This window comes from Lygodium microphyllum, chromosome 26, assembly GCF_053477565.2.
Source record: "Lygodium microphyllum isolate KBCC chromosome 26, Lygodium_microphyllum_v1.1.10, whole genome shotgun sequence".
NCBI classification, from domain to species: Eukaryota; Viridiplantae; Streptophyta; class Polypodiopsida; order Schizaeales; family Lygodiaceae; genus Lygodium; species Lygodium microphyllum.
Window position 1 is genome coordinate 121,058,057 of NC_141160.1, and position 144,179 is coordinate 121,202,235.

The window sequence follows — 144,179 nt, forward strand, 5'->3', positions numbered from 1 at the left end:
ATATCTCCTTATCCACACTGGGGACATTGCTTTCATTATACACTCAAGAACTTTGAGGTATTGATGGCACAACATACCACCAATGAGGTTTTCAAGGATTTGGATAGAAGATTACCTCTTTAATATCACATATAAATGTGCTACAAAGAATGGGAACCATTATTTGTGACTGTTTCGTGCTGTGAAAAATTTAACGAACATGATCATGCACTTGTTCACAATGGCCTAGCAAGACAAATGTGTTTTGTATATCATTTCATCTTTTCTCAAAATTTACCTCCAAGAATCTAGATGGACATCGCCGAATGGTTGCCCCTACTCCCTCCATTACCACTTTAAACCACTGTACTTTGAATATGATCATGGAGAAACTATGTTAATCTACTAAAATAACACTTTTTAGGTTGCCAAAATACTCCATCTCATCTACTACAATATTCAGATCTGTGACCCACCGTTGAGTCTCTTGCTCAAACTTTTCCATGATGCCACGGTCCGTTGTGGAACATATTTTCTTAATGCGGTCAACTTGAAAATGTTGCCCACATGACCACGATGTGCTATAGATTTTGTAATGTACATCAAAATGGCTAGATTAGTAGTCCCATATAAAATCTAGATATAACAACAAAGAAAATATGTGATTACCTTCGGTCTACATCTCCTTGAGAATTTTCACTCCTCCCTAGAGACTTCTATCCCTTTGCATGAATCTATGGTCAAAAGTTGCGGTCAAGGCATCCTATGACTATCTCATAGGCATGAACTGTAGTATCTCCTCCATGCCCACAAGATATCGAGCGAATCTATGCCAATATTCTAATCTTGTTCTCTCTTGCTTCCTTATGGCCTATTCGTACCTATTGAGCCAATTCTTCCATGGATGAATGGTGCAACACACAAAAATGATTCGCTTTCTCCTCCATAACACCATACGTCCTCTTTTCTATCATATTTTCAACCACCATATCTCCTGTCAATCTATCATTGTCTTTTAGTATCCACAACATATTGTTATCTAAATCCACCATTGGTAGCCACTCTAAAATATGCACGTGCCTTTGACACTAGCCAAACCTTCTTCGGCCATATTGCACTCTAGACAAGCTCATTGTCGCACACAGCTCTTCAGGGTTTTCATGAAGCATTATAAGAAGAACATCCATCAGGTATGGACAGGTCATGTAATCTCCAGGTCATGTAATCTCCATTTTATCCACGAGATGTACTAGGAGGTGAGTTTGTATCTTGAGCATGCTCATGCATAGGTACTTCTCAAAGAGATAGACTGTCTCCAATGCTCTCCCTATCTTACAAATTCAATAGAGGATGTCTTGATCCCCTTATTGAGATCCATTGCACTAAATTTGACAACTTATACATCGTCAAACATATATCTAGAGTGAGACACCCCATAATTGCGATCGGTAGTATGAACTACCAAAAATTTAATGCATTATAAACATTGAATCGGCATATTTGGCCCTCCATTGTATGCCATCATTTTACCAAACCAACATGGTAATGGGATTCTTATTTGGCTTAAGTTATGTACAAATTGCCCTGGCACAAGTCAAGAGAGACTGGCTTTGGAACTAACACTAAAAATGGTATTCTCTAAAATGAATGGTGTTCGTCCTATAAAGCCATTGTTATTGACAAATGTTCACAAGAGCTTGAAGCAATCTCAAAGGTTGTTAGTGAAGACCCACATTGCTTCGAGAAAGATCAACAAGGATGCCAAGTGCAAACTTCTTTCCATGTTCTCTTATGTTGGTTTCATGTCAAAAAAGCATGGGTGGAGAACTTACTTCCACATGTATGACTCTGTGATTTTAATATCATTCAAGTTTTGTTTTTGGTATGGAATTGATCTCTCTCATAATGAAGCAATGATATCTTTGTTATGGCATGCTTGTATAGGTTCCAGAAGGCATGAGAGATGTTATGTATAGCTCAATGACGAGTTTGATGAATACTTCTATAGAGGTGGAATTTGATGTGAAATATCAAGAGTTATTGCAACAATTCTCCTCCCATTTGAATGTGCAACACTACGTGTCCAATGGATGCTGTGCAAAGACTTGTATATGGCGAAGAAGGTGGCCTAGGTTTGGTCATCTCTTCCAACATTGAAATGTGGATACAACAAATTTGGTTGAGAGGCTGTGGCAATATGTGAAATATACTCTCTTGGATGCAAGAATAAATAGGTCCATTTTAGACTTGTTTCGTGCCCTTGTAGGGGACTCTCATACAGGGACTCTTATGGGAGGAACATTACTTGAATTTTTAAAATAGAAGTAAGAAATAGGTAAATTTTGAAATTAATCCCCACTTATTCCTCTTTTTTATTGCTCAACAACCATGAAATTAAATTTTCCAAGTTTTCCTTTTGTAGTGGACTCAGCTCGTTTTAGTATGTACGGTACAAGCAAGAGCCACACATCTAGATTGGCTGCAGGGGAGATGATATTACAATGGTATAAGAAAGACCAATCAACTCTTCAAGTCATGAACGAGCTTTCAATGTTATTCAAAATACAAAGCACTTCTACTCCCCCCCAATGGTACGATGTGAGTTTGCAATCCAACTATTGTGAATCCCCCGATTGGTCTTCAGAATGCAAGCATTTATTTGACCTTTGCCTTATACTAAAAGAGTAATTTCCATAGCTTCACTCCATTTTACCCATCATAGACAATGCGCATGCCTTGGAAGGCGTGCCTATATTGCAAAAGGACAATGTTATGTCGGAATGTGATGCTCCAATTGATCCATGTCAAGAGGATTGTATTGATAGGGACATAAGTACTTACATTGCCAAATTGAATAGCATACTTGGAAAGATTGAAGGTGGACTTCCAACATGTACAAGAGAAGTGAAGGAGGCAACCCTTTGACAACTTCAAGTATCAAAAGATAATCTTTTGAATCAAATGGCTCCAAAAGAAATTGGTGTGCCCATTAGAGGGGGCATAGGGCAAGTACATGCAAATGTTACACAAACAAGACTAGGGACCCTTCAATTACATTGGCTTGCCACATGTGCCATGCCTTACTTCCACTATCTCGAAGGCACACCCATGATTGTTCCCATGCCCAACTCATTGGGAGGGTTGTGCAATTAGTCGATGCTAACCACACCTTCCCATGCATAGTCACCTCTTCTGCCATGGGACCAGGTCTAGATAATGAGTAGCACCTTACTTTGTCTTTTCCAAATGGCCATGTGTTGGAAAACATTACTACATCCAAATATCAACTGCTGTTGATAGCTAATGTACATCCATGACTATTGTCTTACCAGAAAGACAAATTTTGTACCGATTTGATGTGCTTAATCTATTCTTGTTCCTGCTGTCTATGTAGTTTCTTCTCAGTTTGGTGATCAAAACCTATATGCAACACGTTATTAATGATCAATGGAAGCATATAACATCTGTAACTAAAACACCTAAAGAAGATGACAAGGAATCCACGTCATCATGAATAGGGCTATCCATAGCATCCACGGAGCTCAAGGAGTCGAGGGCTATCTCAACAAAGAGAACCTACTCATAAAGACAGTCATCTACAAGTACATCAGTGGTAGAAGCTTGCTGCAAAGGCTCATGAAACCTCAACGGACAGAGGACATAAAGGCATCAATCAAGGATGCAAAAGCTCCCACATGAAGAAGAGTCATAGCCAACTGCATGACATAACCAACCACAGTACAGTAAATCATAAGACATCTGTCATAAGAGCATACGGTATTCAGCCATGAAATCAGCCCATAACCATACGCATACGCATAGCTCTGCAGTACATCATGCCACCTAGGAACATCCAAGTCAAGTAAAGACCGACGAGTGGCAAAGCATCCTGTAAGAGTCAGGCTCTAGGAGAAGCCCAAACATCTGTACAACATCATCCATACAAGTGGCTCTATAAGGTATACAACAATAGACTATGTGCATAGACGGGTAAGCATACATAGCATTTGCTCTCTAACATGGATGGGCAACAATAGCCCAACTAGCATAGAAGCTAGACAACATAGGAGCAAGAAAGCCATAACTACAGCCCAAGCACTAGGAAGTCCACCAATCCACCAAAAAGAATTGCAAAGATCCAAGAATCACTAAGCAATCAAAGCTCAATCAACCAACTGCTAAAGAGTAGAGCAATCACTACTCATACACGTAGAAGCATCCACCAAACATCCAAGGTCATAACAGAAAAAGCCAAATCAATGTCCAACTGCTCCACAAAATTCCTCAAATGCAAGTCTTGTCAAGCCCAAACATCTGCCATACTTCTCTCATTTAGTGCCACATGCATAGAAGATGTATTTAGGTTCACCTTACAAATTGCCAACAGAAACACACAATACACATGTCTACTGCCCCTTCCAGACTCACATTGGCCTATCTACTTTATTATAGAGCTCATTCTTCTGATAACTTTGTGCTCTTTGCGGTGTGTCAGTCTTGAAGTATATGTTTTAAAAGGTCCTGCAAAAATTGACAATTGGCTTTACATGATAAACATGAGAGATTGCCTTGGCTTTTGGTGTTACAACTTGGACATTTCTTGTGCCAATTCCCTTATTGAAGGCTCTTTCATTAGCCAATAGAGCTTGTTTAGAGTCAACCACATTAAGCAATACATTTTGGGTAGGAATGGTGGTTCCCAAATGTTTTCAAAACTGTAATGCCATTATTGGAGGTTCCAATTCAGATGCTGCCTTCTGCTCATTTTGTTAGGCACATAGCAATGGGAGTGGGAGTGGAGAGGTCAAGGAGGGGAAGGAGGATTATGTTTTGTCAACATTCTACCTTTGGCATTAAGTTTGTTAGAAGAGTAAAAGCTAAATAATGGCAGACACAATATCAATGAAAGAGATGATACACAAGATGAAACCACAAGTAGGAATTTGCTATGATAAGCTTTCATTATGATAAGCAACGAGTACAATGGTTTTAGCAGCTCGCACACTCCACAAGCTCCTCTCTCCACACCAAGAATCTAGGAGTGCATGAATTATTGCCCTTCCTCCTTTTATAGACAAAAATAAAGGGGTTGTTCTACCATAAAATAGGTTACTAGTAGTCAAATTTACAATAAAGAGGTGGTGTGTTTTCCGGGAGTTACCTACAAGTGGGGGTTTTTGTACCTTGGTTGATTGAGACCTATTCTTTAATGTATGCCAAAAATTAGTGAGCTAGACTCACAAGACCCGTCAAGCAGAGCTCCAAAAGCAAGAAAGGGCTGAACGAGCTAGACGATGGGCCAAGATAAACAGAAGATATTTTCTGTAAAGGAGTGGCCCAATATCTTTGCAAGGGTGGGGTCTTAATAACCCTAGCCAAAAGCATCCACCAAGACATAAACCCACATGGGTAACCTAGGCATAAGCAGTCATAAGTGGAATGCCAGCTACAAATAAAAAATGACAATGAACCATAAAATTGACCTCTACTTCTTGCTCAAAAGCATTCCAGGAGCAAAAAGAACCATGTGGCATCATCAAAATACATCAATGCATAACCCCAAATAGCTGGAGCACCCCGTGAGGCATAATCCAAGTGTAGCATAAATAACTTCAGCCCTGAAGTTTCCAGCAGTACATAAATGTCCAAAACTGAGCAAACAGTGGCTCAATCCAAGCTCAAAACCATAGGCATACTTTCCCATATGTATAGGCACCAACCGAGCATAATCGAGCATCAAATGACCATGTAAGATAAGCATAAAATGTAATGACAGGGGGCTTGCCTGTTTTGGGCTTCCTATGGTCTATGTAAAATAGTCAATGACTGAGAAAATTCAGCCCCAAAAGCATCTCACATCATAGGCATACATTCCCTGACATATAGGCATCATCCGGGGATAATTGGGCATCAAATGACCATCACATGTACCTGTAAAGATCAATGATAGGGTGCTACCCTGTTTATGAGAGTCTTGGGACTATTGAAATAATCCATGGCTAAGCTAAATCAACTCCAAGCTCAATGTCAACCATAAATATCAGTGCCCAAACCCAAAGCCAAGTGTCAGGAGGCTTCAACAAGCCATAACCAAGTGCTAGATAAAGTAAATGAGATGGGGGCTGCTGTAAATGTCTGGGACATGCTAAAATTAGGCATGCTATTGTTTATATAGCCAAGAAGACCTCAAGATCAAAGCCCCAAGTCATGTGTAAGTGCCCAAGCTCAATACCAACTACTAGGGGGTCTCAATAGACCATAAACAAGTGCCACATGGATGAGGAGCTGTTATAGATCTCTGTCATGCTAGAAAAAATGTCTATCAACATGGCATGATTATGCCAGGTGTAGATATGGGGCTGGGGGGCTGCTGTGAAGGTTGCAAGTGGTGGGGGGGTCCCCAAGGGGCCAAAGAAGGCCACTAATCAAGACAAAGGTGGAGGGGAAGCTTTAAGCTTCATGGGCAAGCTCAACAATGGCTGCCCTCTTCAAAACCGTATAGTCCACAAAATGGCTGAAGTGAAGATCTCATACCTCGGCCAGGAAGCGCTCGCAAAGGACTCGCTCTGATACCAATTGAAGGGGATGCAATGGCAGTGGAGAAGGAGAAGAGGAAGATGTGGGAGAAAAGAGCATACACAATATAGGTGCTGTCAAGAATGATATGACAGCCTTATTGCATTTTCATATTATATATGAATAAAGAATGGGCGGTCTATGTACATGAGTAGGCCCAGTGGCCTTTTACCCCAACAACATAGATTCCTTCATGTTGCATATGTTTGAAACAACTTTTGACCTCCAAAACAAAGACATGGTCAGCATATCTTGAAATCAAAGCCATGTTCAACAAAGCCTAAAACACCATTTGTAGACACACCTTCAAGTTGCATTTGTTGGAAGCAGTTCCATGTTTCTGTATCATTCCCTTGTTTAGTATATCATGCAATGACTGCATTCCACAAGACCACATCTCAAACTTGCACTCTGTCAAAAGCCTGCTATGCTTCTGCTAGTGAGCCACATTTCAAATAGACATCCTCCAAAGTATCACTGACAAAGTTTTGTTTCCAATCCTCTTTTCAATATTTTAGAGTGTACTTTGTGGCTTGTTTCTAGGGATCCTATGGTGCCACAAGCCTTCAAAGTGCAAACAACTGTCATAGAATCAGGAGATATGCCTTCCAACTACATTTGTTCAAAGCAATTGCAAGCCTCCTCACCCAACCCATGTTCAGTATGTCCTAGAATCATTGCAGCCCAAGATACTACATCTCGAACTGGTAGTCCACAAAAAACATCATGAGCATTTGAGAGTGAGCTCCATTTATTGTACATTTCCACCAATGTACTACCCACATAAAATTCTGTTTCCAATCCCATTTTTGTTACTTCGGTATGTACTTTTTTCCATGTTTCTAGAAGTCTAAATATGCCACAAGCTTTGAAGCTACAAACAGAGGTGGCAACGTTCATGGGTAGACCTTCCAACTGCATCTGGTTAAATCATCTCTCTACTTCCTCCTAAAGTCTGTGTTTAGTATATCCTACAATCAATGCATTCCACGAGCATACATATCCAATGGATGGTTTATTTCTGGCGTGCTTCTGCAATTTCAACTGTTTCAATCATTGATCCCAACTCTCCCCTTCATTGAATACCTCAACAAAGAATTGTACATCGTTGGTCTTCTTGTTTTCAATCATGATAAAGTTACGCAAGTGGAAATGGATGATGGTAATCATCTCTCTTTTCAATCTACTAAAAGAAGGCATACTTGATATTCCTGCACATAATATCAACCTTCTATCTGGTTTCATAGTGGCATATCTAAACCCATTTACGTGTGCCTCTAATGATCTAGACAACTTTCGCCCTTTCTCCTCTGCATTGTCCTCTGATTCAACAACTGACTTATCATCTAAATCTTCATCTTTAGATTTGAAATCCTCTTCCACATTAAAGGGCTGATATCCTTCGTTAGATTCCTCATACTTTTCAGAATTTCCAACCACCATCCTCAATGAATTTCTCTACATTGTTGACATATCCCTATGAGAGCATTCCTATCCCCTAGCATTGTTGACATACACTACCCCAGTTTAAGCAACACAATCACTTGCAAATAGTAGTATCCACCACCGGAATTTAGTCTGCATGAACAACACGAATGCCAGTCAAGCTTCAATATGAACACAACCACAATTAACGGATATAACAACAACAATGTGCAAACACCCTCACCTCTTTGAGATGTTGCAGCCCTCAATCTAGATTGACCGAATGCCATGGAACAAAATGTACCTACTACAATACCTATACAAACTCTACACAAAAAAAAAAGTGGTTTAAAGTACAAATGAATTAAATATTGAATATCATGTATGCTAAAACCAGATTAAAAAACCCAATGCAATTGCAAAATAAATATTGTCATTTTAATACTAGCCAAAATAGCTCATATGCTAGCACTAGATCAAAACAACCCACGCAAAGGCAAAAGAGATATTGTCATTTTAATACTAGCCAAAACAGTCCATATGTACAAGGTATGTGGTATGAACATGAGAAAATAGGAAGGGGTCCTTGAAGGCACATGAGCATTAGCACAATAATACAAAATGGGATGAAAATCCACTATAGAATTCGGACTCTTCTAGCAACCATAACTAGTATTTGCTACACTACTCCATCTGCATCACACTAGTGCACCAATCTTGTAATCCTCTCTTTAGATCTTTTATGGCAACCAAGATTTTGAAAGTCGCATGATAAAAAGAACACCAATCAAATTAACACATTAAAAAATGTGCTATAATTACATAATAAAGGTTTTTCAACCACTTACCCAATGCCTTGACACCTTGTCTTGCAATGCCCCCTCAATCAAAAACTTCATGTAGGCCATACCATAAAACTTGCAATCAATGCTATTGGGTTGTTGAGGGCAAGTAGGTACAACTAGATCTAACTCATCCGACCTCTTCAAGACATCACTGATCTCTATATCTGTTGCAAAGTGTGCAAGACTTTCTAGCGCACGCTGCACAATTGGTAAACACTCGTGCAAGCCTCTATCAGCCCAAGGGAGTCAAAATACAAAAGGCTTATGCCTTTGCCTTCTAAATGTGAAACCCTCTTAAATTTAGGATTGTAAAGGGCATACAAAGCCCAATGATTTCTGCATTAACAAAAATGGTATTTAAATGTTCAAGTCAAAGAGTATATTCAATAACAATGGTATTGATAAAACCCTAATTTAACCATGCAAATGTTTACCTCAAGATAACTGGAGAAAAAACAAACGTCAATCTTGATGCATCCACGCCTGAAAAGAAATTTAGCAACACTTGTGATTTTGGACATGCCCCACTCACAATGGAGTATCATAAGCTATCAATGAAGTACACCCTCTCAAGAATCTCCGATGATAAGATGTGCTCCATCAACCTGGAAAAGAAGCTTTGATTACCAAACCAACAAACCCAAATGCATACATAACAATGTACTATGATACACGAAAAATTTACTTACAAACCAAATAGATTGAGAGTCCGAGTGGAGGCCTCTGAGCCAACAATGGATTGTATCAGTGTAGTATCAACCTCAGCCACCCATAGGGATGATCTCGAGGATTTGAACTCAATATGTACACTTTGTCTCTAGCTTGCACACAAAACCATCGTACTAAGAATGCTACGAATCACACAATATTACATAAAAGATAAAAAAATAGATATTATCAACCCTAAACCTGCAATGAGCCATATGGCCCCTCATTTGCAAGGGACTTCCTCCTATGCATTGTGGCTCAATAGAGCCACTGGAGATCACAAATGTATACGCACATACAGCCGCCTCAAATGATGATGGTGCAGAGATGCCAAGAATGGTTATATCATCCCCAGCACATGGACCTCTGGATCTCAATCCCCAGCACATGGACCTCTAGATCTCAATCCCCAGCACATGGACCTCTGGATCTCAATCCCCTCTGTCAAGGGGCATGCTATCTTTGCTATGCATAAATTAATACACAGCTTTCAACAGATAAAATGAGCTTTATTTAGGAAAGAACTACAATATTAAAACCACCTCAAGACTCACTAGTGGTGGGGGCGATGGGGGCTGCGACTCAAGATTCAAACCTTTGAATATTGACAGGAAGGCCGGCAAAACACTTCGAAACTGTGGAATAATGCACTCTTTGCGAAATCGGTACTTGGGGGGCCTATTTTGGGTCATAGTCTCCATCATGTGCATTTCCATCACTAGTAAGATCGCTGACATGAGGTCTAGCTATATCATCATCACCGACTACACCATCATCACCATCTTCATAATGTTCAACACCCCCAATTGCAAGTTCTGGGTCACCATGAGGTACCTTTTTCTATGCCTATATTGAGAAGCATTGAATAAAGCAAACTCACTATATGTATTTAAAAAAATACAAGATGAAGACAACAATTAAAATAAGAAATACGGTTTACATGCTTCTCGTATCCCTCATATATTCTGTCTTCAATTCTTTTCAACTTGATGGACTTTTCGTCCATGTATTTGCTCATGGATTTCTCTAGAAATTGTCAAATATAGCTAGCCATATCCATAGAAGTCTTCTTATCTTCAAGGTAGTAGACTCAAACTTTTTCCTTGCCATTTCAAACTTTCTCTCCTTTTGGAAAAAGCACATTTGACTCTGCCGCATAGAGGTATCGGTAGATGACTTTGCGACATTGGCATGGACAATGTCATCTCTACTAGGACGACTAAACTTGCATATAGAGGAATGTCTATGTCCAAGCCATGCTCTTTATTCAAGTGTTGTATCATCCTTAATCTTTTGAACTCGTTCACATGTCTCCTCAGACAGATAGGACAAGCACGACACTATTGTGCCACTCTACCATTTGGACACACAATCTCCTTGTATAGACGCTCCTGAAATGGAAAGAACATAAAGGCAAGCAAAATGTTAAGCATAATAACTATTTCATGTCTACAATGAAAAAAAATGCAATTCAATGTCAATCAATAAACTTACGGTGCATGTATTTATAGCATCTCGTCATTGCAACGCACATCAACATCATTGGATGCTTTGATATCGACATGGTCTGTTGTCAATGCTCCTAAGGCTTCACGCTCAACCTCGAAGGCAACCTCATTTGATCTCGTTTTGAAGCGTGTAAACGTGCCATCGTTGCCTGTGAGATATTTGCTTGATATAACCAAGTCTTATTACAAATAAATGACTACATAAAAAATTTGTCATTTACAAATCCATACATTTAATACATGAAGATTTGATAGCAACTTGCAGAACCGAACATAGTCCTGCATAGCTATAAAGATTACCTTGTATTTAGCTTTACAGCTTGACTCAATGTTAAGACAAGGAAAGTGCATAAGATTTTTTTGAAAGTAGTCCTACAAAAATGTTAGACAGCGCATATTCTGGCTAGATGGTATGGTTTGATCCCTTAAATAGAAAAAGAACTGGTATGACACGATCATGGCATGAGTATACCATGATCACAACAAGTACTTCATCAAGCATGATTGCATGACAAGCATGAAAGATTTCCATTATAGAACAAGTTGACTACAATACAAGGAGGAGGTTGAAAACTCTTCCATGCCATCAACGTACTACAACATGCAACATCATCATGATTGGACAATCTCATAAAAAATCACTTTTCACGGAACAGGTAGAGGTAACATTTAGAAGTTACAAAAATCCTGTTAATCAAACAAAGCTTTGCTGCATACACAATGCAGAAGGGGAATCCATCCCTCCTACTTTAAATTGCCAGGAACATACCCCCCAAAAAGAAACTCCAATTGATGACAAAGAAGAAGAAGAGCTCAAAGTCAAGCCCCCAGCACCCCCCCCCCCCCTTCCCTTTGTCTCTTCTCTTTAATCCTCTCTGATGGCCTGCACCATGGCTTCATCAATCATCATGGACTCTGATAATATCCAGTTCTCCATAGGGGAGATGCACAAGGGACCCTATTGTTGCAATCTTATGTTTTGGCTTTCGCTGATTATCTGAAAATATTATCAACTTCATTTAGATCTATAACCCAAGCAAAGAGACGTATCGATTATGCTGATTGATGTATGTTTCGGACTAGAGTTTGCTCTGTGATGAGAATATACAACCTCAAAAATAGGTTCTACTGAAAATGCTATAACTGTATCTTGTGACCTAATCAAGCATCCAAGTGCGACCAACATCAGTTGATTATCGCTGCATTGTTAAGACTTGACGCAACTCGGCAGTCCATGTGTTGGTAACCGATGATGTGGCTATTGAGGGGGAAGGGAACGATAGCCTGTAAGGAATGCCTTGGGGGAGGAAGAACTGCACGAGTAGGGATTACAGGATGAAATAGAGTGCTTGAAACCCTTGAAGGACATCAGTGTGGCTGAAGCATCGAATTCGTCAGTGGGTAGTTTGAGGAGGTATTCGTCGAATTCATCAGTGGTTGATATTCTGGCCTAGTTTACTTTGGCCGCACCGATAAAATACACAAATGTCCATTCCAACGTCCTAGATCTCTTCGAGATGCGTGGTGCCTTTTCAACCCATGATCCCAACTCTCCCCTTCATTGAATACCCGTGTGATATAGTCTTGAGGGATAGTTTATTGTGAATCTTCAAGAAGAATAACCATGTTTACATTTATTTTTTCAAAAGTTTAAATGCGCACTGGCACGTAATTAAGTAGCGAAAGCGCAATTTGGGCGCTCTCAGATTCTCGATTGCTCGGCGGGCAAGAAGAAGAAAGAAGACAAGTTCGCAAAAACATGAATTGCGAGTCCTTTCATCTCAAGGAACTGGTAAGCTTCTCCCGCCCCCTCGCTTGCGCATTCATCCCAGTCCAAACAGAAATCCATTGCTAATCATCGGATTTGCCATGGCGCTGTACATTTTTGGTTCTGGTATGTGGTGGCATTGAAGAAGAAAATCAAGCAGTAAGAGGAAGATCGCGCGTTTAGATGCACATGACACTCAATGAGCCATTTTGTTGAGTTTGTCATACCTGGATTGAGATCAGATAGCAGAATACAGAATGCAAATTCATCGTTTGTTAACGTTTGTATCAGCTGTTAGCAGCAATCAGGCAAAAAATAGTAAGGCGCTTATTAGATTACAACGAGTCCTTTGAGCAGTTTGGAGCGGTGAAACAATCAGGTTCTTGATGATTGAATTCCTTGATATGCCATCAAACAGGATTATAATTGTTCAATAAACCAGTTGAAGGGTTAGGCCTAAATATATTTGCCTGGGGAATTTTCATCAAACTTCCAAGCTGGTCCTTCCCATGAACTACATGATGGTTTGTATAGAAGATGGACGATTATCTCCAATCTTTGCGTAACATAGATATACCATTAGGGCCAACTGCACTGAATGATTGCATATAGTACGGCAGCAGAAACATGGCCTGCATCCACAAATCTTAGTGCACTGGTCCAAGGAAAATAACTGAAACAACACCAGGCTTTGGTACCAATGGGTTACACTTCAGCGGGAGAAAAGGAGAGAGCAGACACAATCGGGTTTAAGCTTCTAACAACTAACAGTTGTGTTGATGACAGGGCCTGCCTTTTGATAGTCAGAATATGAAAAACGGGTAAAAATAATGGCCATAGTACTATGAATCTGGCTGGCTTGATTGACCAGATCTGGCCAGCTTTTCTTTCATGATGCTCTCAAAGTGTGATCATGCATGATGAGACATGGAAATTCTGCTCCATATGACAAATTTGGACATTCTATGAATGCTGCGTTAGCAGAGTGCATATCATAGGTGCTAGAGTCTATGCATTTCACTTTTTATGCTAGTATTTTTTGTGGCTGGACGACCCATATTTTTGGGCACCTCCAGAGCTGGCCAATTGGTATTTTCTGATGCATTATTGTAGCCTATTTATAGGCAGGTTCCCTCCTCCGCAGTTATTCACTTTAGTCACTCAGATGCTCATCCTTCAGCACGATTGCTTCCATTTGGAAAGAGGGAAACTGGTGCCGCATTGCGTGTACCTTTGTACTGTTCTTGTGCCTTGGTATTTCAATTCCATTTCCCAAGCCTTTTCTCTTTGAGTTCTTGTGTTCTTGGAGTGTTTTCTTTTGTTCATTGTGTTCTTGCAGTCTATTTCAGCACTCTCTCTTTGCTTCCATTGTTTCACAGTTTTCTGACATGGTATCAAAGCCTATTCTACTGGGTCTGGTGCCGCTTGCTGTTTTCAGGTTTGATCACACATTTACTATTCCAAACAGCCTATGTTTGCTGCTAATCTCTCTCTGATAGGTCCAGGCAACCATAGAAGTGCTGGGTGGCAGCAGTTGTCAGCCCTAGACCACCAGTCTATAGCGGCCAGCTTGCATTTCTGCAGTCTGCCCCTGCATTTTACTCTCTTGCTTGCAGTTTGAGCAGATTCGCAACTGTTTTCATTAGGACAGTTGGCATTTTGATCGATTTAATGTCATGTTTTGCCAAAAGTGCTGACAATTTACTGGTACAACTGACAATTTTGATGTTTTGTAGTCATTTTTAACTTTTGTTCGCAGATCTGCCCATTGGTAGTACCAATTTCGGACAAGTTTGTGTTTTTAGCTTGATTTGGACTTTCTCAAATGGTAAATCACACGCGTTGGTTCTCACTTTTGTCACTACATTCTCTTCACTTTTGTTTTTCTCTTTGTGTTTTGAACTATATTGTGTGACTATTGGGTTCTATTGAACTTCCAAAGGTTACCTCCCATAGGACCTCTTTAGAAGTGTGGAAGAAGTTATGGCTTATGTTTGAGGCTCTATTGACCATGCGAGATGTGACCCTCTATGGTCAACTTCAGATTGTCAGGTTCAAGGCGATTGATACGAATCAAGCATTCTCTCTTTGGATGATGCAAATATAGGATTAGCTTTGACACATGTAGTTTACCCTTCTAGAAGCACATCTTGTGGGGATTGTTCTCTACAAGTTTTCTCTTGAGTTTGATGGTGTGGCCAACACCTTATGAGCCTAGACATTGGTAACACTCGTTAAGTTTGAGTATATGATCTCTATGTTACTTGAGCATGAGGCTTCATTGTGTTTATATGGGAGGCTACCATCTTGATATGGTGACAAGCAAGAAGCTTTTATAGCTTCAAAGAGGGGTGATAAGCAGAAGAAGGAAAGATAGTGTTATCATTGTGGCAAGTGTTGAGCTAAAATATGCATTACATGATGATTAGCCTCCTGAACAACCCTAAAAATGCTCATTCAATGTAAAAATCCTAAAATGGGGAGTAGTTCAAGAGAGTTAAAATGGGGAGAGATTCTAGATTGTTGAGGACTCGAAACTTGCCCATGTCATCAAACCTGCGTTTTGTTGCCGTGAGCTTGCCAAATCATCATTAATGGCTGTGTTTGTTGGTTTTCTCTCTCCTCTGCCTACCCACACTAATCTTGCATCATCCATTGTTGTGTTTGCTATTGTTCGACATCTTGAAGGTTGCCTTGTTGCGTTTCAGGATTCGTCAGGAGTATGACACACTCTCTAGCTCATTATCTCTACTTGGGTCCTCGAGACACAAGAGTTCAAGGTTTAGTATTCATTCCGTGCATGTTTTGTTTGCTGCACGAGCATTGTGTAGTTAGTATTCATTCACTTTTTCATTTAGTGTGTTCTGTGTTGAGTTTATGCTTTGTCTTATGCTTTTATTTGTGTTTTTGCATTAGGGTATTTATTTAGAGAAAGAAGGGGCATCTTTGTAAGGAATGGAAGAAACTAGTGGCACAATGGAAGGAGAAGGAGAAGAAGAAGAAAAAGAAGGGTAAGGACTTCTCCAACAAGTCATTCTCATCTTCTGATTCAGATTTTGACTTTGGCTCTCTAGTGAAGGCAAATGCCAAGGCTAGAAAGGACTCCTCTTCTATAGTGAATGCAAAGGCCATTAAGGCTGCCTCTTTCACCATCTAGTCATCTTCTTTTGTAAATTTGAGTTTCTTTGTTAGAGTGTGCTATATATTGTTTCCCTCTGCAAACCCTACGGTTTCTTTACACGGTATCAGAGTAGAGGAGCTCTGAGAGCTAAAGATCCTCTTTATCAATGAAGATGAGGAAAGGTTGTGGGATTGGCAACACTCTCAGATTCTAGAAACTTTGTTTTCCATTGTACCATTAGGGGGACATTGTTATCTTCTCCCTCCTATCTTGCCTTTATAGGTTTGACATATGAGAGTGTGCATTTGAAGAGAAAGTGAATATGGAGAGGAGATTGAAGGAGAACATAGGTGAGAGAAGGAACAATCTGATAGCAATGGTTGAAGGATAGAAGGCTGCAATAGTCAGTCCCAACATGCAGCTCTATGCATTAGTGTGGATGCTAGACTATAGTAGAGGGGTGAGAGATGAGGAGGGCTGCAATGGTCAGCCCCAACATACATCTCTATGCGTTAGTGTGGGTGCCAGAGAGTAGCAGAGGGATGAGAGATGAGGAGGGCTGGCTGATCACAAAGGACAATCATGGATAATGAGAGAGGGCGGGTAGGCTGCATATAAACTAGGACCACAATTGCTAATAAAGTGGCTAGGCCCAAAATATGGGCGCCTAGGACAGTCTAAAGTGCCCAAAAAGAAATGCACTAATGTGCCCTTCATCTAAAGAGTCCAAAGCACACAAAATGATAGACAAACACAATGTTAAGGTAATGTCCTTGTTTGACTTAGATTGAGGTTCACATGCAAGAGATGACCATAGAAGACACATGATTGTTAACATCTCCTCTTTGATCCTAGATGTGATTGAAGGCCAATGGAGATGCAGATCTGAGGGTGGTAGGAAGAGTGCCAATGCCAGTGAATTCTGTTGATGATGAATGCTAGCAAAGGAGCAAGACCCTCTCTCTAGAGAAAAAGCTAGTTAAACAGAAGACCACCAAAGGTCAACGAAAATGGAGAGGCCTCGAATGGATCAGTCCTAAAAACTCAAGTTGGGGATGGGTGAACTAAGCCTGAGACCTAACAGTGAGATGATAGTGAGGAACTATCAAAGGTGCCATAAGCTACATAGAAACGACAATGACCAAGGTGCAAGTGGCAAGGGATGGTGGCTCAGTGACAAAGAAAAGAGGTCGCCACGTAATGGAAAGGTCAAAAGTAGACTGGAAGCCTTGAAGAAACTCCTCACTATCCTAGGAAGCTTTCTTTGAAACACAAAGGGCTAGGGAATCCACAACGGCACCACCCATATCGTCCCTTTCTGAAAGGGATGAGAGATACGAGGGAATCACTAGAGAAGATGGTGGGGGATGGGATGGAAGTTGTGGAATAAATTGTGCACAATTGGAAACGGATGTGCGGCGATAGGAAGTTGCCTCAAAGGGCTTTGCACAATGGAAGGGGAATGGGGCATGTATAGCTCTCTCTTGCCAACCTATCACTAGAGTGGCTCTTGTAGAAGAATCCTTAACAAAGATGGTTCATGGCCAGTGGGTGAAGACGATACGAGTCTTGAGTCTATTAAGGCCATAAACTCAAAGAAGATGGAAGCTCAAGTCTTGAACATGTAAGGCTTTTGAAACAAAGCTTGATGGACAGTCAGACAATAGAGGCAAAGTTCCAATAGCCTTAATAGACACCAAAGAGATGCCACTAATAGTGACGATACCGTCTGATAGATAGAGATCCGATACGCCAGTGCCAATGAGCCAAGGTTGCTTAGAAGACTAGACAGTCGAAGAAGGCTTTTCCACCTGATGAATGTGTAGAAACACGGACTCAGTGGTAATAGTTGGTGATTAAGTAGAGGTAGTTGACGGCTTTGATGTAGATCCATTCTTTGCTTTGGGACGAAGGTGAGGGTATTTCCTCTAGCAGTTTTCCTTGGGGTGTGAGTGTCAAAGTGCAGCGGTGCGGAAGCGTAGGACTGAGAGAGAGAGAACGCAGAGAGATAGAGAGAGAGACAGTGGAAGATGAAGATCTGCTGTATAAAGTGTGCTGTATACAAAGATATGTAGATATATACACGGGCGCAGTGCGCTGGACTGCGTGTCTCCACCTCGACGATGCAACCTGCTGTTCACCTCGAAGTCCGCTGCAGTCTGCACTGTCTCCTGTCTGAAATTTGCGAATAGAGACGGAATCTGCGCGAGCCACCAGCCAGTAATCCGCGAGCAGAAGAATGTGTCCAGAAGACTGAAAAATTGGCTATAAATAGCTAGAAAACAGGCGCCAGAAGTAGCAGGTCGGCTGCATTAAATGCAGTGACTGTACTGCAGTCAGTCGGACTGCCACGTGGCAGTCCGACTGTACAGTCCGACTGGACTGTGCAGTCCGACCAGGGCGATGATCTCTAACACCCCCTCTCAGAGCCTAGGCGAGGTAGAAGCGTGAGGGATCTGGAATGTCTCCGAAGGAGAGCCCGGGGAAGGGCCTTCGTAAACAAATCTGCAAGATTGTTCTCCGTCTTGCAATACTCCACGGTGATGGTCTCATCCAGAAGCTTCTCTTTGATGAAGTGGTACTGGATCTCTATGTGCTTCGTTCGGGCATGAAAAACAAGGTTCCGTGCCAAGGCAATGCAACTCTCATTGTCACATTGCAGCAAAGTAGGACGAGTCTGGGGGCAGCCAAGCTCCTCCAACAATCTCCGAAGCCACACAGCCTCACATGTGGTGGAAGACGCGGCCCGATACTCCGCCTCAGCAGACGAAAGGGCGACCGTGGGTTGCTTCTTGCTACTCCATGAGATAACACTTGCACCCAAGGTAAAACAGTAATCTGTAGTAGACCGCCTGTGGTCCACATCACCGGCCCAATCCGAGTCGCTCCAACCTGCAAGTACAAGATCTAAACCACCTGTGCCTGCTGGATAATGAATCCCTAAATCAGACGTCCCCCTTAAATACCGAAGTATCCTCTGAGCAGCCTGCCAATGCACCGTTTGAGGTTCACTCATAAACCCTGCCAAGAGCCCAACAGCAAAACAAAGATCAACACGAGTGTTGAGGAGCCAAATCAATGATCCAATCAACTGACGATAGCGGGAAGCATCCGCCATGGGAGAAGCTGAATGGGAAGTGGCCTTCCAGTTCGGATCCATAGGAGTAGAAAGGGTCCGACAATCCTCCATCGCAAAAGAAACCAAGAGCTCTTGTACATATCTTTGCTGAGAGATGAAGATCCCCCTTTGAGACTGATAAATCTCATGGCCCAAAAAGAAATGGAGTAGACCCAAGTCCGTCATCTCGAACGTCCGATGTAAAGCTGCCTTCGTCTCTTGGACCTTCTGTGCATGATCTCCTGTGACAATCAAATCATCAACATACAACACAAAAAGCACACAACCATCCTCGGAAGTGTGAACATAAAGCTGCGGATCGGCCTTAGAACGCCGATATCCCAACTGTGACTGAAGGAACGAATCAATCTTCTCGTTCCATGCACGCGGAGCGTGCTTGAGGCCATACAAGGCCTTCTTCAACGTGTAGACTTTCCCACCTGAAGATCCAAATCCAGGAGGCTGCTCAACATAGATCTCCTCCTTCAAATCACCATTGAGGAAGGCCGACTTCACATCCAATTGGTAAACAGGCCATCTCCTATGGCCAGCCAAGGTAAGAACAGCTCGAATAGTCGCCATACGAGCAGTGGGGGCAAAAGTATCATGACAATCAATCCCTGGGCGTTGCGCAAAACCTTTAGCAACAAGGCGAGCCTTGTGCTTGTCCAAAGAACCATCGCTAAGGTACTTGGTCTTGAAGACCCATTTGACGCCAATCACCTTCTTATTCGGGGGGCGTGGCACGAGTGACCAAGTGCCATTCCTCTCAATAGCCTCCAACTCGGCTTCCATAGCTTTCTTCCATGGTGCGGATTGTAAAGCCTCCTTCACGGAGGTGGGCGCTCGATCCTGCATAACACGGGTCATCAAACAATAGTTAGAGCAAATAAGCTCCGTAGAATGTGCCTGGTGCCTCCGTGACCGCCGCGGACCATCCTGCGGTCCCCACTCCTCAGGAACCCCCTCAATCCTTGAATCACGGAGCGTGTCACGGGCCCAACGAGGAGGAGGCCGGACCTCTCCTCGTCTCTCTCCATCAGCTGAGGACTCTGGGATATCCACTGGTGGTAACTCCTCGGGGTTGACCGGTGGAACAGTAGACTCTGTGTCAGAAATAGAATCTGAATCAAAAGACGCGGGCTCCAAAGAAACTGTCGCGGGAGCCCAACTCTCCCCGGGATCTCCAAGAACGGGATGTTTCTCACCCGCTGGGATGGCCGGAACCTCTACAAACCGCACATCTTGACTGGTGTATACATCCCGCTTGACGGGATCATACAAACGATAGCCTTGGGACTGGGAGCTATAGCCAACAAATACCTGTCTTCGGGAAGCTGCTTCAAATTTATCACGATGAGCCTTGGGAATGTGAACATAGGCATCACACCCAAAGACCCTAAAATAAGAAACATCGGGCTTAGTCCCAAAGTAAGCCTCAAAAGGTGTCATCCCATCAACGGCCGAAGTAGGGGATCGGTTAAGGATGTGGACTGCAGTAGCCACAGCCTCGGCCCACAGAAATTGAGGTGTCTGTCGATGCTCCATCATGGTGCGCGCCATCTCGATCACACTGCGGTTCTTCCGTTCAAGAATGCCATTTTCTTGAGGAGTGTTGGTATTAGCAAACTCCTGGTGAATACCTTTATCTGCACAAAAACGAGCAAAACTCATTAGAAACAAATTCACCACCCTTGTCGGATTGCAAGGTCTTCAATCTCCGGCCCGATCGGTTTTCCTCAAAGAGAAGCCAATCCTTGAAGTGGGAGAAAGCTTCTGACTTCAATGCCAAGAAATAGGCCCATGTCATCCTGCTGTAGTCATCTACGATCAACATGAAGTACGAGCTCCCTCGCAAGGACTCGTTCCTCATAGGGCCACAAAGATCCGTAGATACAAGCTCCATCGGTGAAGTAGACCGCCACGAAGCTTTTGGGGAATGGCATCCCTATGCCGCTTCCCACGAATGCAGGAGACACATGGCTGCTGGCTCACCACTATATCCGGCAATCCTCGAACAAGCTGTCCACGCGACGCCCTCCGAAGATAATCATAGTTGAGGTGACCAAACCGAGCATGCCATAACTCTGACTGTGTCTGAGAGGTAAGAAGAAGAGTAGAGAGGGCGGTGGAAGACTTCAATTTATAGATACCGTTCTCCTCATATCCGGATGATAGAACCTTCCTTGACCCATGATCAAGGACTCGCACCGAATCACTGTCAAACTCCACCAAAAGTCCAAGGGAGCAAATCTTATGAACTGACAGTAGATGATACCCTAAACCTGGTACATGCAAGACCTCTGAGGTATGGGTACTACCATGTCCATTTGGAATAAGCTGCATCTCACCCTGACCTGCAATAGACACTGAAGAGCTATCTCCAATGAGAATCTGCCCACGCGAGGGTCGCAACTGGGCAACACTATTTGATGAAGGATTCATGTGCCGGGAGGCACCACTGTCAACGATCCACTCTCGAGCCTGGGGAGCCGTCATTGCAGTATCAGAAGCATTCGGTGTAGAGTCCTCAATGACAGCGAGATGAAGAAATGCAGCTGATGAGGGTGCAGCCACCGCTTCAGAATCCTTCGTGTCCTTCTTGTTGGTGTCCTTCTTGTCTTTGTCAGGGCAATCCTTCTTCCAATGGCCAGTCTTTCCACAAATATGGCATGTGGATTCTTTGTCCTTGTCCTTGTCCTTCTTTGACTTGTTATCCCCCTTCTTCTTTTTTTGGTCCTTCCCCTTCTTTTGAGAGGCTTGACCTGTCAGTGCCTCCGACTTGGAAGCATTCTGTCCCTTCAGTTGTTCCTCTTGGTCCAAGACCATAGGAACCAACTCTTCCCACCGAAGAGTGGACTCTCGCCTCGAAGCAATAAGGGCGGAGTAGAAAGCACCGAATCGTGGCGGCAACTGGGACAAGAGTGTGATCGCCATGTCTTCGGAGGAAATGGGCTTCCCCGCATTCTGAACCTGCATCTGAAGCTGTCTAAGCTTGTTGATGTGCTCCCGCAACGAGGAAGACTTGTTCACGGACAAGGTTTGCATTTGAACCTCCAAAGAAACCCGCTTCATAAGGGTCATCCGGTTATACATCTGATCAAGCTCCAGTCATATCTCTTGAGCCACCGTCAAGTGCTCGATGTGAGCTATCACGGCTGTAGTACAAGATAGAAAAAGAAAGGAATGAATCCTGGCATTCAGTTTGTCCCAGTGAGACTGTGCCCTGGCCAACTCCGCACGAGCATCGGAAGAGAGTTTAGACTCATCTCTCACCGAGGGCCGGTCGATTTCCTCCTGTACAAGCTCCGCCAAATCATAGGACTCAAGGATGGCCAACATCATGACGCGCCAGATGCGGTAGTTGTCGCCATCGAGCTTCTGATCTGCGGGAAGAGCCGGTAAGATAGGCACCTTCCGGTCCATAATCGTCTGGAACTCCAAGTCAATCTTGGTAGACATCTTCACTTGTAATGCCTTCACAAACGCAAAAGCAGCCCCCTTTGACTGTGATAACTCAGCCTGCTAGGGCTCTTCCGCGTCCTGAAACTTCTTCACCCGCTGGAGGCGATGAAAAAGCAAAACCTGTACTTGAAAGCTGAAAACTCAAACTTCCTCCTCGTCAAACAGCAGTAAACAGCAGCAAATCCACCACCTGGACTCATTTCCCGCGCGCTCACGCTCGTTTCAGCCTTGTTCGGAGGCGCAGCCCTCCTGCCTGCCCTCAAATGTTGAAAACGCAGCCTTGTGTCACAATAGAAACTCCTCTTCACGTTGGTTCTGCACTTAGTCAGCCCTTCAACACTGCTCTGATACCATGTCAGAGTGCAGCGGTGCGGAAGCGTAGGACTGAGAGAGAGAGAACGCAGAGAGAGAGAAGAGAGTGGAAGATGAAGATCTGCTGTATAAAGTGTGCTGTATACAAAGATATGTAGATATATACATGGGCGCAGTGCGCTGGACTGCGTGTCTCCACCTCGACGATGCAACCTGTTGTTCATCTCGAAGTCCACCGCAGTCTGCACTGTCTCCTGTCTGAAATCTGCGAACAGAGACGGAATTTGCGCGAGCCACCAGCCAGTAATCTGCGAGCAGAAGAATGTGTCCAGAAGATTGAAAACTCGGCTATAAATAGCCAAAAAACAGGCACCAGAAATAGCAGGTCGACTGCATTAAATGCAACCGACTGTACTGCAGTCAGTCGGACTGCCATGTGGCAGTCGGACTGGACTGTGCAGTCCGACCAGGGCGATGATCTCTAACAGTGAGGTCTTCCCACAATGAGGACACATGGGATATCCTCTATGCTTCTCCACAAAATCTGTATTAGAGTTCAAAGATGACTTCGACTTCTGCCTCTTTTTTTTCTTTTGCTTGGTTTGTTTTGTACTTGTAGATAAAGCCGCATAAGCATGGTCATGTGCTCCATGAGAATTTGTCTCCTGTGATGTGCATCTTGCTCAAGCACCAATGGGACTAGCTCCTTCAAAGTGATAGTCTCTTGGCTACGAGAAGTGAGAAGATTGGTGTACAACACATCATATGTTTGTAATGGAAGATGTGAGAGAAGTGTCATAGTTAGGTCCTTTGAAGAAATGTCCATATCAAGAGATGCAAGCTTGTCGTGAATCTCCTCTATCCTGTGGATGTGGCCCCTCATTCTAGGAGTATCTGCAATAGAAGCTATCATATCTACAACTTGAGGAGAGACGATCGACGTCTAAAAGATTGGATCCGAAAGAGAGTTGCCAATCTTGTCCAAACTTCTACGGTAGTGTGGATGCATTTACATGCACGAGTATAGAATTTGCATAACTCAAAAAGAGAAAGAGCGGACTTTGGCATTTGACCCTGATCCCATAAGGCGGCCAAGTCCAAGGTCACAGGTTGCTTGACTGATATGTAGCTTCCCTTGGACAAAATATAGCAGGATAAGGGTTTGTTTGCAGCTCGGAAACAAAATGCAAGTGAAGGTGAGCTGCCTTCATAAAATTGCAGCCAATAGAAGGCTTGTTATTGCAATAAATATGCCGTCTGGGGTAGATAAGACCTACAAATCCAAAACGTAGTAGACAGGGGCACATATCTGCATAAAATGTAACCTATAAAGGGGGTAAACAACACTAGATGTTGAGCTAAAAATTCATTACACATTGATTAGCTCTTTAAAACAGCCCCAAAATAGCAAATTACCAAAAGTTTCATTAAATGGAGAGTGGTTTTGGAGAGTTTTGTGTCGTACATGCAAAACCCTAATTTGGGAGGATCCTTTCCATGTTTATAAATAAACAAGCTGCCCACTATTAAGCCCCATCCTTGTCTTGTAGGTTTTAGCCATCAACCCTCTTTCACTAGTTGTCCAGCCTCCGTGACGACTGTTGCTATGTGGTCTATAGTTGCCACCTAGCATCCAATTGTTGTTGGTGATGAGCTTCTATAATCTATATCAGGTCGTTTTTGTGTTTTCAGCACCTTTGCTCTAACTGGTGGTTACTGCACTTGAAATCCATCTCCGGTAGATGACACACATCGACACCTCCCTCACATATCCTCTTAGACCCAAGGAGCCAGAAGATTTTTATTCCAATTCTCAAGACAGGGAGTTTGGGGGTCAATTTTTACCTTGCATAGTGTGTTTGTTGCATTGAGCATTGAAGAAACCTAGGCCCTTGATTGGAACACTTCATCTTTAAAAATAGGAATTACCGAGGGAAGAAGACATTGGATACTTCCCTACCTACTCAGTCCCGAAAGGAGCCTATGCTGAGAATAGAGCAGGAGTGGCTTTCATAGCCAACTTTGCAAGGTTGTGACATGGGTGGAGATCTTGGACGACGTTGAAGAGATACCTTCTTATCCTATCATAGACAGGGAGGTGCAACTAATCATTGCTCACAGAGCCAAAAAGGTTGAAGAGCTTGATAGAATGATAACAATTTGACATTAGCTCCTCAATCAATAAAGGTATATCACGAGGATGTGAAATTTATTGCTTTGCTTAGCATTTGATTAAAAGTTAATTAAATGTGCTAATGTGACTTGCATATGTGAGGTGTAAGTCGATTATTTCACAGTGTGGGACCTAAGACTCCGAGATATTAGTTGGTGCCAAAGGCAAAAGTTATAATAAGTTATGCTTGACAAGTACTAGGTGGTGCCCGATGTTAGATTTTGACCTAGAATAATTTATTGGCCATTAATATCTGTGGTGACATTTGAGACTAGGAATTAATTAATTAATTAATGCTGGTCTAAGGGCTAATCATTGCTTAAGGATACTTGGAAGACAAATTGACTTAGTCAATTTAATTATTGGTTGGTGAAATTAATTTTTTGAGCACTAGAATAATTATTAAATTTATTTTCAGAATTAATATTTTAAAAATTAATTTAATACGCTAGATAATACTGAAAAATGGGACTAGAAGGATGCCACTTGGCAAAACTTGCCCATGCAAGTGGGAAAAACGTTTTTAGGGATTGGTGAAAGTCTATTCTAGCTATTGTGAGAGAAAATGAAGCTTTTAGTTAGCAAAGGAGAAATTGCTGATGTGATTTGCAACCACAAGGGATTAGTCCTATAATATGTGACAACAATTTGGAGCTCTCTAAGAGCAGGTGACAATAGCCCAAGGTCCTTCTCGTGTAGATGACAGTATACATGAGGGGACAACAGTTTTTTTAGTGGTCCTAAGTTGTAGGTGATAGCTTCCATGGTTATTTGAGCAGGGCAGTAGTAGCTCTTTAGCGTTTCTTGCGATGAAACTCTGAAATTTGTCTCTAGAGTATTCTCTCTCATCTCCTAGTCCTCTCTCAAGTTATCTTAGTATTTTTCACTAGTTTGAGTCATCAAAGGAAGAGATTTCAATCAATCTTTGCTATAAACTCTAATTTATAGTGCAAATTAGGATTTTGATAGCTGCCTTGGGATGTATGCTTAGAATTGAGAGCCTAGGACTTGAATTCTAGTAGTTGAAATTGAGGAATTTTAGGGAGATTGAAGAGGTCAGCCAACCAATATCAGATTTGGGGTCAAATTTTTCTTTCAAGAAAGGTCAATTCTTAAGTAAACCAAGGGGCAAATTGGTTTGGAGGCTTGTTGATCAGTTATGGCAGCAAGGGGTATTTGGATCAGTGGAAGAGATTAAGGAATCTTAGTTGTACTTCATTTAATTGCAGTATAAGATAAAGAGAGATTTTAAGAGGCACCAATTTTGGGGCCAATTGGGTATCCAATGTGCAAGATTAAAGTGGTAAAGTGTGCATTTTCAGTTTATGCGAATTTTATGCTTATTATAATTAGTGCTTAATCAAGTTATTTTCCACCCTATCCAAGGAGGAAGGTTGGTTTCAAGGTATATATGGTTCTTTCCCATTACACGTTGCACATAAACTTGATGATGGTGTAGCGCCATCGAGACCTCCATCAACGATGGGCCTGTTGAGAAATATGCAATCACACTTCTATGACAACCTCTTTGTATGGAGCAGTAGGGCAAGGGACATGCAACAGCCTAGGAGAAGCTGTCTATATCCCATAGGCACAGTGTGGGAAAGTGCTACCATCATGGAACTATATAGCAATGTACTTGACTATCATTTGATGAGAATGCTATTGTACTTTGTACTTTCAGTCTTGTTCTCTCTACTGAAGATTGTTTTTATGAGGTCCAAGCTAATCTATATTGGAACCTAATTCACTAGAGTAATAGTCAATGTGTCCATTCTCAGTCATCATGCTTCTTGTCACTGACTTTCATCCTCCATAGCTAAACCTTGCTCAAGGATCCATGTTTTTCAATAGGGCCCTCTTCTTGGAGAGAGATCTTGCGCATGTTCATTACTTCCCATCTCTTCCACCTCCTTGAAACTAGTCTTTCTCCTCGGGGAGGAGTGGTAATAACCTGATTAATCATCAATAACTACAAGAAGTCATTAATTCACATAAACGGAAATGCATACTTTACCACTTTAATCTTGGGTAATGGACAGCTTGTTGGCCCTAAAATTGATACTCCTTACGGTATTTTTAAATCTTTAAATCCAGATGAATGGAGTACAACAAAGATTCTCTAATCTCCTTTGCTAATCTAAGTGCCTCTTGTTGTCATAAATGACCAGCAAGTCTTCAAACCAATTTGCCCCTTGGTTTGCTTGGGGATTTGCTTTCACTCTACTCCTTGAGAAAGAAGTTCAGCTCCAAATTTAATATTGCTGACTAGCCTTTTGAACCATTTTGAAATCCTTCAATTTCAGTTGTTGAAATTCAAGCATTAGGCCCTTAATCTTGAGCACACTTCTCGAGGTATTTGTCAAACCGTATTTTTTTGTTGTAAATTAAGATTCACAGCAAAGATTAATCAAAATGTCCACCTTTGATGGCTCAAATGGCTAGAGAGAAAAAATTGATTTTCTTTGTGTGGAAGAGGAGAAATTTGTTGCTGCCCTGCTATGGCAACCTTGAAAGTTGTGGCCTATAGCTTAGGACCTCCCAAAATGCTTTTGCTCCCTCTTTAAGCTGTGGGCTGCACTGCGAAGGCTTTGGGCTTCTATCTCTTGGCCTTGGAGATGCCTCTGGTGGTTGCAAATGCCTCTGAGCAATTGGTGACCTGTTCTTTCAGCCTCTCCTCTAGTTGATCCACTTCATCAGAACGACCCTCTCCTCTCTCTCCCAATCTCCAACTAGCCTCCTCTCTCTTTTATGGGTAATTTTTGCCAAGTGGCAGCCTTTTAATCCCATTTTCCAGCATTATCTAGCTTATTAAATTTAATTTTTAGAATATTAATTCTGAAAATTAATTGAAAAATTATTTTAGTGATGAGAAAATTAATCTAACCAACCAACAATAAAATTGGCTAGGCCAAATTGTTTTCCAAGTATCCCTGAGTACTTATTAGTCTCTAGATTGATACTAATTAATTAATTAATGTTTAGTCTTTAATGCCACGATTGACATTGATGGCCAATAAGTTGGTCTAGGCCAAAATATGGTATCGAGTACCATCTAGTATCTCTCAAGCATAACTTATTATAACATTTACTTTTTGCACCAACTGATATCTTGGGGTGCTAGGATCCACATTGTGAAATAACTAACCTACATCTCACATGTGCAAGTCACATTTGCATATTTGATTAACTCTTTAATCAAATGTTAAGCAAGGCATAAAAATTTCATGCCCTCGTGAGATGGATCTCCCCCTTGAAATCCTTGCAATTGTCCTCGATTGCACTACAATGTGCCAAAGCAAAACATAATAAAACTAGCATTTCTCCTTGGATAGGTGGTAAATAACCTGATTTAGGACTAATTAGAGCAATCACAAAATTCGCATAAACTGGAAATGCATACTTTAAGACTTTAATCTTGGACATAGGACACCTTGTTGGCCCCAAAATTGACGCCCCTTGCGGTATTTCTTTATCTTATATTGCAAATGAAATGAGTAGGACTGAGATCCTCTGATCTCCTCCGCTAATCCAAGTGCCTCTTGCTATCAAAATTGACCAGCAAGCCTCCAAACCAATTTTCCCCTCAGTTTGCTTGGGGATTGGCTTTCACCCTGCTCCTTGAAAGACAAATTCAGCCCGATATCTGATTTTGGTTGACTGGCCTCTTGAATCTCCTTAAAATTTCTCAATTTTAGGTGTTGGAATTCAAGTTTGAGGCCCTCAATTTTGAGAACGCATCTCGAGGCAATTGTCAATATCCTAATTTCTATTGTAAATTAGGGTTTACAGCAGAGATTGATTGAAATCTCTTTCTTTGATGGCTTAAGCTAGTGGAAAATGCCGAGATTACTTGAGAGGGGTCCAGGAGATAAGAGAGAATATTGTAGAGAGAGGAAATTTAGAGTTTCATCTCGAGAAACATTGAAAAATTGTTGCTGCTTGCTCAAACAGCCATGGAAGCTATCACCTACAACTTAGGACCACCTGAAAGATTGTTGCCCCCTCCTGTATGCTATCACCTGTATCAGAAAGAGCTTGGGCTGCTATCACCTACTTTTGGAGGGCTCAAAATTGCTATCACTTGCTGTAGGACTGGTCCATGGCGGTTGTAAATCACATTAGCAACCTCTCCTTGCTTTCTAACAGCCTTCTCTTTCACAATAGATGGAATAGACTCCACTAGCCCCTAAAAACGTTTTTGCACGGGCAAGTTTTGCCAATGGACAGCCTTCTAATCCCATTTTCCAGCATTGTCAAGCTTATTAAATAAAAAATTAAAATATTAATTCTGAAAATTAATTTAATAATTATTCTAATGCTCAAAAAATTAATTCTACTAGCCAATAATTAAATTATCTAGGCCAATTTGTCTTCCAAGTATCGCTGAGTTGTTATTGATCCTTAGACTGGCATTAATTAATTAATTAATGTCTAGTCTTTAATGTCACAACTGACATTAGTGGCCAATAAATTTGTCTAGGCTATCTGACACCGGGTACCACCTAGTAGTTGTCAGGCATAACTTATTCAACTTTTACCTTTGATACCTGTTGCATCCTTGGGATCCTTGGTCTATTACCATGAAATAACTGCCATGTGCATCACATGTGCTAAACAACCGTGTACATTCGATTAATATCTTAATCAAATGTTATCGACAAGATTAGAGCATCTCAAAATTTCATGTCCTTGTGATAGACCTTCCCCTTGAAATCCCTAGAATCGTCTTCGATTACATTGTACTGTGCCAATTGAAAAGCATATTGCGTTGGAATTTCCATTAGGCATATAGTCACAATATTAGCCACTGTTGTCCAATCATGCCACATGTCCCAAATCTTGTTGAAAATTTCAAGCTAGCATAAACATGATATAAATCTGAAATACAGTTTAGAGTTATTGCTTGAAACCCATTGGATGCATCCATAACTCATGTTTCTCAATTGTTCTAACTATCAACCATAGCAAAAGCATATTCTTAGCATAAACCATGGTTGAAACTGTCAATGGCATTTAATAACATGCTGCTGTCCATAGAACTGTTTGTAAACCATTGAAAGCTGAATATAATCTGATCATTTACTGATTTTAAAATTGATCACAAACTGCTGCAAATGTGACCCTAAATTGATCATTAACTCATTGCAAAAGCTGACCAGTAACTAATTCAAAAACTAATGCAAAACCAATCCCAAAAGTGACCATAAACAGTTCTCAAGCTGATAAAAAACTGAGCTGAAACTTATCAGAATTTGATCTCAAAACTAAGGCAAACACTCGTACCCAACTAATCATGAACTGATCCCAAACAGATGCAAAAGTATAGTCTCAAAGCCGTTGTCGGAGGGATTTTAGTCGAAAGGACATATCCATCGAGGATTAGAGAGAGATGGAAGTAGAGAATAAGAGATAGAAGAGAAGCAAAAGAATAAGGAAAAGATTCAAATGAATCCTAAGAATGCTGGAAATCAAGTTCTTTTCAAGACATGTCCATACATCATGAATCAATCGTAAAATCTTCTACCAAGTCTGCCAAAGCCTTCACACAAGATAAAGACAAAGCTCAACGATTCAGACTCTGCATGTATTACATGTAAACTTTGTTGTACATCCAAGACAAAGAGTCCAAAGAATCCAAATGTCAATAGGTTTAGATGATTTCTTGGTAAGAGAGGCCCAAGTACTTCTCTCGGGAGCACTATGTATTGATAGAACTTGAGAAGGGAAACAAAAGCCTTGTATGGGACTCCAAATATATACTTCAGCCCTGTGCATTCCTGGTTATTAAGTAGTCATAAGGTGATCATTTGATGACTAAACTCCAAGACAAATGGTTCTTGGATTATCTAGACAATGTCTACTACTATCCACAAGCAATCTCCAAGCATTAGATCTCTTGGAGCTCCTTGTTATACCCATAAATGCACACCAAACACTAGCTTCTACTTTGTTGCTCAGACGATAAATTTGATGGTTTCATTGGCTTGGAAAGGGGGGTAAAATCCCACAACACTTGGTCAGAACTCTCATAGATCGCTCCTTCTCCTCTCCTCTTGTCCCGAGTGTTGTTTACTATCTCAAAAACTGTGATTGCGTACCGCAAGAATTTGGAAGCTCTTCTTTTTTTGTGAGATTTTTCAAAATTGGCTGAAAAGTCACTTGCTTTTTGCATGTTATCCTATTCTAGAAATTTACTACACCTTTTTAGGATATTTACAAGAAATAATGGCCAAAACATCAAAAATAGGCTAAAATGGTTCAAAAATCTTATATTTTTGAACCATCCATACTATGGATACTAACACTAATGACTAATATGACATTGACTTTTTAGAGTAATAAGAAAGCCATATGATGATGTTTTCAAGGGTTTTTTACACTGTGTCCACTTCGTGGCATGACACCGTGGCAACAACCATACTCATCTGTATGCATCTCACAATGATTAGTACACTGAGTAGTGACTCCATGGTAGACATTTTGTTAGCATAGTACCTTGGATGTATGTTGAATACATCCGAGATCCATTACATACAAGAGTTGTCCGCAATTGGCGGAGTGGAAGTGCTACCTCTCCCTTTAGCATCAAGCAATACTTCGGATGCTTGCTCTGTTGAGATCGAACTAAAATTGGTTGTAACTGAAAGGTATCTAGGTAAAGTTGCAACAACTAAGGATGGTCTGCTAAGTCATCCTCTTTCATCCACTTTGCATCTATTGGTGAAACAATGCTACAAGAAGCATATGGAAACTTTACCTCTAACTTTACTTGCCTTGAAACCTCCACTAGGTTGTAGGTCTTTCTTCCCCTTAAGCATTGCAATGCTTTATGCTTTCACATTGTTGCATTTTCAACTTAACCAATATGTAACATTGCATCTAGTTGACTAGCCCCTCATATGCACTTGACATGCTAGGAGCATCAAATGTACAAGGAGATATTCTTATTTGCATACTTTGGACCATTGTAATGTGACTGTGCATGGGAATTTTCATAGTACCAGCCATACCAAGATACATTCTCCTATACATTACATGAATTAGTAGCAGTATTTTTTCTCATGACCAACACTATATGGAGCATTTGCATAACTAGCATTGATACCATGAGTCCCAAACACAATGGCTTGCATATATATGTTGCCAAACTTGCCACTTTGTGCCCCAACATCATACCAATATTGTTATACATGGATTTGCATATTACCAGCCATACTTGGATACATTGTTATACATGGGTTTTTATTAATTTCTGAAGGTCTAGAAGGATCCACATTTTTGTCTAAACCAACATCATTAGCTTGGTGTCCATGCTGTGCGCCTTGTCCAAGATCAGACATTGCATTTTTCCTAACACTTTATAAATTTTCAGATTGAGACGTATCATCCTTGCTTAATCCCATCTCACTATTTGAAAACTTTCTTGCTGTAATGCTCAGCATGGTTGTCACGTACGATGCAGTATGATATGATAAAATATAGTGTTGTGCCATTACGCGAACATAGTGTGAGAAACTTTGGGGTGGATCATCATCCAATTTTCTTATTGATCTAGAGAGTCAATGTCATATGAGTCATTGGTGCTAGTGTCAGTGGCATGGATGGTTCAAAAATACTAGATTTTTGAATAATTTTAGCTTATTTTTGATATTTTGGATATTCTTTATTGTAAATATCCTAAAAAGCTAGAAAAACTTCTAGATTAGGGTGGCATGCAAAAAGCAAGTTGCTTTTACAATCAGTTTTGGGATTTTTCATAAAAAAGAAAAATGGGCGAAATCACGTGCGTCGCAATTGCAGTTGACAGTCTAAAAATAGTACTTTGAACTGAGAGGAGTGATTTGGGAGATCCCTGAGCAAGTGTCCTGGAGTTTTACCTCCCTTTCGGAGCCAATGGAGTCATCAGATTTAGGTTCCGAGCAGGAGAGAAGAAGCTGTTGTTTTGATGTATGTTTTTGGTCTACGAGGGAGCTCTAGGAGATCTAATACTTGGAGATTGCTTCTGAGTAATACTAGACAAGGGATTCCAGGTTCTATCAATACATATTGATTTGATTCATTATGCTTTGTCTTTATGGTGTTTACCTCTTATCTATTTTTTTTCTTCTCTTCCATCTCCTATCTCTACTTCCTTCTATCTCAGATCCCCAGTGGATATGACCTTTCGACAAAAACCCTTCCGACATTGGTGAACCTGATGTGAAAGGTTGCAGAAAAAAAGACAAGATGGAAGAACCTTTGTTGAGCACAATTTCGAGTGATGTTTTGCAGCAGCTAGGGCAGAATATGAATATGCTTATGCAAGTACAACAACAGGTGATGCAGGCTTTTGCTCAAACAGAAACTATTGTGATGAATTCTCTGCAAGCAGTTGAGCGTGAGATGAAGTTGTTCAATGGCAGGGATGTATTTGCATATGTACACACCTATGCTCAAAAGATGGAATTCTTTGGGGTGGCTCAACTTGCATGGAGCTAGTATTTTGTTCAGATCACTGTACATGAACTGAAAGCACGAATGAGTGATTTGTACATGTAGGATGTTGATTGGGTAGCTTTCAAGAAGACACTTAGGGAAGAATTTTACATTGAAGATACTAGTTTGATTATGCATAAGACTTTTCAGGAGGGGTTTTATAAACTAATAAGAGTCTTGTAGCTACAGAATTGCTAAGAGAATTTGAAAGTTGATTTGAGCAATTAGATATTGCAGAATAGCAAGCTCTTGCAAGTCAGAAAATTGAATTGTCTCTACAAGCAGCGGATCTTGAGTTTCAAGAGAAGCTTGATGATTTATTGGAAGATCAGACTATAGAGATTAAAACAGAGTGGAGACATGTCAAGGAAGCTGTTACTGCACTTGTGAAATAGCATAGAAGAAGAGAAAGATTGCATGTCTCTAGCTTGCCCATTGTTACGGGCAAAACAATTGATGTATCCAGTAAGTCACCCACTTCTGTAGCTAACCCTATGGCTGTACCTGCTATTGTTCCTATTGTTAGGGAAGATGTGTTAGATGAATTGGTTAAAGGCATGCGGGATCTTCAATTAAATGTCGCAAAATTGGATGAAGAAGGACAAGAGGAAAGGGGACGGGCAATAGCCTCTAAGCCAGGAAAAAGATGTATGTGGTATGATTGTTTGTAGTATGAGAGAAAGGATTGTGCTATCTATCAGGAGGCCTTGGCACGACAACTCATCTTTTGGAAAGATGACAAGATCCATGCACAAGAAACGGGATTGCCTCTTGCTTTAAATTTTGGAAAGGGAGGTATGCAGAAGTTGTTAGAAGACTTGGCTGTTCGAAATGCTTATGCGGCTGTACATGCTTCTACTTTTGGTCTATAGTTGGATAGAATGCATAGCCAAGTGATGGTTGGTCCAAAGGTTGAAACATGGACACATGCTTTACATGTAGCTAAAAAGAGAAAAGTTACTAATAGTGAAATGTCTCATGCAGGGCAAGACATTCGTGACATAACTGGTTGGGAATCACTAGTAGATGCATATTCAGTGTATGTATATTTAGCAAAGGTATAAAACACGGATGTATTTGTGGAAGAGAAATGAAAAAGAGATGAAAATAATGTAGGGACATCTAAAAGAGTGACAAGAAGAAGTGTGGATCAGCCTAAAGCTACAAATCAGCTACCTCCCTAGCATGTTATGGAAGAGGTTAGCTAGGAGCAAAAGCAAGATAGCAAACAAGAGGGCAAAAAGAAGGGCAAGCAGCTAGGATATGAGTTGCAGTTTGACATTGAGACAGCCATAGATCTTAAGAAGTTTCTTGAAGAACGAATCTTAAACAATCGGGTGGCATTTACCTCGGGAGAGGTGCTTGGTATCGCCAAGCGGGAATTTCATGATGAGATCATTGACATAATTAAGAGGAAGCATCAGTTTCTTGGTGATACCACTAGTGCACTGCTGCAATTTGACGAGGAAACTGGTTTGTTGGGTATTCGGATTGAATATGAGCACGAAGAAAGTACTAGATTATCTATACATGATGCTACTAATCAGACAACATGTGAAAAAGAGAAGAAAGTGGTTGAAAATGCATTGTTTTGTAGCAATATGTATAACGAAGTAAGGCAGATGTAACAATATGGGGAAGAGACTCTAGGATTTATTCCTCGAAGTCATTACTCAAGAAATCACTGGGCCAGGGCTACCACTGAAACGGTAGTGAAAATAGGGGAGTGTGAAACTCCTTGTGTTGCTTTACTTGACCATGGGTCTGAGATTAATGTCATTGAGCGCGGATTGTATGAAAATGATGCATGGCCTGTGGACAATGATCATGGTTGGCGTATGAGGGCTGCGAATAATTCTTTAGGGGAGCTCTATGCTGTATGTCCTAATGTAAAAGTGACAATTAGTGATGTACAAGAAGAGTAACACTTCTTTGTGCGAGATAATTCCTCATATGCAGTGATTTTGGGACAGCCTTATATTACAGGAGTGCATATGGAAACAAAGATGCTTGATAATGGTTCTGTTTATGCAAGAGTTAGAAGTGAGGATAGCAGAAAGCAATCCAATTTCTTAATGCTTATGTTAATCATCCTAGAAATTGGAATACGCTTTGAGAGTCTCCTTTGCCTCCAAATGCAAAGGAATTCAAAGACCTGGTGAAACCGGTCTATGACTCGCATAAAGGGGTAGTTCCTTCAATTAACACTTGGTCTTTACACACACACACACGTAAGCAGAGACCTCACTCCCTCGCTCAACACCAGATTGGCCCCGAAGACCGGCACCCCTCTCGGTATTTCTTTATCAATTAAAAGATGAAAAATTACAAAAATGATAATGTTTCAAAATACATAACTTGTGAACAGTTGGTTTTCATCTCTTCTGAGTAAATCCCAGTTGCATAAGAACGGTACAGCATGTCCAGATCAACATCCCTTTTAGGAAAGCATTTGGTGTGACCAAAACTCAATGATTCCTGTGCAGAATTGTAGTCTGCAGATCTCAGAATTCACTGTTCTTACTGTCCAACATGTCCAGAATTCATTGTTCTTACTGTCCAACACACTGTTATTAGTGTCCAGCATGTGCAAAATTCACTGTCCAACATAACTTGTGAATAGTTGGTTTTCATCTCTTCTAAGTAAATCCCAGCTGCATAAGAACGGTACAGCATATCTAGATCAACATCCCTTTTAGGAAAGCATTTTGTGTGACCAAAACTCAATGATTCTTGTGCAGGATTGCAGCCTACAGATCTCTAAATTCATTGTTCTTACTGTCCAACACATTGTTATTAGTGTCCAGCATGTGCAAAATTCACTGTCCAACATAACTTGTGAACAGTTGGTTTTCATCTCTTCTGAGTAAATCCCAGCTGCATAAGAATGGTACAGCATGTCCAGATCAACATCTCTTTTAGGAAAGCATTTTGTGTGACCAAAACTCAATGATTCCTATGCAGAATTGCAGTCTGCAGATCTCTGAATTCACTGTTTTTACTATCCAACATGTCCAGAATTCACTGTTCTTACTGTCCAGCATGTCGTGCATTTTATGTGACCAGTACTCAATGATTCATATGTAGAATTTCAAAGAAAACAGAGAATTCTACTTTCGATGGAATCAGCCCATCATACGAAGCATTTTCTCTGAGAATAGAGAGAGCGTTGATCAAGGGGAGTAAGCTCTACCTCCATACTTGAGTCAGAGACGTAGAAGTACTCTCCATGGCTGATTTTCTTGCAGCAATCTGCCCTCAGCTCCTCAAAATTTCATTCTTCCATCTGCCCCTTATGCCTATTACGTTTTTTTAAAAATTCTCTCTCTCTCTCTCTCTCTCTCTCTCTGGAATTTGTGCCACATGGCATACATGTAACAATTTTCCCATTTAAATCTTCTGGTCTAAAATTCTCCATGATTGGTGCAAAATTTAACCTCGGCACAGATCGGAGAATTAATCCTCGTGCAAAAACAAAGATAATGATGCGAACAGATTATGGGGTCCAAAAATAGTAACTTCCTAAATTTTAGTGATGGTGACCCCTGCATTCCTCAAGTTGTTTTGAGCAACTTTTATCATTGTGACCACATCAAAAAGTGTAATGTGGCTTAGCTACGGTGACTTTTATTCGGTGAGCATTTTCACATGTGCATCTTTTGTCTTGGCTAGGCTCATTGTCTTGCACCATCTCCAGTGGCTAAGTACACAGTCCCAAACCATTGGCATTCTATTCTTCAGTGCCCATTCAATATGGAACCGGTCCTAAGGCTCAGACAAACCATTAGTCCAATTTGTTCCAATGGCTGCCTCTTCTGGCCATGCAAAGATCCCGGCTTATTCCAAGAGAACTCTGGGGGTAAGAAGCAACAACAACAAAAGAAAAGAAAAATAAAATATTTATATAAGTAAATAAGAAAGGCAACTGTAAAAAGTATCATCATCTGGTGACACCTGGATTTTTATTAAGTAATGTGGGGCTATAATAGTGCTATTCAGAGGATGTACTCACCTCTTGATAAAATGAAGCATGTATTTACTATTGGTTATTCTCAGTTTATAGCAAACAATTCATGTTGGTTTAAGCCTATGGAAGCTATGTGTACGGCTGAACGCATATCTATGAAACGGGCTACTAAGGAATTGAGAGCATTGGGACTGTTAGCTGAAAATGAAGGCATTTCAGGCATCTTTTATGGGTTGAATATTGATGGCACTATGACTGAAATTTCAGCAACTATACATGCAGAAAATGAGGCTGAAAACAAAGTGTTGTTAGTATGATCTTTGGACATGTATGATGTTATAGCATTGTTAGCTCAGTAGGAAGGATTACAATGGGCTGAAGCACTTGTGGAGACAAAGTATAAGACAGTTGACAAAAAGATGAAACCAATTGCTTTGCCGCTTTCACTAGAAAGTGAGGGTTTGTATGATAAAGTGCCAAGGTAGCTAAGCTTACGGGATCCTAAAGATATAGGTCATTAGTTTACATTTGAAATACTATAGGAATTGAAAGTTGGTGCGGAAGGGTTTCCTTTGCCTGTTGAAAGAGACTGTTTTATGCAGATGTTGGCTAGGCATGGAAAGGCATTTGCATTTCAGCCAATTGAAATAGGTTATGTGGATCCAATGTTCTCTCTCCTATTGTATATTTACTGTGCTACATGTACCATGGAACTTGAGGCCTATTCTAGTGCCTAAAGCTTACTTGCCAAAGCTAATGGATTTGCTAAATGAAAATATTCACATGAAGATCTTGGAGCTTTCTTCAGTCCCGTACTCAAATTGTTGGTTTACTGTGCCCAAAAAGAATGGGACTTTGAGATTTATTCAAGACATGCAACCGGTCAATAAAGTGACCATAAGAAATGTGGGTGCAGGTCCTATGGTTGATGAATTTGCAGAGGCTTTTGCAGGAAGAGTGATCTATTCTTTGGGTGATCTTTACTGGGGTTTGATCAGTTTCAGCTTGCAGTTGAAAGTAGGGATATCACAACCATGAAGACTCCCTTGGGGTTAGTACGGATGTGTACTCTCCCGCAGGGTGCAACAAACTCAGTGGCACACATGACAAATGCTATGAATAGGGTACTCAAGGATTTTATACCACAATTGACAATGCTATTCTTGGATGATGTTCCAATCAAAGGGTGTGCAATGGATGAAAAGAATGAAGAGATGGATGCTCATGGGTGGTGCAGATAGTTTGTTACAGACCATATTGTGGATTGTGAAAGGATTTTGATGCGTTTAGAAGTGGTGCATTTAACTCTTTCTAGACAAAAGTTTGTCTTTGGAGTTGAAGAGGTTTTGATTGTTGGGCATATGTGTGGGCCCTATGGGCGAAGACTATCACCAACAAAAATAGATGGGATTTGATAGAACGCAAGATGTATGCACGAATGTATCAGAAGTGCGTAGATTCTTGGAAGCATGTGTGTTCTATTTGATTTGGATCCCTCACTTTGCACCTGTAGCTGATGCTCTATATGACGTGGTTGAGTCTGGGATGGATTACGAGTATCAAGTGTGGATGAATGACGAGATGACGGGGAGTAGCAAAACTCCTCGCGACGGTTCTCTCTCGCGTGTATCCATGGCACGAGTGATTCTTTTTTTTCACCTCCCAACCTCGCCTAGATAAGTGCTGGCTTCTCTCTCCCCCTTTCCTCTGCCAGCCGTCTGCTTCAGGTGAGTCCTACTATTCTTGGACTCTCTTACTCTCTAGGCTCCCCTTGACCCTGTTCGGGTGCCCAAGTCCCCTGAACGGTCTTCCCTCGTGCCTGTCTCCCATAAATTACCTTATTAATCTAACATTTCCTTTCCCTTAAGAATTGGTTTCGTCCTCGAAAACGATACTTGGAAGGTCCAACTGTAAATTGGGAAACCTTTTCCTTAGGGTACTTGCTCGCTCCCATGTTGAGCTTTCTTCTGAACAATCTTTCCATTTGACCAAACATTCTTGATAAATAGTATTCCTTGTTCGTCTGTTATGAACATTTAATATTCTTTCTGGTTCATGTGGATTAGATTGGCCATCTAATAGCTCCTCAATGTTATCATTTAAGATTAGATTATCCAAATCACCCAGCTTCTTCCTTAGCTTATTTACATGAAAAACTGGATGTATTTTACTACCAATAGGTAGTTGGAGCTTGTAAGCCTGTTCTCCCACCCTTTTATGTATTGTGAAAGGACTATAATACTTGGGTGAAAGCTTTGGACATCGTCCCGTTTTCATGGTTTTAGTTTGTTCAGGAACCTTAAGATAGACCAATTCTCATTCTTCAAAGGAGATGTCTCTTCGGTGAGGATCTGCATAAGCTCTAGCTCGATTTTGAGCTTTCTTAATATTTTCTTGAGTAAATTTTAACATACTATTCATATCCTCCAAAAAGTCATTGGCTGCTTGAAGCTTTTTCTTATACAGTCCTACTGCATGAGGAGCTCTAGGCTGAAACCCATACATTAATATAAATGGACTATATCCAGTGGAAGAGTGCTTGGCACTATTATATGCAAACTCTACTATCGGTAGATACTCTTCCCAATTAGTTTGCCTTTTACTTACATATGCCCTGAGTATATCTTCAAGGATTTGGTTAACCCTTTCAGTTTGCCCATTAGTTTGCGGATGGTCCGCCGTACTCATGCTAAGTTTAGTATCCAACTTCCTAAATACAGCACGTCAAAATTGACTATCAAATTTTCTATCTCGAACAAAAACTATATTTGCCGGAAGGCCATACAATCGGTATATGTTTTCTACGAACAATCTAGCCAATTCTGGTGTTTTAACATCGGTTGAAGTTGGAATAAACCTAGCCATTTTGGTTAACCTATCCACAATCACCCACACAGAGTCGTGCCTCCTCTGTGTTCTGGGTAACGCAACAATAAAGTCCATGGAGATACTCTCCCATTTTCTCGAAGGAATCTCTAATGGGTGGAGAAGTCCTCCCATTTTCAATCTTTCAGCTTTATTAACCTAGCATTTATTACATTTGACCACATAGTCAAGGACATCCTTATTCATTCCAGGCCAATAGAACTGCCTTCTAATAAGACTATAAGTCTTATTAACTCCTGGATGCCTCGCACTAGGGGTATCATGACACTCAAAGAGTATCTGGCGCCTTATTTCTTCACCTTTCGGGACACATACCCTACCCTTGCAGAGTAAATAACCATTATCAATGGTAAAATTCTTCCACTTGAATCCCATTTGAGTAACCCCTGATGCTCCATTTCCTTGTTGAACATCCTCAGATATTCCTTCCTTAGTGGAGGCCCTTCCATTTGGATCCCCATTTTCTATTGCTTCCCATATGTTGGAATATGGCGGATCAACTTGGCATTTCCCTTTTAAGGATTCAAGTAAATCGGAAGTGAACTGAGTAAAACTCAAATAATTTATGATGGGCATTCTGCTGAGTGCATCAGCCACTATATTATACTTCCCTTTCCTATACCTTATCTCATAGTCGAACTCTTGAAGGAGTTCGGCCCATCTGGCTTTACGCCCTTGTAGATCCGGTTGGTCATTAAGCCACTTAATGCTTTCATGATCCGACAAGATCAAAAGTTTGGCACCGTACAGATAGTGCCTCCATTTCTTCATTGCATGTATTATTGCATACAGCTCCCTCTCATAAACATAATAATTCCGTTTTGCACGGTCTAATTTCTTGCTTTCAAAAGCAACTAGTTGACCTTCTTGTAATAAGACTGCGCCTATCGCCTTATCACTGGCATCGGCTTCAACCACAAATGGTTTATTGGGATCCACAATTAATAGTACTGGAGCTGTAGCAATAGATACCTTAAGTTTTTGAAAACTTTCATTTTGGTCTGTTCCCTAATTAAAGCTCTTCCCTTTCCCTTTAAGTTGGTCCGTCATTGGAACAACTATTTTGGCATAATCTCGAATGAATCTACGATAAAATCGAGATAAACTTAGGAAGATCTGCAGCTCTTCCAGGTTCTTTGGAGATGGTCATTTAATAATTGCCCTTACTTTTTCTGGATCCATTTTGATTCTCTCTTTCAAGATAATATGTCCCAAACATTTGACCTCTTGTGCGAAGAGTTCACATTTAGTTTTCTTCCCATAAAGGGAATGTGTTCTTAACAATTGGAATACTAATCGTAAGTGTTCCAAATGTTCTTCTCTTGATTTACTAAAGATCAAGATATCATCCAAGAAGACTACTACAAAGTGTCCTAGATAGGGCCATAACACACTATTCATCAGCTTCATAAAAGTAGCTGGTGCATTAGTGAGGCCAAAAGGCATCACCAAAAAATCATAATGCCCATATCTAGTACGAAATGCTATCTTAGGAACATCCTGTGCCTTAATTCTTACTTGGTGATAGCCTGATCTTAAGTCTATTTTTGTGAAGAATTTTGCCCCTTGTAATTGATAAAAAAGATCTTCCATTCTGGGCATAGGAAATTTATTCTTCACTGTTATCTTATTAAGTGCTCTATAATCAACACAAAGTTGCATAGAATCATCTTTTTTCTTTACCAATAAAATTGGCGAAGCCCAAGGTGAATTACTGGGTTGTATAAACCCTTTATCAAGGTAATCCTTAATTTGTCTTTCAACTTCTTGGTGCTGTGTTTCGCTTAACTTATAAGGTGGTTTAGAAATAGGGTGTGTATCTCTATCTGTGTCAATTGGGTGATTTATATCACCCCTATCTGGTGGAAGGCCTCTTGGTAAATCAGAAAGAAACACATCTTTAAATTTATCTAACAAACCACTTAATTCATTACTTACATTCAACTCACAAATATAAGAAGATTGTTGCTTTATATTACAGAAAGTAAAAGTATTTTGTACAGGAAGAGGCCATAACATATATACCTCACAAGCTTCCTTCTTTATCAGCTTCTGAACTTTAGTGGAACACAACAAAGGATTATCAGATACTTCATGTTCACCTTGAATCACAAAAGTCTTACCATCCCTTTCAAATTCCAGTGTATTATGATGATAACTACGTTTTAAGGATGGTTCCAATCCCCATAGCCACTTCCTCCCTAAAGCAATATCGGCTCTTTCCATATTCATAATTGGAAATCAAGTTTATCTTTATATCCTTGGATCTCAATTCCAAATTGGATACCATTGTATCCCATATTTTATTTTCCTGACCTTGCATCATACGAACAACATATTGATGCCCACTCTTTTGTTGGGGAAGTTTCAATTCTTTGACAAGTGCATAATTTATGAAATTGTGGGTAGCAGAGTCATCAATCATGACTCTAACCCTCTTTCCAGCTATCAATCCATGCACTCTAACTAAATCATGTGGCCCAAAGGTAGGCTGCCACATAGAAGTTAACATACAACACCTGTGTTGTACATCCTTGTGCAAGACCTCTAAAGATTTATACTTTTCATGCCCCTTTAATTCTAGGGTCTGCACTATATGGATTTGTTTTTCTTTTCCCTTGCCCGTGTCCTTATCCTTTCCTTTATCTTCTCCCTTTTTCCTTTGAGGGCAATTCCAGGCAGCATGGTTAGGGGATAGGCAATTGAAACACAGCCTTTCTTTTTTGGCCTTATCAAAGTCATCTTGACTTAACTTTGGTCTTACATATTGTTTCTTTTCAAAGGGTTGTTTCTTGCTCTTAAGAAATGGCATTTTTCTTTTAAATTTGCCTATAAATTTTGAGGTTTCCAATTCCTTAGTCTTGGGTTCCGTATCAGTGAGACTAGTGAGTATACCTGGATGCGTACTATCTTCATTGATTAATGCAAATTTAATTGCCTCTTCAAGCGTCTTAGGTGAACTCCTTTTCACTTCCTTTTTACAGGCCTTATCTAGTCTCCTAATGAATCCTCTTGTCTTTTGAAATTCATCTATTCCTTCCAATTTGAGAATTATCTCACGATATTCCTCTAGATATGTCAGCAGGGGTCTTTCCTTTTGTCTGACATAATCCCAATCTTTCCAATTTCTTTCCATTTCATTTTCAGGAAGGAATTCTTTTAAAAAGACGGATTCAAATTGAGCCCAAGTGTTAGGTATTTTATTTGCCTCCTTTAAAGTTCGCCACTATTTATATGCCTTTGGCCCCAAAGTTAAACTGGCCTCCAGCGCCGCTTGGAGATGTAGTGGAGTATTTTTAAGTTTGTGCAAATCCTCCCACTTTTGGAGAAAATTAAAGATAGTGTCTTTATTTCTGTCTTTTTTCTCCCCGTGAAACTGAGAGGGTTTCATATCTTTTAACACTGTGTTATCCCTCAGCTTTTGGTGGGGTTCCCTTGGATCTCGCATAGTCACATCTAAATCTTTCAATGAAGATGGAATATTCGAGGTTTCTAGCTTATTTTTATCCCTTTCTAATAATAAGGTTAATTGAGATTTTATTTCGGTGAGTGTTTGAGTTAGAAATTCCATTTGAACCCCCTATGCTTGCACATGAGCAGTTAGATCATCAAATTGTTCTCGTGTGGCAAAAAATTCTTTCCATTGTTCTTCTTGTATCTCCGTTTCATGGGGATCTACCATAGGGTGGTCCCCAGAACTAGAGCCCTCGATTACCCCCTCTCTTCCTTTCCCCTCCATTAATACACTGGAATTGGAAAGCAAATATAAGAAATTTGCGTACAAAGTTGGGGTACTTCCCTGATTACAATAAAACAGAAGTCAATGATCTTCGTAAAGTAGAGATGGCGGGAAGAACAAGGCAGCTGGGAACACAGCCTGTCGGCAGGAGCGCTGGGTATGGGGTAATTAATCACCCCCTGCCAGGTCACGTGGGAACACAGGCTGTGAACCAAAAAGATTAAAGACTCAAGCGAGACTTAGCTCCATCGTAATCGTCCGCAGAAATGTTGACGATAGGTGTAATCCGTCTTGCCCCCATCCGTCATGGTCGCTACCAATAGCACGAAAAATGACGACTGACGTGTCCCGGTGAAGATAGAACCCGGCGAGTCTTCGCAAGGACAGGACCTGCAGCTCTTCGCAAGGATAAGATCGTCGGCTCTTCGGAAGGACAGGACCCGTCAGCTCTTCGCAAGGACAGGATCCGTCGGCTTTGATACCAGTATGACGTGGTTGAGTTTGGGATGGATAACAAGTATCAAGTGTGGATGAATGACGAGATGACGAGAAGTAGCAAAACTCCTCGCGACGGTTCTCTCTCGCGTGTATCCATGGCATGAGTGATTCTTTTTTTTCACCTCCCAACCTCTCCTAGATAAGTGCTGGCTCCTCTCTCCCTGTTTCCTCTGCCAGCCGTCCGCTTCAGGTGAGTCCTACTATTCTTGGACTCTCTTACTCTCTAGGCTCCCCTTGACCCCGTTCGGGTGCCCAAGACCCTCGAACGGTCTTCTCTCGCGCTTGTCTCCCATAAATTACCTTATTAATGTAACACTCTATATCAACTCTTGAGAAAAGGTCAAAGGTTTCACTGGGAAATGAAGCATTAGAAAGCAATGAAGAAAGTGAAGCAGCTCTTGAAATCTGCTCCTACATTGAGAAAGGCTGATTATTCACATGGAAAGCTTATCATTATTATTGTTGATATAAGTTCAATTTGTAGCGCATGTTGCGCATGCGGCATATGCCATAGAGGTTTTGGCGTGCTACTCTTAAGTATTCATCTTATATACTCCAATAGCATTGCTATTTAGATTAAACATCTGTTCTATCATCTATAGTTCAAAATAATAAAGATTTTTTTTTTCTCGTACTAATATCGTACCGTACCTTATAAAATCTTAAGGCACCATTTAGTACCGTATTTTATCGTACCGTACTGTATTGTACTTTTCATACCTGACAACTATGTGCTAAAGTATTGGTTGAACGATAGAGAAGGTATCCACAGGTAAAAAGAGAATCATGGGGAATTGTGACAGCCCTTAAATGTGATAATGAGTATTTTATGGGTGCTCGTGTAGTCATTGAGACCGATTGTTTGCCAGTATTGGGTATGATTTCTAGTTGTGTTACCTCTGACATTGCTATGTTCCGGTGGATTGCATACATCAAAATCTTTGAACCCTGAATTTCAGCATATTGCGGGAAGAGATAACCTAGTGGTAGACATGTTATCTTAGGCACGCTATGAGAATGAAGATGGAATGATGGATGAGGAGGAAGAAGATGACTTTCTTGTAGCTGAAAATGATGTTATAAGAGTGAATTTAGCAATGCAAGGAGTTACTACAGCACTAGTAGAAGAGAAGACACTTTAGATGTTTTGTATCTTGTGTAGAAGTGTTTCTGGAAGACAAATATGCAGGAGAATGGCTGAGAATTGGTCAATACCTGTGGACATTATCAAAGCGAGACGAATGGTCAGATGAGGAGTTTAAGAAGATCAAGAGGAAAGCCTATGGGTTTTTCTTAAAAGATGGATACTTATGGAAACATGCTAAAAGGAACAGGGTATGCCATTGCGAGTTTTGGGTGATAGAAGTAAATGTTCTGTAGGAATTTCATGAAAGCTTATGGACTGGCCATAGAGGTGTTTGGGGTACTTTTGCAAAGATCAAAGAAAGATATTGGTGACGGGGTATGTATAAGGATGTTGCTCACTTTGTGGAAACATGTATGACATGTCAAATGCGTTCATTTGTGAGACATCGGAAATTGCTGCCTTTATATCCCTTATCTCTTCATTTTAAGTGGGTGGTGGATTTAGTCACGATGCCTACAGGTCTTTGGTAAATGAGATATCTTGTACTTGCTCGTGAAGACTTGACTAATCAAGTAGAAGGGAGAGCTCTACGTACTAAGACAACAAATGCAGTGTGTACTTTTCTCTTAGAAGAGATCTTTTGTCGGTATGGCTGTGTTGGAAAAATTACAGCAGATAGAGGTGAGCTGGATACAAATGAAGCTCATGATTTCTTTGCACGATTAGGGATAAAGCTTGCTTTAACTTTAGCTTATAACCCTGAAGGAAATGGCAAAAGTGAAAGAGATCATTCACCTATTGTAAAAGCATTGGCAAAAGCATGTGGAGAGAAGATAAAAGAGTGGCTACGATTGCTCCCTTATGCTTTGTGGACTGACAGAATAACTCATAGTGCTGTTACAGGATATATGCCTGTTGAATTGATGTATGGTAAAAAACCTATCATACCGATAGAAGAGATGATAGTCGCATGGAGTGTGTTACCTTGGGAAGAGGAGTTGAATCAAGAGGAGTTGTTGGCCTTACGTATTAGACAATTGGAAAGAAAGTCAGAAGATATAGAGGCAATAGTTGCAAAGTTAAGGGTAGCAAGGATAGAGAACAAGAAACGGTTTGACAAAAGACATAGATTGAGGCCAAGAACCATATTGGGTATTGGTTTATGATAGCAGTTTAGACAACCAGCATAGTGCTATGCGTAAAGCTTCCAAAAGATGGTTTTGACTCTATGTGTAAGATAGGTGTTTGATAATGCTACTTATGCCTTAAATGAGTTGGATGGGATAACCATAAAACTTCCGGTAGCAGGGAAAAGAATCAAATTTTTCAAGAGGCAAGAATCTACTGCCTATGAGTTGCCAGAATCGGAAGAAAATAGTGGCCATGATATAGGGGCTAGCTAGGAAGATATGGAAGATGAAGAAGCAAAGGATATGGTTGGATGAAAGCATTTTAGGCCATTCTTTGATCAAAGAATGGCTTAAAATGCTACCTTCTTCTTGAAGAGCTTAATTTTTTTTCAGCTATGGGTATCTTCATGCTTGTTCCATCCAATTCAGCCAATGAATATGTGGCATTGTCATGAACGACCTTTACCACATATGGGCCGAACCAATGCTTTACCATCTTCCTAGAAGCACTGTATTGATTGTCTAGGCTGCTGTCATAGATAAGTACCCAGTCATTTTCTTGAATTGCTCTTGGTTGAAGTCGATGTCGCTTATCAAATCTTCCTTTGTTCTTTAGTCTTACTGTCTTCAGCTTCTCAATAGCTGCTTGAACATCTTCAGACCTTCTTTCTAGCTGCCATATGTGCAAAGTCAGGAACTCTTCTCTACTGATGCCTTCCTTCCAAGATAGAAGACTCTATGTGAGAATAGATTCTTCAATTGGCATAATTGGTTGTTGTCCATGCATGAGTTCAGCCAGCCACTGTACTGTGAGTAGTTCGGTCAGCCCATAATGCAAAAGGTAGTATTTTAGGCCATTCTTTGATTTTTCCTCTACAAGACTTTTCTAGAGCTTTGAGAAATAGGTTGGTGCCCTCTCTCACTTTTCCCACTGCCTTCAAGGTTGTTGGCTGATGTTAAAGCCAACTTAATACCCAATTGAGCAAAGAAGTTGCGTGCCTCATCAACATCCAACTCTTCTCTATCTGCAGTTACTTTACCCACACAACCATATCTCAAAACACTTCTTCAAGCAAAAAACGACAAACAGCTTGAGTGGATTTGGTTGTTAAGGCTTTGCTTTCAACTTGATTGGTTAGATCCTCTCTTGCAAGTACTAAATATCTCATATTCCATATTTATGTAGGCATGGTTACAAGATCAATAACCAATCTATAATGTATAGACCTTAGCCCTAGGCGACACAACGATAAAGGGGATTGTAGACACAGGAGTGGGGGTTAGTGTACTGAGCCACACAGTGCTTCAGATTTAGGGAAACCCGCTTGTCGAGACTGCCAGGTTTAATGTCACACTAGCAAACGGTATGAGAGTGAAACCATTCAGGGTACTTAAAAACTGGCCGGTGAAAATTGTAGGCATCCAGTTCTCGGTTGACTTTATAGTCATGAAGATGCGCAATGCCAGAGTCATTGAAGATTGGGGTAACGGCTTAATCTTCCTTGGTAATAGAATGGAAGCTGTGAGGGTAGAGATGGACACTTGGAAGACCTCACCGGTTGACTTGGATGCCATCTTCACGATATGCTTTAATTTGGGGTTGAGAGATTTAATATATGCAATCCATCTTAGCATAGCAATGTCGGGTGTAGAGCAGTTGGCAATCATGCCCAAGAATGGAAGATAATTAGTTTCTACCACTACGGAAGCATCTATAAAGTATTCACAATCACACTTTAATGCTGTTACAACTCCCCACAATTCCCTTTTTACTTGTGCATACCTTCTTTGATGTTCATTGAGAACTTTTGCTCCAAAACGAATTGCATACATGTTATTCTCAAGATCCTCTTGGCCAACAGCCTATCCTATCCCAATGGGACTTGTATCTATAGTAAGGATGATGGGTTAACCATTTGAATAATCAACTCTTTTGAGAGTGGGGACTGAAATTAACAGTTTCTTTAATTTACGCCTAGTGAGAGTATGCTCATTACTCCAATAGAATCTTTGACATTTTCTTAATAATTGATAAAGATTTTCGGTCACATGAGCAAAATGTGGTATCCATATGAGATAGAATAAGCATGCACCAAGAAATCTTCTTACTTCTGAAGCATTTATGCATTTTTCTTGCATTCTGTTGATGGCATTTATCTTGATTGGCGAAGGTTTGCGTCCATAGGGGCCACATAGATGACCGACCACCAGGACTTCTTGTACTCCAAAAATCGACTTAGCTCCATAAAGGGTAGGACGTACCTCTTCTAGCCTTGTCAAAATCCTGTCACAATCATGAATATGGTTAACTACAAATGTCCTGCAACCATCTTCGTCAAGCTCCTCATTCTTTTCATTGACTTTACATCCCTTGATAGGTACATCATCAAGAAATGGAAGAGTAAGTTGTGGAATAAAGTCCCTTAAGACTTTGTGCATGGCATTCATCATATGGGCTACAGAGTTTGTTGCACCTTGTGGTAGAGTGCACATGCGGACCAATCCAAGAGGTGTCTTCATTGTGGTAATGTCTCGGCTTTCTAATGAAAGCTGAAATTGGTCATATCCTGAATATAGGTCGCTTATAGAATAAATTGCTCTGCTTGCAAAAGCTTCAGCAAACTCATCAACAATTGGATCCGAACCAACATTTCGGATTGTGACACGATTGACAGGCTGTAGATCTTGAATGAATCGTAAAGATCCATTTTTCTTAGGCATAGTAAACCATCGGTTTGAGTAAGGTGTTGAAGAAGGTTCCAAAATCTTCATTCTGATCTTTTTATTTAGAAGTTTCAGTAATTTGGGCAAATGCGCCCTTGGAACAGGAATAGGTTTGAGGTTCTAAGATACATGTGGAACTGTAAAAATGACCATAGGAGCCACAATATTTGGATCCACAAAGCCTATTTCACTTGGCTGAAATGCAAAAGCTTTTCCATGTTTCATTAGCATTTGCATAAAAGAGCGTTTTTCAACCGGCGAAAGAAAAGAATTTTCACATATTTTGAGCTCTTTTATACTTTCAGATGTAAACTTGTGACCAATGTTGGAAGGATCACAAAGACTTGGCTGATTTGTTGCCCTATTAGCCAACCCTTCACTTTCAGGAGGCAGTGGGACTGCCACAAGCTTGACTTTCTTATCCACCGTCTTGTATTTTGTCTCCACTTGCGCTTCAACCTTGTTGAGTAAACTAATGTCTTCTTGCTCAACAGATTCTTGAATTGTTTGATAAAAATCCAATGTACATACTTCTATGGACTAATTTTCAACCTGATTTTTTGTATGAGCAGCTGCATATATTTCAGCCAATGTGTCAGTAGTAATCAGTAAAAAAAAAAGATGCCCGAAATATCTTCATTTTCAGCCATTATGTCATAAGTTTTTAGCTCCCTTTTTACATGACATAAGTATTTTCTTTTAGCTTTAGTCATGGCTGAAAGAGACTTATAACAACCCATACTATTGGTTGTACATACATACAGATTTGCTAGAGACACAGTTTCTGTAGCATAAGGAGGTTCAATATTTTTTACATGACGCACTACCATAGCCTCCTTTTATAGCAGTGCAGCACGAAAATCTTTGAATTCTCGGGCATTAGAAGGCACAACATAATCACGCAGTCGATCTCTGTTTCGATACATACACAATAAGAAATTTGACAGCTCGTTCATTATCCTTGCTTCAGATTTGAGTATAGGAAGAACCATCATCGAGAGCTTTTGTTTCCAAGCGGGCTTCAGAAATGTAAGGTTTCCTAAGAGTGATAGGGTAACTACAAGAATCTTGAACAAAAAAGTGAAATTGGTCTTTTATGTCTCCAATAGTTACTTGCACATTAGGACATGCAGCATATAACAAGACAGAAGAGTTGTTTGCAACTCTCATTCGCCATCCTAGATCAACATCTATGGGCCATCTGCCACTTTCATAGAGACTCCTTGCCATGACGTTTTATCTCCGAGCCATGGTCTAAGAGTGCAATACATGGTGTTTTTTTCCTCCAATTTTGACGACTGTCTCCGTTGTTGCTCTTGCCCAATATACGTACGGGAGTAGTGACTGCTTGGAATGAACCAAGCCTCTTTCTCCTCATGCATGTGCTATAGACGGCCTTCTTTTTGAGAGGTGGGCTGTTCAACTGGTTTGGACCAGCCGACCATACTGACTGTGAGTTTCAAGAGTGCTTGTTGCTATGAGCTCTCTATAAGGCTCCTCAAAGTTCTGCTTCTCTGCATCCACCTCCTTGAAACCAGCCTCACTCCTCAGAGAGGAGTGGTAATAACTGGATTAATCAATAACTACAAGAAGTCATTAATTCACATAAACAGAAATGCATACTTTACTACTTTAATCTTGGGTAATGGACAGCTTGTTGGTCCTAAAATTGGCACCCCTTACAGTATTTTTAAATCTTTAAATCCAGATGAATGGAGTACAACAAAGATTCTTTAATCTCCTTTGCTAATCTAAGTGCCTCTTGTTGTCATAAACGACCGACAAGTCTTCAAACCAATTTGCCCCTTGGTTTGCTTGGGGATTTGCTTTCACCCTACTCCTTGAGAAAGAAGTTCAGCTCCAAATTTAATATTGCTGGCTAGTCTCTTGAACCTTTTTGAAATCCTTCAATTTTAGTTGTTGAAATTTAAGCATTAGGCCCTTAATCTTGAGCACACTTCTCGAGGTATTTGTTAAACCGTATTTTTTGTTGTAAATTAGGGTTCACAACAAAGATTAATCAAAATATCCACCTTTGATGGCTCAAATGACTAGAGAGAAAATTCTGATTTTCTTTGTGTGGAAGAGGAGAAATTTGTTGTTGCCCTGCTATGGCAACCTTGAAAGCTGTGGCCTATAGCTTAGGACCTCCCAAAATGCTTTTGCTCCCTCTTTAAGTTGTGGGCTGCACTTGGAAGGCCTTGGGCTGCTATCTCTTGGCCTTGGAGATGCCTCTGGTGGTTGCAAATGCCTTTGAGCAATTGGTGACCTGTTCTTTCAGCCTCTCCTCTAGTTGATCCACTTCATCAGAACGACCCTCTCCTCTCTCTCCCAGTCTCCAAATAGCTTCCTCTCTCTTTTATGGGCAATTTTTGCCAAGTGGCAGCCTTTTAATCCCATTTTTCAGCATTATCTAGCTTATTAAATTTAATTTTTAGAATATTAATTTTAAAAAATAATTAAAAAAATAATTTTAGTGATGAAAAAATTAATCTAACCAGCCAACTATAAAATTGGCTAGGCCAAATTGTTTGCCAAGTATCCCTGAGTAGTTATTAGTCTCTAGATTGACACTAATTAATTAATTAATGTCTAGTCTTTAATGCCACGATTGACATTGATAGCCAATAAGTTGGTCTAGGCCAAAATCTGATATCGAGTATCATCTAGTATCTCTCAAGCATAACTTATTACAACATTTACTTTTTGCACCAATTGATATCTTGGGGTGCTAGGCTCCACATTGTGAAATAACTAACCTACATCCCACGTGTAAGTCACATTTGCACATTTGATTAACTCTTTAATCAAATGTTAAGCAAGGCATCAAAATTTCATGCCCTCGTGAGATGGATTTTCCCCTTGAAATCCTTGCAATTGTCCTCGATTGCACTACAATGTGCCAAAGCAAAACATAATAAAACTAGCCTTTCTCCTTGGATAGGTGGTAAATAACCTGATTTAGGACTAATTAGAGCAATCACAAAATTCGCATAAACTGGAAATGCATACTTTATGACTTTAATCTTGGACATAGGATACCCTGTTGGCCCCAAAATTGGCACCCCTTGCGATATTTCTTTATCTTATATTGCAAATGAAATGAGTAGGACCGAGATCCTCTGATCTCCTCCGCTAATCCAAGTGCCTCTTGCTGTCAAAACTGACCAGCAAGCCTCCAAACCAATTTGCCTCTGGGTTTGCTCGGGGATTGGCTTTCACCTTGCTCCTTAAAAGACAAATTCAGCTCCATATTTGATATTTGTTGGCTGGCCTCTTAAATCTCCTTAAAATTATTCAATTTAAGTTGCTAGATATTAAGTCCTAGGGCTTCAATTCTAAGCACGCATCTCAAGACAACTGTTAAAAGCTTAATTTCTACTGTAAATTGGGGTTTATAGTGGAGAGTGATTGAAATCTCTTCCTTTGATGACTCAAAATTGGTGGAAAATATTGAGATAATTGAGAGAGGGCTAGGAGATGAGAGAGACTACTGTAGAGGGAGAAATTTTAGAGTTTTATCATGAGAAACACAAAAAAATTGCTGTTGCCTCACTCAAGTAGCTAAGCCATGGAAGCTGTCACATACAACTTAGGACAACCAGAAAGACTGTTACTTCCTCCTGTACTTTGTTACTTGCACTCGAAGGATCTTGGGCTGTTGTCACCTGCTCCTAGAGGGCTCCAAATTGTTGTCACTTGTTATAGGATTAGTTTATGATGGCTACAAATCAAGTTAACAGCCTCTTCTTGCTCTCTAACAGCCCCTCTCTCTCTCTCATAGTGGCTAAAATAGACTCCACAAGTCTCTAAAAACGTTTTTTCCACTTGCATGGGTAAGTTTTGCGAACAAGTGGTAGCCTTCTAATCCCATTTTTTAGTATCTTCCAGCTTATTAAATAAAATTTCAAAATATTAATTCTAAAAATTAAATTTATAATTATTCTAGTGCTAAAAAAATTAATTTGATCGATGAACAATTGAATTGGCTAGGCCAATTTGTCTTCCAAGTATCATTGAGCAATTATTGATCCTTAAAACAACATTAATTTATTATAATTAATGGCTAGTCTCAAATGTCACAACTGACATTAGTAGCCAATAAATTTGTCTAGGCCAAAATTTGACACTGGGTATCACTTAGTAGTTGTCAATTGTTCTGACTATCAAGCATAAAAAATGCATATTCTCAACATAAACCATGGTTGAAACTGTCAATGGCATTTAGTAACATGCTGCTGTCCATGGAACTAGCTGTAAACCATTGAAAATTGAGTATAATCTGATCATTTGCTGATCTGAGAATTGATCACAAACTGCTGTAAATGTGACCCCAAATTGATCACAAACTCATTGCAAAAACTGACCAGTAACTAATGCAAAAATGATCCCAAAAGTGACCATAAATGGTTCTCAAACTGATAAAAAATTGAGTTGAAACTTACCAAAACTTGATCTCAAAATTGAGGCAAACACTCACACCCAATTGATCATGAATCGATCCCAAACAGATGCAGAAGTATAGTCTCAGAGCCGCGGTGACAACCATACTCATCTGCATACATCTCACAGTGACTAGTACACTAGTGCCCATGGTAGACATACTATCAGCACAATACCTTGGATGCATGTTGAATACATCCGAGATCTCCACTACATATGAGTGCTGTCCACCAACTGGTGGAGTGGAAGTGCTACTTTTCCCTTTTAGCATCAGACAATACTCCGGACCCTTGCTTTGCTGAGATCGAACTGAAGTCGGCTATAATTGAAAGGTATCTAGGTAAAGTTGCAACAACTGAGGATGGTTTGCCAAGTCATTCTCTTTCATCCACTTTGCATCTATTGGTGAAACAATGCTGCAAGAAGCATATGGAAACTTTATCTTTAGCTTTACTTGCCTTGAAACCTCCACTAGGTTGTTGACCTTTCTTCCCTTTGAGCATTGCGATGCTTTATACTTTCACATTGTTGCAATTCCAATTGAACTAATATACAACATTGCATCCAATTGATTGGCCCTTCATGTGCTCCTGATATGCTAGGAGCACTAAATGCATAAGGAAACATTCTTGTTTGCATACTTTGGACCATTGCAATGTGATTGTGCATGGGAATTTTCATAGTACTAGCCATACCAAGATACATTTTCCTATACATTGCATGAATTACTAGCAACATTTTTCCTCATGACCAACACTATATGGAGCATTTACATGACTAGCATTGATACCATGAGTCCCAAACACAATGGGTTGCATATATGCGTTGGCGTTGCCAAACTTGCCACTTTGTGCCTCAATATCATGCCAACATTGTTATACATGGGGTTATGCATATTACTAGCCATACTCTGATACATTTGGCCTTGCACACCACGCATTGGTTGTTGCATATGATAAGGAGTTGTGTCATACATCTCCATAGGCAGTCTGTGACTCACCATAGCATGCAAACTAGTGTCACCACCTAAGTGACTTGGTTGCCCCATAATTGCACGTATGCCTTGCTATCCAAAAAGCATTGGATTGGCATTTCCAAGTTGGCCTTGCATATTCATCCATATATAGAACAAGTATGATGGTTGCCATCTGTGTCCTTTTTCATGTACAAACAATGATCTGCATGGCTGTGTGTAAATCCATGAGATAGCATAAAAGTGTAAAACTTTTGTACCACTACCGTGGTGCTTGCTTCAGCCCATACAGGCTACGCTTTAGTTTACACACCATCTGCTCTTTTTTAGGAACTACAAAGCCCTCGGGTTGTTTCATGTAGATTTCCTCATCAATGTCACCATGCAGAAAACTATTTTTACATCCATTTGGTACAGCTCTAAGTCCAATACAGTAGTGAGAGCAAAAAGCACATGTAGAGTGGTCATCTTCACAATAGGTGAGAAGACCTCTTGGAAGTCAATCTCTTCCTTTTGTGCATACCCTTTAGCAACCAGTCTTGCCTTGTACTTGGGTTTCCCATCAACTATCTTTACTTTGTAAACCCATTTGTTTGGAAGAGGCTTCCTTCCTAGCTCCCACTTACTGCTGAGTTCGCATGACTTGGCCTCTTTGTATGTAAGAGACTCACCCTCATCTGTAAGCATTACATAATGCTAGGAGGGGTAATACCTATGTGGTTGCCTTCTTACGCGTGTAGACCTGCATACCCAATGATCTACATTTTCAGGAATTGGGTCTACATCTGGAGGTATGACATTTTCAGCATTTATTGGCTGTTGTAAGCCATTTTCAGTATGGTGTTCATGCTGTACAACACCTTCATTTTCATTACCAGCACCTGCATTTTCATAATCAACAAATCTATTTTGCTCTCCATGACCTCCTTGTGCTTTTGTTTGCTGTCCCTCATCATTTGGCTAAAAAATAACCGGCTGATCATTAGTTTCAGCCTATGGTACAACACCATGAGGCTCATCATCTGAGGTAATAGGTGGTTGCAAATTCTGAAATTTTACATTTTTCATATCTTCATTAGAGGCTAAAGTACCTTTCAACAATTTTGCCTCATTAAACACAACATTACGAGTGTGAATAATTTTCTTGGACTGAGGTAACCACACTCTGTAGCCAAATTCACCCTCATCACCATAGCCCATGAAAATGCCTTTGGTGGATTTTGGGTCAAGTTTGTTTCTCAGCTCATCTCGAACATACACAAAAGCATCATAGCCAATATGCATAAATGGTCATATGAGGTCGATTTGCCAGACCAAACCTCCTCAAGGATGCCATTATTTAAGGATGTGTTTATCTGACATCTTTCAACACAAGCTCTTGATCATTATCTAAAGACAAGTGTACAGTGCCAATCCCATCAATGCTGCAAGTATGGTTACTTCCAAGATACACCTTTCCATAATTGCTTGCATTGAATATCGCAAAACACTCCAAGCAAGGAGTTCCATGGAAAGAGGCATCAGAGTTTACAATCCAAGTCTGAGTGATACCATCATCAATTGACAAAAGTGCATCAATCACATCAGGCTTGGTAATCTGCATATCTTGCATGTGACATACAAGGGCATCATAATCAACTGCATATAATACATCAGCATTTGTATTCGAAAGCTCCTCTATGACTACGCTGGAAGCCACATTGGCCTTTTCCTTGCCTTTGACTGCCTTAGATACATCTGCCTTATTCTCTTTCTTCTTTTTGTCTCCTGCATTCTTCTTTCTCTCTTGTTCCTTCTTGTAATACTTGCAATCAGACTTCTTGTGGCCCTTTTGACCATAGTGATAGCAAGTAATGTCACTCTTTTCCTTTCCTTTGCTCTTGCTTCTATTTCTTTGTCTAGCATTTGCATTTTTCTTTTCAGCTTGCCTCTTACGTTATAAGCTGAGTTGCTGCCTTCTCCACTAAACATACGTCTAATTTCTTCATTCAAGATTAAACCCCTCACACCATCATATGAGAGATTGGGGTACTATTGATGTCTGAACTGGAAGAAGTTGCAGCCATTTTATCACGAATACAAGAGTAAATGCCTTGGACTGCAGAAGCACGAGCTGGACCAGCAAATACACTGTTGTTCTTGCTCAAAAAGTAAAAAATCTCTGCAGTTTGTACATAAACCTGAAGTGAGCGATGCACAGTGGTGATGCAATGTCCTGCAATGAAAATGTCAGGACTTGTAGCAACCATAGCATACGTCAAACTGCCAACAACTGAAGCATATGGTATCTTGGCCATCTGTCCGCAATGAACAAACCGCTTTGTTGGAAGACCCTTCGTGAGAAGATCTGTAGGATTATCATTTGTATGCACTTTGACAAATTCAATGCTCTTGCTGTCAAGTACATCTCTAATGACGTGATACTTCACCTGTATATGCTTCGTCTTTGCTTGAAAGACGGGATTCCGTGCTAGCATGATAGCACTCTGACTATCACAATGGAGAACAAGTAACTCTATAATGCCAAGATCTCCCACCAAACATGAAAGTCGTAAAGCCTCCTTGCATGCTTCAATGGCAACCACATACTCTGCCTCTGTGGTAGACAATGCAACACACTTTTGTAGCATGGAGATCAAAGAGACTACTCCTCCTGTGAAGGTAAACACATACCCATGGACTTTCTACAGCCCGCATGACCACCATAGTCTGCATCCGTAAAGCCAACGACAGATGCCTTCTGCTTTCCAAAGCAGATGCATGACTCTTTTGTGTCTTTGAGGTATCTCATAATACCTTTCACTGCTTTCCAATGCTTTTTACTAGGGTTTGCCATGAATTTGCTAACCACTTCCACTGCAAAGGCAATGTCAGGACGTGTAGCAACCATAGCATACATCAAACTGCCAACAGCTAAAGCATATGGTATCTTGGCCATTTCAGCCTTCTTATCATCAGATGTAGGGTTGTTCTTTGCACTGAGTTTCATATATGGAGGCAATGGAACCCCAATTGTTTTTCCCCCCTCCATATTGAAATGTTGCAAAACCTTGGAGATATACTCCTGCTGAGATAGATAGAGTAATCCTTTTGACCTATCTCTGAGTATTCGCATTCCAAGAATGTGATTTGCATCACCAAGATTCTTCATGTCAAAACTGCCATGAAGACTTTGCCTCAGTGAGTCCAAGGCATGAGTATCCTTGCTAGTAATCAGCATGTCATCAATATACAGAACCAGGATAATCAAGCTGCCATCTGTTGCCTTCTTGGTGTACAAGCAGTGATCCACTTGACTTCTATGAAAACCTTGAGACTGTATAAATGTATCAAACTTATGATACCATTCTCTTGATGCTTGTTTCAGCCCATACAAACTCCTTTTAAGTTTACATACTATCTTCTCTTTCCCTTTTGCCACAAACCCTTCAGGTTGTGCTGCATATATATGTTTTCATGTAGATTACCATGTAAGAATGTAGTCTTTACATCCATCTATGAGCTCCATATCTTCAGCTGTAACCAAGCCCAAAATGGTTTTCAATGTAGTCATCTTGACTACAGGAGAGAAGATCTCATCAAAGTCAACTCCATGTTCTTGCTTGTACCCCTTCGCAATCAATCTTGCTTTATACTTTGGCGAGGAACTAGAAGTGACCTTCATCTTGTAAACCCATTGGCATGGAAGGGTTTTTTGCCTTTTAGGCAACTGCACCAAGTCCCAAGTGCCATTTTTCTCAAGAGATTCCATCTCTGAAAACATGGCTTTATACCATTTCTTGCTGTCCTGTCTGTCCATTACTTCCTTGAAGCAAGACGATTCACCACAGTGTGTCAACATGACATAATCAGCCACATTGTTTGCATCAGGAATGAATCTATCAGGTTGTCTAGTAGCCCTTGACGATCTCCCAACTCAATGATCATTGTTTGTTGGCTGTTGAGCCTGCAAATTTTCATTTTCAGCTTGCTGTCTTGGCATTTCAGCCTGCAAATCAACATTAACAGCTTGCTGTCCTGGCTATTCTTGCACATCCAGTGGCTCATCATTATGGGCAATGGTTGGCTGATCATTTCCAGTATTATTTTCTGCATTTGCAAGTTCATTTACAACAGGTATTTGTTGCTGTACAATGGGCACATTTTACTGTCCAAAAGGTATTTCTTCCCGGAATACAATCCTCCGGACCTCCTCAGTCTTTTCAGGCTGTTTATACATGCGATATTCCCGGAAGATAACATCATTGCTGTGTACTATTTTCCTTTTCTCGGGATTCCATAATCTATACCCCATTTCACCCTCGTCACCATATTCTAGGAAAAATGCATTTACAAGACTTTGGCTCAAGTTTGCAACATTCTTCTTTACGAATGTGCACAAAAGCCTTGCATCCAAACACTTTTAGGTGAGCATATGAAGGTGGCTTGCCCGACCACGTTTCCTAAGGGAATCCCCCCCCCTCTCCCCCCCCCTCTCCCCCCCCCCCAAAAGACCTGTTCGGTGATCGATTAATCAAGTGAACAACTGCCATAACAACCTCTATCCAAAAGCCAGGGGGTAATGTAGCATAAGACAGCATAGTACAGATTTTATCTTGTATGGTCCGATTTATACGCTCTACAACTCCATTTTGGGGTGGATTATGAAGGGCAGTGAGCTCCCTCTTTATCCCTTTGCTGTCACAAAATGCTTGAAAGGCCTTGGATATATATTCCCCACCATTGTCAGAGCGAAGACATTTAAGTGTCTTATCAGTTTGATTTTCAACCAATGCTAAGAATTTTTGAAACTTGTCAAGTACTTCGTCCTTGCTACAAATAGAGTAAACCCATACCTTTTGTGTAGCATCATCGACAAAGGTGACAAAGTATTTCTTTTTCCCTAAAGATAACCCTGGCATCTGACATACATCGGAATGTACTAACTCTAGAGGGGAAGATTTCATGCAAGAGATTTCTGATGAGACGTCTGTGCATGTTTACCATAAACACAATGATCACATTGCTCAAAATCAGCATAACGAAGGCAAGGCAAGTAACCCAAATGAGAAAGCACTTTCATTCTAGTTTGACTCATGTGTCCCAACCGGCCATGCCACAAAGAAACACTTGGCTGCTCGATCACGGCAACAACATGGTCACACACACTAGATATATGGAGAGGATACAAGGTATCACTTTTACAACCTCTGGCAATCACTCTAGATCCATTGTCATCTAGCTGCCTTGTGCTAATCAAGCTCTTCTTGAGCTGAGGTACATGTCATACATGCTGAAGTGTGAAGACAAAACCATGCTGAAACTGCAACTACACATTGCCAATACCTGCAATGTCACATGCATAGTTGTCCCCAAGATGGACAACACCATGTCGACCCCTTGTATAGTCAGAAAACCACTCACGATGAGGGGTGACATGAAAGGAAGCACTTGAATCTAGAATCCAAGTGTGCATGTCATCATCCGTATCTGCAAGTAAAGCATGTGTACTAAAGTGTGAAGAGACAAAGAGTACGTCATTCCCACTGTCACTTTCATGAGTGATTACATTCACCTCTTCAATTTTGACACTGCTCTTCTTAGGCTGACTCTCTTTCTTCTCTTTCTTACTATCAGCTAAAAAATCATTGGCAATGACTTGCTTATAGTGAAGAGTTAAATAATCTCCATCTTTAATTAAAGAGTTATGTTGATAGTGACTTGGATGTTCTACTCTTGCCCTTTCCTTTCTCTTTTTTCCATTTGTAGTAGTCACGTTTTAAGTGACCCTTATTGCCACAATGATGGCATTCAACATCCTTACCACGTGATTTATTGCGTCCCTTGCTATCAGATTTGCCTTTCTGCTGTGATCTGCCCCTAGTATGCAAAGCACTGGAAGACTTACTGGATGCATTGCTCTACCGATTCATTTCTTCCATGAGTAGAGCACTTTCTACATCAACATACAAAAGCATTGCATTAGAATTGCTCATAGCAGTCCTGAATGTATCCCAACTCTCTAGCAGAGTGGAAAGCAAGAATGTAGCCTTTAATTCTTCATCAATCATGAACTTCAAGGCAACCAGTTGGCTGAAAATGGAGTTGAACTCACTCAAGTGAGTAGACATTGCTGTACCCTCTTTCATACGCAAATCCATAAGCTTTTTCAGCCAGTAAACTTTGCTTGTGGCACTCTTTTGGGCATACATTTCTTCCAGTCGAGTCCAAATAGCATAGGCAAAATCCAAACCTTCAATGTTAAACAACAAGGCATTAGAAATCGATAGCTTGATGGTTGAGCATGCAAGCACATTTAACTCATCCCAATCTTCTTGTTCCATATCTACGGGCTTCACCCCTTTGGTCTTAATTGGCCTTGCTTGCTTCTTCTGCAACAGGATATTATAGCACTGTTTTTGCCAGACTGCAAAGTTATGTGCTCCTTCAAGCTTCTTAATGTGCATGAGATGACTTCAGTTACTGCTGCCAGCCATGATTTTCAGCCCAAATGTGACCAAAAAATTCAGCAAATGTAGGCCCAAACTATCACACAAGTGACCAAGGTATAAATACATACCAACCAGCAATAAATAACCACGTAAAAGCAGAAATTTCAGATCTGCAAATAAATTTTCAGAAGCTCTAAACCTTGTGCTACAACACGCCACAACTGATTACAGCTGTTCCAAGGACAATTACATCACATTACATGAGAAGTCCCAAATTTTAGCTGCAATTTCTGTTGTACATGCACCCACAGGCACAAAATTTGACATGCACGGTCAAAAGCCCCAAAATTTTTGTGCTCAAAGCATCAACCATACATTTGGACTATCTCTGACATGCATAGAATAGGCATATTTTGCCAAAGTAGAGCAATTTCAGCAAAACCCCCAAGTTTTTTCAAGTGCTAGATGTCCAAATTGCACGGAATTAAACCCGCATGTACATAAAATGACCAAATGGCACACAAATTTTGCCCAAACAGCAAAAGCCCCAAATTGCACGGGGTCCAATGTGCATCAATGTCAAGAAATTGTGTAAATTTCAGCCCAATTTTTGCATGTACATGAAAAGCCCCAAATGTCGGAGGCAAAATGTCACAAATTCTTGCAATTTTTGAGACAAATATCACTGTTGTGTCTTGCTCGCATCAAATCTGGACAAATCCCCAAAATTTTGGCACAAATCTACACAAAATTCTGAACTGTACTTACACGCACGAACACCCATTAGTGAGCAAAGGGCTTGCTTTTTTTTTTGCGAGTAAAATGTGGCTGATTATATTACTCAAAAAAACTGATTACAACGGAGTGCTCATGCTCAACAGACTAGCTAGAGCTGATGCAAAGTCACAAATACATCATGTACACAAGCCTCTCAAGGCGGTCTAGGGGGGAGAGGGGGAAGAAGCCAGGGGGAGGGGTGTATCGCCAATTGGGGCTGCTTGCCTGCATCACGAAAAACAGATCCTGGCCACCCCAAGTGCGCATGAAGTGACATCGGAGCTCCTGGCGAGTCCTGGACTCGCCCTGCACCTGATCCCATCAACTGCGGAGGGAGTGGATGATGGAGGTCCAGAGCTCTGCTAAGGTCGTGTGTGCTGAAAGTCTCTCTCCACCGAAAGCCTCTTGACATCACGCCTTCCAGATATGCCATCCCGTAAGACTCCCTATGATCTCCCATACCTTTAAGCGGTCTACAGTGGGCTCCAATACTTGGCAGATGGGCAGAGCCTCCAAACCGACCATTGCGCACGACCCTGCCTCGATAATGAATATCGTGTCTTGCATCCTGGCCTCATACAGAAGGTGACGGTCCTGACTGACTGCCTGCCAACACAAAGCTCCCCATGAGATACATCCAAGGCTGGCCTCCACTCACCACCAAGCCTTGGTCTTTAGTCCTGAAGGCCCCCTTGCGTTAAGACCTTTCAGGTTTGCTCGCCTGGTGTGAGACCGCAAACAACTAGCTTGCCCAAGAGGGCCATACTTTGGTACTTTGGGTCTATGATCCCAAGCCCTCCCTCTGACCGATGTCGTATGATGGTTCCCACGCCAGCTTGGCCTTGGAATCCCTGGAACCATCTGACCCTGACCAAAGGAAATTCCGCACTAGGTGGTGAAGCTGCACTACGCAAGATGAGGAGAAGCATCAACACGAGGCGATTTACCATCTCTAGGAGAACCTGGTTAACCACCAGGGCTCACCCGGCTAGTGAGAGGCGAGCCGTGCTCCAGTAGGTTAGTTTTCTCCGAATAGAATCAACGATAGGAAGAAATTGCTTGGCACGAGTGATGTCGAGTCCCACCTGGAACCCTAGGTACCGGACGGTTTGCCCTTTGCTCACCCATCTAAATCCCAGGTGGACGCTCCACTCTGTGCTAGAGTCCAGGTCAATGAGGAAGCCAACCGACTTTTGCCAGTTGATTTTCGCTCCCGTTGTAGAAGAAAACATATCAAGAGCCAGCCTCACTCTCTCCAGCATCAACTCATCGTCCTCTCCCGTTGCAGAAAGAACACGTCAAGAGCCAACCTCACTCTCTCCAGCATCAACTCAAAGGTTCCTTGCAAGCAAAGGGCTTGCTTGTAGGGAACCTTTGAAAACTTAAAACTTTTGCAAAAGAAAAGTGACGAATCTGCCTCATTTACAGCTGCCAGCCTGTCGCATGCTCGCGTGACCTGCTCGTGACCTGAGAAACGACTTTTTGACCTGCGCTTGAAGTGCGTGACCTGTGCGTGACTGCGTTTGACTAGGAAATGGCGATTTTGACCTGCATGCAACCTGGAACTGTCGCCTGACTGAAAACATGGCCTGTTGACCTGCGCCCGACTATACGAGCTGTCGCCTGTCTGTCCAGTGAAAGAACAATAATGAGCTGACTTGCATGGACTCCGAGAAGTGTGAATACCTTAGCTGCAACTCTGATACTAGTTTGAAGTGAGCAATGCGCAGTGGCGATGCAATGTCCTGCGATGAAAATGTCAGGTAGAAAGCAAAATGTGAGCAAGAGTAGAGAGTGAGAGTTAGAGAGAGAGATGCACAATGTTCTTGGGTACAATTTTTTGTGTGTGTACCTCTTTAGATTTTAGATAGATATATATGAAAGTACAAATGTGCTAAGGGTGTGTTTACACCCGTACACATATAAAAGGCACGATGGCCCTTTATTCCCAATAGAACCAACCACCACACGGGCAAAAACTACAGAAATTTACCAAATTCTGCACAAAGCCCCAAAATTTCAGGTCCAATAGTGCATAAATGTCAGCCAATTTGACCTTGTTGAGCAAAATTTTACTAGTGTATGAAATGCTCCAATTTTCAGGGTCCAATGTCAGGAAATTTTACTCAAAAGAGCGAAATTCCGACAAATTTGGCAAAATCCCCAATTTAATTGAGGTCAACATGCACAATGTTTGCAATTTCTGACCTGAATGTCACTGCTAGGCATGGACAGGGTTAAATATGGGAAAAGCCCCAAGTTTTTGGGCTCGAATTCGCACAGAATTGACGATTGTGCTTTCATGCACAAACCTCTATTAAGGCAAAAGGGGAAAAATTGAAATTAAAGAAAATTTTTGTTTTGATTTCTCTAGAAAAATTGATAGAGGGGTCCTTTGACCCGTAAGGGTGTCACATGGCGCCTCTTGCCTGCTGGTCCGTCCATCCGCCCCCTGTTGCTCCGACACTGGGCGTTGGTTGTTGCTGGTGTGTCGCGTCTGGTGCCCACGTGCCCTGCAGAGGTCGTGACTGCTGGTTGTGTTGGTGCTTGCCACTGCCACGTCGTGGTTGGTTTGCAGGGTTGTGCTTGCCCAACTAGTCGTGGCGCATGTTGGTCGCCACACGCCTGTTGCCTTATGCCTGCTATTGCTCGTCACCATGTAACCTAGTTGACTGTACGCCACACACTGTGCTTATCGAGTGTCAGTTGGTGGTCTTGTCAAGTCACGCTTGGCTTGTTGAGCAATCCATGCCGTCAGCTGGTCTGATCTTGGGAAGCGTGCACAACCTGTGCTTTGATACCAGTTGTTGGAGCTCAGCTGGAGAAGTGAGCAGCAGTTTGAGGAGTGAGAGTGACTGAGAGAGTGAAAGTACGATTAGATTTGAGTGTAGCAACAATTTGTCGGTACACAAAGAATAAAATGTATTTATACTTGGGGCACGTAAGGGTGTATTCACATGTACAACTGAATAATGTATGTGTACTATACACGGAGGTGAAAAGGGTCTTCATCCCAACACTGGTCATTAGTTTCTGAAGGCCTAGAAGGGCTCACATTTTTGTCTAAACCAACATTATTAGCTTGCCGTCCATGTTGTGCGCCTTGTCCAAGATCAGGCATTGCATTTTTCCCAACACTGTGAATTTTCAGATTGAGAGGGATCATCCTTGCTTGATCCCATCTCAGTATTTGAAGACTTTATTGCTATAATGTTTAGTATGGTTGTCAGGTACGATGCAATACGGTACGATAAAATACAGTACTAAATGGTATCTTATGATTTTATAAGGTATGATATGATATTAGTACGAAAAAAAATAACTTAAAAAATTTAAAAATTATAAACGATAAGACACATGTTTAAAGTGAAAATAGGCTATAGCAATGCCATTTCAAAATGAGATCAATGATCATACGTGAATATCATACAACTGTCATAGGAGTCGGGAGTCGGACGAGTCATGACGGACTCAAGAGTTAGGAGTGGAATTTGCCAATTTGGATACAATCCCCAACGATACATCATACATCATAATCATCATTAGAGGGCTCATGAAGAGAGTCTGAAGAGGACCCCTCGACATGGGATGATGAGACACTCCCATACTCATCCTCATTGATGAGGTTACCATCATCATCAAATGATGGCTCGCTAAGCAATGGCTGTGTAACTGTAGGCAAGGGCGGGATGTCATCATTAGGCATGAGATAAGAGCTATTAGAGCCCCGTCTCATATATGTCTACAAACCACTCTAACCACCACACGTCGATCACTACCACACGTCGATCTCGGAGGGTGCCGAATGACCATGTCCTTGCTAGCCAATGTTGCAACTCGAACTCTTGGAACTGGTCGAACTCCTCGCCCACGAGCATGCTGACTGCAAGTGTCATGAGTGTTTGTTGCTATGAGCTCTTTGTAGAGCTTTGCAAAGATCGGTTGCTATGCATCAATCTCATGGTGTACACTCGGAAGAGTGTCACTCGTCAATTTGAATATATCAACATTCACCTATACAATGCATATAAGATTATAAATACTAAATTGTTAACTTGTATAAAATTGAGAATAACAATTTAAACTTAATTTAACCAAAATGATAAGTGTTTACTTGCTTTGGACTACCCATGGTCATCATGGCCTCCATCATGCGCAAGTTAGTGCGGCAATAGACTAGCCACTCTTTACTGTCATGTGCTAAGCTGATTGCGAATCTTCGTGTGAATGAGAGAAGAGGCACTCCAATTTCTCTTACATGTACTTGAGGAGCAATCGTGAGCAAGGACTCTCATAGCCAAGGGTTGAAAAGTCTGCAACGCATATCTAAATTTTTGCCACTAAAAGAGAGGCTTCACAAGTGACTATCTTCTCCAACAAGTGGAGAAGCAAGCCCTCTTTGATCCGTATAGCATCCAAGCTCCTCTAGAATTGTGTGTGGTCATCCATGGGGACCACATGAGTGAGATATGCAAGCTAGTCAAAATGCAGCTCTTTATCATCCATGGTTGTTGGAGACTTGTAGGTCGGATGTAACAGTGCTGCAAATCCATGGATTGGCTTACGTATCCATGTCCATCTTTTCTTTGCTATGGCAATGATGTGCGCATGCTGTGACTCCGTGATCACCGTGCAAGCATGTGCCTCCATTAATGTTGGTATAAAGAAGTGATTGAGAAGGCCCATGGTGGACCCCTTGCAATCACTCATATGTAACACCCTATAAAAGGTAGTCACGGCAATCACGATCCCACAGACTCTCTGCCAGAACTGCTTATTGAGGCACAAGCATTGCATGGCTTTCGTCACCTCTATCTCATGCTCATCCCACTCATTCCATAGAGTGGACACCACCACTTGGCGTAGGACCGCACCTCATAAAGATGCTCCAACAACAACCACATATAAGCAAAGTGAGTTGAAAAAGGCTTTTTCAACTTAAGCGTGCTATGCTCGCGATACATCGCAAGCACCTTCACCTTCACCATGAAGAAGGTGACAACTGATGTAGCCTTGTGCACCACCTTCTTCACCCATTTGGGCTTCCTGATGTCCTCCATGAGCAAGTCCAAACAATGACTTGCACATGGAGTCCACACTATTGATGGAAACTCGGCCTCAAGCAAACAGCCCATGCACCGAGAATTGGATGCATTGTTGGTAATAACTTGCACCACATTTGACGGGCCCACCTATAATCACATCATACGTGGTACAAATTCAAAATTATGATAAGGAAAGCTTCAGGGGGACATGAATTCAAAATTATAATAATAAAAGCAACAACTTTAAAATTTAAAAAGAGAATATATAACTCAATGATAACTTGTTGAATGTGGCGGTAGATAAATGTGCCGGTCGTTTTGCTTCCCCTTTTGCTGTTGTCTATGGCCCACAAAAAACATGTGGTGAGTGGACATGAAACGAGTATGTTGATAATGTCACATTTCGTACAATCTCTCCATTCGTCTGTGAGAATGAAGCAACTGTATTTTGTCCACGTGGCTTGAATAGGATTAAGGGCTTTATCAATTCTCTCCTTCTCTTCATCAATCTTTTTCATCCTCATGTCATTATATGTAATACCACTCCATCCTTCATATGGGCCCACATTGGCGATGGTTCTCACCATCTTTCTCCATTGCTCATGCTTTAGGACATTGAATGCAAGATTGCACTCAATCACTATGCATGCAATCTCAATGTCTGCTTGTCGTTGCCTTTCTCTAAGAAAGGCAACTGATCCAAGCATATGACCGGGAGCTTGAGAGAGAAAGGATTGCCTCTCTAGTGCCGCATGAGCCTCAAATCTTTGCCTTTTGTCAATGCCAGAGCCGAAAGCGGATGTGGAGTCCGCACCACCAATGGTGGAGACCTCACTTGTATCGGTTGAAGATACGCCTACATTTGAGGTTTTCTCATGAGTAGACGTAGATGTAGGTGCCGTCATTGATACACTTCTTCCTCCTCCTCTAGTGGATCTCCCTCTCATCTTGGCAAGAATCTCCTCGGCAATGTGTTGAGGGATCACCTTGCATGCGGCAACTTGTCCCTCAGTCTTGGAAAGATGTTGAAGAAGCTAGGTCGCACCACTTGTGTAGCACTTCTTGCAATAGTTGCATATCCAATGGTGAGGATTGGACTTCTTTGTGTCCTTCTCTACATGGATGACATGTAAGTTGAAGGCCTCATACTTCTTGTGTGTCATGATGCCAAGGCATTGAGGCAAGGCCCGATGGAGAGGAGTGAGTTGAGACTCGTCACTTCGATCATGATGATGCTTGAAGAGGGAGGGGATGGGGGGAAGAGGAGAGAGTGAGAGGAAGGGAATGGGAGGTTGATGCTTGGAAGACAAGAGGGTGGGGATGAGCCTTGAGGAGAGAGCGAGACTTGAGAGAGTGTGCAAATGAGCCCCAAGTTGAACACCCATTCCTTTTTGCCAAGCGCTGCTCCAAACCCCCACGAAAATGTGTCGAAATGGTTCTAGACAGCTGGTTTGCGGTACCATACGTATTCGTACAGTATGAACTTGTCCATACATTGTACCAAGGCAACTATGATACTCAGCTGAATACAATTTCAGCGCTAGAGTAAAGCTTTTGACCTTCAATCAGGTACCTTGAGTCCACCAAGTCAAGGGATTGAGTGGTTTCTCGGCAATGGAACCATGAAACCAGCCTTCCTTCTCGGATAGAGTGGTAAATAACTTGATTTAGGACTAATTACAACAAGCATAAAATTAACATAAACTGAAAACGCACACTTTACCACTTTAATCTTGAACATTGGACACACCTTGTTGGCCCTAAAATTGGTGCCCCTTGCAGTATTTCTTTATCTTATATTGCAAATGAAAGGAGTACAAGTGAGATTCTCTGATCTCCTCCACTAATCCAAGTGCCTCTTGCTATCAAAACTGACTAGCGAGCCTCCAAACCAATTTGCCTCTTGGTTTGCTCGGGGATTGGCCTTTACCTTGCTCTTTGAAAGACAAATTCAGCTCCAAATTTGATATTGGCTAGCTGGTCTCTTGAATTTCTTGAAATTCCTCAATTGCAATAGCTGGAATTAAAGTCCTAGGCTCTCAATTCTAAGCACATATCTTGAGGCAGTTGTCAAAACCCTAATTTTTGCTGTAAAATAGGGTTTATAGTAGAGATTGACTCAGATCTCTTCCTCTGATGGCTCAAACTGTCGGAAAATGCTGAGATAACTTGAGAGGGCTAGGGGATGAGAGAGAATGCTGTAGAGAGTGAAATTTTAGAGTTTCATGCAAGTAATATCGAAAAACTATTGCTATTCTACTAAAATAGCCACAGAAGCTATCCCCTATGGCTTAGGGCCATCATAAAGATTGCTGTCCTCTCCTGTATGCTGTCACTTGTAGGAGAAGGGTCTTGGGCTGTTGTCACCTACTCTTGGAGGGCTCCAAATTGCTGTCACTTGCTGTAGAACATGTCCATGTTGGCTACAAATCACATTAGTAGTCTCTTCTTGCTCTCTACCAACCTCCTTCTCCCTCACTGTGGCTAGAATAGACTCCACCAGCCCTTAAAAACGTTTTCTCCACTTGCATGGGCAAGTTTTGCCAAGTGGCAATCTTCTAATCCGATTTTCAGCATTATCCAACTTATTAAATAAATTTTCAAAATATTAATTTTAAAAATTTATTTAATAATTATTCTAGTGCTCAAAAAGTTAATTTCACCAGCTAATAATTAAATTGGCTCGACCAATTTGTCTTCCAAGTATTGTTGAGCAGTTACTGACACTTAGATCTGCATTAGTTTATTAATTAATGCCTGGTCTCTAATATCACCATCAACATTAGTGGCCAATAAATTTGTCTAGGCTAAAATCTGACATTGAGTACCACCTAGTAGCTGACATGCATAACTTATTACAACTTTTACCTGACACCCATTGCATCCTTGTGATTCTTGGCTTATTATCGTGAAATAATTGCCAGGTGCATCAGATGTGCTAAATGACCTTGCACATTTGATTAATATTTTAATCAAATGTTATCGGCAAGATTAGAGCGTCTCAAAATTTCATGTCGCAATGGAATTTTAAAAAATGCATCATTGGAAAAATAACATTGGCTACTGTTGCTTAACCATACTAATGCAGACTACTTGCTGGAAATTTCCAGCCAACAAGAATCATAACATAAGACTCATAAATAATCCAAAACTTTTGCCAGAAACCCATAGAATGCATCTCTTTTGGCCAAATAACCATAGTGAAACATAAACTGAGCATAAACCATGGTTGAACTATCAATGGCATCCATAAAACGCATAGTTGTCCATGAAACCAGCTGAAAACCACTGACAATTGATGATAATCCATTGAAAACCAGCAATTGATAATCAATATCTGATGATGATACACTAATACAAATTGATGCAAACCAAGAAATTTCTGCGCTCAACATAATCACCAATTTTAATTTCTGAATCATGAACTTCTTGTGTACCATCGTATCTAGTGCTTAAGAATGTGGCCTTTATGCGATAATGAGTTGGAACAATAGGTAAATTCAAATATTTTACCAACTTTGCAGAAATAAAATCATGTGTGCTCCCATCATTATGCAAAACAATCTTTTTGTGACCATGCACAAGACATTTCATCGTTAATAATGAATGAGGATTTGGCATTTTCAACAAAAGTGCACTTTTACTTCCTATAATAGGAACATAGACCCAAGAAACTGTGGATCTCATGCACATTATTTAAAGGTGGTCATGAATGTATTGACTTGACCTTAACAAGGTCCGTACGAATGCCATCAGCTGAGACAATGTGCCCCAAAAGGTGGACTTGTGCAAGAAAAACTCGCTTTTCTTGTCATTTAACAAGCATGTGCTTACATGACTTATTGAACAAAATGTCCAAATACTTTCTATGCTCTGCCTCATTCTTCGAGTAAACAATTGTATTATCAAAGAAAGTGCCCACAAATCCCCTTGTGTGGTGTGAAGATGCAATCCGTCATCCAATTAAATGTAGTAGGAGCATTCGTAAGTTCAAAAGGCATAACAAGAAACTCATACAACCCAAAAGATGTTCTAAAAGTTGTCTTAGATACATCTTGTGGTCCAATGCGAATTATCCTATTTCTTCCATAGCATGAACTGAATGGGCTGCATGAATCTGGACTGTTTGGGCTGCTTTAGGCAAAATTCTGAAGTTGAGGTGTCAATCTAAATAAATATATACAAGCAGTCCATCCTTATATGTACATTTATAAACTTGTCATTGATGGTAGGTGTTTATCTTATCAGCACATTTGGGATTAGGGATTAATAAAAATGATGGGCTCATTATTAATGGATACATGATCAATAGCTAATTTCAATACACACTTAATTGTACAAGAGTTTTGAAGCACAAGAGGCTACAGCTTGAATCCTTGCTGTATGAGATACTTTTAAAGGAAGAGAGTCTTCTCCAAGAGTGTGTACTGCCACCATGTGTCTCATGAGAGGTTCATTTGATATAATCTGTTCTACAGACTTTGCATTTTGTTTTGAAGTTTTTGTTGGTTTTGGGTTCTAAATAAGCGAGTGCAGAGAGAGGGTTCATAGAATTTTCACAAGTAGAATGCTGAAGGTAAGACATGATAGTAGGTTATTATTATGCTATTTACATATGATCATCATGCTGTTATGATGTGGTGATGAGGGTCACCTCTGTTGATCCAGAGGCTTTTAATCTGGTTTTACTGTCATGAAAACATAGTCAATGCCAAATGGTGGTCGTCATTTTCTTCTTCATTTTAGTACGAGTCTTTAGATGAAGTTTAACTTTGCACAGTTTTGAAGTGCGTGAATATTGAGAAATACAGCCAATGCCGCTTGACAGGGCATGTTGTACAAGCAGTTGGTTCGTTTGGTCATGCCATGGATAGTAACTGCAGCTTTTAGAACTCATCGTGTTGTTGATACTATTGCAGGAAGTGGAACATTTTCAAATTCGTGAAGTCCTGAGATGTAAGAACATCAGTATTATGCAATTCTGCAATTCTGCAATTCTGCTTGCAATTAGGGAATCATTAGTATACGGAGGGTTAATTAAACAGTTCAAGGAAAACTTGATACTTTGGGTCTGGCTATATTTTCAACTAACAAATATTTTCCATTATGAAACCAAGATCATTGCCCTCTCCCACTCTATCTCTTTGGTCACTTTTCTGGCATTTTACACACAATTATGTCTCCACCTTTCAGGCATTCTGCACACAATTATGTTTCATCGAGCTTTAGGTCTGGTACGACCCAAAGATGTGGATTTGGAGCTCTTTGAAATTACCTATGTAAGTTCGCATGTATCTTATATATTTTGAAGCTTGATTATGCTGTAGAATGCAGTAGGTTGACTTTATCTTCTTCCCTCACTAGGTACAATGTGGTGATTTGGAACTCGAGAAGAAGATTGAAGAAAAAATCAATCTATTTGTTGCTTGGGTAGAAAAGCATCCAAACAAAAAAGGCCAGGTCATTTTGCGCTCAAAAACGTTGCATCACTTGTTTTTTCCTCATCCCTAGAGCATGCTAATTGTTTGTCCTTTTAGAGTCTCATGCAACTTGTTTGTCCATATGCTTCTGCCTCCCGCCTGAAAAGTGCATAGATGTGAAGTACCATGGTGACATTTCAAAATTTTCATAATGGATAAGTGCTACATTAACTCTTTCAAGTTACTTGCTTTGTTTGGTTGCATTCTACCGGCTTCAGTGACCTCATAGCTTTCTGTTAAAAAGGCAGCAGAGGAAAGAATGAAGACATGAACTCAAAACATGGTTGTTGCATCCAATGGCTTCAGATTAGTACATTCCAATGTTCATATGGCGCTAATCAGACTAAAAAATCTTGAACATGTATATATTGTATAGAGATGAAGATGATACCAAGAGCCTTAAACCTCTGTGTCTCAAGGACTAGAGCAGGTGAGTTGGGAGTGGTGTTGGAGATACCAATAATTGCTCTAACAGTGTGTGGTATCTTGAGCTAAAAATGCATTGTATGCTGATTAGCCACATTAAACAGCCCCAAAACAAGCTTAATTAATCAAATGACCAAACTTTCATTAAAAAGAAATGCGTTCCTAGAGAATGTTTATGTAATCCCAATTCCTTTGGCTCTAAACCCTCATCCTAGCTTTGAAGCATTCGTGACCCAGAAGAGAAACATGAACAAAAGCGCCATGAGCAGTGCATGAAGAGCGCCACTCCCTTTGGCGATTGCCTCCGACCCCTGTGCTAACCAGATCACTGCCTCTGTCCCCTCCCCCCAAGTCTCTCCGCCCTCCCATGGGAGATTTTGGGCTTGGCACTCATCGTCATCCCCCTCCCACACATTGCTTCTGGCAGTCCTCTCCTGCCCCTTCCACTAGTCCACCTCTCCCCCCTCCATAGGTTTTTGTCTACTTGAGGCTGGTTGCCAGGCCTATTTGGCTACCTCTGCACCATCATCTTTGCCCCCTCCCCCCCTCAACCACCCAAATAAAAAAGAAGAGGCTGGATGATCTGTAATACTTGCTGTTGTCCCCTCCTCTCGAGGCAGCCTTCCCCATCGGGCAATCGGTGGCATTCTCAGGTAGTTCCCCGTGAAGACGCGTGATGCAAACCCCTGGTCTGATGTCGGAGCATTCCATGAGCGTCCCCCAATCACAAGCCTTGCACATCATCCTCACGGAGGAGCATCTCTTGGCCATTTGCACCACGGAAGGGGAACTAGAGGAGACTATGTTTTTTGGTAAGGTCATTTTGCACTCTCCCTCCAGGGCACAACTTTGGGATTGGCTTCTTTCAACCTTGCACATTGGTACCTTGCAGATTGTGGAGTCGATATTGATGGGTTAGGGTATCTTTATGGTTTGTCTCACTTCGGCGGAGGCAGCCTTGGGGCTCGTTTGGCAGCTTCCCCATCGCCTCTACAAAAGAAGTCATCTATATGGTCCTGTGGTATAGGGGCTTCACTATTGAGAGCTTTGAGCTCCACAATAGATTCCCTTGTTATCTTGTCACCCTACTTTTTCTTGGTTTGGCAGTTGAGTACCGACAGTTGGTAGAGGATTTTAAGTACGGTCCTTTCCCCTTCCTTTGTTGATGTAGTGAAGGTCGCAGGCGTTGCGAAAGTGCGGGTGGCAATGGAAGATACGAAGAAAATGCCCAAGCTTTAAGAGATGATGCTTGACAGGCATACCTTTAGACAATAGATCATTGTGACAGGGCAGCCCCATCAATGCTTATAGTGCTATGGCTTTGGATACTAGGCTATAGAGTACACCCGCTTCGGTGCAAAGGTGACACAGCTGGAGGAGGCTACATAGGTGGATGATGAGGGTTTCACAATGGTCCAACAACACCAGAGGGGGAGGTGACAAAAATAGCCATAGCCAGCGGTCTTGCAGCTCCCCAGCCTTTCCCATAGAGGGGTGGGGACTGTGAGATAGGTTCCCACGGAGCTAACTGACTGACTCAAAATACAGATGGTTAGCTACTGCAACTTAGGACCATCAGGACCATAGTCCTCTCACCACAAAGTTGCCTCAATCTTGCAACGAACCTCGTGTGCGTTCTCACAACCAAAGGAATCTTAAAAGTTCCTATAATATGAAAGTTGTTCTCTGATATTTTGTCTAGTACCATGATTAAGCACTAGATGAGACAATATAAGTCTCCATGCATCCATAACCTCAGTGTCGTTCTCCTAACCCTTGCCCTGGAACTCAGGATCCATAATAAATGTTGTTGCATACATGGGTGAGCTATAGGAGTTCCACCTCTTCTCAACTAAATGGCGTATGTTCTCACATGCCTCATCGTTTGTTAACTCCTACAACTTTTCATTCAATCTATCCATGGCTTCGTATACCTTGCCAATGCAAGGTTGCATAACATCCATAACTATTAATAAATGCACAATAGGTGATACCATAGCATCTATTTGCTTTATGTCATCCCAAAAGGTTGAGTTATTCACTTTCTCCAACCATAAGATACTTGTAGGCGTATTTGCCAATGGTGATGAGGTGAACTCATCACTAAGAAATAATTGCCTCGGGCACTATTGCATTCTCTTAATGTGCCTAGTACCGAGAAGTTAAAGGCAAACGTAGTGTTAGAGTATTTTAAAAGCATCTCCTTTGACTTTAGAGAGAATTGATGGCGAAGAAACTAGTGATTCAAAACAAAGGCAACCATTTGAGCTTCTTGCTCTATGATAGGTGTTACTGAGGATAGCAATCATTCATATGGGGGAAAGTGTTATGTCTGTGGACATTTGGATAGGTAGTTGTAGTATTTGTCACAGTGGTCATGAAGTGACTTAGTACGAATGTACTAACACTTTAGGGCTAGGACAACTGAGTCCTATAAATAGGACATAGTTGTTAGGTACAAAAGGTATGATACAATAAAGTATAATACTAAACGGTACTTTATGATTTTATAAGGTACCGTATGATACTAGTATGGATAAAAATTAAGATGATTAAAAAAAAAACATAAATCATTAAACGATGGAACACACGTTTAAATTGGAAATAGCCATTTCATTACAAAATAAGATGAATATATGAGGGTGGCCATCACGGTTGCATGGGCTGCGCATAACATGTGAATCATGATACAACTATAGTTAATACATACATGGTCTATGGATGATGCATCATTGTGGCATGATGCATGTGGATACAATGATAGTAGATACAAAAAAGAGAGAGACCTATGAATTTATGATGAGACATTACTATCATCATCATCGTCATCATCATCAGAATAAACTGAGTGCTCATCAAGAGAGTTTGAAGATGACTCCTTGGCATTGGATGATGAGACTCTCTCATACTCATCCTCACTGATGAGGTTATTATCATCATTAAACGATGGCTCCCTAGGTGTCAACTGTGTAGGGAAGGAAGGGATGTCACCATGAGGCATGAGATATGAGCTACTAGAGTCCCGTCTTATATATGTTTGCAAGCCACTCGGACCACCCCTCCTCGATGTTGGAGGGTGTTGAATGACCATACCCTTGCTACCACCTACTCGAACTCCTCACCCACAAGCATGCTAACTACAAGTGTTGAGTATCTGTTGCTATAAGCTCTCTATAGAGCTTTGTAAAGATCATCTTCTCCTTGTCCACCTCTTGATGTACACTCAGAAGAGTGTTTCCCATCAACTTGAATGTATCAACATTTATCTATACAATCATATAAGATTGTAAATACTAAAGTCTAAATTGTAAACTAAAAATTTCAAATTTTAAAACAACAAATTTTAAATTTTATGGTTAAGTGTTTACATGCTTTGGAATATCCATGCTTATCATAGCCTTCGTCATGTGTAAGTTAGTGCGGCAATAGACTAGCCTCTCTAATTATTGTGTGCTAAGGTAATTGCAAATCTTGGTGTGAATGAGAGAATAGGTACTCCAATTTCTCTCACATGCACTCAAAGAGCAATCCTAGGCAAGGACCCTCATGGCTAAGGGCTGAAGGGTCTCCAATGCATATCCAAAGTTTTGCCACCAAAATAAAGACTTCATAAGTGACTCTCTTCTCGAACAAGTGGAAGAAGCAAAGGCCACATGCCCGCTTTGATCCGCATAGCATCCTAGCTCCTTCATATTGCATTGTGGTCATCCACAGGGAGTATACGAGTCAAATAAGCAAGCTGGTTCGAACGGAGCGCTCTATTATCCATGACCGCTGACAACTTGTAGGTCGGATGTACCAATGCTGCAAAACCATGGATGGGCTTATGTATCCATGCCATCTCCTCTTTGCTATTTCTAGAACATGTGCATGTTGTGTCTTTGTGATCACCGTGTAAGCACGTGCCTTCACCAATGCCGCTTTAAAGAAGTAAACGGGAAGGCCCATGATGGATCCCTTGTAATCACTTATACGTAACACCCTATAAAAGGGAGTCACGACAATGACAACGGCACAGACTTTTTATTGAAACTGCTTATTAAGGCACAAGCACTGCATGGCTTTGGCCTCCTTTGTCTCATGCTTATCCCACTCATTCCATAGAGTGAGATGCTGGTGTAAGGCGGACCGCACCTCATAAAGGTGCTCAAGCAATAATCACATGTAAGCAAACCGAGTCGAAGAAGGCTTCTTCAACTCAAGTGTGCTATGGTCACGATACATCGCAATCACCTTTGCTTTTACCGTGAAGAAGATGACAACAATTGATGTAGCTTTGTGGACCATCCTCTTCACCCAGTTAAGCTTTCCAATGTCCTCCATTGGCAAGTCCAAACTATGGCTTGCACATGGAGTCCACACAATTGTGGAAAATTCAGGCTCAAGCAAACGGCCCATGCATCGACAATTTGATGCATTGTCGGTAACAATTTGCACCACATTTGAGGGGCCCGACCACAACCACAACCACAAATTATAAGTAACAATATTTGGAGGTTAGAGAGAGAAAGAGAGAGTTGAGCCTTTCCAAGTTTCAACTTTCAAGATTCAAGAATGAAGAGAGATGGGGGTTGGGGGAAAAGACTCAAGAGAGAATCGGGATAGATATTAGAGAGAATAGGGAGATAGATAGTTATGCATAAGTTATAATGAAAGAAAGTGAAACAAATTTAAAAGGCAATGTATACCTCAATGATAGCTTGTTGAATGTGATGGTAGATGAATGCGGCTGTCGGTTTTCTCCCCCTCTTGCTAGTATCTATGGTGTGCAAAAAGTAAGTGCCGAGTAGACATGAGACGAGTATGTTAATGATGCCTCATTTCTTACGATTTCTCCATCTGTCGGTGAGAATGGAGCAACTGTATTTTATCCATGCAGCCTGAATAGAATCAAGGGCTCTATCAATCCTTGCCTTCTCTTCATCAATTTGTTTTCGTCCTCATGTAGTTGTATGTTATACCGGTCCATTCTTCACTTGGACTCACATTGGCAATGGCTTTTACCATTTTTTTCCATTGCTCTTGCTTTAGGACATTGAATGCAAGGTTGTGCTCAATCACTGTGCATGCAATTTCAATGTCCGCAAGTCATTGCCTTTCTCTAAGAAAGGCAATCGATCCATGCACATGACTGGGAGCTTGAGAGAGAGGATTGTCTCTGTGGTGCCGCATGAGTCTCCACTTTGTCTTTTGCTGGAGCCGGATGCGGATGTGGAGTCCCCACCACCAATGGTAGAGGCTTGCTCTGTGACGGTTAAAGATATGTCCACGTTCGATGCTTCCTCGTTAGTAGGCATAGGAGTTGGTGCCGATATGCCACTTCCTCCTCCTCTTTTGGATCCCCCTCTCATCTTGGCGAGAATCTCATCCACAATGTTTTGAGGGATTTCCTTACATGGATCAACTTGTCCCCCCTCGTCTTGGAAAAGATGTTGGAGAAACTGGGTTGCAACCACTTGTGTAGCGCTTCCCGCAATACTTACATGTCCAATGGTGGGAGTTCTTTGTGTCCTTCTCCACACGGATTGTGTGCAAATTGAAGGCCTTGTGCTTCTCACGAGTCATGGTGTTGATGACGGATGGAGAGGCTTAGGGGAGAGTAAGAGAGAGAGAGAGAGGTAGAGGGAGATGCTTGAGTCTCGACTCTTGAAACTTGAAAGAGAGGGAGAGGGTAGGGGTAAACTTTAAAGTTGAAAGAGCAAGAGTGAGAGAGAGGGGATGGGAGAGGCTTGAGCCTTGAGCCTTGATAGGGTGCGGGAAAGAGGAGAGAGTGAGAGGCTAGAGCTTCACGAATCACAAATAAATTCAAGATCCAAGAGAGGTAGATGAGAATGGCAAATGCTTGCTGAATTGGTATGGAAGCATGGAGGAGAGGAGCACCTTTTGTAGATGAGAGAAGGGTCAAACAATCAAAGAGGGATCAAGAGTCAAACATGGTTACTAGCTGGATGGAATCCAAGGGGGGCTGGGGCAGGAGTGCATAGCTGGAAAAGGGGGTGGGCTGAGGTATCCAAGGCTTCCCACCCCCCCTCCCCAAAAGTGCCATGCAGGAGACGTGCGTAGATGGAATGTGGGGAGACGCGGCAGACATGGTGGCCAAATGAGGTCCGTTTTTCCGTACAAAACCATATGGTACGATTAGCACTGTACGACGTACGAGTGCAACTATGAAATAGGACTCAAGGCCATATTGAGCACATTCATTGTGTGATCACCACTCTTGGACCCTTGGCCTGTTGGCCGATACGTGTACACCAGGATGGTGTGGGCTGGTGTATGGGACGCCAGCCCTTGGGATGTGGTCGTGGCCCGGAGTGCTCCTGGCTCCTAGGCTTGGGGGTGAGCCCGTTTGGCTTTATGGTTGGGAGGTGAGTCTAATGTCCAGTCCCTTTAATGTTGAGTTTGGTTTGTATCGTGTCTCCTGTGCAAGTTGAATCCAAGGGGGGATGTTTTAGGTATAATGCATGTGTGCCAGGTAGGCAAGACGATGGGAGATAAGCAAGAAAGATGTGCGGGGTAGGCAGGTGATTCGATGAAAATGGGCAATCTCCATTGGACACGAATCGGCAACAGATAAGTGGTTTGTTACGTGAGATTTCTTGTCCTGTCCTAATACGGAAACAGGGATGCATTTCTAGGTAGACTTCGGGTTGGGATGACATTTTGGCATCCCAAGGGATTGTTTCAACCGTTTCTTGTCTCTATGCGAACAAGAAGCAAATAACAATGAGAAACAAGATGACAAGAAGGACGAGAAGAAGGATGAGAAGAAGTTGAAGCCCAAGTGTCCACATTATGGAAAGGGCACTCATTTCAAGAAGTGTTGGCAGAAGTATGTCAGAAGTGGATGTAGCAATGGAAGCATAAACATGTGTTGTAATAAGCTACTGAACACAAGGACAAAAGAGAAAGAAACACATAACTCTGCAGAGAAGAGAACTCAAAAGAATGCTTTGGAAATAGAATCCATATACCAAACATGAGAATGACGCATACAATAGTGAGTCATTGGCTGGTAGGCACTAGCATCGACTGCCTCTCTCCATAGAACTTGTAGGTGATGATATAACAGGCTGAGGAGGGAGCCTCGTATATAAAGGATAAAACAATGCCAAGAACAACAATAGGTCGGCTAGCAATAAATTTCCAAATACACATCATAATTACCATAGAAAAATACCTAAAAGACCTAGCCATGCTCGGCATAGCTCAAACTTACACATGAGTTGTCCTAGATTTCTAACACTCTCTCAGATCATGGGTGATTTGATACAATGCAATGATACAATGATAAAGTCTTATCATAGTCTATACAACAAAGAACCACTAGAATAGGACCATGGATATTCAAGTAGTGGGTGATCAAGCCACCACCACGGTGCCTCAAAGAGAACCTCAAGTTGATGTCGATTGTACTAGCTCTTGAAAAATAGAGACAAGTCATAACAAATCTCTGTGTGTGTCAATAATGTCTCACAGTAGCATACATGACCATACTTTTAAAAATGCCTCTAGACATATGTGATAATAGATTCCCCGGCCACCTTTGGCCAACAAACCGCCAAAGTGTCCTCCCATGTGAGCTCGGAGCCAATCCCACTCTTTGTCAAGTAATAGCCCATCATGAACCTGGATGTCAATTCCAGCCCTAGGATTTGAACGTGTCAGACTTGAGTTGATGTGTTAAGGATGTCCCCCTTTGGAACCTGTGTACTTGTATATCTGTGTAGACAAGGCTTACCCGCCCCATGTCACCACTCGCTCACACTCTCTTTGGCATTGGAGAGTTGTGAGGATGACTACATTACTTGCATTAGAAAGAAGGAGGAGGAGGGGCGGCCAAGCCCTTCCCTTGATTTGAAGAATATGATCCTTTTCGTGCCTTGGTTGAAGGATCCGAGTTGGAGTTTAAGAAAGAGGATGACTCAGAGGAGGAGCCCATATTTTGCTTCTTCTTCATCTCTGTCTTCTTCCTTGAAGTTGCTAACTCTTTGCAATCCTCGCTCAAATGTCCCTTCTTACCACATTGTTAACATTGGGCCTTCGACTTTTTCTTCGTGTCACCCCTCTCTGAAGTTGTAAAGGCCTCACTGGAGCCACTAGAGTGCAATGAAAGTCTTCCTTGTAGCCGCAAAGACATCTCATACTTGAGCAATATTGAGGAGATCTATAGAAAACTGACGCAGGTGTCGATGACGTTTGAGCCCTTAAAACATTGGCCACTCCATCAAACTCTGGAGGGACCTTGTAGAGCATAGTTTCCATAAGATGAGCCTTTGGAAGGATAGACTACATGTGTTGAAGTTGCTTTTGTACCTGTGTGATACACAGTAAGAAATATTGAATAGCAAGTATCCTTCGGTTGGAATTTCATTTGCTGGAGATATCCACAAAGAGTGACGGTATACATAAGTGAAGGAGCCTTGTACAATGTTTGAAGCTTCTCCCAAATCTCAGGAGAAGTCGTGCTTCTTTGGAGATGCAGCGAAGAAGGGTAGAATATGCATGGGTATCATTAGTATCCCATGTGAGTACAGCCTCTTCATAGTTATCCTCGTCAAAAATAGTTGGAAGAGGATTAGGATGCTCAAGACGATCACAAGCTCCAAATACAACGTACCGTAACTGCTTTTGTATAAACTAAGCTTTCATAATAGCACTCTGCGTGAGATTATTAGGGTCATGTAATTTGTCATCTGTAGAACAGTAGGGGAGAGTCATTTTGAGAGGATAGGAAGAGAAAATAAAAGAAAGAAGAAAAGGAGAGAGAGAGAATACAAAGAAGTAGGTGAAGTACTCGGCTGTGACAAGTGAGCCTTTGCAGTCATTTCGTTAGGAGGCAACTTGCAGATGTGGATGACTCGCATCCTCAAATGTCTCTATGGAGATGATGTAGGCCTCTATAGACTAGTTAGACAAACCCTTCGGTGTTGAGAATGTTGTTGACAGTGATGGCTGACTGGTGGAAGCATGGGTCTGGCCTCGCCATTTCCCCTGTTGAGGGTTGCCACCACCTTGTCTCCCTTGTTAGGGGTTGTCCGATTGAGGGATGGGGGTCTGAGTCTTAGCTTTTGATGTTGTGCCTCTTGCCTTTGATTATACTTGTTGTCAAAGTGGCGAGCCTTCTAATAATGTTGACAATACTGATTTTGATTTAGTACATTTTGCCACTTGGGTTTCAGAGTCTGATTTTGATTTTGATTGGAATTTTGATTTTGTTTACCCTTACCTTGTTGTCCCTTCTGAGAAGAAGTAACAAGAGCCCCCTCTGTAGAGGTCAAACTATGAAAGTGATCAAACAGCTGAACGTAATGTAGTAATTGACACTCAAACTCATAGAAAGTAGGCGTAGTGGCTTGTGAGATCACCTGCTCCACAAAATGGAAGTATTTCCTTGGTAGCTTGTTTAGAAACAATGTGACTTGATCCTCCGAAGACTTAGGAGTCCCCATGGTAGAGAACTCAGCGAGAAGGCATTGATACTCAGTCAACTTGGCTTTCAAGTCATCCTAGTCAGTGATTTTAAAGTTTTGGAGCTCATGATCCAAATTGATATGATCAGGTCCTATCCCGAGTTGCATGGTAGTTAGTCAAGTGTGCCCAATGCTTGGATGCTGAGTCAAAATGTTGAGGCTGTGAATGAAATTCAGGTAATAGACCTTGCATGAGTTTGACAATAGTGGAGGTATTTCTAGCCTTCCAAGAGCAGACAATCTCATATGGAACAAATGCGAGATTAGGTTGGGGTTTCAACCCTTGCATAAGATCCCATAGTCTCATCAGATTTGACCAAGGAATAAAGTTTGATCCGTTAAAACGAGTCTCGTCATTAAAGGCATGTTTGGTTGATGAAGAGCAAGAACTATGAGGTGTCGAATAAGTGGAATGAGGAATAAGTAGGAGGGGGAGGTGGGTAGACAGAAATAGATTGATAATGTCCAATGGGTGCCGAATGATGTTGAGCCATTGGAACATGAATGTTTCCATAAAGTGCTGGTGGAGGTGGAAGCATTGGGATACATAAGCCTTGTCCAACGGTCGGTTGGGGCGCAACAAAATGACCAAAAGGCCCACTAGATAATGTCATTGAGGCAAACTGTGGTACCAACTAATCCATACTTGGTGGTGGTTGGGTGGCATTTTGAAGCCTTGAAAAATCCGAAAGTGTGGGGATGGAAGAATGAACCTCCATCATTGAGACACCACCCAGTTGAGGAAAAGACGAGGTCCTAAAAGGCATGCCTAAGGGTGAAGGAACCCCCAGTGTGATGTGTGAAGACATGTAAGGTGCACTTATTGGAGATTGAAAGGATGATGCAACAGAACTAGTGGGTGGGATGGCTAGGAGATTAAATGAATTTGTCATGTGTGTAGATGTGGAAATGTGTTAGGTTCCTTTTGTCCATTAAATGCAAATAATGAAAAAGATGAACTACCAAAATCATATTGACGATGAAATGTAAAAGTTGAAGGAAAAGATGAAAAAGGAGCACTCGCCATAGATTGTTGCAATTTTTGTTTACCTTTTCTTGAGCATAACTAGAAAAACCTATCCTTTTCGGGGCAAATGAACCTGAACTTAATTTGAAGAGTTCCTTTATCATGAGCATCTTGGATATCTAGTGGAAAAGAGGAAGTAAAATCAAAAGATTGAGTAGTGACATGTGTACTTGACATAGGAGTGAATGAAGGTGAAGTGTGTGGAAAAGATGAAAGAGGTAATGATGTAGATGATGGTGGTAGAGAGGAAAATGGTTTGCACTTCGTGCCAGTTTCCACATTAGGATGGCCAGTTCGTTGTGGAAGTTATGTTCTTTTTGCAAAATTATTAGACCGGTGCACCAAGGGGAAAACTCAATTGACCTTCAATCTGTTGTTGAGCTCAATACAGGAGGATGAGATCATATTTAGCTCGTGAGATCTTGTATGTTCTGTGGACTCCATGGTAGTTGGAAGACTCTACGGCCATGTTGGATGGAGGAGCAAGCTATGAAGCCCACTCAATCACGTGTCTTAATGTGCTAGGCTCAGAAGCATCATGATGATGTGTTCAAAGTCATCTTGCCCTCTTGTTGTTCCTGCTTCTTGCGAAGGGCTTCCAGATCAAAGGCCGAGGTTTGGTGGAAGAGAACCTTGCTCTGAGACCGTGTGAAGAAATACCTTAACGCAAAAACATGAATGAAAGCGTACGACAAAGCATAATCTCGAAAGCGCATAGTTAGGGTTAGGGTAACTCACAGACAATGAACATAGTGGATCTATAAATGATTGAATATTGAATATACAATGCTCATGCAACAAACAAACTATGCGGGAATGAAGACTGTACCCCGAATTCTTGTGTCTCGAGGATTGAGGTAGAGGTGTTGAACGGGAGAGTGTTGTGTACTCCTGACGGATCCCGAAATGCAGCAAAGTAGTCTTGGAGTGTCAGACACCAGCAAATGCAACAGCATATGTCGGATTTGGTGGTAGACAGCTAGTGAGGAGAGAGAAAATCTGCAAATGCAGCCTTCAAAGGAGTGTTAGGCACCAAGGCGGGAGTAGTAGACTGAAAACACAAATGTTGATATGCTCCTACAGGCTAGGCAACAACAAAAATAGTAGGGCGACAATGTGTGGATGGTCGCCAGCAACAGGGAGTGGTTCAAAATCAGATGCAGTCGCCAATTGAGGAAATGGGTTGCCAAGCAACAAATGCAGCAGTGGTGTGGTTGGATCAGCAAGACGATGGCTGGAAGGTGAGAGAATATCAAGGTGGAGGCTAGAAATAAGCATAAGATTGATGTAGACAGCAATGGGCAGCTTCGGCTGAAATGTCCTCCGTGAATGAGGTGTGGTGGGCAACGAAGCTAGAGGGCTTGAAACTTGCAAAAACGAGGTTGGGATGAATGGATGGTAGCCTACCTATTTATAGAAAGTCTTGGGACCTTGTATTGCGCACCGTTTTGAAACTCACTTGAAACGTATGGTGTGGATCTTTTGTTGGAGAGAGGAGCTGATGCTAGTGCCCACACAGCCAGTGATTCACTATTGTATGTGATTGTCTCATGTTGGATATATGGATTCCATTTCCCGAGCATACATCTGAGTTCTCATCTGTATTGTGTTCTTCAATGTTCCTTCTTTTCTTTCTCTTTTGTCTTGTGTTCAACAGTTTATTTCAGCACATGTTTATGCTTTCATCACTGTATCCACTTCTGACACAGACTGCCTTAGCTCTGGCAAAGAACCCCATGTTTCATACTTACGTGAAGTACATAGAGATTCAATATCATTATGTACGTGAGTGGATCGTGGATTCGTTGTTAGCGGAGGACAATGCAATAGATCTTTTCACAAAGCCTTTGCCCAAGGCTTCCATACTCCATCACATGAGGTTGTTGGGTCTTCAGACACTCCTAGGATCTTGGGGGGGGGGGGGGGGGGTTTAGCTTGCCATTTTCTTTTGTCAGTTTGTCATCTCCTGGTTGTGAGCTCCGTTGGAGTTTGATGACATTGGAGCTCTAAGTGTGTTTTCCATTTATCTTTTTGTCCAATTAGTATTAGGTGTGATCACACATTGTTTGCAACCATTTCCTATACCTTGCTACTTGTTTATTAGTAATTTGTCCCAAATGGCTGTGATCAGGCCAAATATACCACGTTAGTGTTTTGTACTGCATTAGATGCAATCCGATTGTATTTATGCAGTTGGGTAGATTCGGTATTTTGTGGCTATTTAATAGCCACTGTTAAGTATGGGAAGATAATCCTTTTCTATCTTCTACAAGTGCTCTGATAGGTTGCAGCATCCTTCTCAGTCTTTGTTGAGGACTGCTGGTTGTATACTTCATCTCCATCGTTGTCGTTGTCTCTGCCTCCGGTGTTGTCATCATTTCTGAGCCTAATCTGGTGCCCTTTGTCAGAAGGACGTGAAATTTTATTGCTTTGATTAGCATTTGATTAAAAGTTTGTCAAATGTGCTAATGTCACTTGCACATGTGAGGTGCAAGTTAATTATTTTACAATTTGGGATCCAAGACTCCAAGATATCAATTATTGCCAAAGGCAAAAGCTACAATAAGTTATGCTTGACAAGTATTAGGTCGTACCCGGTGTTAGATTTGGGCCTAGACTAATTTATTTTGGCAACTAATGTTGGTGGGGTGATATTAGAGACTAGGTATTAATTAATTAATCAATGCCGGTCTAGGGGGTCAATAATTGCTCAAGGATGATTAAAAGACAAATTAGCTTAGCCAATTTAATTATTGATTGGTGGAATTATTTTTTGGACACAAATAATTATTAAATGAATTTTCAGAATTAATATTTTGAAATTAATTTAATGAGCCGGATAATACTAGAAAATGGGATTAGAAGGTTGTCAGTTGGTAAAACTTGCCCATGCAAATGGGAAAAATGTTTTTAGGGACTTGTGGAAGTTTATTCTAAGTATTGTGAAAGAGAAGAAGGTTGTTAGAGTGCAAGGAGAGATTGCTGATGTGATTTGCAGCCACCAAGGATCGGTCCTACAACATGGGACAGTAGTTTTGAGCCTTCCAGGAGCAAGTGACAACAACCCAAGGTCCTTCTGATGCAAATGCTAGTATACAGGACGTGACAATAGTCTTTTTGGTGGTCCTAAGTTGGAGGTGACAGCTGTCATGGTTGTTTGAGCAAGGCAACAACTTTTCGCCATTTCTCGTGATAAAACTCTGAAATTTCTCTCTCTACATCATTTTCTCTCATTCCCTAACCATCTCTGAAGTTATCTTAGCATCTTTTAGCAGTTTGAGGTATCACAAGAAGAGGAGAAATGCTAGTTTTATGGTTCCATTGCTAGGACACCATCAATTCCCTCGAATTGGTGGGCTTGAGGCATTTAATTAAAGATTAGAAGCTTTGCTCTAGTGTTGAAATTGTATTCAGGTGAGCATTATAGTAAAAATGTCTTCAGATAGTGAGATGGGATCAAGCAAGGATGATGTCTCTCGATTTGAAAATTCACAAAGTTTTGGGGAAATGCAATCCTTGATCTTTGACAGGGCATGCAACATGGACAACAAGTTAATAATGTTGGTTTAGACCGAAAAGGAGGGTCCTTCTAGGCCTTTAGAAGCTGATGATTAGCAAGAGGAAGAGGAATTTGATGACCAGTTTAAAGATCAGTTGAGGACAACAACTAAAATTTTTGTGTAATTGGCAAGTGATCCTCAATTCATGTGCTTTTTGAACCCTTAAAGGAGGGCAACAAAGGAAAGAAGATGAAATCAACTTCAAGAGCTTTGGGATAGCAAGATACACTGAAGGAAGAGCCTATACAAGGGCATGACGTTCCAGACGTAGGTAGTGAGTATAAGCACATGCAAGGCCAACTTGGAAGTGCCAATCCAATGTTTTCTAGATAGTAGGGCATGCATGCAATTGCGGGGCAGCTAGGTTACTTTGCTGGGGATACTAGTTTCCATGCTATGGTGGGTTAGGGACCACATACGGGGATGTATGGCACAAGTCCTTATAGTATGTAGCGGTTAGCGGAGGAGATTAAAGGATCCCAGTTGTACTTCTTCCATTTGCGATATAAGATAAAGAAATACCGGGGTATCGGTTTTGGGGCCAATAGGGTGTTCAATGTCCAAGATTAAAGTCGTAAAGTTTGCATTTTCAGTTTACATGGATTTTATGCTTGCTGTAATTAGTGTTTAATCATGTTATTTAGTATCCTATGTGAGAAGGAAGGTTGGTTTTAACCTCATTGACACTTAGGCCTGCGTACAGGGACGGATCTGTCCTTCATTATATTCAGCATTCATTTCAGATTCAGTGCAAATTTATCTTTCTTTCTTGCTGTCTTTTCTCTTCTTCTTTTCTCTCCATGTTCGTATCCTCTTGCTCAACCTTTTGTTTCCCACATCCAAGTTTTCAGGTGTTGTGCTTACATGCACACTCCTAAGTGATGAGATAGGAAAGCTCACTACTCGAGTTTGAGGCACACTCTTTATCTTTTGTATGATCCTTGGACAAACGAAGTGATTATTCAAAGAGATGCCATTTTTGATAAGAGAGGTATAGTGCAGTCCATTGCACGGGACTTTGGGACGATTCCTGCTTCTACTATATTGGGGATAATGCTGCATCTAAGCTGATTTCTTCTCTTACCATATTGTAGATAGTGCCATTTGAGATAGGTTTGCTAGCTGCTCCTGACCCACTTGTAGAGTCTTCAACACCAGGGTCCCCCTCGACATGATATGTTACCTCACTAGTACTAGCAGATTATATGGGATTTAGGGATCCCTCTATTGGATTCCACCCTTGGAGCCCTAGAAGATTTGTTTGGCTTGCACCTAGTGTCTCATTTGTGTTTGTCTTTATGACAAATTATATAGCATATTCTAAGCTGGAGTGTTGGAAAAAGGCTCTAAAGCATCCCCAATGAGGAGAGGCTATGGAAAAGGAGTTTGAGAGTTTGACTGAAATGAGACTTAAACTTGATGGATTGTCCAAACATAGGAAAGTCATTGGGAGGAAGCACATTTTTAGGACTAAAGTGAAAGCTAGTGGAACATTGGATAAATACAAGGCTCGCCTTGTAGTACGAGGTTTTCAACCAAAACATGGCATCGATTATCAGGAGACCTTTGCACCTATTATGCAGTTGACATCATTTTGTTTGTTGGTTGCCCTAGTCGCTCACCATGATTGGCGGCTCTATCAGATGGATGTCAAAAGTACATCCTTGAATAATTTCTTGGAAGAGAGAGTCTATGTAAAGCGGGCTCTGAGATTTCCTTTTGTAGTCCATAAAGACGAGGTTTTTCGTATACGGAAAGCTCTTTATGGACTAAAGCAAGCTTCACATTCTTGGTTTCATAGGATATATGAGTTTCCTAGAACTCATGGCTACCATTCTCCCCTTATGACTCTCCCCTTATGACATGAACCTATATGTAAAATCATTTTAGAGGGGATCAACTACATTCTTTTAGTCATAGGCTTAGATTTTGCTATCATAGCGGATATATAAGCCCAATTTTGGTCACATTTAAGATGATTGACCTTGGTCAGTTGTTCTATGTCTTGGGGATAGATGTAGTTCGATCTGGGGATAATATTTTTGTCTCGTAGCAAAAGTACGACCTTCAATTAGTTGAGCAATATTGCATTGATTAGGCAAAGTTTGTGGTTATGCCTCTTGATTCTATTGTACTTAGTTTGTATTTCAATGTGTGAAGAAATGATCTAAATGGAAAAAGCACAGAACCAATCGTACGACAAAACATAGATTTATAAACTTAGAATACAGTCAGGGTTAGGGTTACTTAGAGACAGTGAACACAATGAATAATAAAGTGAATGAATAATGAATATACAATGCTCATGCAACAAACACTCTATGCAATGAATACTGAATCTAACTCTTGTATCTCTACGATCAAGGCAAAGGTCATGAGCTGTAGAGTGTGTCGTTCTCCGAACGGATCTCGAATTGTAGCAAAGGCAAACTTTGTGTGTTGAACACCAGCAAATGTAGCCAAGGAAGGCTGGATCTAATGCAAATGGCAGTGCAGGAGAGAGAAAGACAAAATGGAGGTACCTTAGGAGAGAGAAAATTTGAACAACAACTACTAGGTGCAAATGCAGCAGACAGAGGTGAGAGAATGTCAAGGTGGCAGCTAGAAACTAAAAGCGCAACATTCAAAGGAGAGAGAAGATCAGGGTGACATTTCCAAGCTGATGGTGACAACACCAGATGTTGACATCAGCATCAAACGCAGCAGCAGATTGTAGACGATAGCTCCAGTGTACTAGGTGACAACTACAAACTGTAGGCGAAGGTTGGAATTAGATGCCAGATGGTAGCAGATGGCTGGGAAAAGCTTTGACTGTGATGTCCTCCATGAACAGGGTGTTGGCAGCAGAGATACAACTCTTAAAACTTGCAAAAACAAGATTAAAGGAGAGTGGTGGGTTGCATGGTTGTTTATAGAAAGTTTGGGGCACCCAAATTAGGGTTTTGCATGTGGGACACAACTCCTCTCTAGGATCGCGTCTCTTTTTAAAATAAGAGGTTTTCTTCATTAAGTGTATTTTGGGGCTGCTTAAGTAAGGCTAATGCATTTTTAGCTCAACACCCTTTGTTAGGCCTAAAACTGAGCTATGAGAAATAAGCCCTTAATTTATATTTTCTTTTGCCCCAAGGCATCCCACCCCAAAGCAGCCACGGGAGGAGAAGTATCTACTTAAAGGAGGTCTCGCAAAGGAGGCCCGGGGGGAGAAGTATATACTTAAAGGTCAAGAGCGGGTAGTAGATGCGGCTTGGTAGGCATGATCTCTAATGATGTGAGCAAAGGTAAAGATGAAGAGTCGAGTGCAAAGGCTTGCACTATGTCTCTCTCATAAAAAAACAACATCCCTCCTAACAATCACCTTGTTCGTCTGAGAATTGAACAAATGATAGGCTTTCACTTGGAAGAATAGCCCACAAAAATCAAGAGATGAGCTTGAGGGGTGAGCTTTTCTATCTTATCATTAGGAGTGTGCATATAAGCATGACTACCAAAAACTCTGAAGTGATAAATAACAGGTCGAGAGTCAAAAAAATGCCTTGTACAGAGTCTTTTTAGGGACTGCCACAGTTGAACAACAGTTGAGGATGTATATTGAAGTGTTAACAATCTTAACCCAAAGGTGCTCAGGTAGCTGTGCTGTGAACAACATAAAGCGTGCCATAATCAGGACTGTCCGGTTTCTATCCTCTACGACTCCATTCCGGACAAAGGTGTTGATAGAGGTGAGCTAGTGTGCAATATCTTGCTCTTGTAGAAACTAAAAAAAAATCATGGGAGGTAACTTGCTACCAGAATCACTCCTCATATACCTACATGACGAACAATTTGGTTATAGACTAGTAGCACCCAATCACTGAAATAAGTAAAAGCATCGGACTTATCTTGAGGAACTGCACCCACATATTTCGAGAGAAATCATCCATGATCGAAAAGAAGTACAGTGTGCCATTTAAGGCGGTAGTGGATGTGGGATCACAAAGATCTACGTGAATGAGTCTAAGGGGTTCTTCAGCACGAGTGATAGATTGCTGAGGAAAGGGTGCACGATGTTGTTTACCTAGCTGACATGCTTTGCAGACCTCTCAAGAAAGTTTTAGGCGTGAAAGGCACACAACCATTCCTTGATACAACAACTCGTAAAGAGAGTCGTAGCCAAGATTTCCTAAGCGAAAATGCCAAAGACTCTCGGAGTCTGTGGGCTTTCGTGTGGTGGTCAAAGCGTGGAAGTGACGAAACTCCGAATCATCGGCAGTTGGCTTGGTAAGAAAGTGGGTCATGTGGTAAAGGCCATTCCGCTGTGCCTTGCCGCGATCAATCACTAAACTGGTCTGAAAGTCTAGGATCTCGACTGTGGTCGCTATGAAGAAAACAGTTCATTCCAAGCGGGGGGCCATGGTAGACATCATCCAACGAAGCGAGATCGGGATTGAGTTCAATGGGAAAATTGATGCGACCTTGGGTATTAATCTTGATTGAGGAGTTGTTTTCTACGTGAACACTCTCAGTTGCAGGGGTTTTGGAAATAAAATGTCCGCTCTAGGAGTCACATGATGGGTAGCTCCACTGTCCACAAGCCAAATAGGTGCTGACATGCTTTGCTGTGATGAGTGGGTCTCTACATGCACCTCATTAGGAGGCAACTCGTAGATCCACAAGCCAAATAGGTGTTGACATGCTTTGCTGTGATGAGTGGGTCTCTACATGCACCTCATTAGGAGGCAACTCGTAGATGTGAATGAGACTTGCATCTGATATCTGTAAAGAGACGATGTGGGCCTCTGCAGAGCAATTAGACAAATCCTCTAGAGCTGAGAACTTCGTCGACTGTGATGATTGACCGGTGGTAGTGTGGTTCTGTGGCCTCGCCATTGCCCCTATTGATTGTTGCTACCACCTTGCTTCCCTTGTTGGGGATTACTTGATTGGAGTGCGGAGGTGTGATTCTTGGATTTTGGTAATATGCCTATTGCCTTAGATTGACACTCATCGTCATAATGGCCAATCTTTTGACAATGTTGACAATATCTATTCTTCTTAGGTACATTTTGCTATCCAGGTTTAAGTATAGATTGATTGGTTCCTTGGGATTCACTAGCCATGTTGTGATTTTGATTTTGATTTGAGTTTTGTGTGCCCTTGCCCTGTTGCTCCTTTTGAGGAGATGGAACAAGAGCCCTCTCTATCGAGGACATCTTATGAAATTGATCGAACAACTGTGTGGTAATACGATAGTTGATACTCAAACTCATAAAATGTGGGCATCTAAGGTTGTGAAATCACTTGCTGCATAAAATGGAAATATTTTTGTGGCAGTTTGTTAAGAAATAGGGTAACTTGATCGCTAGAAGACTTAGGAGCCTGGTTGAGAACTCGGCGAGGAGAGGTCGATGCTCGACCAACTTGACTTTCAAGTCATCCTTGTTTGTGATTTTGAAATTTTGGAGCTCATGATCCAAATTGATGCGACAGGTTTTATCTTGAGCCACATAGTGGTCAATCAAGTGTGCCCAACGCTCAGATGCTAAGTCGAAATGTTGAAGCTAAGAGTGAAACTCAAACAACAAGCCTTTCATAAGCTCGACAATAGCGGAGGCATTAGAAGCCTTCCATGAGTGGATGACCTCGTATGGATTAAGGGCGGAATTAGGTTGGGGTTCCAACCCCTGTACTAAATCCGATAGGTTTTGAGAGTCTAAGATATGCCTAATCAAATTTGACCAAGTGATGTAGTTTGACGCATTGAAACGAGTCTTGTCATTAAATGCATGCTTAGTGGATGAGGAACTAGAACTATGAGGTATTTGTGAAGATAGATAGATAGGACAAGATGGTGGTGGTGGTGGTGGATAAGAAGTAGGAGGGGGTAAAGGTGGATAGGTAGAAATAGACTGTTGATGTTCAATGAGTATGGATTGCTATAGAAGTACCGAAACGAAGATAGGTCCATACGATATTGTAGATGTAGATGGAGGCATTGGGACACGATAGCCTTGTCCAAATGTTAGCTGGGGCACAACATAATGATCGGATGGTCCACTAGGTGATACCATAGAGGCAAACTGTGATGTCAAAGGATCCACACTAAAGTATGCCTGGGATATACCTGAGGGATAACCCGAAAGTGTGTGTGTGGGAGGTCGAGCCTTTCTCACTGGTACACCACTCGGAAACGGGTATGTAGAGGTCTTAAAGGCTGTGTGTGACATTAAGGTAAATCAAGGGAAACATGCATGAGGATGACCGTCCGGGGTCTTGGGCGCCCGAACGGGGTTTAGGGGAGCCTAGAACCAAAGAGAGTCCAAGAATAGTAGGACTCACCAAGGTTTGACGGTTGGCAATCGGATCACGATGGGTTTGGCTAGCAATAAACTAGGCAAGGCTGGGAGGTGAAAGGATCGCTCGTGCTCATTTATTTTTACTGCTTTTCCTCTGGCTTTTATGGTCTTCTTCAGAGCCGTCTGACATTGGTATCAAAGCCGACGGGTCTCGTTTCGTGGATCCGTGAAGCTGTTCGTCGAGAAGACAGAGCCGACGGGTCTCGTGAAGCTGTTCGTTTCCGGCGCCCTGGTGACACGTCATATAAAATTTGACGTGACGTTTAATTTCACCACGTCACTTATCATTTGGCGGGGAAGCTATCTTTTATGTCTAACGCCGTATCTTGAATCGTGCACCGAATCCTGGCTCGAGCCCTGTCTTAAAGCGCATCAACGGACCACACCTTGTTCCCCTTCCCGCAGGCCGGCCCTCCAGTTGCGTGAGACTGACGCTATTCTCTGGTCCCTTTGTGACCAGCCGACTGCACGCTATCTTTATTTGTTTGGTATTCCTCTCGCCAGCCCCGACTGCACTTGTATAACAAGTACAAGCTGAGCAGAGAACAAGTTCAGGAAAGGTGCATTGATGGCCTGCGTGATCATTAAGAAGGGGGCTGAATACTAGTCGTTTCTGCAAAGAAGCTCCATTTCCTGCGTGACCGGCTTAGTTCGGAAGATAAAATTTGTTCATTACTCTTCAGGTTTATTTACAAACCAGCAACAGTTGCCTGGCATTAAAACCAGGGAAGTACTTTATTTTGTATGCAAATTTCTTATCTTTGCTTTCCAATTCCAGTGTATTAATGGTAGAAAAAGGGAAAGAGAGAGGAATGGAAGGTTCTAGTTCTGGGGACCACCCTATGGTAGATCCCCATGAACCAGAGATGCAAGAAGAACAGTGGGAAGAATTTTTTGCTACACGAGAACAATTTGATGATCTTACTGCTCGTGTACAGGCTCAGGGGGTTCAAATGGAATTTTCAACTCAAACACTCACTGAAATAAAATCTCAATTGACTTTATTGTTAGAAAGAGATAAAAATAAGATAGAAACCTCGGACGTCCCATCTTTATCGAAAGATTTAGATGTGACTATGCGAGATCCTAAGGAACCCCACCACAAGTTGAGGGATAATCCAGTTCTAAAGGATATGAAACCCCCTCAGTTTCACGAGGAGGAAAAAGATAGAAATAAAGATACAATCTTTAATTTCCTCCAAAAATGGGAAGATTTACATAAACTTAAAAATACTCCACCACATCTCCAAGCACTGGAGGCTAGTTTAACTTTGGGGCCCAAAGCATATAAATGGTGGCGAACTTTAAAGGAGGCAAATAAAATACCTGAAACTTGGGCTCAATTTGAATCCGTCTTTTTAAAAGAATTCCTTCCTGAAAATGAAATGGAAAGAATTTAGGAAGATTGGGATTATGTCAGACAAAAGGGAAGACCCCTGCTGACATATCTGGAGGAATATCGTGAGATAATCCTCAAATTGGAAGGAATAGATGAATTTCAAAAAACAAGAGGATTCATTAGGGGACTAGATAAAGCTTGTAAAAAGGAAGTAAAAAGGAGTTCACCTAAGACGCTGGAAGAGGCAATTAAATTTGCATTAATCAATGAAGACAGTATGCGTCCAGGTACACTCACTAGTCTCACTGAGACAGAGCCCAAGTCTAAGGAATTGGAAACCTCAAAATTTGTGGGCAAATTTAAAAGAAAAATGCCATTTTCTAAGGGTAAAAAACAACCTTTTGAAAAGAAACAATATGTGAGGCCAAAGTTAAGTCCTGATGACTTTGATAAGGCCAAAAAAGAAAAGTTATGTTTCAATTGCCTATCCCCTAACCATGTTGCTTGGAATTGCCCTCAAAAGAAAAAAGGGGAAGACAAAGGAAAGGATAAGGACAAGGGCAAGGGAAAAGAAAAACAAATCCATGTAGTGCAGACCTTAGAATTAAAGGGGCATGAAAGGTATAAATCTTTAGAGGTCTTGCATATGGATGTACAACACAAGTGTTGTATGTCAACCTCTATGTGGCAGCCTACCTTTGGGCCACATGATTTAGTTAGAGTGTGCATGGATTGATAGCTGGAAAGAGAGTTAGAGTCATGATTGATGACTCTGCTACACATAATTTTATAAATTATGCACTTGTCAAAAAATTGAAACTTCCCCAACAAAAGAGTGGGCATCAATATGTTGTTCGTATGATGCAAGGCCAAGACAATAAAATATGGGATACAATGGTATCCAATTTGAAAATTGAGATTCAAGGATATAAAGATAAACTTGATTTCCAAATTATGAACATGGAAAGAGCTGATTTTGCTCTAGGGAGGGAGTGGCTATGGGGATTAAAACCATCCTTAAAACGTAGTTACCATCATAATACACTGGAATTTGAAAGGGATGGTAAGACTTTTGTCATTCAAGGTGAACATGAAGTATCTGATAATCCTTTGCTGTGTTCTATTGAAGTTCAGAAATTGATAAAGAAGGAAGTTTGTGAGGTATATATGTTATGGTCTCTTCCTATACAAAACACTTTTACTTTTTGTAATATAAAGCAACAATTTTCTTATGTTTGTGAGTTGAATATAAATAATGAATTAAGTAGTTTGTTAGATGATTTTAAAGATGTGTTTCCTTCTGATTTACCAAGTGGCCTTCCACCAGATAGGGGTGATATAAATCACCCAATTGACACAAATAAGGATACACACCCTATTTCTAAACCACCGTATAGGTTAAGTGAAACACAGCACCAAGAAGTTGAAAGACAAATTAAGGATTACCTTAATAAAGGGTTTATACAACCCAGTAATTCACCTTGGGCTTCACCAATTTTATTAGTAAAGAAAAAAGATGGTTCTATGCGACTTTGTGTTGACTATAGAGCACTTAATAAAATAACGGTGAAGAATAAATTCCCTATGCCCAAAATGGAAGATCTTTTTTATCAATTACAAGGGGCAAAATTCTTCACAAAGATAGATTTAAGATCAGGCTATCACCAAGTAAGAATTAAGGCACAAGATGTTCCCAAGACAGCATTTCGTACTAGATACGGGCATTATGATTTTTTGGTGATGCCTTTTGGCCTCACTAATGCACCAGCTACCTTTATGAAGCTGATGAATAGTGTTTTACAGCCCTATCTAGGACATTTTGTAGTAGTCTTCTTGAATGATATCTTGATCTTTAGTAAATCAAGAGAAGAACATTTGGAACACTTACAATTAGTATTCCAACTGTTAAGAACACATTCCCTTTATGCGAAGAAAACTAAATGTGAATTCTTTGCACAAGAGGTCAAATATTTGGGGCATATTATCTCGAAAGAGGGAATCAACATAGATCCAGAAAAAGTAAGGGCAATTATTGAATGGCCATCTCCAAGAAACCTGGAAGAGCTGCAGATCTTCCTAGGTTTATCTGGATTTTATCGTAGATTCATTTGAGATTATGCTAAAATAGCTGTTCCAATGACAGATCAACTTAAAGGGAAAGGAAAGAGCTTTAATTGGAGAACAGACCAAAATGAAAGTTTTTAAAAATTTAAGGTAGCTATTGCTACAGCTCCAGTATTATTAATAGTGGATCCCAATAAACCATTTGTGGTTGAAGCTGATGCCAGTGATAAGACGATAGGCGCAGTCTTATTAGAAGAAGGTCGACCAGTTGCTTTTGAAAGCAAGAAATTAGACCGTGCAAAACAGAATTATTCTGTTTATGAGAGGGAGCTATATGCAATAGTACATGCAATGAAGAAATGGAGGCACTATCTGTACGGTGCAAACTTTTGATTTTATCGGATCATGAAAGCATTAAGTGGCTTAATGATCAACCGGATTTACACGGGCGTAAAGCCAGATGGGCCGAACTCCTCCAAGAGTTCGACTATGAGATAAGATATAGAAAAGGAAAGTATAATATAGTAGGTGATGCACTCAGCAGAATGCCCATCATTAATGAATTGAGTTTTACTCAGTTCACTTCCAACTTGCTTGAATCTTTACAAGGGAAATGCCAGGTTGATCCGGCATATTCCAACATATGGGAAGCAATAAAAAATGGGGATCCAAATCAAAGTGCTTCTACTGAGGAAGGAATATCTGAGGATGTTTAACAAGGAAATGGAGCATTAGGGGTTGCTCAAACCGGATTCAAGTGGAAGAATTTTACCATTGATAATGGTTATTTACTCTACAAGGGTAGGGTATGTGTCCCGAAAGATATAGAAATAAGGTGCCAGATACTCTTTGAGTGTCATGATACCCCTAGCGTGGGACATCCAGGAGTTAATAAGACTTATAGTCTTATTAAAAGATAGTTCTATTGGCTTGGAATGAATAAGGACGTCCTTGACTATGTGGTCAAATGTAATAAATGCCAGGTTAATAAAGCTGAAAGATTGAAAATGGGAGGACTTCTCCATCCACTAGAGATTCCTTCAAGAAAATGGGAGAGTATCTCCATGGACTTTATTGTTGCTTTACCCAGAACACAGAGGGGGCACGACTTTGTGTGGGTGATTGTGGATAGGTTAACCAAAATGGCTAGGTTCATTCCAACTTCAACTGATGTTAAAACACCAGAATTGGCTAGATTGTTCGTAGAGAACATATACCGATTGTATGGCCTTCCGGCAAATATAGTTTCTGATCGGGATAGAAAATTTGATAGTTAATTTTGGCGTGCGGTATTTAGGAAGTTGGATACTAAACTTAGCATGAGTACGGCGGATCACCCTCAAACTGATGGGCAAACTGAAAGGGTTAACCAAATCCTTGAAGATATGCTTAGGGCATATGTAAGTAAAAGGCAAACTAATTGGGAAGAGTATCTACCAATAGCAGAGTTTGCATATAATAGTGCCAAGCACTCTTCCACTGGATATAGTCCATTTATGTTAATGTATGGATTTCAGCCCAGAGCTCCTGCATAAGGAAAAGGTTCAGGCAGCTAAAGATTTTTTGGAGGATATGAATAGTATGTTAAAATTTGTTCAAGAAAATATTAAAAAAGTTCAAAATCGAGCTAGAGCATATGCAGATCCTCACCGAGGAGACATCTCCTTTGAAGAAGGAGAATTAGTCTATCTTAAGGTGCCTGAACAAACTAAAACTATGAAAAAGGGACAATGTCCAAAGCTTTCACCAAGGTATTGTGGTCCTTTCATAATACTTAAAAAGGTGGGAGAATTGGCTTACAAGCTCCAACTACCTGTTGGTAGTAAAATATATCCAGTTTTTCATGTAAGTAAATTAAGGAAGAAGTTGGGTGATTTGAATAATCTAATCTTAAATGATGATATTGAGGAGCTATTAAATGACCAATCTAATTCACATGAACCAGAAAGAATATTAAATGTTCGTAATAGACGAGCAAGGAATACTATTTATCAAGAATGTTTGGTTAAGTGGAAAGATTGTGTTCAGAAGAAAGCTCAACATGGGAGCGAGTAAGTACTTTAAAGAAAAGGTTTCCCAATTTACAGTTAGACCTTCCAAGTATCGTTTTCGAGGACAAAACCGATTCTTAAGGGGAAGGAAATGTGACATTAAGGTAAATCAAGGGAAACATGCACGAGGATGACCGTCCGGGGTCTTGGGCGCCCGAACGGGGTTTAGGGGAGCCTAGAACCAAAGAGAGTCCAAGAATAGGACTCACCAAAGTTTGACGGTTGGCAATCGGATCACGATGGGTCTGGCCAGCAATAAACTAGGCAAGGCTGGGAGGTGAAAGGATCGCTCGTGCTCATTTATTTTTACTGCTTTTTCTCTGGCTTTTATGGTCTTCTTCAGAGCCGCCGTCTGACACTGTGTCTAAATGTTCAGAACTCCCTGGTGTGGTGTGTGGTGGTGGTTAATGTGGTGCACTTAATGAAAGTGGGAAGGAAGGTGCAGCAGAAGATGAGGGAGGGATGGGTCAGACGCCAAATGGATTTGTGATAGATGTTGTTGTGGGAAACACGGTTGGTTGCTTTTGTTCATTAAATGCACTAGATACAGATGCATCCACTCCATATTGACCATGAGAAATAAAATCATTTGAAGGAAAAGGAAGGGTAAGAATACTTACAAGTTCTTCTTTTAGCTTCTTACCTAGTTTTGTGTTCATGAAGAAATATCCGTCTTCCTCATTACTCATAAACCAAAGCTCGTTTTGAAGAGTCCCTTCTTGATGAGCATCTTTCAATCCAATATAAAATACACAATCAGTTGGCATAGAATCTGAAATAATAGGGTTCGTACCTAGCGTTGAAGAAAATAAGTATTGTGGAAGTGATGTAATCTGAGTGAGGTTCCACTTGTGGATGGCCGGTTTGTAGTGGAGATTCCGAAGGTCATGCAAGATCATTAGTTGTGTGCACTAAATCTAAAGGAGAAAACTGAGGCTTACCTTCAATCTCCTGCTAAGCTCTATGCATAAGGATGAGATCATACTCAGCGGGCAGAAATTTGATATGGTTTGTGGACTCCATGATAGTATAATGGTTCTCCATCCATGTCAGATAGGGCAGTAGCAAGCTAGGAGGGTCCACTCGTGATTGTTTTTGTCCATGTTTGGTTGTGGAGACTGGAGCGGTGTTGTGAATGTATACAAAGTCATCAAAGCCTTCTGTTTTTTTTTGCTTTTGTGAATGAGCTCTCTAATCAGAGGCCTAGGTTTCTTAGAGAGTACCTAGCTTTGATACCATGTGAAGAAATGCTCTAAATGCAACAAGCATAAAACGAATTGTACGACAAAGCACAGAGTGATAAACTCAAAACACAATTAGAGCTATGGCTATTGAGAGACAGTGAACACAATGAATAATAAAGTGAATGAATAATGAATATACAGTGCTCATGTAGCAAACACACTATATAGTGAATGCTGAACCTTGAACTCTTGTATATTTGGGATCAAGGCAGAGGTTATGAGCTGTAGAGTGTGTTGTACTTCAAATGGATCTTGCATTGTAGCAAAGGTAGCCTCAATGTGTTGAACATTAGCAAATGCAGCCAAGGATGGATGGATTTAATGCAGATGGCAGTACAAGAGAGAGAAAGACTAAAAACGCAGGTCTCTAAGGAGAGAGAATGTGAATGTCAATTGTTAGGTGCAAACGGAGTAGACAAAGGAGAGGATGTCAGGGCAGTAGCTAGAAACTGAAAACACAGCATTTAGAGGAGAGAGAAGATGAGGGCGATAGTTCCACGCTGATGGCAATAGCATCAAATGCTAATGTCAGTATCAAACGTAGTAGCAAACTCTAGGTGATAGTTGCAAATTGTAAACGAAGACTGGAATTAGGTGCTAGATGGTAGCAGATGGCTAGGGGAAGCTTAGATTGCGTTGTCCTCTACGAACGGGATATGGGCAGCAAAGATACGGCTCTTGAAACGTGCAAAAACGAGATTAAGGGAGAGTGGTGGGTTGGATGTGTATTTATAGAAAGTTTGGGGTACCTAAATTAGGGTTTTGTATGTGGGACATAGTAACTCTCTAAGATTGCGTTTCTTTTTAAAATGAGAGGTTTTTCTTCATTAATTAAGCGTGTTTTGGGGCTGTTTAAGTATGGTTAATGCACTTTTAGCTCAACACAATGCAGCTAAGATGTCACCTTGGATTTCTTGTATGCATTTATTGAGATATATTCGATGTACTTATTCTTATGGTTTGACATATGGTCATGGTTTGCTTTTGCAGAGGTACATTGATTTAGACTGAGCTGGAGAACTTGACACTCAACGGTTTCACTATGGCTATATTTCTTCTTTGGGCATGGCTCTTATTTCTTGGTCAAGCCATAAATAGGAGTGGTGGTTGCTTTTACAGCTGAGGCAAAGTATTGAGCCCTCTTTGTGGTACCATAGAGTGTCTACATGAGGGGCTTGCTGGTGGTACTCCACTTTCCATGTGCTTTATCGACTATCCTCTATTGCGACAATTAGAGTGCTATAACATTAGTTGGTAACCTATCATCAGTTCGGGAAGAAGACACATTGGTTTCTATTGCCACTTCACTAGACAAATTTACAGATATCTTGACCAAGGTGGTTAATTGTTTGATTCTCTAATACCTTTTGCCTAGGATCAGTGTGGGTGCACCCTCCCCTACTACTTCAGATTTATGGGGGTAGGATGAATCTCTAGCTTTTCCTTCCAGGTTGAGAGGGGGTGGCCTTCTTCTCTTGAGAGTGATAGGATTTTGGTTCATTTTTGCTTCATATGCAATTAATTTTTGTACATTGTATCATTATCTACATCCTCTGGATAACTATGATTGTAAAAGGGTGCTTGGGCAAGTGAATGATTTCCTTGTAAGGGCATTGTTTAAGTGGCACTATTGCATAACATTTTGCATGAGCATGATAATTTGCATTGCCCTTTGCATTACTCTATGCATCGGTATTTTGTCTTTGTAAACATGCATCTGTACACATTTATCCCTTTCTGGTCAAAAGAGTGATGGACTCTGAATTCACCATATTCGTGGCAACTTAGTTTGGAGTCTCCTAGGGTAATCTTAGCTTCCACCTATCTTTTTGGCTTCTCCACATGTCCCCTATACGTTTTCTTCATCACTAAATCTTGGAGGTGGTTAGGATAGTTTGTCCGTTTGATGATAGTGTTGGGTTTGACCATCCCTTTTATTCTCCCCTTGGGGCACATATTACTCAATAGAATGAACATTGTTTGCAAACCTACACTTAATGCTAAATCAAATCAAAGATTAAAAGCTCTCTAATTAAAAATAAGTCCACTATCGTTCCATTCACCTTTGCATGTCCCAGTAGGCCACTAGGTTGCTGACGAGCACCCTTTGTCCGGATGCCTTTGCCCCTTAGGGTTGATCACTTGGACTCGCTTGGTAAGATAACCACCGCCTCTGTAGTCTTGGCAGGTTAGTGGATAGTTGATATTCTCCCTTTGTCTGATGCCTTGGTTGCTTTGGGTTGGGATGCCTTGACTACAAAATACAAACGTAATCGTAAGACAAACACGCAGATTGATAACAAAGGTTTGCTTTGGGGCGGGATGCATTACATGCTTCTTAGCCACATTAAATAGTCCCAAAACAAGCTTAATTTATCAAATTATGGAACTTCCATTAAAAAGAAATGTGCTTCTAGAGAATGTATGTGTCCCATAAGCCAAACCCTAATTTAGGAGGGCCCATCCAACTAAAATAGACAGGCTGCCCACCACTCAACCTTAATCTCGTTTTTGTAGATTATTGGTGCCTAAACTTTGCTGTCCACACCCCGCATGGAGGATATCTCAGTTTGAGTTGCTGCCTATTGCTGTTTGCTGTTGGTGCTAGCTTCCAAACACCCCCAGACTATTGGGGACTGCTGTTTAGGCCTTCTCTACTGTTGGCGACTAGTGTTTCAACCCACAACTTGATTCCAGCCTGTTCGTTGATCAACTACTGTTTTCTCTCAGCCAATTTGCGTTTTCTGCATATCAGCTTGTATGGACAGTTGACATCATCATCCAGCCTGCGTGCATCATCTTCTGGGCTGCGTTTTGCAGCAAAACGCCTTAGCTGCCACATCATCAACACTGTCTGCGTTTTGCTGTCTGCAGCAACGCCTTAGCTGTCACATCATCAACACTGCTGCGTTTTGCTGTTCTCACATTGTCTGGCTCTGTTTGACACTGATCCAGCCATCTTCAAGTTGCATTTTGTGTTGCCATACATATTTGGCGATTGTCTGCTATGTCTTGAGATCTATCACAACACGACATGCTCTTATGCTCATACTCTCTACCCTTGTCCTAGGGACTTGGGAGGTCGAGGGTCCGTGTTTCACATAGCGTAGTGTGCTTGCTGCATTGAGCATTGTATTCATTCATTATTGATATTTCTTTCATCTTCTCTGTTTATTGCCTCTATGTTAACCCTAACCCTAACTGTTTTTCTTTATCAGTCTGTGCATTTGTCTTACGATTGTATTTGTATTTTGTAGTCAAGCATTTCTTTACAAGGTACTTATGATGGCTCCTAAAATGTAGTAGTACTAATCCACTTGTAGGCTGATGATGTGGGAGTAGTGGAGGGAGCGAAATGCAGTCCTTTGGGCTGCAAGATGTCAAGGTAGACTTCAGGCAGCAAAACAAAAAGTTTGGGGGCTGAGATGCATCCTTGCAAATGAGGGAGAAAGATAATGACATGGGCAGGTTGTCCTGTGCAGTAGCAAAACATAGGCTGCAGCAGTCCGAGATGATGGTGGCATGGTTGGACAGCAGTAGGGACAGGCTGGTGATAATCTCTAGATGCAGACGATGGCTTTAGAAGCCTAGTGACAGCTCTAGGTGGTAGCTCGATAGCAAGGCAACACCTCCTGATGTGGGTGATAGCAGCGCTAGATGGCGTGGGCAGTAGGAGTGTGTAAGAGATGGCTGATGGCTAGGGCAAAAAGCAAGAATGATGGTGATAGATGCCCACAACATCCTTATATTGGGGAATTTTTGGGCATTTTTCCTACTGTCCCAAAGTTCTTCCCAAATCTTTGCACCTATGTGCTTGTGAACTTAGATAAACCAGACATGAAAATTTGGTTGTCAGATATTTATATCAGTAGCAAGATAAGTTTGAAGATAGTGTAGCTAGTTCACACTCATTTTCTAGATGTCTGAAATTCATTGATTCCTACTGTGACTCAGTGGGCATGCCAATTGATAACCGTGCATGTGGTTTTAATAGCTAGTGTTTGTTTCTAGTACTTCATTGATGTTTCTTTTTGGTGTTTTTGCAGATTTGCCTTTCATTCTATGAGACAAAGAACAAGCCAACTGCCTGGTTTAAAAATAAAGTGGAACACTGTTACTGGGAGCAGTGGTTTATATCCCTTAATGTTTTTCCACCAAAATCTCAGAAAGTGTCTTGTCATGGTCGAGCTTTGACATTAGACTCTGGAGGTTCTGTTCTTCAAATGACAGGTTTAATTCATAAACATGAAGTTGTTATGTTTACAAAATCTCATCTTTTTGGTGATATTATTTACAGAACTAATGATGGAAGAGAGAACAAAGCGGGATGCAGTGCTTGAAACAGCCTTGAGAGAAGTTCTATTCCAGATTTTGCAGTTTGTCAATGATAAGAAAGATCATATCCCACCTGTTTCAAATTCCAACATAGTCTCCTTTCCTTATGAGATTATTGTACCAAGGTTTGACTACTTTTCCCCGAATTCCAAAAAATTCTTTCATATTACTTAAGATGTATCGCTGCACTGACACAGAGTACATTAGACTGGAAGTTTTGACAGCCCTTTCTGCCAAACATGCATAAACAGTAGATACTGGTACTGGACTGTCCTAGAAAACACACATCAGAAATCTTGTTGTGTTGGGAGGAAGACTCTTATTCTTCTCTCTTATGCTCATCATAGTTATATTGAAGATCTTGTGACTTTTCCTGAAATTCCTTTCTTGTTGTATCCCCTGGTGTGCTTTACATCTTTCAGCATTTACTGCACTGTTTGTGGGCGATCTAATGATCCAACTTTATTGCTCTTTAACAGGAATATCTCTACAATTTGATTAAACCCACCAAAACCCTACATGTCTGCTGTATTCCTCTTCAAAACTAGATGCTCACAGCCTGTAGATATTGGGATTGAGAACTTAGCATTCCTTGGTACATGTTCATTGTAGTGAATCAAGTCCATCTGTTTGCACTAGACATACTTCCAGGCTTTGGAGGAAACTTCGAGCCAGCTTTGTACAAACAACCTTCCATAAGCTGTGTATACAACCGTGCATAAGGCAATAAACATTGTCCTTCATGTGAGCATTGAAAATTTTTTATGAACTTGTCAAAGCTTGAGCTTCCTGTGATGTGCTGCTGAAGGTGCAGTACGTGTCTCTCAAGTTAAAAGAGGACTCTGGCATATATTGAATACCTTCAGTGCTCTAATATCACCACCAAACATCACCGCCATTAGCCTAGTACTGTAGAGGCATTAGCTTGGTCTCCTAGTAGCTAATCCAATTTTATTGCTGTTCAATATGAATCTGTAGTTTGGTATAAGCCACCAAACCTTACATGTCTGCTGTATTGCTCTTTTAAGACTAGATACTCACAGCCTGTAGATTTTGGGATTGGCAAACCTAGCATCCCTTGGTGCATGTGCATTTATGAATCAAGTGCACCTATAATCTATTTGCATTCTGTGGTACATATGAGGCACTCGAGGAATGTTCTAGCCAGCTGTATACAGACAATCTTGGATATAGCAATGAGCATTAACCTCCATGATTTTTGAAATGTCCTTGTCAACTTGGCAAAGTTTGAGCTTCCTGTGATGTGCTGCTAAAGGTGCAGCATGTATCTTTCACAGCAATTTAGGTCTGCCTTCAGCAATGGTTTCTACACTAGTTATTAACAAGGACATCACTGTTCAATCCTAGTACTGTAGGGGGATTAGCGGGTCTCATAATCATGCAAAGCTTGTATTATTTACGCTTTCAAGCAATTAATGGATAGAAATGTGGATCCACTTTGCCCATGAACATCACAATTTGCGTCAGCTTTGTCAACAGATACTACTTCCATGATTAGATGTGAAAGGCTTTGCCAACCGAGTCAGAAGAACTGGAAATACTGGTGTTGTATGTACGAATCTTAGTGTCTGGAATTTTTTCTTGAATTGTTAGGTGGCGTCAGGTTGCAGTTATAAGAGACTTATTCAGTGCCAAAGTATCTACATGGTTGTCAGTTTGTTGATGAATACTGGATGTACCCAATCCAGTTCAATCTATGCTTGGGCCTGCATAATAGAATTATGGAATGGTTTGACGTAGAGGACTAGAAAATCTTCTAATTAATCTTATGTTTTACAGCTTCTCTGATTCTTCGTTTGGAATGGACGTGTTCAAGCGTATGTTGCAGACTGGCCCTCCAACTATGCCAAGCTAGAGTTTGGGGCTAGAAATCAACAACTTGACAACAGATTGTAACATTGTATTCTGATGCATAGAGCTGTTGTCTTAGAACAATCCACATACCTCGTGCCTCCTATGTCTCTACTTCTAACTGAAGCACCCCCTAGATCGGGCACATATATCAGATGTCTTCAAGAAGTAACAGATAAGACTAGATGTCTTCAACCATTAAAGAGACCAAGACTCAATTGAGGGAATTAGATTCTCAGAGCTGAACCTTTGTACTACCATACAGGACTGTCTAAACAGAGCAAAAGTGCTTTTATTTGATCAAACAGGGATTGGCATGTAAATCTTTGTATACAGACTGGTTCCATGTGCAAACCTCTTCTTGCCCTTGACAGGGGCATTCCTAAATTTACCTTGTTTATTCCTAAGTTGTTTCTCTTTGTCAGTCCGATTTTCATCAAGACTTTTGGTCTAGTGAAGCCTCCATTGATTATCCTTGTCTCTTAAAAGCAGTTTCTTACTTGCAGAATTTCTGTTTCTTGCCCGTGACAATCTTTGAACAAATCTTGTAATAACTGAAGCATATCCTTCATATCTGGATGCATATTCGATACAAGGAACAAGGGAGTAAATAAATGGAATATGATTCTGACAGCTCAACATCGGTAGGAGGCTTGATTCTTCAGAGGTTTACTGTATCCTCAAGCAAAATGCTTCATATTTGTGTATAGTGTTTCCTTTGTCAATCTCCTTCCATGTGGGAAACTGTTGCAATAGACGATTCATGTAATGAATAAATGCAAATGCTTCCATGTCATTTGCTGTGTTATTTTTTTAGTTGTTGCTTTTTAAATTAAGGTTCAAAGGGTGGGACAGGTGGAGAATGATTGCAAGGAATCCATAACACCACACACCAAGAAGTTTGAAGTTTACACTGCCTTGTGCCTCTTGTAATCAATCAAAATATGATAACATATTCAAAGAGTGCTTGCATATATCAACTCCAATTTGATGCATGTTGACTAAAGTAACAAAGAAATGCTACATCCAATGTAGCAACGATGCATGTTTGGGTTTTCGTGTGTTTTTCTTGGCTATGGTCAAAATTTTTAAATTTCATCAATAATGAACTTTCCTATTTGTGTGAAGTACAGTCAAGAGTCCTAGAAGTGCAGTCAATAAGCATGGGTGTCTCTCCTTAATAGTTTGGAATGTTAGTTGACACCACCTCGGTCTTTGATGTGAGAAAAATGGCCTTACGGGACTACTGTCTAGGGAAAACATTTTTGATAGCACATACAAAACCTTCAACGTTTTGAAAAATTGTTATATCAATTCACAAGCATTTTTGATAGCATATACAAAATCTTCAACATTTTGAAAGATTGTTATATCAATTTACAAGATTTAAAGGTTTTAAGCATTTTGCTTCAAATTTGATGGCTACTTCAATCACTTCTTAATGCATTTTACATATAACCTCATTTTTTCATGAACATTGTTTGGGGATGGGTGGCAAAGAAAGAATCAACAAGTTGGTGGTCTACAAGAAATTGAAACAATTTTATTGAAACACTGAGCTAAAAGGAAGTGTTAGATGATAACTTTTACGATTGTTGATGCTTCTAGGTTGACGTGTAAGAAAGCAATCATATAATACAACTACATGATCTCATGCCCCACCTTTCTATATATACTTACTATTTTGAGGTGGACACCAACCACTTGAGATTGCCGTTTAAGTGGAACATAAGCAAGCATATACAATATGCTCTCATTATTAACACCCTCTCTTAGGTTATGGATGATTGTTGCTAAGGGAAAAAATGTACTCCCAAGATGACCATGGATGCTCCAACAACATGTGCTCTTGTTGAAGGCACCTCAAAAATAAATCAATACGTGTACTAATGCAACTCTTGATGAGGGAAGAGAAATTGTTAATCACCAATTATACTAGTCACTTAGAAAATCGAAATGAAGAGTACTTATCTCAAATCGTCAACATGCCTCAAGATGACCCACAATATAGAAGTTGAAATCCCACCATGTCACCATCCACCATGGACATGAAGGTAATGTGTGTGCAACAAATTTCTTTTTTTCCTTGAATGTAAACATGTCTCAAGGCTCTTAAAACATGACTTGCTTTATATGAAGGCCCATAGAGCTAGAGAGATTGTGTGAATAGTAGTGTCCAATCCACATAGATCATCACACCAAAACATGAGAGCATCAACATGCTCTTTCAATCCCTAACATGCCCTCTTTAGTGGAAGCAATGTGATAGTAAACTCTTACAGAGATGTGATCTTGATGATTCAGACCACCATTCCTCCCAAGTCACCATGCCATTTCTTCACCTAGATGTGCAAGCCACCATTCAACCACATAGACCATCACATCAACGCATGAGACCATCAATGCCTTAACATGTCTCTCTTTGGTGGAAGCATTATGAGTTGTGATATTACATAGAAGAGCCGTTTACTTGGGCCAACAATGCAGATGGAGAGGTTTGTGTAATCTTGGGCAAGCATGACTTAGACCAACATTGACATGAAGTTACACAATTCCATTTCTTCACATATATGCTCATGGCTACCATTCAACCATATAGTGATGGTGTGACTAGGACACAACCAAACATACAATTTCTTCACTTGCATGTGAATAACCACTATTCAACCATTTGGCAATGGTGTGACTAAGACACCACATCACACAACACTTCATCTCCATGTGCATGGCCATCATTCAACCACTCCATGTCCATGTGCATGGGGCTAGAGTTTCCTCTAAAAACCTAAGAAATCCAACATCCTCTCTAAAAGAATGAATAAGCACCATAGCACTCAACCACATCTCATGAGAAATAACAAACTTATGTATATTCAATTGCAAGAAATATGAACTTAAATGACAATAATAGAGTTTTGTTCTCTTGCATGGAAGGAAATGAGAAAAGGGAAGCACATTTTGACCAAACAAGCACAAATACACTCATGAACAAAATAATGTCAATACAAATCTACATGTGAATAAGCCTCTTAAAAAATTCTAGTAGTACATGGCCAAATGCAAGTAAAAGCACCATGTGGGAACATCTTCGTGCATAAGATTTAGGCTTTGGTGGGGTCAAGTTGGAGATAGCCTTATCCATTAGGTTGATTGGGAAGCCCATGTTTGATGCTTGTGTGACAGAAGACCGTTGACCTACTTCTCTTTAGATAAACCTTGTAATAAAGTTTCCCGAAAGATAGTGTATGAGTAGAATAAAAAATAATATGTTGGAACTTTGCATTGAATATTTACCGAAATGTGTAGTTGCATCCATGTATGAACATAAAATATGTATGGGCATGTATATAACTATAAGCTATATAATAATGTTTTGTATGTATGTTATATGCACGCACATATACACACATATCCTAACTCATATAGATTTAACTTCTTATATTACTATCACTAGAGAGAGTCACTTTTATGACCAAGTCTACAATCCCGAGCTTATGGGAGGCTCAAAGACACATACATGCGTCCTTACTCCTAATTTTAGAGTGATATACCATCACTAAAGAAACTTGCTCGAGATAAAATCTACAATACAAACTTACAAAAGGCTTAGGGCTTCTAAAATTTAAGAAGCACATATTAGCTAGGAGGCACGCATTGTTGATGAAAGCCTTGAAGCAATTCAATTTATGGGTTGAGTTCCTTTGTGAGCTCAAACATGATGATTCTAATTTGGTAGATGCTATGTCCTCGATGGGTTTGGAACACATATTGTTGTCTTGTGCCTATAAGCATGTGAAAGAATTGGGTCAACAATATGTTTTTAATTTGGAAGTATGTTTTGGATAATGCTAGCTATTCTGTTGAAACATGCCTCACTTGTTCCATGTGTTCCCAAATTGTTGGATGAAGCAATCACTTATCTTTGGGTGTCTCCTTGAGATGGAATATATCTATCAAATCTTTCACAAAAAAAGGGTTTGTTAGAGTCCAAGATATGCTTATGTAAGGCACTATACCTTCTTTTGGAAGAGAAATGTTTAGCTTGCCATATAGTCTCAATAAATCAAGATATTTGCGGTGATAGAATTTGGATCTTAGTTTTTACCATATTAGATGATTGGTCTCTCAAACAAAAAATTTTCATGGTGGATACTAGAGACATTTATGTGTCTTTGATGGATCACTTGATGGCTACACATTGGAAGACCCTAAAATATAGATAAGTTAGAGTACTAGTGGCCCAAAAATCTTGACTCTATTTGGAATGGTTCATTGTCAAATTAATGTGTCTCACATGGGAGGTTACAATTGGTGCTTTGCCTACTAGGGGGTTTTTAATATGGAAAATTTAAATGCCATATTATGCTCATGTTGCAAGTTGGAGGTGCAACTTTCTTGTTTGTTTCTATTGTGCTCACTTCTCACATTGTTCCTATATTCACCTAGCCACTTATAGCTTAGCATGTAGGTCACAAGCATGTGAATGTAATATTTGCACACCTTGAGAATGGACCTTACGTGACTATTTTTCTCCATGATCTTCATCCTTCTTGCATCTCAACTTGCCTTAGTCTTTACGTCAACTTTGCATTTTACCTTCCATTCTCCAATCTTAATTATATTAATTGTAGTGGTAAGTGCCTTGACACCTCCATCCTCATGTTTTGCAACAAATGATCCCTTCTATTGGTTTCTTTAATGTTGATGGTTTGATTTAGAACCAAGGGAATTTCCAAAAATGATAGTGACAAGAACCATTGATAGAGAGTATTTGAAGTACATGTAGTTAGCAGACATGGCATTCTAGGACATTGTGTGCCATCTGCACTTCACTCTTGTCCAATTGGAAAGAGCTTTCAATTTATTATGCTCCACCGTCGATATAGTGTGAAAAATCATCATCATTCAACTTTCTTATTAATCTAGAGAGTCGATGTCATATTAGTTATTTTAGTGGTAGTATCCATAGTATGGATGGTTCAAAATTACAGGAATTTTGGATAAATTTAGCCTATTTTTGATATTTTGGACATTGTTTATTGTAAATATCCTCAAAAGGTGTAATAAAATTCCAGGATAGGGTGTCATGCATAAAGTATTGCTTTTCAACTAGTTTTGGAGATCTCAGGCAAAAAGAAGGGCTCCTGAATTCGCATTGTGCTCAATTGCAATTTCAAGGCAACAAACAACACTCCAGAAAGGAAGGGGGAGAAGGAGCAATCCAATACACTTTTGATTAGGTAGTATCATGGGGTATTATCCCCCCTTTTAGAGCCAATGGAACCATGAGATTTTCCGTCTGAGGAGTAGAGTAGAAGCTAGTGTTTGGTGCGAGTTTTTGGGTATAACAAGGTGAAACGGGATACGGGTGAAGAAGGGGAGACTCATTGTAAACAAGTTTTTTTAATCAAGGATTGGTTTTGGGATACTTTGAGTCTCTAATCTCTTGCATGTAAGTTGTTTCATCTCTTGTTGGGCTCTGCTTTATGTTTTCTTTATCATCTCTGCTCTCATACAAGAATCTTCGTAATCTCTTATCACCCTTAATCCTTGCTTAAGAATCTCTCTAATATCATATACATCGATCTATCCCTTACTAATCTTATTCACTCCCACAACCAAAGATCCGATGTCTTCCTAGCATATGCGCAGATTATCTTGACATCTTTTTGGTGAACTTGACGTGAAACAACCAGGGTGGGAGTTCAAAGCTATGACGACTCTAGCTACTGGTGAAGGTGTTGTTCGGCAAGAAGACATGTTGCAGATATTTAGGGAGTTTGCAATGTATATGCGACAAGAACAAAGCGTGGAGAGGATGGAAGAATCTATAACAAATGCACTTCAATCGGTGGTAAACAAGGTAGATCAATTTGAAGGTCTTGATGTATCTAAGTATCTCAAGACATATGCAAAGGAGATGGAGTTGAATAGGGTATTGGAGCAAAAAATGATAGCAAATTTGAGTGGGTTGTTATGGAGATAAAAAAAGGATTAGAGAGATACAACATGCGCATGCTAACAATTGGGACAATTTCAAGGAGGTGCTCAAGGAGTAATACTTTATGGAAGATCTAGAGCAGGTAACCAAGAGAACTTTCTTGGAGTGGGTTGCTAAACCCAATAAAGGGCTAGCGCCTACAAAGTTACTACGAGAGTTTGAATGTAAATACTCTCAATCATCAAAAAGGGAATAATAAACTCTTGAGGTTGAAAAGATTGAACCTTTCTTGCAGGTTGCTAAACCTACACTTCAAAGACATCTTCAAGTACTTTTGGATGATAATGGTGCTAAACAAGGACTGAAAATTGATTGGAAAGAGGTGGAAGATGCTTTTTTTTTACTTGCAAAGAGATAGAAATGAAGGGACAAGATGGTTGTGGCTAGTATTGTTTCAACTTCTACTTCAACGGAGCAAGTAACCAAGCCAATAATTGTAAGTCCCAAAGTTGAAGACTCAAGTTTGGATGAGTTGGTGAAAGGTATATGAGAGTTGCATTGAAGTTTTCAAGACTTGAAGGAAAAGGATAACCCACTGAGCAAAGACCTCAAACTCGTGGAGGTTTTGTTTCAAGATGGATATGGCGTGATAAAACTGATCACTTTTGAAAGGATTGTGATCCATTCAAAGATGCACTAGGTAAAGGTATTGTATTCTTTAAAGATGGTAAGATTCATTTGTGGGAGATAGTTTTACATCTTGGTATCAACTTTGGAAAAGGTGGTATGCAAAAACTTGTGGATGATATGTCAACTAGACATGCTAAAGACAACAGAAAGAGGGAAGGTTGTCAGGGATTCTTTGCACCAAGTTGGTGATTGTATTCAACAAGCAACATGTTGGGATGATCTCATAGACTCTATGTCAGTGTATGTATATATTGCTAGGAGCCAAAACGACGAAGCTATTGTTGAAGAAAAGCACAAACGAGAAGAAGGCAATGAAGGTACATCAAAGAGGGCAAAAAGGAGAAGTGGAAGAAAGGAGACAGAATTACCTTGTGATGCAACACCACATGATGTTCCTCCACCCAAAGTACCTATGGACAATGAACCAAGGGAGACTCTAGTTAAATTTGTGATCTTGAATCATGTGTTGCACTCATATATCATGGTTTAGAAAGTAATCTTATGTCAAAGTGGAGCCCCAAGAGGAACACTAAGGAAAAGGGGATTCTATTGCAAGAAAATCTATCTTGTAACATCAACAAGCTTTTATTTCATTCTTTTGATGACCAAAACAAAGGAAACAGCAAATCTTCATGCAACATCATAGTAGATATCTCCCACGGACTTGATAGAATCAACCATAGTCTTCAACTTCTTCATAAAATCCATCAATATAACAAGGAACATAAAAGAATACACCATCTTTGAATGGAAATCAATCACATAGTATTCATCTTCAATGTCTTCATAGTTTTCTATCTCAATCTCTCATATACAGTTACACTGTTTTGATAGAATTGGCTATCTCTGGCTCTCTCTCTCTCTCTCTCTCTCTCAATAGTACATCATCTCCTCACACCAATACTCTCCAAATAACTCTCAATAATCCTTCTTAGGTCATGGATGCACCTCCCAAGAGATATGTCTGATATGAAGAGTCACCAAAGCCACTACAATGTCTCTTCACAGCTCACTATTGTCACTGTCACTTCACTCTTCTCTTCAGTCTTCATTAGCTGCTTTTTCCACTTGTTTTAGCTCTTTTGAACTTAGATTCATCCTTTCCAAAAGTTAGAAAACTTTCCCAAAGTCACACATACATTCTATAGAATACTTACAGAAGGTCTATAGAACAGTGCAGTACAATACCAGAGCAACTACAGTACAGTTACAGAGCAAAGACATAGGCTCTACTACAGAAGGTCATCAAAACCTCATAACTCATACTAAAACCATTCCAAACTATCAAAAACTATTCAATAAGATTTCAAAAGATCTCAATCTTCATCAATCATCAATCCATGCTTCATACAGAAGAAAATTAGAACAAAACAGAAGCTATACAGAACCAATTAGAACCTCAATAGAACATCATAGAGTTTCATATCTCCACTAAGAATCATCATGAACTTCCAAAACATAATCAATATCATCAAAAAAACTCTCAAACACTTCCATTAACAACCATACATCACTCTAAATCCATAAAAAATCAATAATTCAAACCTAAAAAATAACAAAAATCAGCCAAAAATTTAGACTTTTTCCACTCTCAACATATCCCCACACTTAGAAAGGAAGCATTCTCGCGACCTAAGGAAAATAAGAATATAAGTTCACTAAAGAGCTCAATTTTATCTTTCGTAGGATCTTCAATAATCTCGCCAAACCATGACCCCAACTTATTACTGGATCTTTAGAAAAAATACTACTAAAGGAAAACTTTCATTATTCATTAACTCATCTGATTAATCATTTAAAAAGCCATAACAAATTTGTAAAGGATATAAGAAGTTTTTCTTCAGCTTTCCACCATAGGCTTTCCATCCACCACCACCATCAATAGTTTGAAAAGAGCTCTCGAACAAATTATTCAACCAGCACGAACTCATCACATATAATTAACCCACAACACACACACAAACACTAACACAACCATCTGAATGACACCTCCAAAAAGAGAGATATATATATGTATCATTAAGAATCATCCAAAATACATTACAAAGGCATCAATGAAGATAATCCCTTTTGAAGGCTTGGTGGTTTCGAAAACGATCCATGGAGAAGGATTCATCTACAAATGTCTTTGGAGGATTTTGAAAGAACTGCAGGCAGCACATCCTTTCTAGCAAAACAAGGTATCTGCTAAGTAGACATAGGGCATGAAAATACAAGACATCCAATTGTTGGGAATCAATGTTCACATTGACATTCATACAAAGCTTTGGAATGGCCTTTTGATCATTATGGGAATGCCTATGCATGTATGCTAGATACTAAGCAAAATGAGCTATCAATCTCACTGAAGGATCTAGAGATTGTGAATATTGGTGAGCAAAACGGAGGTAATTCTGGTATTCTTGACTAGCAGTAGTCCAATATCCTGGAATTAATGGCCAGTTTATCTGGGGTCCTGTAAGAGAATCAGTTGAGCTCCATCCTCTTCTTTTGGGAATTTGCTGATCAAACCCTTCGTATTCACTAACCAACTGAGGGAGTTGAGAAATAGAAGTGGCAGGAGATGGAAGTGGAATAAGTAAAAGAGGATGAAGAGATGGGTAGGCAAAATCATAAAAGGAGGAATAAGTTAAAGGAGTGGTTGAAAATTTAAGGGAATCAGTTAGGAAAGGTGTTAATTGATAAACATGAAAAGTAGAAGGTATATAGATAGATGGTGAAGGGCATGGTGGAGAAGGGGGAAATACTCTATCTTCGATAAAAGAACAATAGGTAAATATGGAAATTTGAGGAAAACATTGAGGTTGTAAAAGAAGAGGTAAGATAGCCCCGCTGAATTGGTTTAATAAAGGGAAATCTAAGTATCATAGCGATGAGTCATTTGTTGACAGTACAATAGGCTAGGAACAGAGAGACCTAAGATAGATCTTCTCTAATAGGCATAAAAAAAGGTTGAATCAAATGGATGGTTTTTGGAAAGATAAGCTAGGAGATCAACCCTCAGTTGGTTAGTGCTCTGTACATAAGTAGAAGCTGTATTCTGACGTTGATTCAGGACCATAGAATCAATCATTGAGTGCCATGAATTGTCAGCGAAAGTAGCCATTTTTGAAGCATAACACTGGAACATGTCATCTATCTGCAACTCCAAATATTTGACATACAAAACAGCTTGCAAAACCACGTCTCCCACATACCAGGCCATATCTACTTCATCTGGAATCAACAGATCTCCTCGTAGATACATGTAAGACAGCAACATGGTATCCGTCGTCACAGAATCTTCAAACACCATACGGACCACTTCTATCAGCAACTCAGGAGACCAAGTCCCACTCCAACCATCCTCTGGAAGAGGAAGATCCATCGTTGAAAGCTTCATATAGAAGGCCAACTTTTGCAACTGATAGTGGATAAAGAAAGAATGGTCCAGAGGAACATACTCTTGGAAGTGCTCAAATGTAGACCATAACAAATCCATCTTGGACTTCAATCTTTCCACTTTATCTTGGAACAAAGGACACAATGTGGCGTCTCTGGAGAACTTCCAAGTTCTACTTAGAGATAGAATGAATAATAGGAACATTGGGGCTTGGAGAAACAGACTGTGACTGTGCCAGTTAGTCTTGCAACTGCTTGATTTGGGAAGCTTGTGATTCCACTGTGTTATGAACAGTCTGTGAGGCTGAGAGTTTTGCATCTAAAAGAGTCTGAAACTCTTGAGCTTCTTTGGACATCCTCTCTTTCTCCTCTGAGAGTTTAATGACCTTTGATTGAGCTTTTGTTAAAACTGAATCTTCAAAGAATATATTTCTTCTCTCTAGGTCTCAATCATTTGGGTCTGCTGCTCCATCTGCTTAAACAGATCTGCAAGTGTGTCTTTAGTAGAGGCTAACTCTGAGGTTGCCTTATGCAACTGGTCTTTGGACTGCATTAGTTCTTCATAGAAAGAAGCATATAACTGTTGAACACAAGCTGTCACTGAAAGTTCAATCGAACTCTGGATGTCTTTGCAGAGGAATGGAATAGCATCTCCCGATACTAAACTGTTCAGTGAAGGGACTGATATTTACAAAGAACCCTCTCTATGTGCTCTGAACAAATTGTTACATGTGAGGTAAGCAGGGAGGTCACTGCTAGATGTAGTAGGAATTGTGATTGAAGGAATGACTGAAGGAGTTTTATCTGCCACATGCTTCAAGCGCTTCTGCTGAATGACCAGTGGAGGAGGGAAATCAAGATCCTCTATGTCAATAGGTTCTGACTTTTTTGAAGGTGGAGGGGGAGGTACTGGATCATATGGAGGAGGTGGAAACAGACCCTTCTTTAGGCCTGAGTATGTCAAGAAAGCATACAGGTAGGAGCCATATGTGACATTCGTAACATTTTCTCTGGTTACTTTGACAAAATGTTGGTCCATCTTTGTAAGCAGGTAAGCACTCCAATCAATGGCCACCCCTTTTAACACCATCCTGGAAGCTGTGAAGAGCGCTTTGGACAAGTAATGGGATGGTGTTTTGGTAGGCATAAACCTGTCTTGGAGAAACTGGCAGACTAACTTCCAAAGAGGTTCAGTGATCATGGAAAAAGATACTCCTGAAGTGTTTATCACTTTCTTGACATTCAGAATCTCCTTGGTCTGCTTCTGTAACAGCTTGAAAATCTCATCGTTGGACAAAGGGCTCTCCTTTGTAGGGAAGAGACAAAGCCTTCCCTAACCCTAGGGGCGTCAATACCATGGAAGCACCATGAACCAGACCTGACTTCTTACTGTATGATGTAATAAATTCATCACACATGGATGGATCATCTGGAATCAATGGGAATGAGGCAGCCACGAAAGTCGCAAGTCCTGCTTTTGCTATAGGCTCAAAATCTAGTGGGGAAGAATAATCCCTACTGATTAGCGGGACATACTGGATAGGAGGAGGAGCATGAGGCACCATTTAGATGGAAAACACACACACCACAACACAAACAATCACAAAGAATGCCTGCAAAACAACCAAAGGGCTATCAAAAAGAAATCAATCAAAAGAAGGACACACATAAAGACGTAGCTAACCAATTTACCACCCCAAACAACCCACATCCTAGAAAAAATTTGGCATGAACTCTACACATATGCAATCGAAAACTTCATGCGATGCAACAAACAGGCACCCAAAACCCCGTATCAGGCAAAATAGAAAAAATGTAAATGCATCCATAATTGTAGCACATAGACAAACCATAATACCATAAAAATGTAAATCAGGACCTGACCATAACCTTGACCCACAAGTTCAACTTAGAGGACTTTACACACCCATCCCACGAAGCGTGTTTATTAAAAAGGAGAAAAAAAAGCAGTAAGGGAAAATTATTTTAATGAAGGGTTCACTTTAAGAAATTATTAACAATGGGTGACATTTTATTAGGTTATAAACCTAAATAAGAAAACAACGGTTCCTTCTTAAAATTTTAATTACAATTTATTAGGGTGAAGCGGTGCTTTAATGAAACCCAGACTACGATTCCCAGACTGGGGTCTCTAAATGCAAATTCATTAATTAAAAATTAATGGTGATGTGGAGCACTTTTTTTGCCAGTGCGTGCTTTTTTGTGACGGCTGGTTCATTTTTATTAAAAATTAAGGTGCCTCTTAAACGTACGTAGCGCGTGCAAAGTGAACGGATGGTTTATTTTTATTAATTAAAAACTATGTGTTTAGCATGAATGCGGGTGAAAAGGTGGGTGAATATAGTTCATTTTAGCAATTAATTGTGGTTAAGGGATAATAAAAATACATAAAGCTCAAAAAATAAATACATGGTAGGGGTGAGTATGCAATAAACTAAAGGTGCACGGAGTAGTCCCCCAAATGTAAGGAATCTAGTAAAAAAAAAACAAACACCACTGACTGGAAAAAATAAAGCACCTTAGTGTTTTTTTTTTAATTTTTAGTTTTTATTTGTTATTTGTTATTTTGTTGTTTATTCGTTTATTATTAGTTTTTAAAAATTAATTATATTTTAGCTATGCTTGTATTGTGTATATTATTTGGTTTGGTTTATTTGTTTTCTGTTTTCAACTGATTTTTGGGATTTAAAATGAATTTTCATGAGGTGAAGTATTTAAAATTAGGGTTTTTGGCTTCAAATAATATTTTTGCCATTTATGGAAGTATTTTCAATTATGAAATTATTAGAAAAAGAGAAAAGGGGGTTTATGGAATTCTTTGGATTTATTTCTAAAATTTTACTAATTTTTAATGAATTTTACTCATTTTACATGTAATTTTGAAGTAATTTTTTAATTTTTAATTTTTTTGCAATTGATTTTGTTAAATTTCCACTTAGAAAAATATTCCAAATAATTTTAGCAATCTTGATAAATTTTTAGAAATTGTCTTGCAATTTTTATGAATTTTAAATGAAATTTTAGAATTTTTATGTGTTTTATGTTTATTTTTATGTATTTTGTGGGTTGGAAAGTAAATGGCGGTACCCGGGCTACATGTGAACAACAAAGGATGACTGCGTATGAACGGTTGATTGCAATACTCCACCGCACGAACAAGTCGGAAGCACATCCTCGCGCGTGAACGCCTGGTAGCACACCCGTACATAGTGGGAAAACAACAGAGGAGAAAGAGTAGGAACGGGGGACTAACTGAGTAGGTTAAGTGAATGAAGTGAGCTTAGTCTGAGAAAGTTGATTAAGTTAATTTAGTGAGGTAAATCAATTAGGTTAGTTAAGTGAGTGGAGTTTGTTAAGTTAGGTTATGGTAAGTCATGTGAGTCTGTTTAATTTGTGTAAGTCATGTTAGTGAGGTAAGTTAATCTAATTGTGGTTAAGTTAAGCTAACTGTGGTTAATGAGATTAACTATGGGTTAGTCAAACTAACTAAGGTATCTAACTAGGGTTAGGAAGGTTAACTATGGGTGAGTTAGATCTAACTAGGGTTAGGTTAATTAACTAAGGTTAAATTAATTAACTAAGGCTTAGTTTGATTAACTAGGGTTAGTTAATGAACTATGGTTAGGGAATGGAACTATGGTTAGGGAAACTAACTAGGGTGGTTAGGGTGGAGGGAGGGGGGTGGTCCACCAGGTCGGAGGAGGAGGAGGAGGAGGAGGACAGTGGTGGTAGGCGCGACGGCGCGGCGGTGGCGGCGAGACGCAAGGTGCTCCACGACGGTGAGCGACGTCCTCGGCGACGAGCGACGACGGCGGTGGGCGAGGTGGAGGACGATGACGGGGATGGCTGAGCAGCGGATGAAGAAGAGACGGCAGGCGGCATAGTCGAGGAGGCGGCGGTGACAGTCGAGGTGGTGGCGGCCAGCGGGGGGCGACGGCGAGTGGCGGGACGGCACGACGTCAGCAACAACAGACGGGAGAGGTAACAGGGAGAAGGAGGAGGAGGAAGAAGAAGAATTGGAAGGAGAAGGAGAAGGGTGAGGAGAAGAAGAAGAAAGGGGAAGGAAGAAGGGGAGGAGGAAGAAGGCGATTGTGGCGGAGGAGCGCGACATGTAAGGTAGTTAGGGGTTTTTTTTTTTGGAAAATTCTTTTCTTTGTTTTTTTCTTTTCTTTTATATATATATATTTTTGGTTTTTGCTGTTGTTTGTTGTTTTTTTCTTCTTATTATTTTTCTCTTTGTTTTATTTTTATTATTTTTCTTTTTCTTTTTCTTCTCTTTTTGTTTCCTTTTTGTTGTTTTGCTTCTTTTTTTATTTTTGCTTGTTTGGTCTTTTTTTTTTCTTCTTATTTTTTGTTTTTTCTTTTTCTTTGGTTGTTTTCTTTTGGTTTTTTGTTTTTTTAATATTTGGAAAAAAAAAAGGAAGATGGGTGGGAAAAAAAACGCACCCCTGTCCCGTGCACATGTGCTGGGCGGGAGTAAAAAAATTTGTAGTGACGGGATCAAATGGGGCAAGGACAGCGATGTTGAACCACAGACGCCACGGGGGCGTCCCGAGGCATGTAAAACCAGAAATAGGCGCGTTCACGTGCAATACGAGAAACACGGGCACACAGCAAAAATGATTTAAAAAAAAATAAAATTCAAACTGTTCGTCGCATCGAAAAACCGTAAGAATGAAAAACGTGTTGGGAGATGAAGGGAAAAGGATGGAAACATGCAACACGGGTTCTGGGGCAAAATTTGGGTGTTCACATGGGAAAAACAAAAAAAACAAGCTCGAAAACACATACATGCATTAATATCGAAAAATCCGTGCATCAGAATGAAGTGTGGAAAGAAGGAAAATTATGAAGAGCAAGGTGTCCAACAACCCTATCATGGCAAAACACAATTTCGATTGAGATAGGATGCGTTCACATGGAAAAAACCCCAAAAATGGATTTGAAAATGGACTTGAAAATTAATACGGGAAGAACTGTGCACTGGAATAGAGGACAGTAAAAAGAAAAAATGTCTGAAAAAAACTATACACTCGAAAGGGATTCACAGAACTCTGTTTGGGGGAAATTAGGAGAGGTTCACGTGGAAAAAATACAAAAAACACATCAAAAAACACTTGGAAAAATTAATAACTAAAAATCTGGCAGTCGGAAGAGGGTGGAGAAAAAAGAAAAAAGTGGAAAAAAGATTGGCAGGACACGGCTATCAAATTAAACTGGAATTCCGGTGAAAAGAGGACAGGTTCACATGGAAAAATGTAAAAAAATAAGCACGAAAAGGCTCGAAAACTTGTGAAAATTAATAATGGATGAACCATCCATCGAAATGACACGGAGTAAAAAGGAAAAATATCAGGGGAAAGGGGTAGGACAAGGTTGGTACATCAAATCAGGGTTCCGAAGCAATAAATATGCGTTTACATGGAAAATCGTCCATTTTACGAGAATTACTTCAAAAATTAATAACTTGAGAACTGTTTGTCAGAACATGGGTTGCTAAAAAGAAAAAATAGGAAGTTCAAAGGGACGAACAGGGTTGTAAGGTTGGATTAGGATTCTGGAACGTAGAGTGCATTCACATGAAAAAATCACAAAACAAAGGATAAAGAAAAACGGCCAAAGAACAACTCCGGGGACAAGGTGAAATAGAACGGAGGAGTAGGGAAGGGACCCCATCAGGGTAAAATGAAGTCAGGGCATAGATACATGATCATAACAGAGTATATGCATGGGGGTATGCAATATAGACGCACATGGACGCGTCCCTACACTTAAAACCTTAGCAGGGAGGGTAACCAAACAACAAGAACCTAGTACCACACATCAGACCAACCACAAACGTCCCCACACTTAAGACATAACCGGCACTGAAAAACAGAAGGTGTAGAGTTAGAAAAGCTTGGCCCAAATTGCCAAGGAGGAATGTCGATGATCGAGATTGCGTTTGGTGTCATTGTCGGCTACAGGAGGTACCCAGGTGTCTTCACAGCGCACGCCCTTCGTCCTTCGTGCAGGGACCATGCGAAAATACCCAGGGAGGTAGTTGGTTGAAGGGATCACAGAAAATTTGTCGATGACGAGGGATATTGCACTCAACTCACGATCACTCAAATGGAATGACAGAACAGTCACTCGCCCCATTACTAACATCACTCGAGGAAATAATGATGAAACCCAAAGCTCACACCTAGTTGAGGAATCAACAAGGGAATGGTGCAGAAAGAGTATGCCAGGGTGTACAATTGATGGTGCATCAATGCATCCCGACCTGTCTGGCATAGATGCAAGTAGGAAGGCCAGGGAGCCTTGTAGTGCAATGTACAGAATAGAATGACGTGTTCTGTGCTGATGGCAGAGACCCATCCCGTGGGTGCATAAGGAAACAGAAACGTACCTGACTCCAATGGTTGCATTTCCCTCAATCCTCATCTCTCACTAATTCATTGAAGAAACACCAGTCACACTCAGCCCACCCTCTGTCTCATGCTCTATTGAAAGATACAGAGGGCAACACATTCTTGAAACCCATTGATGTAATCCTCACCGTCACTTGTACAGAGGTTGTATGCCTTGTGTGCAATTGATGGTGCAACTGTGCATCCCATCCTGTGCCGGCATACAGTCCAAGGAGGAAGGCCAAGGAGCCTTATGGTGCAGTGTACAGGAGGCGTATCCAGGGAGGCAGCCTACAAATCTCATACTTCAATGACTTGTAAGAAGAGTCGTCTGTTAAGAAGGGCAAACAGATTGATATTGCAGAGACAGCTCACCAAGGGAGGTGGCTTCAAATTACTTTCTAAAAAGGTTATGCTGGTGATGAGTAGCTATCTTGAACTGCGGGGTGTTACCATCTTTTCCACAGTCAGCTTCCCACCCAAGGGTGTTTCCACCTTTTCTTGGAATGAGGCCTGTTATGACAGAGAATTCCTTCATTTTCTCCCATAATAGTTTTGTTTGTTGTTGTTTTGTTTTTTTTTTCTATTTTTTTTTCTTTTTCTCATTTTTTTTCCATTAAGAAAGAGAATGGTAGAAATACCATGTGTTAGGACCAACCTCGCCACCGTTGTTGGACCAGATGAGAAGAGAACAATGTCGGGTTGAGATATTTCTGCGGAGGGGATAGCAGAACGAGACCGCCTCATGAGGAGAATCATAAGGGCTATCAGAAGCACGACAAGAAGGACAGTGCGACGCCCAAAAAGGAAAAGGGTAGGTTGACTGCGATTGTCAAGATTCCCAGGGAGGGAAGTACATATTCAGGCGATAGCCATTCATAAGGAAGGGATCATCAAAGATATCAACGGTCTGCATCTGAACCGAGCCGTTAGGATTGACAGCAAGTACCTTGTACAAGCCCATCCACCATTGTTGAAGCATGCTAGGAAACTTACCAAATCTCGAATCATAGGCCAGGACAAGGTCACCTTCTTTGAACTCCTTGTGCTTGATGAAACTGTCATGATAGGCCTTGCGTCGCACTTGAGTGGTTTCCATGCATTGTAGGGCCATCCACCGTATCTCATCCAAGCATTCCAAGCGCAAGAGGCGACGTTGCAGTGACTCATTATCTCCCAAGCCTTCTTTAACTGCCACTTGCAAAGAGGGAAATTCCAACTCAACAGGGAAGACGGCTTCTGTACCATACACTAGCTGGAAAGGTGTCTGTCTTGTAGTTGCCTTATGGGAGGTTCTGTATGCCCAGAGGGCCTCTATAAGTTGATCATCCCAGTCACGACGATGTGGGGCAATCGTTCTTGTCAGAATTGAGTAGAGAATACGATTGGTGACTTCAACTTGGCCATTGGCTCTGGGGTAATAAGGAGTGGACTTACGATGGCGGATCTTATACAGTTCCATCAACTCCTCCATGATTTTGTTAAGGAAATGAGTACCTCTGTCACTTACCAGCTCAAGGGGACTGCCAAAACGGGTGATAATGTTCTCGTACATAAACAGGGCTACGCTGTTATCATCATCCCGCTTCAAAGATTTAGCTTCACACCACTTTGTGACATAATCCGTACATACTAAGATGTATCTGTTTTGCTTCCATTTGGTGGGTGGATCAATGGGACCCACAAAATCAATCCCCCACTTCTCAAACGGCTTTAGGGGAAGAATAGGTTGCAGTGGCATGGCACTTGTTTTGGTGGGTTTCCCCATTTTCTTGACAAGCATCACATCTCTTACAGTAATCGTATGCATCCTTGTGGAGGGTAGGCCACCAGTATCCTACTAACAAAGCCTTCCTGGCTGTTGCTTCTCCTGCGAAGTATCCACCACAGGGTTTGTCATGGCATGCTTTCAATACTATACCGATTTCATCCCCTGCAACACATCTTCGCAACACTTCATCTTTTCCTCTCTTGTATAGTGCACTGGCTAGCAAGGTGTAGGGGGATGATTCTTATAGAAGCTTCTTCTTTTCATGGCTTGAGATGCCAGGGGGGCACTATTGAGTTGCCAGGAGGTTGGCTATGTCTGCATACCAGGGAGTTAGTGTTTCAACTAGAAACAATGAAGCATCAGGAAGGTCTGGATCATCCTGTTCCTCTTCTTCTGTTTGAGGGATATGTGATAGATGATCAACTAGGACATGGGAACGGCCAGGCTTAGTGACCACTTCAAAATTGAACTCCTGGAATAGGAGCAACCATCTCATCAGTCGTCCTTTAACATATGCTTTGTTCATTAGGAAGGACAGGGCTTCATGATCCACATAGAACTTGAAATGTGTTGACAATAAATAGTGTCTAAACTTCTCTAGTGCAAACACCATTGCCAAGCACTCAAGCTTTGTCACTGTGTAGTTGCATAATAAATCTTTTGTAGTACCCCACATGGCCAAGAAATCCTCTCAATTGCTTGAGGTTTGTCGGTGTTGTTAAAGTGGCAATCTTCTCAATCTTCGCCGGGTCTGTTGCAATCCCTTGTGCAGAGACAATATGGCCCAAAAGAACTCCTGATGAGACACCAAAGACACATTTGTCGGTTTTGAGGGAAATCCCATACTCTCGGCATCTGTCAAAGCATTGCTCTAGGTGTCCCCAATGCTCATGGATTAAGCTATAGACACAAAAGTCATCAAGATACACCTCAATGAAATCATGCAGATGATTCTGGAAGGCAGCCATCATTACTGGTTGGAAGGTGGCAAGAGCATTACAAAGCCCAAATGGCATCACTCTATAGGCATAGGTCCCCCATTCTGTGGTGAAGGTTGTTTTAGATTGGTCCTCTTCTGCAATTTGGACTTGGTTATATCCCCTGAATCCATCCAAGAGGGAATACAGCTCATGGCCTGCCACTATGTCCAACAGTTGGTCTGTAAAAGGGATAGGGAAATGATCCTTCTTTGTCTTTGAATTCAGCTTCCGAAAGTCGACACATATTTGAAGTTTCCCGTTCTTCTTGGGTACTACCAAAATGGGCGAAACCCATTCACTGTTAGCCATGGGATAAATGAACTCTGCTTCAAGAAGTTTCAATAATTCGGCCTTCACTAGAGCAGAGTAATTAGGATTCATACGCCTTTGTCTTTGCCTTACAGGTTTGGCATCAGGCTCTAGGTCAATATGATGTTGACATACTGTAGGATCAATCCCCTTTAGGTCTTTATATGACCAAGCAAACACATCTAAGTTCTCTTTTAGTAGATCTCGCAGGACCACTAATTCTTCTTCCGGAAGATTGAGACCCACTTTTAGGTGACGTTCGATACCTTTAGTATCCAAGAACGTTAATTGTCTTTCACCTTCCACTTCACGGATAAATGTCCCACGGATTGCTTCTAGGTAGAGCAAGAGAGCAGTATCCTTGTCTGATGTTCCACTAGAACTAGTGTCCTCCTTCTGAATATGACTTGTTTGTATGTTGAGGTTGTTGGAAGGGTATCAGAGCTTTTTTTGCTTCTGTGTGAGTGGTAATTTCTTCTGGACTTAGGGATTCATCTTCCGAAGATGTGTCTAGGAATGTCATATAGCACGGACCTTCTAGAGGCCGGGGCTTTGAGGGCTTTGACTTCTTTTGACAAGGGGCATCATCATCATCTCTGTGGCACTATAGTGCTCTGTACTGCACTGTTCTGTCTTGTACTGCTCTGTCCCTCTGTTGGTAGGTTGAACTTCACAGTCTTGGCAGGAGAGTTATTTTTGTTCTAAACAACTGGTTCCTTCTTCTTGGCATGCGTGACAGTGGCAACTTCCAACTCTACTAAATTGGAGGCAGGCTCTTGTACCTTCTATTGGCTATCAGTGCCATTGGCCTTTACAGGGGCTGGACTTGGATAGTCCTTTGCAGTGTGGCCTTCTCCTTTGTATCGGCTGCATAAGGGCTTGTAATCCACAGATCGTCTATTTGGACAATTCGGGGAGATATGTCCATTTTCTCCACACCTGTAACATTCCACCTCTAATCTCTGACCACCGCCAGACTGTTGTCCTCTGTAAATCTGAGAGGAAAACCTCCTTGGACCAAAATTGGGACCAAACTCCCTAGGCTTTGGTCTGTATGGTTCTTCTGCAAATAGTAGGAATAGAAGGCCCTAGGAATGGTTGGTTTTCGGGTACATTCAGTGGCTAAATATCCCGCTTGATGACACTTTTCGCACCATGTATTAGAGCATATCACATCTCTTCAAGCTCCCGTAGGAGTGGATATATTTGCGGTATTCACCTTTAGCGTATGTAGCTGCTCTGTAATCACATCCATAAGCTCTTTCTTTATACTTGCAACTGAGTTGGATAAGTAGTCCTTCAGATTTTCACCTCCTGAAGTGCTTGTGGTAGGGTTTTGGGAAGCTTCTTTAATTACTGCATACACTGGTTGGGTCGATCCAGAAGGTCCTCTCTTCTGGCTCTGATTCAGAGCTCCTATTGAGACTTGGGGTTGTTGATTCCAGTTGGTAGGATTCCACTGTTATTGAGTCGCCATTGGAGGAACTGGTTGAGGCCACTGTTGTTGTGGTTGAACCATCATTTGAGGCACTGTCGTCTGTGGTGACCACAGTGGGTTAGGTGTATTATACTGCGGCACTATTTGCATATGGGGATAGGGGTAGGGAATTCTCGTTGGGACTGCATTTGGTGGGTATACCATTCCAGGCATGGGAGGAGGTAAGACTCCTCTTCTTGGAGTCATTGACAGCCTTGCTTCAACTTCGTCATACAATCTTGCACCTTCTACTGTAGCTTGCAGATTGACTGGTCTTCTCAATTCAATGAACTTGCGAACTTCTGGTTGTAGGCCTCTAAGGAACACTCCTTTCTGGATTCCTTCGTCCAAATGATGGTTAGTCCATCTCTTCAGGATGGATTCCATTCGCGAGACATAAGCTCTACTCTTTCTCTAGAGGACTAACTTAGGTTCATAAACTCCTCTCGCATCCGCTCTTCAAAACCTTCACACGTGAATTTAGTGAGGAAGGCCAAGTCCCACGTGCCAAAAGTTCCTGCTACTTGTCTCTCATACCACTGAAACACCGCGCCCTTGAAAGTGGCGGGGAATATTGCTAACAAATGCTTAGGGGTTCTGGCATTGTTAGCCACACATGCTACCATAAATTCTGCTACATGAAGATCAAGGTCTTCATTGTACTCTCCCTTAAAAACTGGCAATGGGACTACATTTGCTGGCTTGTCATCAATATTTCCAGGATGAATCTGACTAGGAAGGGGACCTTGAGTCGCCATGGGGACTTCTGTAAAGAGTGCTTTTAGGGCATCAAGGGAGGCTTCCGCTGCTAGCTCGTTCTTAGCTTTGATTTTTGCCTTCTCTCTTCTCACGTACCTTTGGACTCGTTCTAACGCTTGCCTCTTTATTGCGTCATTCATTAGGGGGTTGGCTCCAACCAGTTGGTCTGTACTCAACAGGATAGTATCAAAGAGGGCTTTAGTCTTTGAGGGATTCTCTGGCCAACGTCTCCTCTACTTCTTTTCAACATCTCTGAATTCGGCTTTTAAACCGCTACAGAGGGGAAGATATTCTGTTTTGAAAGTATCAAAACTCATTCTTCTTAGGATCTTTGTTGTGTCATTATAATAATGCCATCTTCTAAGGGTTTCAATAGTGTATGTTGTGAAAAACACTCTGTCTACCAACTTCCAGTGGGTTGCTAATTGAAAAAATAGAAGATTATCAGTGCAGCAAGCATCCCATGTATCTTGCTGTTGAGCATCCACGAACAAATTTCAACTCTTTTCCTTCTTGTTTTCGTGAACCTACACAGACCATGACTCCTGAAGCTTCTTCATGATCTCCCACTTGATGATGTCTGGAAAATTCTCAATGAATGCCAAATCTTCCATGGATGGTCATTCTCTCTGTTGAAGAATTGGAAGCTTTCCTACCAAGGCCACATTATACAAAAGATTCATCCCCCAATGGAGAAAGCACAAGGCCATTTTGATGTGGTCCCTTTGTGATGGTATGTTTCCACTACCTTTTGAAGTTGCCAAAACTTGCATCATAGTATCAAAGTTCCTCCCATAAAACTGAAGAGTAGAACAGAGAGAATCAATATCAATGGAGGATTTGGACTTTATTGATTGGACTTTATTGAAGAATTTCTAGATATCATCAAGTGGGAGATAGTTAAGAAGCTTTAGGAGTCATGGTCAGTGGAGGTTCATGAAAACAAGAAAGAAAAGGGTTGGAATTTGTTTGTAGATGCTCAATAGTAGGACACGTGGGATGCTTGGTGCATTGATGACCTTGTGTTTGTTCAATTAGCAACCCACTGGAAGTTGGTAGACAGAGTGTTCTTCACAACATACACTCCTGAAACCATCAGAAGCTGGCATTATTATGATGATGGCACATCAACGATCCTCAAAAGAATGAGTTTTGATACCTACAGAACAGAATATCTCCCCTTCTGTAGTGGTTTGAAGACTGAATTCAAAGATATAGAGAAGAAGGAAGTAGAAGAAATGTTGGACAGAGAGTCCCATAGTGACTAAAGTCCCTTTGATTCTATTCTGTTAAGTACATGCCAACTGGTTGAAGCCAACCCCTTGATGAATGACACAATCAAGAGACAAGCACTAGAATGAGTCCAGAGGTACGTGAGAAGAGAGAAGGCAAAAAACAAGGCTGAGTAGAAGCTTGCAACAAAAGCCTCCTTTGATGGCATAAAAGCACTCTTTATAGAAGTCCCCATGGCGACTCAAGGTCCCCTTCCTAGTCAGACTCGTCCTGGAAATATTGATGTTTGATAGGCCAACAAATGTAGTCCCATTGCCAAATTGAAAGGGAGAGTACAATGAATATCCTAATCTTCATGTAGCAGAGTTTGTGGTAGCATGTGTGGCTAACAAAGCAAGAACCCCTGAGCATTGGTTAGCAATATTCCCCGGCACTTTTAAGGGCATTGCATTTCAGTGGTATGAGAGACAAGCAGTAAGAACATTTGGCACATGGGACAACGTGAAGTTGGCCTTCCTCACTAAATTTAGGCATGAAGGTTTTGAAGAGCGGATGTGAGAGGAGTTCATGAACCTAAGTCAGAGTCCTTTGGAGAAAGTGTAGAAGCTTAGGTCTTGCGAATGGAATCCATCCTGAAGAGATGGACCAATCATCATTTGGATGAAGGCATCCAGAAAGGAGTGTTTCTTAGAGGCCTACAACCAGAAGTTTGCAAGTTTGTGGAATTAAGAAGACCAGCCAATCTGCAGGCTGCAGTGGAAGGTGCGAGATTGTATGATGAAGTAGAGGCAATATTTTCAATGACCCTAGGAAAAGGAGCTCTACCTCCTACAATGTCATGAATGGTATATCCGCCAAATATAGTTCCAGGAGCTGTTCCCTACCCCTACTAATAGATGCCTACAATGCCTCAATACAATGCACCAACTCCACAATGGCAACAAACATTGCCCCCCATGATGACTCCACAACTACTCCAATGGCCTTATATAGTCCCTCAAATGGTGAATCAGCCTCAACAAGGAAATCCTACCAATTGGAATCAACAACAGCCAATAGTCTAGACAGGAGCACTGAATCAGAACCAGAACAGAAGACCCTTTGCATCAACTCAACCAATCTATGTAGTGATAACAAAGATGCCTCAAAACTCTGCTCTACCAACGTGACAGGAGGCAAAATTTTGAAGGAATACTTATCTAACACAACTCTATATATCAAGAAGGAACTCATGGATGTGTTGACAGAGCAGCTGCAGACTCTAAAGGTAAACATTGCCAATGTGTCTAATCCCACAGGAGTGGCGCAAGACGCCCTCAGATCCAATACATGGTGTGGAAAATGCCATCAACCGAGACATTTAGCCACTGAATGTACCCACAAACCTACTATCCCAGGAGCTTTCTATTCATACTGCTTGAGGAAGAACTATACGGAAGATATATGCTCTCTAAAAGCGATGCATGACACACGGAAGAGAGATGAAGATGCAAGGTTCAATCTGTTGGAGTCGAAGATGACAACCCACAAAGCCCAATGAGTTTGGATCTAATTTTGGACCAAGGAGGTTCCCATCCTAGAGCTACAGGAGGAAGACAGTTTGGCAATGGCTAGAGATAAGAAGTTTAATGCTATAGATGCGGAGAAAAGGGGCACATTTTGCCAAATTGTCCAAACCTTGAAGGTCAATGGACTATAAACCTCTCTATAGCAGATGTAAAGGAGAAGGCCACACTGCAAAGGACTATCCTAGTCCATCCCCTATCAAGGCCAATGCCACTGATAGCCAACAGAAAGCACAGAAGCCTACCTCTAATCTGGTGGAGTTGGAAGTTGCCGTCATTAAACGTGCCAAGAAGAAGAAACTACTTGTCCAAAAAGAGAACAATCCTCCTACCAATAAAATTCATCATTCTCTTCATTTTCTTTATATTTTTCATTGATAGACAAAGAGAAAAGAAGAGAAACACCACTTTGAATGGAGATAAGATCACATAGTATTCATCTTCATTGCCTTTATAATTCTCTCTTTCAATCTCTTATAGATAGATACATTTTTTTTCATAGAATTGGTTATCTCTTGCATATGATCTCTCTCACAATAGTACACTCTCAATAATAAATCAAAACCTCACTACAATATTCAATAATCACTCACAATAATCCTTCTTAGGTCGTGGATACACCTCCCAAAAGGTGTGTCAAATGCAAAGAGGCACCAACGACATCATAGTGTCCTATGAGATCTGGTTTTTGTCACTATTCTTTTGTAACCTTCTATAAATCTTCATCAGCTACTTCTTCACTTCAATTAGCTTGAATAGAGCTTCCATTCGTCCTTTTCTAAGACAAGAACACTTCCCAAAACATCCATACATCCAACATAACACTCAACAAAAACAAACAGCACAGACCATAGAACAACAGGGACAACAGCAGAACAAAACTATAGAAGCTACATAACCTTATAGAAGATCAACAAAGACCATTAAAACCACAAAAACCAAACAAAAAAAATAAAATCTTTCATAAACCTTTTAACACAACCTCAACCATCTCTCAAAACATCCATTCAGCCATCTCAACTACCAAAACAAAAACAAAGCAGAACAAAATCAGACATTACAGAACCAAACAAAGACAATCACAGAACCCTTTAACACAACATATCCTCATCAAAAACCAACATAAACCCTTCAAACATACTCAGCTCATTCCAAACACTTCAAAACATCTTTAAATTCAAACAATCAATCATAAAAAACAACCATTCAATAACAAAAACAACAAAAAATCACCCCAAAAAACAAATCATTTCCACACTCAACACGTCCCCACCCTTACAAAGGAAGCGTCCTCGTGACCTCAGAAAGAGCTAAAAAGAATCTTCAATCCATCACAACTCACCAACTACTATCACTTCCCCAACATATCAGCTTCATAGAACCTGTATCTAAAACACATATGAAAGGAAAACCAATAATACCAAGAACCATTCCAACATCACAAAACCAAAATAACTCAATTTATTAAAGGATATAAAAGTTCGGGCATCCAAGTCTTCAATTGCACCATGTTATAACTAACATAATCAATCTTCACAGCTTCATCTTCATTAGCTCCACATGATCAAAAACAAAAAAAAAACATCACCCAACACAAGAAATACCCATATACCAATATAGCCTGAATGGCATGGATCCCCAAAAATTGGAGAGCAAAAAGAAGTTTCCATTAAGAAAAAGATGATACAATCATGAAAAGATCCATTGTTAAGTAGGATGAAGATATCTCTTCTTAAATTGCATACTAAGCTTGAGGTGCTCCAGAGCTTTATTCTCATCAACAAAATGCTGAGGCACATTCTGGAGGAACTGTAAACAACACATCCTTTCCAGTGAGATAATGAACATGGTAGGGAAGGCATGTGCAAGGTAGTACAATACATCCATTTGAGCAACAGTCACATCTACATTTGGATTGATAATCAATGGGGGGATACTCTTTCGAGCATTCACGTTTGACTGTTGATGCATGAAAGAAAGATACCACCAAAAATGAGCTACAAGATGGACAATGGTATCCTCAGAAGTAACATGCACTCTAGCAAAATGAAGGTAAGAGTTCAAACATGCTACAGACGTATCCCAAGACCCTAGAATAAGAGGCCAGGTCCTATCATAGAATCATGCAGCATCTTCGACGAAGAATGTCATGATCATAACCAGGTGTATCCAGCACTAATTGGGGAGGAAGGTTAATATAATCAGAGGGAGAGGGTAAAGGAATAAGAGGAGAACATTGTAAATGGGGATAAGACAAATCATAGAATGAGGGTAAATGAAGAGATAAGGAAGGTGGAAAATATAGAGAATTCAACAAAAAGGTTCAAAGGGAATCTGCTGAGAAAACAAAAGGAATAGGCGAAGCAGTAGGTGGAGGTTCAGGGGTAGAAGATAATGTGGGATAGGCAATAAAAGGACAAATGATAAACACAGGGATATGAGGAGATCTAGAAGGGGTAAAAGATAAAAGCATAATGGTGTCAGGACTGGAGGAAAGAAGGGAAACATATAAAGGGAAACGATATGCCATAAGGGAATAAGAAAGGAGATCAACATGATCCAATTGATAAAAAGAACAATGAAAATTAAGATCATGGAAAAATGACTCAATAAATAACGGATGATCAGCAATAAAGCTCAACAATTGAGTTTGTAATGGTTGGATAACAGATTTATGAAATACACTCCTCAGGCAATGAGGTTCCAAAGCATCAGCCTCCAAAGGTGGGTGCCAAGCATGTCCTCTACACCAAGAGGTTTGCTCATGATAAGTCTTCAAACTTTCAGCTAGTTGAAGCTCAACTGAATGCATATACATAATAGCTTGCAAGATCACATCCCCCACATAAACATTCAAGTCCTCCTCATCAGGGATTTGCAAATGACCTGTAAGATACATGAAAGATAACAACTGGACCTCATGGGAAACCAGCTCATCCATGAATCTATCAAATACAACTCTCAGTAAGTTTGCATACCACAGATTTGACCACCCATCCTTTGGAGTTTCCAAATCCACATTGCTCAAAGAAATATACAATGTAAACCTCCACTGATTATATTTGATCCAAAAAGATGGAGTAGGAGACACCAATTCAATGTAATGGATAAAATCTTGTTGCATGCAATCCATATGCTGTTGCAGGCGGTCCACTTTAGCAAAAAACCCATCATACAATTTAGCTTTATGTTGCAACTGATCAAGCTCCTCTTTGGAAGACAAAACTGAAGATACAAGAGCTGGAGGAGGAATAGAAAGAACAACCACCTTTTGGTGACCGAGTAAGTTTCTTTTGGGACTCTACAGTTTCCTGAGAGTGCTACAACTAACCCTCACTAGTACCAAGTTTACTAGCCAAAGTGATAGTTTCCTCAAGGGCATAAATTTTCTCAATAGTCAAAGATGCATTCTCCTCCCCCAATTGAGTGACCTTAGATTCCAGCTCGTGAATGGTTGCCTTCTGTGAATCCATTAAGGCTGTGGCAACAGTCTTTATTTATGGATATCACTGAGTGTAGCCCTTTTGGAAGACAGATCCTCTAGTGCCTTACTCAAATGACTGGTTAGTGAATCCACCTTGTCTTGCATGGAAGTGTAAACACTTGTGTATAGTGTCTGAAGATAAGAAGTGACGGAGGTTTCCAGAGTAGACTGGACACTTGAAACCATTTGGGGAAGCATGGGTCTAGATATGGTTATGGTTTGTAAAGGTGAAGGGATCTGCGAATCTAGCTATCCTTCCCTTTGGATTGCAAATAAATTGGTCCAAGAGAGGAATGAAGAAAGGGCACTGCCAGAAGCAGCAAGAGTAGATGCTTGTATAGGGGAATCTAGTATAAGAGGACTGGAAGGACTGCACAAAGGTGTTTCTGTCAAAAAAACACAACAGGGGACTCGTCATCTTCTGAATTAGGTTGCGTGGACAGAGGAGAATGTACTGAAGGCGGAGGCTACATCGACAAAGGAGTAGGATCATGCATTAGTACACCACTAAGAGGAGGTGCAAAAGTGATAATGTGCTGTAAGAAGGTACCATAGGAGACATTACTGAGTTGACCCTTCCATACTCGCTAAAAATGTTGATCCATTTTGGATAGTAGAAAGCCTATCCAATTGAACTTACCACCCTCTAGAATCTTCACAGAAGTTGTGAAAAAAATCCTTGGATAGATACTTAGATGCAAATTTTCCCAATTGAACTTACCACCCTCTAGAATCTTCACATAAACTGGGTTCTGGAGGAATTGACATAGCTGCTTCCATACGGGAGAAGAGATATGGGAAATAGATACCCCTGAACTGTTAATAAGCTGGTTGAGAAGCAAGGGGGTAGAAATTTCCTTCTTCAAGAGCGTGACAATCTCTTCAATAGTAAGTAACTGGTTATCGCTGGGCACAAATGAAGTAGAAATGGGCAAGCACATTGCTTCATTGATATTAGCTATAGATAAATAGAAGGTGAGGTTATAAACTAGACCAAATTGGTTTTTATAAGAAGCCAAGAAGGAGTAACAAAACTTCTCATCCACAGGAGGCAATGTGAGGGCAACAAATGGTTGGAGGCCTGCACGTCGGATGTAATCTACCTCTAAAAGGAGGGAATAATCATGGATTGCGAGGGGAACATGCTGTACCACAATTGGAGGGGTAGAAGAAGGTGCCATTCAGACTATATCAAAAACCCACACACACACAAAACCAGGAATAAAAAGAGAAAACCTGCAAAACCCACAAACAAAACCACCACTGAGACCATCGATAGGAGAAAGATTTATGACAAGACTGATTGGATTGGACTAGACCATCCCACGCAAACCATAGCCTACAGAAAATTGAACATGGCCTACGCACATATGTGACTGAAAGCTTCGTGATATGAATAACAATCAAGCACCCTGATCCCCATAGACAAGCACACAACATAAAACAAAAGTGTCATGCATACAGTAACCCAAACACAAACTCAAAAAGTCATGACTGAACAAAAAACTCTAATCGAAAATATAAAGAACACTTACAGTCCAGTGATGTGGGTGGGTGAAACTAGCGACTCATTTTTTTAGATGATCAATTAAGCACAGTTCATTGTTAATTTAATCCGTTAATGCATGGTGAGTCAGAAACAGAGCCCATAGACTGGACACGACTTAACTTGACTGGGTCTCTACTGATGAAGTTTATTTTTACAATTATATGATGTGTGTCACTTGAGTGCATGCATGCGTGACTTTGGGGGCTTCATTTTAATTACAATTTAAATGTGTCTGTAATGCGTATGTGTGTGCAATTGTGAATGGTTTTTAATTTACAAAAATTAAGTGGGTTACGGTGCAAAGGTGCGCGTGCAACAGTGGGGTTCCTTTTACAATTAATGTCTGGTTCATTTTATTTACAACTTTATGATGTGCAATGTGCTAATTTGGTGTGTGCAATGGTTAGTTGATTTTTATTACAATTAAATGTGTGTTATGGTGCAATGTGAGAGAGGGAAAAAGAGAAAAAAACCTAGTGATGTGTGGGTCTGTTGGCAAAGTCTGATACCACGTCCTCAAAGATGGAATGTGCAATCCACGAAAATCCATAAAAAACTGACAGAAGGTCGACTAACAATAGTCATCCTACCGTACAGAAAAAACAGAAACCAACTAACACCTTGACCAAACCAAAAAATGATATGCATGACCAAAATAAATGAAAAGATGGATGTTTTGGATTTTTTTTTGGATGTTTTGATTTGTTTGGTTTTGTTGTTGTTTTTTTTTTTCATACTATGACGGTATAGTATGGAGATGTTTTGTTTTTTTTTAAAACATTAAATGGAAAGAATTTGTGGAAATATGATGGGATGGTTGTGTGTTGTTGTTTGATTTTTTGTTTTTTCATTTCTGTCAAAAAACCAAGAAGCAGATTATTCCCACCACGAAGGCTGAAAACCTTTTTGTTTTAGATATTTTGGAAAATTGTCAATCATGTTTTTAAATTTTCAAAGGATTTTAAATTATGAGTACATTTTTATAAGATTTTCCATGAAAGAATTATGTCCCAAAAAATATGTTGACATTTTTCATTCCAAAAATTTGACCAAAATGTGAAAGAATATGAATGTGATTTTCGAGAAATTTTTTTCTTTTTGGGATTTTTTAAATTTTATGTATTTTTTTGAAATTTTTATGGATTTCCATCATTTTATGAATGATTTTGGCCAATTTTATTTTTAAAGAAATTATTTAATGTCATTTTGCATGAGAAAAATTTTGCAAAATGTAGGAAAAGGTGTTTAACAAAATTTTTGTAAATTTTTTGAATTTGTTATGCTTTTCTTTGGAAATTTAAATGTTTTTTAATGGATTTAATGATTTTAAAGGGATTTTTGGGATTTAAAAAAATGAATACCCGGGTATGCACATGTGAACATTAGCCACCTCGCACGTCAACGAACGAGTCCTCGCGCGTGAACACTCGTGAAGACCATGAACACACGGACTACACACGAAAAACCATGCACAGCTGCGTGTGAACAACCGCTACGAATTCGCAAGCACATGAACACGCTTGCGAATGATGACTCGGCCACTCACAGAAAACCACACGTAATCCCTCACACAGGGAAAAGTCACACCAATGAAAGGGTGACATGCGGAAATGGAGTGGCTGCTGCGGGAAGCGGGTTGTGGAATTTCGAGTGGAGGGGGAGGACATTGTGGTACAGGGGGCTAAGGGGGGGTGGGTGGTTTTTTTGTGTTTTGAATCCAATAAACTAAAAAGGTGTTGGGTAGGCAGGGAGGGGGGTGGGAGAGGTAGGAAAAAGGGGGGGTTAAGGGGGTATGGGTGGGCATGGGTAGGGGGGTAGGAAAGGGGAGAGGAAGGGTGGCTGGGCGACGGGGTGTCAGAGAGTAAACCAGGGAGAGAGAAAGAGGAGAGAGAAGATTGCAAAAGAGAGATAAAGACTGTAGGAAGAGAGAGAAGAAGAGTGACGAGGAGAGAGAAAGACTAGATTTGGAGAGAAAAAGACAGGAAAGAGAGAGAAGCCATGGAAACTGTGAGCAAGATGGGAGAGGACTGTAATTGTATTAATGTGTCAAAAAGATATGAAAAATTACATGTCCTCTCCTTTTATACCAATGTCAGTGTGACATGGCATAATATCAATATTATTTTACACTAAGTCCTTATTCCCAGCTTCTTACAATTGTCAGAGAGTGAACTAAGGAGAGAGAAGACTGCAAAAGAGAGAGAAAGACTGCAGGAAGAGAGAAAAGAAGAGTCTCTTCTATATTTTCTTCCATAGCGCTCGGCAAGCTCAATAGCCTTAAAGAGGGAAGTAGGTTTTTGTGCCATGACATCAGCTGATAAAGATGGCTCTAAACCATACATGTACTCATGGAGCTTAGCCTCATCACTGATGCTTTCTACATACATGGTTAGGTTGAGAAATTGGTTAGTGTACTCTCTTACACTTAGGCCTCTTTGTTCCAAATCATACCATCTCTGTGCCAATTTCTCTTTTTCAAGAGGGGAGACAAATACTTCAGCCATAAGTGCCTTGAAAGCTTCCCAATTCTCTGCAAGTATGTTTTCTTTTTTTATATACCTCCACCAAGTATGGGAAAATCCCTCCAAATACAAGGAAGCAAAATGAATCTTCATGTCATCAGTTTTAGGGAACATGTCAAAGTAGGATTCCATCTTGGAGGTCCACTCCTCTAAATCAGATGGTGAAGATGACTGACCATTAAATTTGGCTAGAACAATCTTGTCCTTTAGCTCTCTTTCATGGAATGGTTGCTGTCCCAAAATAGATTCATCATGAGTACCATGCATGGAACCCCCAAATTGAGGTGGAAATCTCCCAATAGGTGGCTGAGAACCACTATGCAATCTTTTTGTTGCTAGAGGACCCCTAGGAATTTGAGTATTCGGCCCAAAATCTTGAGAGTTAGCTCCATTCAAACTGCCCAAATAATCATCACGCCTTTGTGAACCCTCACCTACTTCATATTGGCTATTTGGGATGCCTCTTCTTCCAATAATCCCATGACCATGACCATTTGGTTAGATGGCTAAAGTGGGACTGAAGGCTCCCTGTTTGAATACTTAGTTTCTTTAGATCCCATATGCATTTGCATCCATTGGGAGAATTGTGCCATAATTCGAGCATTAGATTCCACCAACTTATCAATAGAAGCCTTTGTTTGAGTCGTTGAATCTACTAACTTCTCAATGGAAGACTTCCTTTGATCAGTAGACAAAACCATTTGCTCCATTCTTGATAATATGGCTTCATGACGTTCCCTATATCTTTGTTCATGTATGCACAAGGTATTATTTAGTATACTAACGTCCCCTTGTTGTTGAGGCTCTTCAAGCCTCTCTTTAGGTGCATTATCCAACATGGAATCTCTGATTTGCTGAGCATAATCTTCCTGGACCTTATTTTTACCCTTATGTCCTGCCATGATAGTGCAATCCTGCAGTACCTCCAGTTAGAAAAATGGCTATAACTTTTACTAGAGAACTCCGATTTCAAAACTTTTTAGTTCAAATCGAAGCCAAGAATTCCCTCTTCAAGATGAGCTTTAGCATGCTATAATAGATTTAGGATAGAAAATTCTGTAACTCAATTTCTGAGTCTGAAGGCTTGCACCATGTTTTAACTTGTAAGTGCCCTGTTTTGACCTTGTAAGGCAAGATAGTAACCCCAAATAGTTACCAAACCTTGTAGAAGGCTGAATAGGACATGTAGATATCCTGTAGTACTTGCAACTGTACTTCAGTAATGAAGGGTGTACCTGTAGCAACCTGTAAATGCCCTGTAGTGCCCTATAAAATCCCTATTTTACCCTGTTTTAATCTTGAAGATACTTGAGCCTTTGGAAAGTCTTTAATCTTCAATTATCCACTCGCTGTACCTGTGTGCGGGATAAAACGGCATGACAGGCTCCCTACACGGGCTCTGAATCACTGGGAGGTGGGCAAAGTTTCCCCTGGGTCAGTTGGTTGCACCCCTTCGGGATCTTTGATAGTGAGGGAGAGTCACCTCTCTTTTGTCCCACTATCTCCCCCGACATCCACCTTTTTTCTCGGTGGGTATATCAACATGGCAGTAGCTTGCTAATCTAATTAATTAGTATGAAATACATTTCTGAAATATTCATTCAGCACCTTTCATAAGATGCAATTGTATAGAATTTCTCAAAACTAGATAGGATAAGGGTCTTACCAATGCAATTCAGTGACTCACTGATTGCTAGTACTTACCCTTTTACAATATTTCAGCTTGGGTAAAAGAATTCAGCCAATCAATGGATTAGAGTGAGCAAATTCATCAATCAATAGATTCAATCAATTGGATTCAAGTATTATGCTGGAAATTTCAGATTGAAGCCTCTAGTTCACTTATTAGAACTAATATGCATAGAGCAAACATTGCATTACATGAATGGATTGATTCAAGCAAGGGTTGGCTGAAATTTTATGGATATTATTCAATTCTTTAATCTCTCAATCAAATGGATTAAGCTCAGCAAATGGATTAATGAGAGAGATTAAGAATTGAAGAAAAGTACCTTTGACATGGTTGATGATGACTTGATCAATCTTCATATGCTTGATAAAGCCTCTGGTGGTCCAATGTTGCCAAAATAATCTTCAAGACTTGTGTATTTAATGCTTAAGAACAATCTTGAAGCTTCAGATGCTTGAAATTGAAGCATTAAACCTGTTTCCCCTAAATTTTGGCTCCATAGAAGCTCTTGAGCTTCAATCTTTGACCATTCATGCTTAATTCTTGCAATTTGTTGAAGAATCCTTACTGAAATGATCCCACGGGCTGAAAAGATGAAGAATCTTCAAGAAATTGTTGAGAAATGAAAGCTTGGGCTGAAGCTTTCATGGTTGCCATATGTAGGGTTTCTCAGAAATAGGGGAAGAGGAGAATGCCACTTTTGCCATGAATTTGTGGAAGCTTCAGCATGCAAATGATCAATGAGAAAGCCACCAACTACAATATGATCAGCAGGAGGAGAATCAAGGCCTGAAATTAGCTTGAAATTTGCGCCGCAATTTTCGGGGCTGTTCTCTGCAGTCCATAGCTCAATGCAAGTACAAATTGGTAATCTACTTGCTGAGGATGAAGATTAGAAGAAGATTTTAGCATGAAATGCTTGTGAAACCTCAAGGGCTGAAGCCTAGGAGAGATCTCTGCTGCAAACTTCATGAAAGCTTGACCAAAGCTTGAAGAAAGAGGAAAGAAAGAACTCTTTTGAAAAGTAACTACAGTTTACCCCCAAACCAGGCCCGGTTAACTCTCCTTTACCCTAGTTACCTCCAATTTTGCATGAAATTTGATGACGACTTGCCACTTTAGCCATCCTCCACCATATCTAAACTTGGAGATCTCCAGATGTAGCCTCTTACTAACTGTAGATGGTTTGCAGCACTCCACTAGTCACTGTCTTGTACAATACTTGTCTAAAATTGATTTTGATGAAGGAAAATAGGACTGAAAAATAGAAGGAAAAATGGATCAAAGACCAATGCTCTGATACCACTTGTTAGAGAGTGAACTAGGGAGAGAGAAAGAGGAGAGAGAAGACTACAAAAGAGAGAGAAAGACTACAGGAAGAGAGAGAAAAAGAGCGATGAGGAGAGAGAAAGACAAGAAAGAGAGAGAAGCCATGGAAGCTGTAAGCAAGATGGGAGAGAAGGACAGTAATTGTATTAATGTGTCAAAAAGATTTGAAAATTTACATGTCCTCTTCTTTTATACCAATGTTAGTGTGACATGGCATAATATCAATATTATTTTACACTAAGTCCTTATTCCCAGCTTCTTACACGGGGAGAGGTGGGAGGTGGGAGGGGAGGGGGAGGATGATGTAGGTGGGCAAGCATGTCGGCAACGCGGTGGGCATGATGGCGAGCAACGATAGTAGAAGGCATGGGCGCCTGGGAGGAGCATGGGCGGAAATAGGCACGGGTGCGAGTGCATGGGCGGTACCAACAGGCTCCAAGGGTGGTGCGACGGCAGGCGCTAAAAGGGCGGCGGGCTCCAGCAAGGAGGGAGGGGAGGAGGAGGAGATAAGAGGAGGAGGAGGGAGAGGAGGTTGGAGAGGGAGGGAAGGTAGAGAGGGAGGAGTAAGGGGAGGAGGGGAGGGTGGCAATGGGGAAGGGTGGAGATGGAGGAGAGGGACCCAGAGAGAGAGAGAGAGAGAGAGAAAAAAAAAATAGGGAAAGGAAAGAGGGAGGGGGAGAGGGAGTGTCGGGGGGAGAGAGAGGGTAAGGGAAAGAGAAAGAAAAGGAGAGAGAAAAGAAGAAGAGAGTGGAGAGAGGGGAGGGATATGGGGGGAAGGGGTTGGTTTTTTGTGGTTTGAATTAATTTATTATTATTTTTTATTAAAAAATTGTGGGTAAGGGGATAAGGTGTTGTGTTTTCTCTTGTTGTAGAAGGTTGGCTTGTTCTCGTCTCGCGTGCGTGCATGAGGCAGGAGTCCAAAAATTTAAGTCAGCAGGATCAAACAGGGCCAAGACGGCAGCGTGGGAGTTGTGGACGCAATGGGGGTGTCTCGAGGAGCGTAAAAGTTAAAACACGTGCGTTCACGTGCGAGGCGAGGCACACAACAACACGGTGAGACAAAGAAAAAGTAATAACACACAAATTGTGCATCGGAACAAGATTTCGTAAAAAGGAAAATTGGGCTGAGCGATGAGGGGAAGAGGACAAAAAAGTGCAATAGGGTGTCCAAGGTGAAATCACAGCATTCACATGGGAAAAATGTAAAAAATGAGCCAAAAAATACATACAGAAATTAATATCGGAGAACTTATTCATCGAAACAAAGTGCGAAAAGAAGGAAAAATGTGCAAAATAACATGCCCGCCAAGCCTATCACATCAAAATATGGTTCCGACCAAGAGAGGATGCGTGCACATGGGAAAAACCCAAAAAATGAACGCGAAAATAGACTCAAAAATTAATACAGGAATAACCGAGTACCGGAACGAAGGACAATAAAAAGGAAAAAAATTGAGGGAAGGGGATTCACAGGGCTGGTACATCAAACCTCATTTTTGGTGGAAGGAGGAGGGGTTCACATGCAAAAAACACAAAAAAGACACCCGAAAACACATGGAAAATTTAATAACTAAAAATATAGCTGGCGAAATAGGGTGGAGAAAAAAATGAAAAATGGGGGGAAAGGTTGGCTAGACATGGTTGTCAAATTGAATTGGAATTCTGGTGAAAATATGACATGTTCACATGGAAAAATATAAAAAATACGCACAAAAATGTCCTGAAAACCCGTCAAAATTAATAACTGATGAACCGTGCATCAAAATGATAGACGATTAAAAGAAAAATGTCATTGGAAAGATGTAGGGTAGGGCTATCACGTCATTTTGTTGTTCTGAAGCAAAAAGGATGTGTTCACATGGAAACACGTCCAATTGACGAAAAAGGGTTCAAAACTTAATAACTCAAGAACTGTCTCGCAGAACAAGGGTTAGTAAAAAATAAAAATGGTTAATTCAAAGGGATGAGAAGGGATGGAATGTTGTATTTGAGTTCTGGTGAATGTAGGGTGGGTTTACATGAAAAAACTTCAAAACAAGGGATAAAGGAAAAGAGAGAAGGAATGTCCCCAAGAGTGGGGTGAAAGTGAAAGGGTGGGTGGGGAATGGACCCCATTATGGTAAAATCAATTCATGGAATAAATGCACGATCAAAGTGAGGCATATATAGGGGGTATGCATCATAGACGCACAGGGACGCGTCCCCACACTTAAAACCTTAACAGGAAGGGTAAACCGAACATTAGGGACCTAGGACCACACATCATACCAAATGGTGATGTCCCCACACTTAAGATCTGACCTTCACTAATAAAAAAAAGGTGTAGGGTTAGAAAAACTTGGCCCAGGTTGGAGAGAATCAAGGTTGACTGTCGATGTTGCATACTTTGTCGCAATTGGATGTAGGAGAGATCAAGGTGTCTTTGCAGCACACACACATCTAACAAGGTAGGGACCACGCAATAGCAATATCTAGGGAGGTAGCTTTATTGAGGGAATCTTAGGAAACCATCGATGGAGAAGAATATTGCACTCAACTCAAGGTCACTCAAATGGAATGAAAGAACAATCACTCCCCCCAATACTGACATCACTTGAGTGAATCATGATGAAAATCCAAATCTCACACCTGGGTTAGGAATTAACAAGGGGAATGGTATAGAGGGATTATGCCATGGGTGCATAGTTGATGGTGCATTAGTGCG

The 144,179-nt window shown here is 40.8% G+C and overlaps 1 protein-coding gene across 2 annotated transcripts; it reads left to right on the forward strand.

Annotated features, from left to right (window-relative positions):
• The first annotated feature begins 12,707 nt into the window (after positions 1 to 12,707).
• Positions 12,708 to 106,792, forward strand: LOC148013750 (meiotically up-regulated protein). Of its 2 annotated transcripts, XM_087668412.1 has the most exons (9): positions 12,761 to 12,833; positions 15,518 to 15,589; positions 15,726 to 15,820; positions 72,096 to 72,132; positions 72,370 to 72,455; positions 72,541 to 72,636; positions 104,219 to 104,381; positions 104,470 to 104,632; positions 106,308 to 106,792. In XM_087668412.1, the coding sequence occupies exons 5-9, from the start codon at positions 72,387 to 72,389 to the stop codon at positions 106,381 to 106,383; spliced, it is 567 nt and encodes a 188-aa protein (XP_087524538.1). In that variant the 5' UTR covers positions 12,761 to 12,833; positions 15,518 to 15,589; positions 15,726 to 15,820; positions 72,096 to 72,132; positions 72,370 to 72,386; the 3' UTR covers positions 106,384 to 106,792. The 2 variants fall into 2 exon arrangements, with proteins under 2 accessions (XP_087524537.1, XP_087524538.1); XM_087668411.1 differs by lacking the exons at positions 15,518 to 15,589; positions 15,726 to 15,820 and having other exon boundaries at positions 12,708 to 12,833.
• Positions 106,793 to 144,179: the final 37,387 nt, after the last annotated feature.

Bases quoted from the DNA above. Each gene is read 5' to 3' on its own strand.
- LOC148013750 (XM_087668411.1), top strand. From the start codon at position 12,801: ATGAATTGCGAGTCCTTTCATCTCAAGGAACTG. The intron at 12,834-72,095 runs GTAAGCTTCTCC...ATACTATTGCAG, and splicing joins CCTTTCATCTCAAGGAACTG to GAAGTGGAACATTTTCAAAT. The intron at 104,382-104,469 runs GTTCTGTTCTTC...TATTATTTACAG, and splicing joins TTTGACATTAGACTCTGGAG to AACTAATGATGGAAGAGAGA.